This window comes from Urocitellus parryii, chromosome 9 (genome assembly GCF_045843805.1).
Source record: "Urocitellus parryii isolate mUroPar1 chromosome 9, mUroPar1.hap1, whole genome shotgun sequence".
Lineage (NCBI taxonomy): Eukaryota > Metazoa > Chordata > Mammalia > Rodentia > Sciuridae > Urocitellus > Urocitellus parryii.
The window spans coordinates 82379144-82519030 of NC_135539.1; the positions used below are offsets into that span (position 1 = coordinate 82379144).

A 139887-nucleotide genomic window follows, 5' to 3' on the forward strand; every position below is an offset into this window, starting at 1 on the left:
TATATATATATATATATAAGTTAGATGCATATAAATGCAAATTACTTATTGTAAGCATCACATTTGAATCTCACTTCAAAGGACTTGAGAATTTGGAGTCAAGGCCTAGAACACTCACTTATTACCTGTGTGACGCTCTACAGATTATTCTCCAAACTTCTTTTTCCCCAGTGGTAAAGTATGAATAACTTCTGCCTTGCACTCTTTCATCAGGGATATTATGAAATAAATTGTGAAATTAAATAATCTATCCAGAGTATCTTTGTGTTTGGTTCCATAGAAAAGCAACTTTTAAAAAGCAGGATAGTACTGACTCCACAGATAATAGAACAGAGTACCTTTGGGAAGTTGATAGCATGGTTTTTGTTTGTATGCAGAGGCAACTGCCTACATAATGCGGTTTGTGAGATAATGAGAGGGCTTCTTCTATCTCCTTCACTATCCAGCAGCTCAGGAGGCTGAGGAAGAAGGATCTCAAGTTCAAAGCCAGCCTTAGCAACTTAGCAAGTCCCTAAGCAATTCAGCAAGACCCTGTCTCTAAATAAAATATTTTTTTAAAAGGGCTGGGGGTGTGGGCCCATGGTTAAGCTCCCCTTGGTTCAATCCCCAGTACAAAAAAAAAAAAAAAGATTAGATGAAATATTTAAAAACATCTTCATAAAGGTATTGACCCAAATATATGCTAATTTTACTAATGATAAAGTTTAAAATGCCCAGAAGGCAAAAACTATGAAAGAAAAAGCTGAGAGAAATGAAAGAAGGAGCTAGGGGAAGTAATACAAACATTAAAAGCCAAATTTCAACTTTAGAGTGTGAATAACAGTAAACAGACTTAATAGAGAAATTCTAATACAAGACATTCCCTCAAAAAGCCAAACCCCAAAGGATCAAGCAAGAAGGGAATGGTGAACTTGAATGACTGGTGGAAGGCCAAAAAAAGTTCTGTCTTAAATCTTGTTGAATGAAAAGAAAAAAATTCTTCCCTAAGAAATTCTAAGTATAAAACTGACCCCCATGTTAGTTGGACTTGCAGTCCAAGTATTATACATTCAAACATCTCAAATGAAATATTTAGTTTAAAATAGTCATCAGAAAAAACAGTGAACTTGAAGGCTTAACAAGAGAGATTATAAATATAAGATAATAATATAAAAAATAAAAAAGGAGAGAAAAAATTAAAAAGTAAAAAGAACATGAGTAAGTGGTATAATATCAAACAGCTTAATGTACAAGTAATCAGAATCTCTGAAGAAGAGGAGTTAGAAAAAAAGCACAGAAAAAATACTTGAAAAAAATAGTGACTGAAATTTTCCCCAATTTGATGATGATCCATAGAGCCAGGATACTCTGTGAGCCCAAAGCACAAGAAATATGAAGAAAACTACACCAAAATGCTCAAAAGCAGTGAGAAAGAGAAAATCTTAAAAGCAACCGGGGTTGGAGGTGGGTAGAGATGTGCTATAGACAGAGAAAGAAAAGGTTATCAACAGATAAGGATCACAGCAGATTTTTTCCCTTGGAACAATACAAGCCCAAAGGTAGTGGAGTGATATCTTAAAGTAGTGAAAGACCATTGTAAACCTAGACTTCTATACCCAGTGAAAATATCTTTTACATTAAAGTTATTCACCTTTTCAGACATATAAAAGCTGAAAGAATTCATCACTAGCAAGAAACATTAAAGATAGTCCTTTAATCAGAAAGGAAATACCAGATAGATATGTGAATCTACACAAAGGAATAAAAGACACAAGAAACAACAAAGGCAAACAGGATTTTTTTCTTATTATTGAATCCGTTTTGTTTGTTTATTTTCAGTGATGAGTGATCTGCCATTGAACTCATTCTCCAACCCCTAAAATCTATTTTTAAAAGAATTAACAGTTTAGGGGCTGGGGTTGTGGCTCAGTGATAGAACGCTTGCCTAGTACATGCGAGGCCATAGGTTTGATCTTTAGCACCATGTGGTAAATTAATTAATTAATTAATTAATTAATTAATTAATTAAAGGTATTTTAAAAAAAGAACTAACAGTTTAGAAAAATAATCATAATGTAATATGGGGTTTATAGCATGTCATAAAATATATGACAGTAATAGTACCAAGTTCAGAAAGGGAGAAATGGAAGTATATGTTGTAAAGTTTGTATACTCCATGTGAAGTGATAATATCTGACCCAAAGATAGACTAGGGTGAGTTAAAGATACATACTAATTGTCCCAAATCAACATTTAAGATAACAAATCAAGAAGTTACAACTAAGACACCAATAATGGAGATAAATTGGAACTGTTTTTTAAAACTCCATCAAAAAGAAGGTAGAAAAAGTAGAAAAGTGAACAAAGAATGAGTGGAACAAAAAATAAATAAGGGGATGACAGATTTTAACCTAACCACATTAGGAATCACGGATGTAAATGGTCTGAAGTCTCCACTTACAAGGCAGAGAGTATCTGACCAAGTTAAGAAGCAAGCCCCGAATACATGTTATTTACAAGAAACACACTTTATATATAAAGTCACAAAAAGATGAAAAGTAAAGGTGATGTCAAGAACTGAAGAACCTAAGATTTTTACTCCATCTGCAAGTTAGTAATGGAAACGGCTGTAGCCTCATGGTGCCGGTAGAAGACAGGAGGCCCCTGGTCTGAGACAAAGGACTTTTCTTACCCACATCAATAGCAGAAGCCAGAAAATCAGCATTTTCACAATGGTTTCCTGAGTCTCAAATGTCAGATTCTATGAAAAATAGGAGGATAATCAAGGAATATTATGAAAAACTGATGTCAGAAAATGTGACAGCTTAGATAAAATGGACAAATTCCTCAAAAATATTACTAAATTTCACTATAGATAGATGCATATAAATTCAAATTACTTCAAGAAGAACTATATGTCCTGAATAGTCTTATTGAAGAAGGTATTATTTATGATTTTCCCACAAAGTAATTCCTTTGCTCAGATGGCTCAGCTGATGGATTCTACCAACAGACAGACTCTTCTACAAATTCTTCCAGAAAATTGTCGTGGAAGGGGATACTTCCCAGCACTTCTGTAAGAACAACATTAATCTGATACCAAATCAGACACAGTCATTACCAAAAAGAAAATAAAACTGCAAAAACAAACAAACAAACAAACAAAAACGCTCTCATGGACTTAGATACAGAAATTCTAAAGTAAATGTTAGCATATCAAATAAAAAAGATAATGAATCATGACCAGTTAGGGTTTATCCCAAGAATACAAAGCTGCTTTGATATTCAAGAACAATCGTGTAATATGCCATATTGAAAAACTAACAAAGAACAACTATATATTTATTTTGATAGTTGTAGAAAAAGAATCTGTCAAAATAAAAAATTCATTCCTGACCCAAAAAAATTAGTAAATTAGGAAGTGTTTGGCTTGTGGCTTTGGTCTCATCTGGAGGTCTTGGGAGCCACCAAGTAAGGAAAGGACATCTGCTGAGGTAAGAGGAAGAGGACTGGAGGCATGGGGAGACGGGGACAAGTTCCACCAGGGAAGGCAGCAAGTGCCACAAATGGAAGGAGGAGCCAAGCCGGCCCTCAAGTGTGCGCAGTTTCCTGGAAGCCTGCTTCTGGGTGGTAGAGACATCAGAACCGCAGCTCAGCCTTTGAAATGATGGGATGGAAACTGAAACCTCCCACTTCAGCTTTGCTTCACAAGCCATCCAACCTCCCTATTTTGCAAATATTATTGTCAAATTAAATCATAGAATTCTCGTCGCTTGGTATCTGAGAGCTCAGAGGCAATTGGAGATCATTTTTACAGATGGAAAAAAAAACCAGAAATATTCTTCCCCAGACCTCTGCTTTATCACTTTTATTTGAAGACTGCAGTAACACTGGATGATTAGCAATTAACATTTCTGCAGGATTTCATTCCTTTTTAAAAAATATTTTATTGTGATAAAATACACGATATATAAATGTACTATTTTTAACTATTTTAAGCGTATAGTGCAGTGACATTGAATAGCTTCACATTGCTGCATAAGCATTGTGCCATCCTCTGGAACTTTCTCATCTCCCCAGATGAAACTCCGTCCCCATTAAACAGGATTCATTCTTAACCCAACCCCTCAGCACCTCTCATACACATAATGAAGAGTCTTGGGACCCCTCAAAGTACCCCCACAGTTATTTTTGGAGACTCTAAAGAGGAGATTCTTATGTGCACATATAAATATGTTATATACATAAAAACTATACAAACATAATTTGATATATTTTTAATTTAGTATTTATTTTTTAAAGCAATTTTAGATTCACAGAAGAAAATCTAATCGAAAGTACAGAGAATTCCTATATGCCCCCACCTACATCCCTCCCAACTGTTCCTGCTCTGTTACCATCTTGCATGTATTTGTTACCAGTGATGAACTAATATTTATATTAAGGTGCACACTTTATATTGTATAGCTCTATGGGTTTTGAACACTGTGTAATGATGTGGATCCATCATTGTAGTCTTGTACTAAATAGTTTCAATGTCCTAAAATTCCCTGGTGTTCTTGTCATTCTCCCATGCCTCCTCCAAACCTAGAGAAACCATCAATCTTTCTACTTGGTCCATAGTTTTGACTTTCTGGAATATCATGTAATCAAAATCATTCAACATGTAGCCTTTTAAAATTGGCTTCTTCTGGTTTAGTGATATACATTTAAACTTTCTCTATGTCTTTTCCTGGCTTGATAGCTCATTTTTTTTTTTTAGCACTATACATAATACTCCATTGTCTGGCTAGACCACAGTTTATTTATCCATTCACCTACTGAAGGACATCTTGGTTGCTTCCAAGTTTGGCAACTATAAATAAAGTTGCTGTAAACATTCATGTGCAGGTTTTTGTGTAAACATATTTTCAATTCATTTGGATAAAATACCAAAGAACACTACTGATGAATCATATGGTGAGAATATGTGTAGTTCCATAGAAAGAAGCTACAGAATAGAAGACACAAGAGACAACCCACACAGTACAGTCATCCAATCCTTGACAAAGGTGCCAAAAACACATTGGAGAAAAGAGAGACTTTTAAACAAATGGTGCTGGGACAACTGGTTATCCATGTGCACAAAATAAAACTAGACCCTTATCTCTCACCCAGCATAAAATCAACTCAAATGGATTAAAGACCTTGAAATTAGACCAGAAACTGTGCAACTTCCAGAAGAAAATGTAGGGTCAACACTCCAGCTGTTAGGCCCAGGCAATGACTTTCTCAATAGACTCCCTAAAGCTCTGGAAATAATGTCAAGAGTTAATAAATGATGGCATCGCATTAAAAAGCTTCTGCACAACAGGGAAACAATTAGGAATGTGAAGAAAGAACTCACAGAATAGTAGAAAATCTTTGCTAGCTATTTTTCTGACAGAGGATTAATATCTAGAAAAAATAAAGAGCTCCAAAACTGTACACCAAAAAAATCAAATAACCCTAGGGCTGGGGTTGTGGCTCAGTGGTAGAGCACTTGCCTAGCGAGTGTGAGGCACTGGGTTGGATTCTCAGCACCATAAAAAATAAAAATATATGTCCATCAACAAATCAAAAATATTTTTTTTAAAAAATCAAACAACCCAGTTAATAAATGGGCAAACAAACAAATACTTTTCAAAAAAAAGAAATATAAATGGCCAACAAATAAATGAAAAAATATTTAACATTATTAGCAATTAAGGAAATGCAAATCAAAATTGCATTGAGATTTTTCTCATACCAGTCAGAATGGCAGTCATCAAGGATACAAATAATAATAAATGCTGGGGAGGATGTAAAGAAAAGAAAATACTTTTACACAGTTGGTGGGACTGTAAATCACTATAGAGTCTCCACAAAAGACTAGGCATGGAACCACCATATGACTCAGCTATTCTGCTTGGCATTTCCCCTGAAGAATTATAGAGTCATCTTACTACAGTGATGCATGCATGATTATAGCAGCACAATTTACAATAGCTAAACTATGGAGCCAGCCCAGGTGTCCATCATTGGATGAGTGGATTTTTTAAAAAGTGGTATATATACACAATGGAATTTTATTCAGCCATAAAGAAAAATGAAATTATGGCAGTTTCAGGAAAATGGATGGAACTAGAGACCATCATGTTAAGCAAAGTCAGTCAAAATCAGAAGGTTAAGGGTCAGATGTTTTCTCTCATAGGCAGAAGCTAGAGAGAAAAAAGGAAAAGAAAGGTGGGTGTGGATTTCCTAAAAATCATAGGAAAATCAGTAGAGGAAAGGGACCAAGAGGTGGGAAGAGGGGAGGAAGGGGGGAAATGCCAGGGAGTGATATTGGCCAAATTATGGAATTATATTGTGTGCACATATGAATATGTAACAACAAATCTCCACAATATGTACAATTATAATTCACCAGTAAAATATATGGAAAAAAAAAGAATATGCGTAGTTCGTAAGAAACCAAATGACCTTTCCAACGGGGTGAGCCATCTTGCACTCCCACAGGCAGTGATGGAGAGCTGCTGCTGCTCCATACCAGCATTTGATGGACTTTGGACTTAGTTACTGTTCAGAGGTGTGCAGTGACCTCTTGTTGCTTTAATTTTAAATCTCAAAGACACATGATGAGGGACATCTTTCCATATGCTTCTTGAGTTATCTGTTCAGAACTTTAGCTCACTTTTTAAAATTGAGTTGTTTTTCTATTGTTGAATTCTAAGAAATCTTCACTTATTTGGGTTCCAGTTCTTATAAGATGAACATTTTACAAATATTTCCTCCTAGTTTGTGACTCATACTTTCATTTCTTAACAGTGTGTCCTTCAGAGAACAAAGAGTGTTTACATTTTATGAAATCAAACATAATTTTTTTCTTGCATGGATTATATTTTTGGTATTGTTTCTAAAAACTAATAACCAAACCCAAGGTCACCTAGATTTTCTCCTATTTTATATTCTAGGAGTTTTACAGTTCTATTGTATACTTATGTGTATGATACATTCTATTTTCTTTTTTGACTAATATTCTCCACAATATTCTACTTTAAGGGACACATTCATGATATTTTCCATTTTGCTTTCTAAGTTGTGCTCTGGAAATTGGGGTTTCTTTTTACTTTTCTGTCCACTTTTACATTTATGTTTCCCTGTTTCTTTCCCATTGTTATCTCTTATATGTCAACCTTTTATAACCTCTGTATTACTTGCATACATGCAGTAACTTCTTTAATCATGAGCATATTATGCCATTAGTAAGTTACTACAGATTTCTCATTTACAGACGAGAATAACTCAGGCCCTAAGAGAAACTCAATATGTATCACTCAACCCCACTGAACCAGCACAGCTGAAAAGCTGTGAAGACTCATAAAAGGTCCTAAAATGGAGCATTCGAAGAAAGCACAGTGTTCTAAGTGAGTTTGCGCTGGTATTATGCTATTAGGGAGGCTGCGCTTGGCCTTTGCAGCCTAACACATATGGTGACAGGTGGAGAAACTACAAATAGCCCTGGCCTAAGAATGGAAAAAATGATAAGCTGGGCCAAGGCCTTCCAAGTGACTTAATGACAAGAATGCAAGGGGCAGACCTGAGGAGACAGAGCAGCGGGTCACAGGCCTCCTGAAGGACCTGCAGAAGGCTCTGGGCGGTGCACCACCTCATGCCGGCCCCACTGAGACTAGATAGTAAACCCTGAGGGATCCATATTTCCACCCAGTGTGTCTCTTAAATACCAATTTCCTACCATAGTCCCCACTGTTTTACGAACAGAATCTCTGTGTATCTTGTGTTTTTTGTTTTGTTTTGGGAGGTACTAGGTATTGAACCCAGGGGCTCACAAGTACTAGGTAGGTGTTCACCACCGCTCTACACCCCTTGCCATAGGAGCCTTTGGAAGGGCTCATTTCCTGGGACTATCAAGCCCTGCTGCTTAGCCTGGGGGTTGGTGCAGTTGTGACAGCCTGGCCCACCTGTCAGAGGTCTCACGTTACCTGAAGGCCAATGAGGGCCCTGCAGGGGGATTTAGGAGCTCTGGGTTTTAATCCCACTCCACTTGTGGACTCACTGAACACTTCTGGCATTTCGATTTCCTCATCTTTAAAATTGGGACATGAGCTGGCTTTACCAGGAAGATGACTGAATAACTGACAAAAGACAGACCATGTGCTGCTGTCTGCTCAGTAGAAGAGGAGGGCTGACCAGAATTCCAGGCCTCCCTCGGCCTTGCCCAGCCCTATTTCCTCGTGATAAGGACATCCTCATCAGCATAGGCCACAAGAGTCCTAAAACTGCTTCTAAGCTGAAATCCAGCCTACTAGTCCTTGCCTGAGGCAGCATTCCCAAAACAGGACTGAGACAGACTCAGAGGAGGTGGGAAGCTGGGCATTTCTATCAAGTTCCCAGATGTGGTTGATGTTCCTTTCCAGGAGACCCTGCCCAGAGAACCTGCAGCAGCTTATGGAGGAGAAAACTGGCTGAGGGAGATGGCCAGGCCCAGGCTGTCTCCTGGGGTCCAGCCTGAGCAGGTCCACAACTCCTCCAAGTTTCCAGGCTTGGTTTAATGCCTTGCTGTCACCAACAACTTGTGATTCTCAAGTTTTGAAGAGGACTCTCTGCAGCTTCATTTTGCTCTGGGCCCTGTGGATGATGTAGCTGGTCCAATTTGTAGTTTGGTTTCTCTTTTTCTTACCTTCTTTTTTTCTTTTTTTTTTTTTCAATTTATTATTTTTTTTTAGTACTGGGATTTAACCAGGGGCATTTGGCCACTGAGCCATATCCCCAGATCTTTTTTGTTTTTATTTTAAGAAAGGGCCTCACTAAGTTGCTTGGGGCCTTGCTCAGTTGCTGAGACTGCCTGTGAACTTTTGATCCTCCTGCCTCAGCCTACCAAGTCAGGAGGATTACAGGCATGTGCCACCACGCTTGCTTGTTTGGGTTTTTCAAATAAACTTTGGGTAAATGAGCAAATGTCATTTCCAAAAGGAATGTTAAAACTATGGAGAACTTCCAAGCTACTTCTACACACACACACACACACAAAAAAAAAAAAAAAAAAAAAAAAACCAACAACAACAACAGGCTCCTTGGGAATTTGCTCTTCAGGCTCCTAATGTCTTGCCTGTCTGCTGATCCCCTGGGGAAAAGGCTGATGTGTGTAAGTAGCCAAGCCAAGTTAGGCAGTGAGGCCCAGCCTCCTCCTCTTCCAGCGCCTCTCTTTCTACTTTTGCCCTCTGTACTCTGCCCCCTCTTTTGCAGTCTTCTGCACTCCTAGTGAGCCTAATTTACCGCACCACCCTTGGCAAAAATGCTGGAGCAGGTTCTCCTAGGATTTCTGGATGGAATGTCTGCATGTTAAAGGATGCCTCAGGGAGAAAGCAATGTTATTATGTATCCACACACCATTTTTGAGGATGGAGAACTTCACCATTTTTTAAGACTTTTGTTTGTTTGTTTTTAGTTGTAGATGGGCTCAACACCTTTATTTTATTTATTTTTATGGTGCTGAGGATGGAACCCAGTGCTTCATGCATGGGAGACAAGCATTTCAACACTAAGCCACAAGCCCAGCCTAGAATTTTCACCTTTTGAATCACAGACGCAGAGTCTTGTCTTACCTAGCTTCTCTCTGTTGCCCCACAATTCTGCCCCCAAGAGGGACCCTTAGGTGCTTCACCTGAAATTATATCAAGGACTCCAGGGCACACTAGCTGCTGCAAGCAGGGTCAAGGCAAGGGACTCTGACCAGCCAAAGTGAGACATCCACGTCTTTTTTTAGGCTGGGATTTCCTACCCTGGCACACCTCTTGGGCTCGTTTTCCTTTCTCTCAGAGCTGATAATAGCACGAGGGTTTAATATAGCCCAGTGGTAGTGAGTACGACAGTGCAGGGAAATATAGAACCAAAATCCATTTATATTGCTTCCCTGAGGTAACAGGCATTTAGCTTTTATAGAAACAGATGATTCAGGCAAGTTTTTCCAAGAGGGACTAAAGAACAGGAGATAGAGAGAGACACTGCTTACATTAACATTTCATCAGACACCAAAAAAGACTCTGGGTCTCAGAGTGGTTCTAAGGGTCACAAGGACATGCTCACGGCCTGGGGAACTCCCATTTTAGTAAAGATTGCCTGGAATGACGAGAGGCTAGCAGACTAGAGGTGACAGGTACTAACTAGCTTTATCTCCCATGAAGAAGCCATACTAAAAACAAGCAGTTTAGCCCTCTTCCCCCACAATCCCACTGTTTGTATCCAGGGAGACTGCAAAATCAGAAAAGGGACCCCCTTTCTTGGGATGCTTGGCAGCCATTAGCCAGAGCACTGACATCGTCACCAAAGTCCTGATGCCCCCTAAGTGAGTGGTGTTCCTTGGCTTGTGCTGACTTGACCAGCTGGTCTCTAAAGAACCCAAGGGATGGGGACAGGTGTGTCTTTTTCCTACTGTTCTCCTTGGAGGGAGCAGCTGCAGATCACTATCAAGAAAAAAAGAGGTATTGCTTGTTGACCTTGGTGTGGCTGGAGAATAAGAACTCAAATGGTAAAGAATAGGGGAAATGATGTAAGGTTGAAAAAATCATATCCACTAAATTATCATTTTCTGGATGTTAAGAAACACTGTTCTTTGAATTTGGTAGCAGAATACTGACATTTACCTGGTGAGGCAATAAGGTTTGTGCAGAAGCATCGTTTGAGATTCACTTCAGCAAGTGGATTCTACATCATATCTGAGGGGGATATGAGGGACTTTCCAGAAGAAGGTAATCAAAAATAAAAACCATAATCACAATTCAGTCCAACAAAATCATGAGAGAATTAAATGTATTTCTGTGTACCTGTATCTGGGGCAAACATTACCCTAGCCAATAATGTATCACTTAGGTTTTTCCTTGGAGTTTCCTAGGTGATAGGAGCATTCTTTGTCTTAGTGATATGACACTTGGTGGGTTCCTGGGTGGGGGATGTTCACCAGAAAACTAAAACTTGAATGAAGCTTGAAATTTTCACTCCCTACCCACCCCTACCATACTCAGGACAGGGACTGGTGCTGCAGATATAGGGAATAATTGATTATGCCTGTGAGATGAAGTCTCCATATAAATCCCTGCGCTGTTGGGTTTGGAGAGCTTTGGTGTCGGTGCACACATGAAGGTTCTGGGGGTGTCGTGTCTTGAGAGGGTGTGAAGGACCTCCAAACCTCACTCTTGGCATCCATGTGGCTGCCTCTGAGTTGGATCATTCATAATAAACTAGTAATCTAGTAAGTAAACCCTTTTCTTGAGTTTGTGAGCCACTCTGCCAAATGATAAAACCTAGGAGTGCATCATGGGAACCCTTAATTTATAGCCAGCAGGTCAGAAGTAAATGGCACAACCTGAGACTTACAACCAGCATCTGAAGTGGGGGACAGTCTTGTGGAACAGAGCCCTTAACTCCAGCTAGTGTCAGAACAGAGTGAAATTGCAGGGCACCCACCTGGTACCCATGGAGAACTGGATTAATGCTTGTAGGAAACAAAACCCTGGGCATTTGGTCTCAGAAGTGTTCTGTGGAAGAGTGTGGAGAAGTGTGGTTTCCCAGGAGCTCAAGCTGAAACAGGTGTCAAAGCCCAAATCAGGCTTCATCACAGCCAAAGTGAGAGTTCTACAAACTGTGCTTGTTACCAAAACATCCATGCTCAGTTTGGGTCAAGGCAACGTCTGCTATTTTCAGAAGAATAGAGACAAGACTCTCAATCCTAAAATCACATTGCTTTGGTTGGTCACATCTGCATTGGCTGTTTGGGGAACAAATAAAAGATTAATTTCTGAGTCCTGATGGCAATTGATAACTGAAAACATGTTTTCTCCAGCAACTTCCTATAGTGATGTTTTGTAATGTCAGGGAATCGTTGTCTTCCCGTGTCTCCTGCTGGTTTTACACTGCTCTTATGTTCAGACTGGAGGCTTAGCTCGGACCTCTGGAAGGATGTCACCTCCATTCTGGGTCCCATCTATGCCAGGCAGCTCTGTCCTTGTCTCTGTCAGCTAAGCCAAAAGGAGAAGAGAAATATTTTTCATTTAGCTTTTCAGGACATGATTACTCATCCTAACACATTGCTGTATTTGCAATGAAAATTACAATTCTATATTTCCATGTGAAAGAACCACTAGTGACTATTCAGCTGGGTTTTCAGAACCAACTTCAAATATCTGGCTATCAAATTGAGAAAGGAAAGGAGAGAGAATAATGAAGCCAAAGAAAATGTAGCATGAAGGATGCCTTTTTACTATATCCTAATCCCATTTATCAATAGGGTGACCACCAGAAAAATGCATCGTCCAATCAGGAACATGTCATCTGAAAGTGAAAATAGAGGCCTTTAATTGATTTGTTGGGGACAACCTCCCTACAGGTTGGAGAGACAAAGAGCCCCAAATGTCTTATCTTCCATGCGTGCTAAAAGCTGGTTGGGGAGAGAAGACATTTAGAAAAAGGAAACTGTGAATTGGCAAAGCGAAGGCCATCCCACAGGTGAAGCAGCAAAATCCAGGGAGGTGGATTGGCCAGCAGCCCAGTGCTGGGGAAAGGTGCATGGAGGACAGAGCCAAGTGCTGGGCATCTGGTCTCGTCCACTGCAACACTACACCTGGGAGAGGGCAACAGGGTCACGGAACCCAGGAAGGAGATGGAGTATTGGGAACAAGCCCACAGCGTGGCTAGAACACAACTGAGTGGAAGATGGGAAATGATAGAAAGCGCAGTTTAGGTGAAATGATGAAAACACTGAACCGGTGAAGCTAAATCTCTGAATGCAGGCTTCAGGATAATGTGAGCCAAAGGAGTGATGTATACAAAGTCAGGTCTCAGGAGGACTTACCGCGAGGCACTGGAGCAGAAGGAGAGGAGCACAGACAGGCTGCAGGACTTCGACATCAAGTGCTCCAGGAGTAGGAGTGAGATGGCAGATTTTGTAGTGCAAAGAACTTCATAAGAGTCATGGCGGGTGAGAAGGCACAGGTGTGAGCCTTTTTTTAAACAGAAGTGAAATACTATTAACAAAAACAGGGAAGCTAGCAGCTTGGGAGGCTGAGACAGGAGGATCACAATTTCAAAGCCAGCCTCAGCAAAAGACTCTGTCTCTAAATAATAAAGTACAGAATAGGGCTGGGGATGTGGCTCAGTGGTCAAGAGCCCCTGAGTTCAACTCCTGGTACACACACACACACACACACACACACACACACACACCCTGCCAAATAGGGAGGCTCAGAGGAGAACCCCTTAACATTACATTTGAGAGGTCTGTCTATACTGGGACACAGAGATACACAGCATTCTTTAAATTGCTACATAGCATTCCATAGCATAGTGTACCAAACTTATTTTTATTTAACTTAATTTGATCTTTACCCTTTCATCAACCATTATGTTTACAACTATAAATGAAAACCCTGTGCTTATGCATCATCACCTGCTAAATGTCAGAGAAAGATACATAATTCCATAACTAGGATGCTGTATATTTGGTGTGGAAATCAGGAGGCATCTACACAGTCTGACTCGGTAAATTGAAATTTCCCATTCCAAGAACATTTATTGAATAATTTATATGTGCAAATCACAGGTAATGGTGCTGTGGGCTTAACATCAAGGAATTTAGAGTTAAATAGAGGAGATACACATGTTGCAAAATAGCATTAAAAAAAGAAGGAAAAAAATAAAAAAGGAAAAACTACACCAGAGGCATGAGCAAAATGCTAGATAGTGCCAAAGGTGGAGGGACCAATTCTGGCACAGAGATAGATTGTAAATAGGCTTGCAGGTTACAGATCGGCTTTTCATCCTCTAAGCTCAAGTGCACATAGTAGTTGAGCCATTCAGGAAATGCATATTGACTGTGGGTTTTTCCACAAATAACAGCTGATGTTTGAGGCATGTGCTGTGCACTAGCACGGTGGAAAGTGCTCTGCTTACATCACCTCATTTAATCAGGTAATGGAAAGCAGGTTGAGAAGGAAGATATTCAGTGAGCTCACTCACTCATTCTTGTACATTCTAGTCCCACTAACAGGTACTTCTTATCACTGCATTTTTACTGATTCTATGAATACAGGAGAACTACTACTAATTTAATACATGTAATTATACACATATGGGAATTGCAGTATATTTTCTAATTAGACAGATACCAAATAACTTAGCAAATCGCTTTTGTGATCACGTACTAATTGTGAGTGCATTCCTATCACAGTGCCATGTACTGCTGATGATATTTAAGACAGGATTGGGCTGCACATCCGGCACTCCCTGCTGCTGCAGTCTCTTTCTCTTGCCCTCTTCTTGTTCTTATCCTCTTCCCCCCGCCCGTCTGCTCCTCCTCCCTTCTCTTCTCCTTTCCTTCTTCCTCTTCTGCATGTTCTTAAAAAAAAAAAAAGTAAGTGTTCAAGTCCCATGATTCCCATTGTGTATGGTAATCTTTGTAGAGAAAAGAGTATTCCCTTAGGTTTGGGGTTTAGTTTTTAGTCTGTCTCTTTTATTTGAGCCTGAAAGAAACCCTTTTATCTTTTTCCTTTGTCCAGTGATGTTTTCCTTCTATAATAGTCCTGTTCACAACATCAACTCACATGTAAAAGTCAGCTCTACCTAGAGTCCAGATGAACTCAGTTTAGGATTGAGGAGATCCCTGAGAGCCCTAAAGCTGTGGTGGCCCGAAGCTCAGTGGGTCCTGCCCTCCATGAGGCATCACCATGTGCTTCATGTGCTGGCCATGGAGGTGATCCGGCCAGATCCTCGGTTAGACCCCATGGAAGCCAGCCAGCTTCATGAGCTCCCTTGCCCTGACCCGGACCCACCTGCTCTGTGCATGCTGGGAAGGGAGAGTGAGCCCAAGTGCAGAGCAGGTCGGGCCTGGTGAGGGCAGATGCCTCACAGCGGGTGGCAAGGTTGAGGTCTGCTCTAGGCTGTGTGTGCCCTCTGACCCTCAGGCTGTGCTCTTGCCATAGAGATTCATTTGCCTTTTTCCGTAGAAGCAATGAGACAGAGAGACTGAGAGAGAGCATGTGTGCAGGCAATGGGGCCGGTAGTTCTGCTTCCCAGTGTGTGTATGACTTCCTGCCTCAATTCCCCAGCTCAGGAAAGGGAGTCTTGTGGGCATGAGGTGTGCCTACCCAGCCTGGCTGCTAACATGCAGCTCTGTCTGGGAACCAAAGCCAGGAATAAGTTTTTCAGAAAATAAAACAATGGGGCTGGGGATGTGGCTCAAGCGGTAGCACACTCACCTGGCATGCGTGCGGCCTGGGTTGGATCCTCAGCACCACATACAAAGATGCTGTGCCCGCCGAAAATTTTTAAAAAATAAATATTAAAAATAATTCTCTCTCTCTCTCTCTCTCTCTCTCTCTCTCTCTCTCACTCTCTTTAAAAAAAAGAAAATAAAACAATGAGTACATAATAAATAGATTTTATCTGAAAGAAAGAACGGTACTTAGAAATTGGAGGTTGGGGCCATAGTTCAGTAGTAGAGCACTTAGAAACCCTAGGTTCAATCCCCAGCATAAAAGAAAGAAAGAAAGAATTGTTTGAAAGAGGAAACAAAAGTGGGTGAGTGAGCCGGGTGAGGTGGCGCACAACTGCAATCCCAGAGTCTCTGGAGGCTGAGGCAGGAGGATCCCAAGCTTGAAGCCAGCTTCAGCAAATAAGCAAGGTCCTAAACAACTCAGTGAGATCCTGTCTGAAAATAAAACACAAAATAGGGCTGGGGATCTGGCTTAGTGTTTGCGTACCCCTGAGTTCAATCTCTGGTAACCCCCTCCCCACAAAAAAGTGGATGAGTGTAAATGAGAAAGAAGTCATCACTTGTACTCCCCTTGCTGTGCTTCCGACCTGGGTCACAGAGGTGGTCTCTGGCGAGAGTCCTCACCCCTGAGAAGCAGGGTCTGGAGAAAGTCATGCTGTGGTCTCCAGCTGCATGCCCCATCCCCAGTACACACCCACCTTCTCCATACCCCTCTCTGCTTATGTCATCCTGGGGAAGCAAAGTGAAAGCAGAAACCAAGGCAGTCACCAGGGAAAATAAAGCTCAGAGGAAGTGCTCACCTGAAGAATGTGCTGGACCGTGTAGGGGCGGGGCATCCTGCTCCACCCCAGGAGCCCAGAGAAGGCTGGAGGTGATAGCTTGGAGGTGATAGCTTGTGGCTGGATGCCTCTGGTTTTGGAGATGACTCTAACACATATCTTTTCTTCAGAATGATCCCCTCAGAAGTGGCCATCTCTTCCCTCCTTCTCCTCTTTATAGATGGGCCAGGGCTGGTTGGCCAGATGGAGATGGAAGGACCCTGGGGAGTTATAAGGCTCCCAGGACAAGACCGAGGCCAGGAGTTTCCATCTGAGTTGACAGGAGATGCAGCAGAAGGAGCAGGTGAAGCCCGATTCAGACCCAGGGAGCTGAGTCTGAATCAGAACCACAGGTCCAGGAAAGCAGCTGTGGCTCTGCTGGGACCAGAAAACCTCTGGTCATCTAGGCAACATCGTATGGGGATGTCGCGTGCCCAGGACCCTGCAGTGTGGCTGCTGGGGGAAGGACGGGGCCCACTAGGCTGGATCTGAATGTTCCTCAAAGGTCCACGTGTTAAAGCTTGGTCCCCAGCTGGGCTACTGGGAGGTGGTGGGACCTTTAAGAGGTGGAGCCTAAAGGGAGGTCTTTAGGTCACTGGGGTGTGCCCTCAAGGGAGACAGTGGGACCTAGTTCCTTTCTGCTCGGCCCTGCTCCCTAGGGAGATGGGAACACTCTGCTCCAGCATGAACTCCTCACTCTGCCCTCTGGACCCTGCCAGACACCTAAAGCTATGGATGCACCCGATAATGGGCTGGACTCTTTAGAACCACAGACAAGATAAAATTTTTCTCTCTGAAAGCTGATTATCTCCAGTATTTGTGGCAGTAACAAGCTGATCATCACAGGTCCTTTCTTTTCTTGGGTCCATTAGTCTGTATCTGATGCCCAAATACTGCTGCTCTTGCCAGAGCCAGGGACAGCCCCCTCAGCCTCTAGCTATCACCTGTCACCAATTCTCAAACAAAGCTCATGCTCACATTCCATAAGTACAGGTTTTTGGTGAGTGTGCTGTCTTTTGTCCTTGTTTATTTTCAGCACAGAGAAGTTTCTCTAAGTTAGGAGAACCTGTAGCCAGGTGCAGAGGCACACACCTGTAATCCCAGCTCCTCAAGAGGCCAAGGCAGGAGGATTGCAAATTTGAGACCCTGTCTCAAGATAAAATGAAAAGGCCTGGAAATGTGGCTCAGAGGTGGAGCACCTACCTGGCATGCAAAGCCCTGGTTCCATCCCAGTGCCACAGTGAATGGAAGGGAGGAAAAACTGCATAATAAAACACCTTTCTCCAACTGTCTGCCCAACAGTCCTCCAGCCACAGAGACGGCTCTTCACTGCACACACTGCTTGAAGCAAGCAATTCCCATCTTGGCACCAGAGCTTCTCAGTAACTGTATCCATTAGCAATGTTTCTTTGGATGCTGACAAAAGAAAGCTGAACTAACAGTAACTCAAACTAGGTTTATTTATTTATTTTTTTGATATAACAAAAAGAATTCAGAGGCTCCACAATAAAGGCTTGTTTCCCCACTCCATCATCCTAAAGGCCATATGCTTTGTCCCTCATGGTCCCAATGTCATTGCTGCAGCTCCAGGCATTTAGAGATGAGAGAAGAGGAAGGGACGATGGCAGCATGTTCTTTCTTGCCCTTAGCTTTTGTAAAGAAGTGAAAACGTTCTCAGCAATAACCCCATCCACATCTTTTTTATGTCTCAGAAGAACTGAGAAACATGGCCACTGCTGGCTGCAAGGGAGGCCAGGAAAGCAATGTGTACAGTTTGTTTTCCTCAGCTTCTGTGGTGGGAGGAAGATGAAGAAAAAGGGGGTTGAGAGAGGCTACTGAATTCCACTGTTCCCTATAAGGACACCAGGGCATCAGAAATGGTGACCCCTCTGGGTCATGGACAGAGCCTCTGACTGGTTGCTCTGACCTCCAGCTCATCCTCAGTCTTCCTCAGACATGTACTACATTAACTGTTCTCAACATTTTTGGTTTTAAGATACTCCCCACTTTTTTTATACTGGGGATTGAACCCAGAAGCACTTAACCACTGATCCACATCCCTCACTCTTTTTTTTATATTTTATTTGGAGACAGAATCTTACTGAGTTGCTTCAGGGATGGGCCAAGATGCTGAGGCTGGCTTTAAACGTGTGATCCTCCTGTCTCAGCCTCCTGAGCCACTGGGATTACAGATGTGCCTTACTGCACCTGGTTTAAGACCCCTTTTTGTAGAACTATAAAGAGCACTCATCTCTGTGAGTTGTATCTATCAACATTTACCATATTAGAAACTAAAACTGAGAGATTTTTGAGATGTTATAGTAATTCATTTTCAAATAAAAACAACAAATTCATTGCATGTTTCCATAAATTTAACATACTTTTTTATTAAATATAACTCTATTAAAAAAAAAAAAGATTAGTGATTCCCCTGACATTGCTCGGCAGTTTTACACGTCCCTTTATTCCCCACCTCAATGGAAGACAGCTGGATTCTGCTGTCGTCTCCTATAGTTGGTTTCATTTTCACATAACAAATAGCCTCGGAAAACTTGCAGTAGACTGGTGAAGAATGAAACTGGCAAAGACAAACAATGGCTCAGTGCTGTCATAAAGATGGTCCTGGCCTGCAGAAGGCCTGCATAGTGTCAGGAGCATTTGGAGAACCACTTGGAGAACAATAAGGCCCATTTTTGGGAAGCACCAAACTAGCCATCCTAGAGTGTCTGCCAGCCACGGTCCCCATTTCCAATTGAGTGTCACTTCGTAGTTGCATAACTAAATGGTCAGTTCTCAGAGCTAAGAAATACCTCCCCCACTGTCATGTGTCATTCTCCATAGCTAACTGCACAGAAAGCTACCAGGAATTTTAAAAGTAAAGGCTTGCTTGGGGGTTCCCTTATAAGGTCATGGCTCAAACAAACAATTCCTGTGTTTCATCTCTTCTGCGAGAAGGAACCTCCCTCTGGGGCTCACAGGTGGGGGTATGCATGGAGGGACCCTCTGAGTGGTGGGCAGGCCCCGGCTCCAGGCCCCACTGTCTTTGTGCTGTCATCCTGCACCATTAAGGACATCAAAACTCACACGCTAAGTTGTCAGCAATGCCTTGGGTCAGAGCTAAGGCTCGCTGTCACCCACTGTCAGCATTTAATTATGCCACCTCCTTCCCAGATGCATCCAGTCTCTCTATCAACTCCCTGATAAATGTGAGAAAGTTCACGGGGCAGCATGGGGATGGTGGCCAAGGCTTTGTGACAATTCCCTGTCTGATCTTCCCTGGGTGCTTTGTAGGTCCCCTTGGAAATGTCAGGAGCTCTCTGAGCAAGCGGCAGAAGCCAGTGAGATCTTCCTGTGGGATTCTGGGGTGGGATATAGAACCACAGGGACCCTCTTCAAGCTGTACCTGCTGGTTCCTTCCTCACCCCCTGGAGGCAGCCCTCCCCCACCCCCAGCCTGGTTGAAAATCAGATCTCAGTTGTTAGGAAAGAGCTTTATTCAGTTTAAATTTAGCATGTGAGGTTGTGGATAACCCTATCTCTGTTCCTGAGAAACAACTGTTTACTATTCCAACACTCCAGAGCCTGGCAACCGGCTCACAGAGGGCTGGCAACTGGGAGCTCTCAGGCTCCTCTGCAGCTGCTCCTGAGTCCCCTGCCCTCAGCCCCCTCCTCACCAGCCTGGTGTCGAAGTTCCAAAGGCTGCAGGACCTGGTACTTCACAAGACCAAAAAAGGCAGCCAGGACCTATTTTTGATGACCCTGAGGATTATTAAGAAGGGAAATTCCATGAAGTCCACAGAGCTCTTAAAAAGTATTCTGTTCCACTTCTTTCTTTCCTCGTCCCTCGGGTTCTATTTCTGTATTTTCCCCTTGATGTTTATGGGATTAGAACCGAATAGCCACACGATGATAAGGATAGTCCCAAAGAGGTGTTCCTGGGTAGAAAACGGGTACTACACTTCCCACCTCCACCAATCAGAGGGCAATCTGAATGGAATCATGGGGGAGAGTTGGAGCTCTTGATATTCAGAAGAGAGAAGTTTTATTCTATTACCACTCACTCTTGGGAAAATGTGATGTGGGTCCAAGCTACATGAGTCTTATGGCCAAATTTGTCACTGAACACTGAGAGATTGCCTTGCTCATATTTTCTGTTGGATCCTTTGGCCACAAGCAAAGCTCTCTGCTTAGATGCTCTTCTAAGTCACACACTCAGCACGTGATGCCTGGTGCTGGAGGGCGGGGAGGGGGGGTCACTGGACAGTAGGGACCAACAGTAACGTTATCTCCACAAGTGACGTTACGGACATGCCATGCCGCGTGATCCCCACAGCTAAAATGAGACTCCAGAGCTGGAGGGAACGGAAAGTGATGACATGGGCCACCCCCAAGGGTGTTGTGACCTCAGAGGACGGGGCAGCTGGGCTGCAGAAGCTGAGTGGACCGGATCTGAGTACCTATGACGACATCGTGGCTCAGAGTGTCACGAAGTCACATGGGGCTTGCTGCCTGAAGTGCCCCATGCAGCGAGCCTTCTCGTCATGGAGAAAATGACACGAAGCTTGTAGACTTCATCAGTAGTGGATGTTGGAAGTGCGCTCTGTGAGAGGAAAAGTGTATTTAAAGGATGATGTGTTTTAGCAAGACCTGTGCAATCCCACTGCCTCTGTGTTAACACGCTCATAGGAGAGGGCAAATACAGGGTCCTTCCACAGGCACACACATCATTATATATTGACACACCTGAAGACTCAGAGTGGAAGGACAATAGGTGACTGGAACCTATGCATATGCCCTGGTCTATATTTTTTCTTTTGTTAGTTGTTGATAGACCTTTATTTATTTATACGTGGTGCTAAAAATCGAACCCAGTGCTTCACACATGCCAGGCAAGTGCGCTACCACTGAGCCATAACTCCAGTCCCTGCCCTGGCCTATTTTAATGGAAGATACACATATTATTTTCCCCCCATAGTTCAGGAAGCTAGGGCAGGATTCTGGAATATTGTTTTTAATAGACATTAATTGTCTGTCTACCAAAACTCACAGTGAAACATTATGTTCAAAAATGAATAAGCTCAGGGCTGGGGCTGGGGCTCAGTGGCAGAGCGCTTGCCTAGCAGGTGTGAGGCACTGGGTTTGATCCTCAGCACCAGGCCTCTGTGAGTTAGCACCTGCTGTGTGAGTTCACTGGCTGCAGTCGCCCCTGACACAGTGTGATTCCCTAGGCCAGCCACTTACACTGCCTCCTGCTGGTGATTCCAGGGAGTAATTTCCCTTGCTCCTTTCATACACGTGCACACACACGCATGTGCTTTCCTCTTCTCTCCCTCCCATCATACTCCTTGGCCGTCACCAAGCCAGTGCTACATAATAATTTGTCACCAGTGTTGCCTCCATGGGACCTTGCCCCCTCCAGATCCAGTATCAGTCTCTCCTGGTGGGAAGAGGAGCTTCTCCCTTCATCCCAACTAGTCCACGATGTTGAGTGTGCAAGGGAGACGGGGAGTCTGAGAAGCCCCATCCTGTCACCTAATTCCTGCCACTTCTGCTCCCTGCCCTCCCCACCACCTCACTCCCTGCAGCAAGTGTCTGGTAAGAAGAGTAGGAGGCAGCCAGGAAAGGGTTGATCCAGGAGAATCAGGCCCAGAGCCTCTGGGGCCAGCCAGAGGGGCCTTCACGCACTCCTCACTCCAACCTCTGCCCCATTGGCCTGTCCCCTTTAGCATCCCAAGTCATTCCCCACCTCTTTCCAGTCTGCGAGGCTCCATATGTTCCCCCTGCCACCGACCCCTCTGCTGGCACAGACCTGGGCAGGTCATCATCCTGGTTGTAGAACCACAGGGCCAGTTCTTGACACCCAGAGTTAGGACTGTCCAAGAGGGCTTGCCCATGGCCACCATGCCCAGTTCATGGTGAAACATAGGCCTTTCACAGCTTGGTCCCACTCTGCCCTCCAGCTGTAGCTCTTCCTCCTTCCTATACACCCCTGCATTAGTTACTGACCACTCTGTGCTGTTATTTTTCAGTTTTTAACATTTGGGTAACATTTAACATTGTGGTAAAATATACACAACATAAAATTTGCCATCTTCAGTGTTGTTAGTGTGCAGCTTACTGTTGGTCAGTACGTTCATGATGTGTGACCACCGCCCACCCAGCTGCAGAACAGTTTGCCTTGTAAAACTCAAGCCTGGTACCTGTTAACAATAACTCCCCACTTTCCCTTCTTTCCAAGCCCCTGGCAGCCACCATTCTCCTCCCAATGATTGGGTTTGACCCCTGATGATTGGGTTAGATACCTCCTGTAAGTGGAGTCACACGGTAGGTGACCTTTTGTGATTGGCTTATTTCACTTGATAGAACCTGAGGTTCAGGGTGCTGCACGTGTCAGAATCTTCTTCTTCTTTGAGAATGAATGGCATTCCCTCCTATGGAGGGATGGCGCCTTGCTTATTGGTGGTCTATGGCTGGACATCCCGCCATGCTACTTCCTTGGGATGGATGCCTGATCTTCACCTCCTTACCCCCCTTGCCACTCATCCTTGGAGAGCAGGTGGCGTGTCCTCTCTGAAGCTTTCCATGAGTTGCTTCCTCTCCCGTCAGGTAGGATTGTCTACTGCTAACCCCAATCTCCACACTGCTCTAGCTGGCCTCCGTAAGCATGTTGCCACACACCGCGACAGCTGCTTGTTTTCCACCCTCTGCAATGCAATCGTTCAAACTGGGGGAGTGGGGAAGGTCAAGGGACATGTCCAATTCACCCTTTTCTTTTAAATTTTATTTGTTTGGTTTTTTATGTGGACCACACTCAGGATCTAACCCAGTGCCTCACATGAGCTGGCCAAGCACTCTGCCATTGAGCCACAACACTAGCCCTGTCGGGTCCATCTTTAACTCCTAATGAACCAGCACGTGATGAAATAAGCATGTGACAGATGGAGTCAAGTATGTGATTAGTTCTAGATAGATGTATTCTAGATTAAATTTTTAAAAATGCACACCTATGGCTTGTTGGAACTGTTCCAAACCCTGGCGATACCTTCATACCAGTGACAGATAAAGCACTTACAGTCATGAACATTTCATAGAGGGAGGCTGGGGACAAGCAGGCAAATAAATGAGAGCCACCTTAGCCTGAAACCCCATGAGTGAAGTACTACAGCGGATGGGATAGTGTCTAGGTAGCACACGTCACAGTGAGTGGCCTTGGAAGGCTGTTCTCAGGAAGTCTGGGTGGTGTTCTCTCTGAGACTGAATGGTGGAAATGAGACTCTGAAGGCTCAGGAGGCACAGCATTCTAACAAGTCGTAGCAGCTACACAGCCCAAGGTGTGAATGAGATTGTCATGCCTGAGAGACATCAGGGTCAGTGTCGGGAGGACAATGAGTGAGAGAAGCCTTGGACTGAACCGTGGCATCCAAATTCGTGTGCTGAAGGCTAACTGTTGATGGTATTCACAAGAGTCTTTGGAGGTCTTTAGGTACAGATGAGGTCAGAGAGGTAGCCTGAGAATGAGATTAGTGTCCTCCTAAGACGAGATGTGAAGGTCCTGTCGGAAGAGAGCCCTCGCCAGAAACTAGGCGCTACTGGAAACCTGATCTGATCTTGAGACTCTGGACTCCAGTATTGTATTAATTCTGTGTTAATTACTGTATTAATCATTACATCTCCTGTAGGATGGAGCTGCAAGGTATCAGGAGGGGGAGAGGAGGGACTCGGGTGAGCTGGACCTAGCAGAGTAGTTTGTGACTGCTGACAATTTCTCCTTCAGAACTTTGAACAGTGCTAGCCCAGGATATGGGAACGCATTTGAGTCCTTCCACCGTGTGTCCATCTAGACTTTGTCCCTGGACTGCATCAGTGGGTTTCTATATTGCCCCTGGGACTCAGACTTGACCTCTACTACAGGTGTGGTAGGAAAGTCTCCTTTCTGCCCCTGCAGAGGCAAAGTGACTATTATTAATAGCTCATGCTCATCGAGCTCATGCACTGTGCTCAGAAACCTTGAAATCTCTACATCACAACTGAGGAAGCCGAGATGCTGAGAGGCCAATCAGGTAGCCCAAGGCAGGAAATGGGAGAGCAGGAGCCTGGCTCAGGTGTCTGTGTGAGTCCCAGCCTCTCCCCAGATGTGGTCCCTCTCTCCCTGGACTGTGGTGGCCTGTCATTCTGGCCTTCTGCCTGGCATTTGGGTCCTACCACATACCAAGATGCTGCCTAATGCTGGCCATGAACCTTCTTTCTCTTTAACAAAAATTGTTTAAATGTGTATAACATTGTGTGTAGACAAGTTTACTTGAGGGATCCTTCACAAAATGGATGCACCTGGGTCCTTACCATCCAAATCAAGAAACAGAACATCACTAGGATCCCAGATATCCCCCACCCCCTTCTGATATCTGCCTACCCTTCCTTGCTGCCCAAATTAGTGTCTTTATTGTAGATTAATCTCGATTGTTTTTGAATGTCATATGGATAGACTCTTGTTGGATGTGTGCTTTTGTATCTAGTACCTGCTGCTTACCATTATGCTTATAAGAGCCAGTCCTCTTATAAGCATAATGGTAACTATTGTGTTCATTCTATTTGCTGAGTGGCGTTCCATGGCATGGCACTTCCCAACAATTGCATCCATTCTTCTGCTGATAAACATCTGGATGGTTCTAGGTCAAGTTGTTACAAATAATGCTGCCATGGACATTGTTGGACACACTTTTTGGTGCACAGGCATTTCTGTTAAGTGTGTTATATGAAATGACAATTTTACATAGTCTTCATATCAATCTGCATTTCTATCAGCAGTAGGGAGAATTTCAGTGGCTCCGCATTCTTTCCAGCTCTGGTTTTGCCAGTCTTCTTGGTATCAGCCATTCTGGTGGTGTATAGTGAAATTTCACTGTGGTGTTGGTTTGATGGACTACTAATGATGTGTAGAACATTCTTATCTGTTTATTATAAATTTGGATATTGCATTTTTGAAAGTGACTAAGTCTTTTGCCCATCTTTCTATTGGGTCGTCATCCTTATTTAAAAATTTGAAGCAGTTCCTCAAATATTCTGGATGCAAGTCACTTATCAAATATATAAACAGTAAATATCTTTTCTATTCTGTGGCTTACCTTTTGTTGTTGTTGTTGTTGTTGTTGTTGTTGTTAGCAGAGATTGAACCCAGGGATGCTTAATCACCAAGCCACATTGCCAGGCCCCCTGCTTTTTTTAGAGAGAGAGAGAGACAGTGTCACTGAGTTGCTTAGGGCCTCGCTAAGTTGCTAAGGCTGGCTTTGAACTCAAAATCCTCCTGCCTCAGCCTCCCAAGCCACTGGGATTATAAGTGTGCACAACTGGGCCCAGCTTATGTCTTTTTTATTGGTTCTTTTTAGTTACACATGATAGTAGAATCCATTTATATATAAACATGGAATATATATTATTCTAAGTAACACCCCATTCTTGGGCCAGGTATGGTGGCAGACGCTTGTAATCCCAGCATCTTAGGAGGTTGAGACAGGAGGATCTCTAGTTCAAAGCCAGCCTCAGCAACTTAGTGAGGCACTAAGTAACTTAGTGAGACCCTATCCCTAATAAATTATTTTAAAAAGGGCTGGGAATATGGCTCAGTGGTTAAACACCCCTAGGTTTAATCCCTGGTACAAAAAAAAAAAAAAAGACCCCGTTCTTGTGGATGTATATGATGGTGGGATTCACTGTGGTGCACTCATACATGCACATAGGAAAATTATCAGACTCATTCTACCGCCTTTCCTTTTCCTATCCTCCCTCCCTTCCCTTCATTCCCCTTTGTCTAGTCTCCTGAATTTCTATTCTTCTCCCTTACTGTCTGTGGGTTATCGTCCACATATCAGTGAAAACATTCAACCCTTGGCTTTGGGGACTGGCTTACTTCACTTAGCATGATAGTCTACAGATCCATCCATTTACTGGCAAATGACCTCTGTGTATCTTCATAGTGTTTTGGTAAGCTTTTCTCTGAAGTATCACTGCTCTGATTGTCAGTTACTAAACTCACTTCCCAATGGGGGGGTCACCTTGCTATCTCTGGGCCTTCTCTAATGCCAACCACTGCTGTACCCTGCCTTCAGGATAATGTCCCCAGCCGATTGCACTGGATGCCCTCAGGGTTCAGTGCACCTGTTCCTGTCCTTCAAGGACCAGCCCTTTCCCAAAGGGCAGATCTGATTCCATGTTCTGGCACCTTCGAGTCTTCAAAGACATCCCAATCGTTCACTAACTGTGCCTAATCATGGTCTGAAAATAAGTTCAGGATGTTCAAACAATTAACTTATAAGTGAACTTTTGAAATCCATGACTTTGTACATTGGGGGAGTCCTAGACGTTCTATTTCTTTCTATCTTAGTCACCTAGGATCAAGTATTTCTAGCCAGAGAGAACTGAAACATTCAAACCATGATCGTGAGTCACCTAAACACCCCTGCAATTTAGGGCCCGCCTGCCAATCCATGGGAGAAATTATACAATGGAAAAAAACACTTTTTTTTGCCAAATTGAGAAATTCAAGATGTAGTTATTGAGTGCCTAATATGTCATCCACTGTCCAAAATACTGTAGAAGGAATAAAAGAAAAAACCCAACACCAATCTATGCACATATGGCACTTAACCATTTAGATGGAGAGACAGACAGTAAAGAAGCTAAATAAATAAGACATTTGGTATGTTAGACAGTAAGTGCTAAGGAAGGGAAGTGGGAGTGTCTCTAAGTGGTAGTGACTTGTTAGTTTTAGATGGAATTTCTAGATCGGGGCTCACAATAAAGGTGAAATTTGAGTAAATACCTGAAAAAAGGAGATGGTTATGAAGATAACTGGGGAAGAGTATCTAAGGCTGAGGGAAGAGCAAGTACAAAGGTCCTGAGGTAGAAGTGTGTCTCATGTGCTAGAAAAGCAGTGAGTAGCCAGATGCAAGTATGGTTAGAGCTGAGGGAGAAACAGGAGAAGAGGTCAAAAAGATGTAAGGAGGGCAGGGCCTTCTAGGTCACTGACCTATAGTGTGATGTAGGACTATGCTAATTTGAGATAGTGATGCTCAGAAGCCAAGTTTGCCTTATGTGTACGTAAGAATGATGGTTGTATGGGCTGGGGTTGTGGCTCGGTGGTAGAGAGCTTGTCTTGCACGTGCAAGGCCCTGGGTTCGATTCTTAGCACCAGATTAAAAATAAAGTATCGTGTCCAACTGCAACTAAAAAATAAATATTAAAAAAAAGAATGATGGCTGTAACTTGAGGATTGTTAACCACATACTGTAGTATTTAAATATCAAGTTCTGTACCATAATGTATGTGCAATTTATATGTGAATGATATCTTAATAAAGCTGCTTAAAAATAACACTACTAGGGGAGATATGGGGGAATGATATTGGCTAAAATAAATTGTTCTATTGTGTGAATATATGAATATGTAACCAAGAATTCCACCATTAGCACAATTATAACACACCAATACAAAATAGAAAAAAAATAAAATTTTTATTTTTAAAAAAGAGCATATTTCACCCTGAGAAGAAAGAAAATCAGCCATGGGCGGACAGAGCTGGGCCGGGGGTTAGGAATGTGGCTGGCTGACAGGTGCACTGAGATCCTGGGTCCCCAGCAAGAACATTGCGAGCAAGGCCAGGACACAGGACGGACTAACAAAGCCCAGCCTCGAGGTTCAGCAGAGGCCAGATGGCTTCCTGTAGAGAACTAGTGGATGAGGAAGGGCTGAGGTCACAGGAAGAGCCTCCTGAGCCTCGGCTCTTATCAAGGGTCAGCTTCTCCCCAGTGGCTGCCCACTTAGGTCATTCCTTCCACCCTTGCTAGAAATGGGTATTCTTTATTATTATTTTTTTAATTTAAGATGTCTGTCTTCTTCAGTAACTTTATCATGCTAGATATATGTTCTGCTTGCTCTGATGTATATTGCTCTTTTTGGTTAGGAGTTCTTAAATAAGCTACATTTTTCTTTGCTGCCTCCTGGGGCTCTGGCTTGCCACGGGATTCTCCAAGTTGGGAGCCCCCCTCTCTCTGGTCTTCTGAGCTGCAGATGTGGAAGAAGGCAGGCTCCAAGTCCCCTGGGGATTATGGACAAAGTCTTTCTGTCCCAATCCTTCTTATTTACCTTGTCATAGAATCAGCATAGTCTTGAGGCCTTGTTAAGCTTTGTATTAGTTATTTTAAAAAAATATTTGTTTATTTTTATGTGGTGCTGAGGATCGAATCCAGTGCCTCACACATGCTAGGCAAGTGCTTTACCGTGGAGACACAACCCCAGCCCCTGTATTAGTCATCTTTTGCTGAGCAACAACATCATCACAAACTCAGTGTCTTAAACAATACTTTTATTAACTCGCCGTTCCGTGAATCAGGACTGCAGACACAGGGAGGCTGGGTCCCCTGCTTTAGGATCCCACAGAACTTCAGTTGGGGGCCAGCTGGGCTGCAGGCTCATTGGAGGATCCACAGGGCAGGATCTGCTTCCAAGCTCAGGCACATGATGGCAGAATGCAATTCTTGTGGACCGCAGAACCCAGGGTCTCAGTTTCTTGCTGGCCGTTGGCTGGAGACTCTCCTTAGTTCCTCACCCTCTGAGTTTTCCCAGCAAAACACATTTCCTCAATGCCAGCACATTAGAATCTCCTGGCAAGACCAATGTTCAATCTTACATAATGCAATCAAGGTCATGTGCTCAGACGTATCCTCTCACTGTGTGCTGTGCAACTAGAATCAGGTCACAGGTCCCACCTACACTCAAATAAGGGGGTTACAGAAAGACCCAAATACCAAATACCAGAGGCAAGGATTATGGGGCCATCTTTGAGGTAAGTCAGCCACAGTCTGCCCTCCAGCCCCCAGGCAGTTGTGTCTCTCCTCCAGGAAAAGACATTTCGCCCCTTCCGAGGTTCCCAAGAGTGTCTCATCTCATTACAGACTTTGCTCATCGCAGAATCTCATCATCTACATGATGATGAGACCCGTATGTAGATGATGCTCATCGAGTGACATTCCTCTCAATCTGTCGGTACATAAAACCAAAGAAGTAGGGGCCAGGGTGGGACTGAGACCCAAGGAATCTATTGCTTCATAAACATAGAATTCGCTTGATTTATTATCAAGCAAAGGAAAAAGAAAAGATATCAGGATGTACGCACTCAAGTAGCCCACAAGTTGGCTATGAAGCCACAGTGAAGGTTTAGCTCTTATAGAATTAAAGCCACAGTAGACGGAGCTTACTAGCTTTTGTGAAGAGAAATCAGGATAAAGGGGTTATCCTAGGCACCGAGTATACTTGACAGTACAAAGTGTTTATCACATTTTTCAATGTCCCTCAAAATTTGAGATTAAGCCCAGTTTCCCTCAAGAGGCAACTTCTCTGTTCTCCCCTCCCCCTAGCCAATATAAAATGGTGGCACAGGCTTATAACAACAGCTACGCACATGCCCATTCAAAAGGGGTGAAAACAAGGTATGAAGAAACCCTTTATCTATAGAAATTCTGAAATCCAGCCAGACAAGCGTTCGAAGTTCCTTGACTAGGTTTCAAGGCCTGAGACTAGTCTTTGCAGCTATGGGTGCTGCCTTCAAAGTTGCTCTTTTCTCCTCAAGGGTGATGTGTTTCCACTGAGTGGTCCCACTGGTCTGCCTCCTGCCAGTCGCATCCGGGGAGCCTGACACTCTTGTTCTGAGCCTTGTCCCTTCTGGTGTGTTTTTGCTTAAATAACATTCTCGAGCACTTTGTGGGTTTTCCTGTGAAATTTTCTGGCTTAGGTTCTATCAAAACCCCTAACCACAGAACTAGTTGAGATCCCTACCTTAGGCCTTGCTGAGCTGGCCAAGGGAGACAGTGCTCGAGCCTCCGAGGGGCTGTGTTTTGCTCAGGAGGGCCCACAGGCACACCCACGCTCTCTGGAAAGGCTCTTGTGTGACAGAAGCTGCTCTGGCCCTCTGATCTGGCTGAGGTCTTAACAGAAGGTTGTCTGTACCACCCTCAGCTTTTCTGTAGACAGCATATCCCCGAGTGTGATCAGAAACCATTTCTTCATTTTAACATCTTTGCCATCTGGAGTGGCTGAGGATTTTCAAAATCATAAATTCCTAGTTCCATTAGGTTTGATCATTTCTCCTCTTGGTCTGTCTCCTCCTCTCATGTTCTACTACACACAGTCAGAAGAAGCAGGCGGCACCTGCGACACTTTGCTTGGGAATCTCTTCAGCTACATAACCAAGTTCACCCCTCCTGTTCTGTTTTCCACAACTACTGGCAACCAATTTTTTTTGTAGCAAAGGTCCTCCTTACTACTGTTCCTGATAATATACTCCTTACTTCCTTCTGAGCATGCACAGGCAGAATCCTCCAAGTCCAGATTTCTACTTAGAGTCTGATCAAGATAATGTAGGCTTTCCTTAGCGTCTGCTTGGGAGGATTACCAGCCTCCACCTACCGCCTGTTACAGAGCCGTGCCCTCCCCATTTTTGGTGATGCCACAGAAGCATCCTACACTGTACTGAAATCTCTTCTGGTTATTTCTTTCTGTGGAATAGCACCATAAAGTTGGTGGCGTAAACAACACACATAATTTGTGTTCTCACATTTTTGTAGATCAGGAGACCAGGTAGAGCTTAGGTGGTTCCTTTGCTCCTGGATCACTGTGTCAGCTGGAGCTGAGCCTCATCTGAAGCTCCACGGTGGCAGGATCTACTTGCCCGCTCATGTGGCAGCATGCTGTTCCTTGTAGGCTTTTGGGATAAGGGTCTCATTATCTTGCTAACTGGAGGCCAGAAGCTGCTGGAGGATTTCCTTGGTTCCTTGTCATGGGGATATTGCCAACAGTACCTTGTTTTCTTGATGTCCTCAAACCTAGCAAGGTAAAGATACTCCTTGCAAGACGAATATTACATGCTTAATATAAACTTATACAACAAAATCACATACCCATACTCCTGCCCCTTTGACCCCTCACCCCCCCACACACACATACATTTGGTACTGGGGACTGAACCCAGGGGTGCTCTACTACTGAGCTACATCCTCAGCTCTTTTAACTTTCTATTTTGAGACAAGGTCTTGCTGGGTTGCTGAGGCTGGCCTTCAACTTACCTTCCCTGCCTCAGTCTCCCAAATTGCTGGGATTACAAGTGTGTACCACTGTGCCCAGCTCCCCTTTGCCATAGTCTGTTGGTTAGGAGCAAGTGACAGGCCTCACACTCAAGAGGAAAGGTTCAGACAAAGGCATGAGAACTAGCTATGGATGGGGACCATCTTAGAGTCCATCTGTCATGATTTCTTCTTAGGAGCTCAGGACCAGGGAGACTGGGCACACTCGTTCATTCAAGTCAGCTTACCATAGGGAGGTAGATGGGTTTCAGCAGCACATGATCTACCCAAGATCCTCAGCCTGATGGTCCTCAAGCAACAGTTCCCTGATGTCTTGACCACCGCGGTCTCCCTTAGCTGCAGCTCTCTGGCTTTGTGAGATGTAGAAAGTGAAGTTAGACGTGCGTCTCATCTGGATGCCACATTCCCAGAATCCCTGTATACATACATGTACATACAAACATATATGTGTATGTGTATACAAAATGTTGAACATTTCCCACAGCCTAAACATTTAGAAAGTATTTAAATAAGTTATAATACTCATAAATTAAAGTACCCTCTAATTATGCAAATATTCAAAGATTTTAGCATAGAAAAACATTCCTGGAGGGGAGGCAGTTTACAAAAACAGGTAGTTTCAAATGTGATTCCTCCTAAATATATACATGGGTATGTGTATAAAATGGTTAAAAGTGGTTATCTGTAGGTGGGTAGCATGAAAAGTGCTTTTATATGCCTTCCTTTAACCAGTATTATAAAAAATTTAATGAAATATATCACTTTTTATGTTATAGGGTCGAGATTTAAAATGTTTGCTTATTTTAACTTTAGAATGTGAGCTATTTGTGGTTGGACACGTGTTATTTATTTCTGTATTTCTAGCCCCTAGCATAATCCCTTGGGCATATTAAACTCTTAATAAATGTTTTTGAATAAACACATGAATTTCAGAATGTTTAAAATCTAAAATCAAGATATTCTGTGAATATAAAAATAGTAGTTTACATGCACTTTTGTAAGTAAAACAAAACAAAGTACCTGAAACCTGGATTCTATTTCTTCAAAGAAACTAACTCTACTCCAACCCCAAGTAAAGTCAAATATTATACCTCCAGCATCCAGGGAAAGGGTGGTAGATGGCATGGCTGTTAATGAAGGCTGGTTTGAACAAGTGAGCTTTGCAGATAATCTAATGTTTCCTGTCTTAGTCTACAATTTTAACCATCTTCCCCTATATGACTTTAAAAAATTATTTTTAGTTATACATGAATATAATATTTTATTTTGTTTATTGATTTTTATGTGGTGCTGAGGATCAAACCCAGTGCCTCATCTATATGAGGCAAGCCCTCTGCCGCGGAGCCACAACCCCGGCCACTCCCCCACCCCGCATATGACTTTTGAAACAGAGACTAATGAAAATTGATGAAGTTATTGTTAATGATTCCTTTTCTGTTCCATCACTATAGAAATTGGTAATAAACTTTTTACTGATTTTTAGATTTAAAACGGATGAGGAAGAAAAATAACGGGCCAAATAAGTGGTCCTTGTAATATTGAGACTTTACTATAAAGTACTTGCTTTTTTTTTTTTTTTTTTTGCTTCACTCAAAATAAACTGTTACTCACCAAGATGATCTTGGGTAAGAGATCTTTTCCCCAAGAATACTGAACAGTGACACGGCATGGTATGTTTATAAGTTATAATCTCATCATTGAGCTCTAATGCTCACATGATTTTTAAAGATAATGGGGCAAGAATACTTTAATCCTCTTTTATACACAGAGAGATCGAAGTGCAGAAAGAGTCTAAGGAAGGGTTACAGGTGATTTGGAAAGTTACCAGCCATCAAATAATAGTTTCTGGCCAATCTTTCTGTGTAAGTTTAGCCGAGACCCTTTTACCTCCTCCTACTCAGTAGGTTCTTGATTCTGAAGAAAATAGAAGAGGAAATCCTTCATAAATTACAAAACCTTCTGTGACTCTAATGTTTTGTGATGAGTAGCTCAGAGTCCCCTTTTTAATCTCCTCTTTGCCCCAAAAATGAGCCCTGTGAGCGCTCTTGACTGCAAACCCTCTGGTCATAGCCGAGTAACCAAGCTGTCCACTGCCATCCCAAGGCCAGCAAGATTTTCCCGGTGTATTTCAGCTGGTTGGGTTTCCTGGGTGTCTATGGCTTGGGCCTTGGTCTCTTCCAGGTTCAGTCAGCTGCCAATCATCCTGCATTTATCCCCCCCGCCAAAAAAATGCAGAGGCTGCTGCAAGATGGAAATGAGCCAAGTTCTGGCTGATGGCTAGGGCACATAGAGATGGCCAGTGTTGCCGTTGCTCTGCCCCACCTGAAAAAGGCACCCACTCCCCCCCACCCCGCAAACATCCCCTGGCCACCTCCTACCAAGTCCCTATGTGGAAGTTCCCAGCTGTGCACCTTCTAGGTCTCCAATCTGAGCCTCCCAGCTCATCTGTTCGCTCCCCATCCCTTCCTCTCTTTGCCTCTCTTTGGCTTCTTTTCTCTCTTTATCCTCAAAGTCAAGCTTTTCTTTCAAATCTTCAGCTCCCTTCTCCACCAGCAAGCCTACACACAACTAATGTGAGGTGGCCCTTCTCCTCCAGGAATACCTAAAAAGGACTGTTAGTCCCTAAAGAAGACATTCAGAAAGTATTGTTTTAGATTATATTGGCATCCAGACCATATCTTTTTTTATTAAACAACTTTTTCCTTATGTTAAAGTAAACAATCTTCTATGAAAATGAGAAAGTAGAGGCAGGTAGAAATAAGAAAACAGAAATCAGAGTCTCACCATCCACAGTTCTTGCTAAGATTCACATGCATTTCTTCTGAGACCAAGTTCTATTCATACAAGGTACATGTGCTTACCCAGGAGAGCTGAGATGCACAATTTGGTATCTCCTTTTATCTAGCATGGTGTTGGGACATTTTCCAACATAATGAAATATTCATTTAAATACATTATGCTTTAAAGTCAGCCTGTCTAGACATTTCTCCTTGTATGTTAACATTGGGTGGGGGAAACATCCCCATCTTTGGGGCCATTCCTAAGTTTGAAGATTCTATTTAAAAAATATGGAAAAAGCTACTTATTATAGATCTTATAGTGGACCAAAAATCTCTGTATGTAATTACTTAATTTAATGGAGAACAGTGGTGTTATCCATCAGGAATACCAAAAGGAAGCTAAAAATAGTGATCGTTGAGTAACACTGCAGGAGATATTCTAAGAACAGATGAGGAAACATGATAGCAAATTCCTCTGTGGTTTGTAAATAGACTTGTGCTCTGTTGGAAGAGGCCGAGTCTTCTGTTCGGCTGGGGAATAGGACCCAAGGTTTTACTTCCATCCTATATTTATGGCGTAGGGGATAGGGAAGTGGCCATCCTTGACCTTATAAGTCTAATGATTATAAAGGCGTATTTTTCTGATGCTTACAATAGTACATAGGAGAAAGACTTTCGTATGGATACATTGTTGATCAAGAGGCTCAGAAATTTATTTGTTTCTATAAAAGCAGTGAATCTTCCATTTTATTTGCTTTATGAAGAAATAGGAACTAGAAATCTGATTAAATTCTCAGAAAGCCAGAGGTTTGGGTAAAGGCCTCTCAAGTCCTTGGTTGGGTGGCAAAGGCATCTGTATGCTATAAACTGCATTCTGATGCTGTCTGGGGGATTTGATCAAATTACTTTACTTTTCTGAGGTTCCAATTTTTCTTCTGGGGAAAAAAATGCAAAAGAAATACACACTCATTATAAAGATGTTAAGCAATATTTCAGTACATAAAATAAAAATGTATTTTACGTCACTCTCTGCGTCTAACCCATGATTGTGACCTTTGTTAAAATTTGATATCATTGCTTCATGTATTTCTCTACAAGTATTTAAATATTTCCTTATAAAGTGAGCAAACTTTATATATTGTTCTATAATTTGCTTTTTGCACTTAACAGTAAGTATAGGCATTAATTATCTCCTATAGTAGACTTCTATTTCATGACACAGAGATACCTTAATTTATTTAACAATTTTCAGAACTGATGGATGTTTGGATTGACCTTGATCTTTTAGCATGTTCACCAAAAATGTACAACTTGATATTTTCCCAAAAATGCTCCCCTGGCTGGGCACAATGGCACACACCTATAATCCTAGCTACTTGGGAGGCCCATGTAGGATTATCACAAGTTTGAGTCCAGTCTAGACAACTTAGTAAGGCTGTCTCAAAATAAAATCAGAAAGGACTGGGGGGTGTATCTCAGTGGTAGAGCATTTGCCCAGCATGTGCAAGCCCCTGGTTCAACACCCAGCATTGCAAAAAAAATATTTTAAATGCTCCCCTTCTATACCTTCTCTACCATTGAATATTATAAATAATTTTTTATATTTATGCAATTTAGTCAGTGAAAATGGAATTTATTTATTTATTTATTTATTTTATTATTAGTTGTTCAAAACATTACAAAGCTCTTGACATATCATATTTCATACATTTGATTCAAGCGGATTATGAACGAAAATGGAATTTTTTTTAAAAGTTTTTTTTTTATTTGTAGATAAACACAATATCTTTAATTATTTATTTATATGTGGTGCTGAGGATCAAATCCAGTGCCTCACACATGTGAGGCAGGTACTCTACCACTGAGTTACAGCCCCAGCCTGAAAATGGAATTATATTGAACATTTCTCCGTGTATAAAATGAAGAGTTGGACTGCATGATCTCCAGGGACTTTTTGGAATCCCTGGAGATTGCTACAACTCTGAGGAACTGTGGAAAACAAATTGCTGTACCTAAAGACAGAAATGACTGGTGCCATAGTGGACCTTTCTGACCAACCCCTGACGCATCTACAAACTACAATTGGAAGGTCTGAGAGTTTCCACGGAAAGTTCCAGAGGAGGCGGGACATCCAAGTAGACAATAAGTAGACAATGGGACCTAACAAACTCATCTGAAGGGAAGGGAGACTTTTGCTATTTTCAGCATTTTTTTTAATGTTTATTTTTTGGTTGTAACTAGACACAATATCTTTATTTTATTTATTTATTTTTATGTGGTGCTGAGGATCCATCCCCTGCTGACCTCCATCCCCTGCTCCAGCTGCTTCCCCAGGGCCTCCCCCATGCCAAGCGAGCACTCTACCACTGAGCCACAATCCCAGCCCCGATTTTCAGCAATTTTAAAGAAATAAAACTTAAGATACACACACACACACACACACACACACACACACAAGAATCAAGAGTAAAAATGATAACAATCAACCCTTCAATACTGCATATCATAAAGGAAAGACAAAAGCTCAGTGTTTTATCCCCAAAGCTCTGGCTTTGCAAAATTAAGCATTTGGCAGGGACTATCACCAATTATAGTAAATGTCTTGGCGAAGCCATCTCAGTTGACACCTTCTTTCCAGCTAGACTGGAGGGTCTGTGGAGCGGGGGTCGGGGGGTATCGCTGTGTCTGATGGGCCTTTCTGGCTCCTTCAATCTTTTGCTCACACAGATTTCCGGTCTGTGTGGCAGTTTGGAAGCTGTCCCCTAGACCCAGGCATTGGTGAGCCTCCTCCGAGTCCCATAGAGGTTAACTTCCTAGTTACCATCAGTTTTCCTCTCACACCTTCTTTTCCAGTAACTCTTTTTAGTTCACAAAATCCTTTCACAGTTTTAAAACCTTTAACTTTCAAAAATCTCAGTCAAGGGTACTGTAAGAATGCAAGAAACCAGGTCCACATGGCACCAGTGGGGAAATACTGAAATGTTGTCAAAACCCCACACTGAACACCTACAGTCACCACCTACTGCTTCTCTACCCATGGCCTTTGCCCTCTGCCCCGATCTCTACTCCTCTGATCTGACCTCTACTCCTTGGCCAGAAGAAAAGCACCCACAACAAGGAATGTCTTCCATATCTGACCTCCATCCTCTGCTCCAGCTGCTTCCCCAGTGTTTCCTTGGGGTATACCCATTGTCCAGCCTAGTCAGACTCCGCAAACACTGCTTCCCCTCTCCATGTCTATCTACCTGCTGATCCAGTAGTGGGCTGAATTGTCACCCAGCACATCAGCCTTTTGTTTGTTTCTAGTTGATCTTTGAAGATGCAGCTCAATGTCACATTCTAGGGGAAGGTGAACTGTCTGGGAAGGTTAACCCCATCACAGCCTCAATATCTGTCTTGGAGATGGTTGAACAGATGGGCATGGGTTATTTTACACCACCATCTTTTGCATTAGATTCTGCTAAGGCTGATTTCTAGGTAACTACAGGTCCTATGTGTAGGTCATCTTGCTTTCACATATCAAAGTTTCAGGCATCTGTAAATTGAGTTGACGTGAATTCAATTAGCACAACACAGTGGTGAATCTGAAGTATTTGAAGACAGATTTGGTTAGTGATGTTGACATAAGTTCCTACAAAGTATTGTTTTGTCAAATCAGCTACACTTCACAAGTTATGAAAACTACTATCATGTATCTGGGAGAATGTCAATTGGCAGAATGATCTCAAACTCCATAGTATAGGAAGAATGAAATATGAGAAATTCTATTGTTATTTTGTTGGTTCTCCTTGGTAGGATTTTTGTACAATAGCTACAATTCTCCAAGGATTCTGCCACTGTTTGCAACATTTGAAAGCATATTTAATGAGAATACAAAACTAATAATGTGTAAAATATAACAGGACACACTTTGCTTGTGCTAGTTCAATTAATTTCTTAAAGGCATAGTACCATCCTTCCAACCTTCAAAATGCTCAAATGATTTTGACCTTTCCCATTTTGATGTGTTAAATGGGATAACAACCACTACCACCACCACCACTACCACCACCACCACCATTCTGACAGTATAAGACAATAATTGCCTTATATCTAAATAAGTTACCCTTTAATCTAAGTTCTCAGATTCTTTAATGTCTAAAATTATACTTGTAGCTTACACATGCAAAGGTCCTCTGAAATATGCAATGAGACATTTCCCAACATCCTTATATGTGTTAAAGGAGGAAGTTAATTCTATTTCTCCTTTGTTATGGAAAACTGACTCCCAGGACTAAGTGTCTTCAGAGGATGCTCTCTTTGTTCCCAGACTGAAGGAATGTCTTGAGGATAGCATAACCCAAAATGGGCATTGCTATTTAAATAATTGTTGCTATATTGTCTTTAGAAGTTATTTACATGGAGTTATTTATGGAAAGAATGTTAACTATGTTTATTAAGTCTGAGAGGTTGATTTAAGATGAAAAATGACATGATGAAAGAATTGTTGTATTTATGAACACTACTTAAGGTAACATTATTTATCCCTGACAGAGACATATTTTAATTCATATTTTCATGTATTACCAGTGATACTATAAAGTGGCATCATCCTTTCAGAAGCTATTTGGAAATATGCATCAGGAACTCAAAATATGCTCATACCCATTAACTTCCTAATCCTACTTCTGGAAGCCTAACCATCCAGCATTCCAAAGCCATGAATGGTCCATTATCACTTTATTGTGTGGGATGGTGGACTTAAAAATATATAGTTATATAAAGTATAAATACAGTCAATGTAAGTACACATCTCTAAATATAAACTTAAACTATAGTTCTATAGTTTTAAACAAAAGTAATCAGGGGTTTTTTTCTAATTTATCTATGCATACCAGCAATTCCATTTCTAGTTGCTCCGATGGAGAGCACAAATTCAGATGCTGTTACTCCATCCTCTTCAAAACCCTCATTTCCTTGGGTTCTCTAGAATTCACTCTTGTGGATGGACAGAAATGAACATCTATTTTTTAATTTCCTTATTCCACCCAAATTACATAACCCAATATTAACTGGTGGATATTTTCTTCCTTGGTTGCATTTGAAACTTCCCTGGTACACTATTAAATGCTAACCCATATTGGAAACTCTCTCTGGATTAGCTGCTTGGTACTGGGGATCTACTTGTCTGGTTTTAGCCCAGAGCTATAAACTTACAACTGCTTTGTCCTATATTCCTAATACCTGATAACAATCTCTTATCATATCATCTTTTGCCATTAAGTGTCCCTTTGAAAATTTTTAAAAAATGTTCATTCTAGAGTATATACTTTGGAATGATTTGGTCAAATTATGAAAAATATTGCATATTTCTCAAGACTGAATTAAATATGTAAAATTTAATAACTTGCAATGGCAAACAGATTTTTACACATTTGCCAATATATCCAGGAACATAATTTTTCTCTCTATTCATTCAAATCTTTGTTTTAGGATTGGGGATATGGCTCAGTCGTTAAGTGTCCTGGATTCAATAACTTGTACCAAAAAAAAAAAAAGGCCTCAAATATTTGTTTTAGTTTTCCCTAAAGTTCTACAGTTTTATTCACCACTACCCTATCACTAAACAAATCACTATTTCCCCAGTGGCAAATATTCAATAGAAACTAGCATAGAATGAGCAAGGGATGAGAGAAGAAAGGGATTCAGGCTACCCACATCTATAATTTAGTGTGTATATTAAGCAGATGACTGTGAATAAATATTGTTTGAATGCATAGATAAATTAGAATAATTTGATTTTGAGTCCTAAATTTATTACTTTTGTTTAAAACTATCAAACTATAGTTTTTTTAAAAAAACGTTTATATTCAGGATATATACTTACATTGACTGTATTCATACTTTATATAGAGATATATTTTTTAAAATTCACCATCCCACACAATACAGTGAGAGTAGTCCATTCATGGCTGTGGAATGTCGAATTGTTAAACTTCCAAAAATAGAATTAGAAAGTTAGTGGGTATGAACATATTTTGAGTTCCTGATGCATATTTCCAAATAGCTTCTGAAATTATCTACTGTAGTATCACTAGTAACACATGAAAATGTCCTTTCCAGGAATAAATAATATTACCTTAAGTAATATTAGTAAATGTAACACTATGGTTTCTAAATAAAAATAAATATTATCTTATAAAATTTTGTTCTCATTGGGTAAGTGTCTAAACATTTTTAAAGTAGCTCTCTTGGTGACATTTGGAAGCATTGTTTTTGTTGCATTTTACAACACATGGAGGGTTAATGAGTCAATTTTTAGATAATTGTACATACTTTTCAAATTTAAAAAATTTGATAATTGCTGCTTCCCACAGGCACCAGGATACCACCTACCGTCATTTGGGTAGGGAGACACTTTGGTGCCACCTGCTGCTTGCTAATGATATGCCGGGTACTTGCTCCTGTCCCAAATCACTTCAACTCCTAGCTCCACCAGCATATTAAAAAAAAAAAAAAAAAAAAGCACTCAGATTCATAATAATTCAAATAACTTTGTTTGGGACCCAATATGAACAAAGACTTCTCAATGATTTAACTAATCACATAGTTGTTGACTCTTGACCAAATTACAGATTTCACATGTTGAGTTTATTTGTTAATGATATGCATCTTATTTCTTTTCTCATGAACTTATACAACTTAAAGTTAATTGCATCCTGTCAATTGTAATATGTGATGTAAATAATCCAATGATAAAATTTCTGAATAAATTATTTTTATTATAATTAGAATAATTCTAACTATAGTGTTACTACTTTAATCATGTTACTCTCATTCACTTGCATTTTGACACATCTATCTTCCTTCCTTCCTTCCCTCTCTCTATTTCAGTACTGGTGATTGAAACCAGAGATGCTTCACCACTGAGCTACCCCCCAACCCTTTTAGCTTTTATTTTGGGGTAGGGTGTCACTAAATTGCTGAGGCTGGACTTGAGCTTGTTGTCCTCCTGCCTCAGCCTCTTGAGTCACTGGGATCGCCCGTGTGCACCCCCTCCCCTGACTCTGACACACATTTCTTAAACAGGAAGGAGATACAGATGTGGCTTAAGCCCATTTTCATTCATTCAGTTAGTAAACTAACATGTTAGCCATGTCCTAGTACTTGAGTTGGTAGTAGAGATTCAGTGGTGAACAATAAAATGCCCTTGTCTTCAATAGCATCGCAGACCAGGTGACGACTGGATTTCTGCAGATACACAAAAATTTATTTGTTTAAAAATGTAGGAGCCTGTCCCTAACAACCTGCCAGCCGGCACTGATGGAGCACAGCCCACAGACCAAGTCCCTGGCCCTTGCCCTTGCCCTGTGCACCTGGGCTTCAGGGAAGCGGATTTTTTCTCCCAGAATAAGACCCTGAGTGCTCTGCGGGGGAGGTTCTGTGGCTCCTGGTCACTGCTTCAGAGCCCAGGGAGGGTCTGACTGAAGTACTTAGGTGAGAGAAGAGACAAATTGACTTGTTCCTGCTCCTTTCAAACTGCAGCAACATAATAGATTTTGACATATGGAGTATTATTTCTAAGTGGTTCCAAACACGTAATTTTTTATTTCCTTTTGTTTTCTGATTTATGGTTCTGGATGTGCTTAGAAATTTGTGTAGCATTCCCAATGATTAAATACAACAGCTGAGAAATATTTAACAATATCAAACAATTCGTAGGACTCAAATTTGAAAAGAGATGACTACAGCTGAACCATGAATGAAAGTGACACCTATTGTTTACAATGGCAACTAGATGGACACTGAATAATCAACTTGTCATTTAATTTTGTGAAAATATCTCATAAGGTAATATTTAGAGACAGGGTCTCACTAAGTTGCTTAAGGCCTCGCTAAATTGCTGAGGGTAGCTTTGAACGGACCATCCTCCTGCCTCATCCTCCTGTCTCAGCTGGGATTATAGGCATGTACCACTGAGCCTGGCTCAGAGTTTAGACTGATTTAAACAGTTTTATTTAAATTTTTGTCATTGATTACAAACTATATTTGGCTTGCTAGAATGAAAATAACTCACGAAAAATACACTTAATGTATTGATTTTTATTTAATTTACATTTTAATAAAATCATCTAAATTTTACACACCTTGAATATAATTAAATTTATTTTAAACTCAATCATCATTGTTGATAGAACATAATTACATTGAGATTTTTCTTCTTCTAGGAGGGCTGCTGGGGATCAAATATGAGGGGAAAAAGAAGCAGGTAAACAAATCAGATCATTTCAGGTGTGTTAAATGCTGATAACAGGATTTTCATGTAAAGGGGATCCACTTCGTGCTTTAGATATAAACTTCGCTGCTCAACCCTGGGACTTATTTTAAAACCAACTTATGCTTTTCCTTCCTCTTCTCCCTTTTTCCCTCCCTAACCTCAAGAAAAGCAAGATTAACATTCTTCCTGCCTAAAGTGAGTCTTATGTATTTCTGCTCACTGCTTACATGAATAAAGAAACTCTGAGCCAGGTGCAGTGGCGCATGCCTGTAATCCCATCGGCTCAGGAGGCTGAGACAGGAGGATCTCGAGTTCAAAGCCAACCTCTGCAATTTAGCGAGGTACTAAGCAACTCAGTGAGACCCTGTCTCTAAATAAAATACAAAATTGGGCTGGGGATGTGGCTCAGTGGTGGAGTCAAAAGAAAGAAAGGAAGGAAGGAATGAAAGAAAGAAAGAAACAAACAAACTCTGGACTGGGAAACAGGAACAACAGTTCTTTCAAGGGTATAAGATGAACATTCATTAGATCTACTGATAATGTTACTTGGAAAACACCCTTTGTATCCCCCTTTTTAAAGCTCTTTGCTCCTCCTGGCCATTAGAATGTCAGTCTCTGTGACATGAGTCTTCTGTGACTGAGTCCACTGCCTACTCATTTGCTAGTAAATCAATAAAACTTCTTTTTCTTTTTTCTCAAACCCTTGTCCTCATTATTGGATCTTAAAAGACATTTGCAGGGTCCACACAAAGTCCAAGGACCACGCCACACACGGGAACGTCACAAGAGATTTATTGTCAGTAACAGAAGGCATACCAATAAGGCTGTCCCTCTGAGGACAGCAGCAACCTGTAGGCACTCACAGAGCAACTTTGTAACCCACAGGAGGAATCAATCTCATAAACTGCTTAGGAGTCTAAGCTGCGGTGGGGTTGATGGTTTTTTAGCAGGCACATGTTCTTATGAGAAGTTAAGCAGGATTGCCTCAGAATCAAAACTTTGGAACCTCTAGGTAAAATGGCTTCTAACCTAAAATGGAGAATCTGATGCCAATATTGATCTGATGCCAATAGAATCAACACTGGAGACAAGGATTGAGCTGTTTGTTGTGTCATGCTCTGGAGAAAATACTAGCTCAGTATATTTGATGGACAGGAAGGAGCCCTGTTGTGGTTGAAGTAGAGCCAAGGTCAAGAACAATCCTATCTGGGATCATCATTTTCCCAAAACTTCTCATTCTGGTCCTAGTATAACTGCCACCATCCATAGACCCTCTGATAATCCCATCAGGAGATCATCAGGGGCTCATCACATTACCTGACGGTTTGGGGATTTACCCATTTGTGTTCTTGTCTCTTCCTGCTGGAATGAAACTTCTACAGGAACAAGCACCTCATTCTCTCCTTCACAGGCACAGCTACATCTCCAGCCTGGCATAGGGCACACCTGGGATGAATTAAGGAAGCTGTACTCTGGGTTGAACCGAGTGGGATGGGAGGGGGAGAACAGCCTTAAAACTGCTCTTACAAATTTTCTTTTTTGGAGCAGAGTCCTTTTCATGAACAGTGATTGAAACAAGGAGTAGAGTTCATTCCTCTTCCTCCCCAGACCAGAATGAAAGAATGTATGATTAAAACACTGTCTCTGTACTGGGGATAAATCTCAGTTGGTAGAGTACTTGCCTCACATGCACAAGGCCCTGAGTTCAATCCCCTAGCACCACCAAACAAAACAAAACAAACAAACAACAAAAAAAACCCCTCCATCTCTATCTTTGCATTTAGGAATATTCATTAATTGTAACTGAATCTATGGTCTTAATGAATGTAAAATAGTAAAAAAAAATAGTAATAGTCATAAAAAGAATTATTAGGAGACTTAGAGAGCTATGTATGATCTATAACTGGTATTTTAAATTCAATAACTGAGAAAATAAGTTTGCTCAGATCGTCATTGAGATAGGTATATAACCACAAAATCAAAAAACCACAAAACCAAAATCAAAAAACACTTAGGAACAAATTCAAAGAATTGTTTTAAAAAGGAGAAAACACAAATCATGATCATCATGTATTTTCCAAACCAAAGCTTTTTATAAAAAAAAATCATTTATGAACTTTTAATTTATTTCCCTTTTTAATTTCCTAGCCTACTTCCAAAGTAAAATTTAGCATGGCACTCTGTACCATTAGAGCCGACAGAGAAGACTGAACTAAATATCTGTAGTACATTTTTCAAATTCACTTTGATAAAGCCTTTAAAAATGTATAAAGGATTTTTTTTTCAGATAAAATAAAGAATAAAATAGGCCTGATTTTCATTCTTTACTTATTACTCAAAACTAATTGCTTTTATAAAGGTAAAATTCCTGAGAAAGAAGAACAAATTCCTACGAGAGATTTGAGTCAGGATGAAATAGTCTCCTGCACTTTCCTGTCATCTTTACAAGGCTATCAACACCCGGGAAAAGGTAGATTAATAACTACCTGCAGAAATAACCGAAGACAACCTGTGGCTGTCGTGCGTGCCCTTAAAACAACCCAACAAAAGATAACAAATGGGACAAAATCTGCAGAAAGCACAGGAAAGGGGAGCCCCTGTATTTGTCCGTGTCTCCGACATTCTCTTGGGAAGAGGGGTGCGCAAAGACTGGCGCGCTCCGCGACTGAAATGGATGCTACCACCTACTGGCAGGCACCCGAGGCACCCAGCGCCCTCAGTCCGCGCAGGCTGCGAGAGGCCACCCTGCCTGGCATTACCACGCTGCCCTGAAAGCAAGCTTAGTAGGGGCGTGGGACCTTTCCGCCAGGCCAGCGCCGGACGCCCGCACCATGCACGCCCGGGGCCCGGCTGCGGGGGCGCCCTCGCCGAGAGGGAGCCAACCGCGGGCGCTGGACACTGTGTGTGGACTGGAGGGAGAGTTGCTCCTACACGTTCATTTGCTGAAAGTCACCAGGCGTTCAAATGATCGGGTGCGTTCACAGTTTGTAAATGACCCCTCCCCGCGCGCCCTCCGGGAAGGCGCACCAAACAGCCGCAGCCGGGGCCCGGGGCTTGGAGCAGCTCGTCTCAGGAAATTCTCGGCCCGACCCCACTTCACAGAGAAAGTAACAAACTCAGAGACGACAAGCTGAGGTGGAGCGGCACAAACGGAAGGCGCGGCGCTGAGATCTGAACCCGCGATGCGACATTACGCTACACTGCGCACGGCTGCTGGATAGGTGCGTACTGAGTGAATGCGGCTACAGATCCTTAGAGTTTGCAAAAAGCCTCGCCGGAGGTTGACACCCTGACGCTAGCCGTTGAATACAAGGCCGCCGCTCCAGAGCGAGGGAGCAGAAAGCCACAGCAGGAGGCCCGCAGCCAGCTGGGAGGCGGGGTGCTTCAACCGAGCTTCGCGGCGGGGAGGCGGGGCTGGCTCCTCTGTCTCATACTATTGTACCTTTTCTCTTGCCGTAGATCCCAGTACCGGAAGCTCCTCTGAAATTTGGGGCAGATTTCCGGTCGAGGGCTAGGCTCGCTGATGCCATGTGGTAGCCTCTGTGAGGTGTTTTTGGCTTCCAAGTCCTGTTGAAATTCAGCGCTTCAGGTGAAGAGCTGCTTGGTGTGGCTGCGGGCCGGGGCGCTGTGCCGCGGGAAGGTAAGGCGTCCCTGGGGTTGGGCTGTCCGCGGGGTTCGGGGTCGAGGAAAGCCTTGGCGCGGCCGGGACTGGAGCCCGCGGTTGACGCTCTTGTCGGGATGTTTGCAAGTCGGGGTTCGGCGACTGCGGGTCAGCGGATTCATGGGTGCTGCAGGGCGCTGCGTGCCGAGGAAAGCTGCGTGCACCGGCGGCATTGGCAGCTTTCAGAGGAGCCTCCTGTAGTTTTGCACGCACTTCTCCCAGCGATTGTGTTTCTTAGTGTTTTTAGAAGTCGCTGGCGTGAAAGATGACGTCCTTAGCCCAGCAGCTGCAACGACTCGCCCTCCCTCAGAGTGATCCCAGTCTCTTATCTAGAGATGAAGTTTCCTCTTTGTTGTTTGACCCCAAGGAAGCGGCCACCATCGACAGGGACACCGCCTTTGCCATCGGTGAGCCACCCTTAACTTTGGAAAGGGCTTTGAAGCGTTTGTTTTCGGAGCGTTGCTGTATTTTCTTGTTTTCTCTTTTGCCCTGCTTTCTTCCCTAGCATTTGTAATGTGATATCTTTACCTTGTGCTAGGTACTTGAAACATATTTAGGTAGTGGTATCTGAGTCTCAGGAACAAGAAACAAGATTAGGAAGGTAAACTAAAACATGAAAAGGAAGAATAGTTAAAAAGGGACTGGGGTTGTGCTGGTGGGATGGAGAAGTCTTCCAGGAGGAGTGGCCTAGTTTTTGTAGAGGATAGTTAAACAGGATTTAAGAAAGCCAGAAGAAAAGTTGCTTCTGCCCTGAAGTACTTTCTTTTCTCCTGCTTAATGACATAGGATTAAGTCTGTGTGTTGAAAACTAGAACTCTGTTTGGAACTACATTGTGTGTTACACATGCTAAAAGAATTCATAGACTTTCAGACTAAGTAAAACTGTAAAAAGGATGGGATGAGTTTACTCCAAGAGACTTGTTAAATAAACCTACCTTTTCCTAGGATGCACTGGCCTGGAAGAGCTGCTTGGAATTGATCCTGCCTTTGAGCAGTTTGAAGCACCATTGTTCAGCCAGCTAGCAAAGACCTTGGAACGCAGTGTTCAGACCAAAGCCGTGAACAAACAGCTGGATGAAAATATTTCATTATTTCTTATTCATTTGTCCCCTTACTTCCTGCTTAAGCCAGCGCATAAGTGTCTGGAGTGGTTGATTCACAGGTAACTGAGTTACAGAAATAACTGTGGGCTGGCCTCTTTTAAAAAATTAAGTAGTTGAAGACCCCTTTCTATTTATAGCCGAAAGATTAGATATGTTGAGAGCTTAATATGTCTAGAACTTGAAATAAGCATGTTCTTCTGATAAAACACTCTGCTGTAAGATCCATTTGTTTTAAACTCATTAAGTAGTCTAAGGAGCTCTAACAACAGAACTGGAGTATACATGAAGTTTGTTTCTAAGATCTGATCTTTCATCTGCTTTGGAAAATTTTAGTAAGTTTTCTGTTCATTTCCTCATTGATTGGCATCATATTAGAGCTTACATATTTTTGTTTTTGTTCCCGTATATGTATTTTAGAAGTAGAAAAGTTTTCATTTCACTAATGGAGATGAGCAAGTATAGTAGTTTTCTTTTAAAAGAAAACCTAATTTTAACTTGGAGCTTCTGATTACTAGAACATTAGAGGTAAAAGGGAGTTCAGAAGTGAATAAAATTTCTCTTTGTTGTCTAGCACTTAGTTTCTCCCAAATACATCCTTAATATAAGAACTTTTGCGTTTGATTTTTTATTTATTTCTTTGTGGAACTAATTTATTCAACAAATACTTTGATACACAGATAAGTAGCTTACTCTTGGATACTATTTTGAAATAAATGTCTTAGTAAAGATTTATGTAAAATTTGGGGCAGGGTAGCTTGGAGTCATTGAGGAAAGAAACTATGGAAAAAATAGCATGTTGGCTAATTCTAAAGTATATGTAAAACTAATAAAAGGCAAAGCAGTGTGGTAATGTAAGAAAAAGTACATATAAAGGCGTAGGACAGTTAGATGTACGAGGGAACACTTGCCTGGAGACTTAGGAAAAGCACCTTGAGAAAGAAGCAAGGTGTGAGGTAGGTTCTGAAGACTGAGAAGAATTTAATGTATCTTACAGAATTATCTCCTACATTCTAGGTATTTTTAGCTCATTGGTATGTAATTTGGACATGTCGGGAAATGTAAATTTTGTGTCAATTGGAATTGTTTGCTTTTTCCTCAGATTTCACATCCATCTTTATAATCAAGATAGCCTCATTGGTTGTGTTCTGCCATACCATGAGACAAGAATATTTGTGCGGGTTATACAACTTCTAAAAATTCATAATCCAAAGCACAAGTGGTTCTGGTTGTTCCCAGTTAAGGTATGATTATTAAATGATGTATGTCTTTATGTAATCATTACAAACCTTGATTAAGGAGTGTAGTTTGGAAAAAAATAAGTTCTTTATGCTCCTGGAGATAGTTCAGATATTATCTATATTTTATTTTCTGACTTCCAGTTAAAATTAACTAATAGCATCTGGCATTTATTTAGGACCTGGACATCAGTCTAGGCATTTTACGTTATATTTTCTTAAATTCTTATAGAACTGTTTTTTTACTGATGAAGACAGGCTCAGAAAATTATGTTACTTGCTAGAGTTTATATGACTATAAAGTTCAGAGTTGGGATTTGAATCCCAATCTGATGTTAACAGCCTGTGTCTTTTTCCACTGCTCTATGATGTTTGGCATTTTATGTTTTGGAACTGAAGAAGTTGGAGATGATGAAAGACCAAAATTAAAAGGATAAGGATAAGTTGAAAAGCTCCCAGAAATTACAAAAATTATGAATAAGATGTTAGAAGTTGATTTACAAATAAATAAAGGATAGTTGCCTAGCAGAAAGGGTCTGTGTAAGATCAGAAAACACAGAATTAAAGTAAAACCACTGACTTGCCATTAGCACTTTGCAACACGTAAGTATATGTTGTTAGCAGGTAATTATATACGCTATATTGAGCCTGGTAATCCAGCTGAGAAGAGGGCACATGAGCATAAAAGTAGCCATGAAACTGAAACTGCAGAAAATTCGACAGATGATCATGGTGAGGTCACCAATCAGAATGAGTTAAAGGAAAGGAATGAGGAATTTTGAATTCAAAGGAGAATTTAAGAATCTGGCTATAAAGCACTTGAACTACAGTGTCAAAAAGGCCAACCTAGGACGGGGTTGTGGCTCAGTGGTAGAGTACTTGCCTAGAGTGTGTGAGGCACTGATCTGCACACACAAACTCTACTACTTCCTAGAAACTTGTATTTGAGGTATCCAAACCTCATTCTTCATAAAGGTTACTCCAGATTCTCCTTTCATTGATTTATTCAGTGTTTGAGCACTCCATACAGACTGTGTACAATGCTGGGTGGTATGAGTAATGATGTAATCTGGGTAGGTTCCTGGTCTATTTTCTTTACTAGCATTTTTGCAAAGCAGTGGTAAACCATATCACATTAACTCAGAAATCAAATACAACCAGTAGAATTATTAAGAAGCTAGAGAATACAGCTTTATATAAATACATACCAAAATGTGACATATGCTAAGTATTTTCCACTGAGTTCTTTGCCTTCGTTGTTGGCCTGCTTTTTTGGATTTCTGGAGTCTGCGTAGTTTTATTTATTTATTTATTTATAATTAATGGTATGAGATTAAATTTTGTACTCATGAACTTCAGCAGTATAAAGACATAATTAGGGTAGGTACTTGAAAATAATCAATTGATGAATATCCTTAATATCTTGGTTTTTTTTGTCAATAACAGCAGTCAGGAGTGCCCTTAGCTAAGGGCACCTTGATTACCCATTGCTACAAAGATCTGGGATTCATGGATTTCATTTGTAGCCTGGTGACCAAGTCTGCGAAGGTGAGTAGTGTATTGTTTCGTGCATGTTTGAGTCTATGAAATGGTTGCCTGCTCTGAAAGAAGACATACTAAATAAAGTCTTACCTAAGAATAATGGAATTTGAAGAAATTCCTTTTGTTAAATGTTATGCTGTGTTGGAGCATGAACAGTTTAAGTCTTTTCTCACCAAAGGTGTTTTTCTACAAAGATAAATAAGTCTGTTCCTTGTCATATTCTAGGTAATGATTATCATTTAAACAAAGAAACATCTAAAAATATCAGGAAGATTGTTAGGCATTTCATTCTTGTCCTATTGTGTACTTGTTGTTACAAATGTAAAAATTAAAATGTCAGAGTAGGTCAGGAGAGCTATTAAATATTTTTGTGTGTTCATCTACACCCCTGCATTTTTGGTTTGTGTTCCTTGTTTCAGGTATTTGCTGAGTGTCCACGAAGCTCTGCTCAGTTGCGTGTGCTCTTGGCTTTTTATGCTTCTACCATCGTGTCTGCTCTAGTGGCTGCTGAGGACATATCAGACAGTGTTGTTGCCAAACTATTTCCATATATCCAAAAGGTTGGTCCTATCGATATGTCAAGTATTTTGTACTTAATGGAATTTAATGGAATTTTCTTGATTTTGAAAATTTCATTTAAGTAAAAATGTTTTTAAGTGTACATTTTATTTTAGATGATTGTTAAAATTTAATCTTTATGTAAAAATATATGATTTTTTTTCAGACCTTAATTAGGTTTTTAAGAATAACTATTGGGCTGAGCACATTCCTCTAATCCCAGTGACTTAGGAGGCTGAGGCAGGAGGATTGCAAGTTGAAAGCAAACCGTAGCAACTTAGCAAGACCCTATCTCAAAATAAAAAGTTTTTAAAAGGGACTGGGTATGTGGCTCAGTGGTAAAGTGCCCGTGGTTTAATCTCTGATAACCAAAAAAGAGAGAGAATAAGTGTTGGCTCTATACCCCAGCTGCAGTCTTACAGATCTATAACTTTAGCAGTCTCTTTACTGGAAAGAGAAGAGCAGACAGTCTTCAGGGTGCAGACATGCATCTGTTCTCTTTGCACTGGCTTCTGCTTCTCGGGCTTTCTTTCTCTCAGGTGGCCTTTTTGCCGGCTGACTTCATAGAATCCTGTGAGGCTCACTTCCCATAATTGTCCCAATGTTCTTCATCAGGTGTTTTTTTAACTTCTGTTAGTGATCTGATTGAAGTCTCCCTTCCACAGATAGGGGTTTCCAGATAAAATCAGAGCATGTTGCTTCCTGTCAGGATGCATAGTGTATGTATGAGTTAGAAGATTTCAGAGATCTCTTCTCTCATCTAAGAGATGCATTTCATCCCTGGGTCCACTCAGGAATGGGCTCAATTAGTGGATTTTCTACTTCTAAGAATGATTAGTTAATTGTCCTTGTGCGTAGGTAGGTGTTATTAATATCTACTTTGATATATTTTTAAAATTTTATTTTTAATGGGCACATTCAACATAAAAATTATATATTTATGGGGTATCATGTGATGTTTTGATACACATATATGTGATGTAATAATTTGTTATGGTAAAAGTAACATTTTAAGTGGAAGAAAATAACCCTTATGCTTGGTCATTTTCCTTATATTTCAAAAATATGTAGGGATTAAAATCATCTTTACCAGATTACAGAGCTGCAACATACATGATAATATGTCAGATCTCTGTAAAAGTGACAATGGAAGATACAGTCATTAATTCACTGGCATCACAGATCATCAGAACGTTGACTAAGGTACCCTCCTTGGTCAAGGATGGATTAGGTTGCTTGATTGTTCTTCTGCAGAGACAGAAGCCAGAGAGCCTTGGGAAAAAGTAAGTCATTGAACTGAGAAATGATGCTACTTGAGTGAACTTAGTTATTTTACATAATTTTTGTGAGGTGACTTTTTATATTGCTGCTTGTCTCACTTGTCAACCTCATATGTACTTGCTTCTTCAAAGGCCTTTTCCTCATTTGTGTAATATTCCTGATCTTACTGCAATACTTTACGGTATTTCTGAAACACATGATGTCAGTCCTCTTCTACGTTATATGCTTCCTCATCTGGTGGTTGCCCTCACTCATCACATTGCAGGTACATAGTTGTATGTCTATGTTCAGAGCTTACTTTCTAAAATGTGACTCTTGATACGGACCACACTCTGGTTAATACCTTCAGATCATTTAAAATTCCCACTGTCTAATTGTTTCCATGCAACTTACCTGTTGTTCTTATGTGAGAAATATTTGGGATGGGAGAGATCCTGGAATTACTAAGTGATTTCTGAGAATTCTATCAAATAGTCTCTACACGAAAAAAGACCATGGGATTATGTTAAAGTATATTACTCAGTAGAATTTTTCCTTCTCCTTTAGGTACTTAATGATCTTTAGTGATTCATTTACATTAAATATCCAGCTGCCAAAAATTTTTTTTCTTCTGAGAGTCATTAAAATATAAGTCCAGCCAGGCATGGAGGCACTTGCTTGTTAATCCCAGTGGCTCAGGAGACTGAGGCAGGAGGATTATAAGTTCAAAGTGAGCCTCAGCAACGTAGGGAGCCCCTGAGCAACTTAGTAAGACCCTGACTCTAGAAAAAAATATAAAAACAGACTGGGGATGTGGCTTCGTGGTTAAATGCTCCTGGGTTAAATCCTTGGTACCAAAAAGAAAAAAAAAGTTCAAGAAAATCTCATGCATAAAAAATACTAATTATTAAAAAAAAGATTAATTAGAAAGTAGTTAAGTAGTTATTTGCATATTTGTTTTTATCCTTTAATAAATACAGAAAGAACGAGGAAATACATGGTCCTCTTGCTACTTAGAGAATACTAAGAAAGACTTCTTTAAAATTATGTCAGTCTGTTGGACAATAAGATCTGCACAACTGAATCTTGGTGTAAATCTTACATTTCAGAGAAATGGCTAGCATAAATGAAAATGTGTTCTTTGTCTCTAATGATGATAAGTAATGTAATCCCAGGCTTTGAAATAGCATCTAATATTAGATCCACATTTATAGTAAATCTAAACTAGAAAGTGATAACCTTGGCTCGTAAGGAGCTATCACAGTGGAAGTATAGCCTGTTTTCAGATACAGTTTATAAGAGCTGGGCTCATGCCCCAGCTTCACCACTAACTTCTAATGGGACCTGGTAGTATTTGTTGTCAACAAGTATTCTCATACTATGTTCATAATAAAACAGAAGTGCAAAAATTTTAGTCTTTGTATTCTCCTGCTACCAATATAGAGAGTTTCAGATAAAGAGAAAATGATTTGAGAAATATAAATAGATCATACATCTTTAAAAATAGGTAGAAGGCTAAATGTCAATTTATATCTTTTAAAATTACTTTTAGAAAAATTTTCTGCTATAAGTAAATTTTATCATGTGAGCATGCAAAAGAATTTCTCCTGACTCAATTTGATTTGTTACATATTAAGGAGAAAAAACTGAAGAAGGAGATGGTCAAATCTATAAGACACTCTTGGAATCTATACTTACAAAAATATCACTGAAGAACAATGTAGACCACTTGTTAGCCAGGTAAGCTATTGTTTTTAACATGCTTCTGATTTTCATGCCTGTGTCTCAATCAGTATTTGTTTCAGCATTAGTTAGCAACAGCAAAAACAGCAAAAGTAAGTTTTCTATTTGCCTTTATAGCTTATAGAAAGAAAAGGTAATGGGTAAGCTAAATTGAATGCAATTTGTTAGTGTTTAAAATTACTACTAAATTGGGTGCAGTGGCACACACCTGTAATCCCAGCAGCTTGATCTCAAGTTCAAAGCCAGCCTCAGCAAAAGTGAGACACTAAGCAACTCAGTGAGACCCTATCCCTAAATAAATACAAAATGGGGCTGGGGATGTGGCTTAGTGGTTCAGTACCCTTAAGTTCAATCTCCAGTATTCCCCCCAAAAAAGTTTCAACACTATTGGAACTCATTTGGAAACTTAATATGGGGATAAGCATGCAGTAAAGATTATTTCTAGCTTGGCATGGTGGTACATTCCTGAAATTCCAGCTGTTTGGGAAGCTCAGTTGGAGGATCACTTGAGTTCATGAGTTAAGGCCAACCTGGGCAACACTGTAAAGACCTATCTCAAAAAAACAACAAAATTGTATGTTCCTTTTTTTCTTTTCCTAATTAAAGAGCAACTTGGTAACAGTTGCAGTAGATTAGAATCCTGCTTCCACCCTTCCACTAGAGCAGTAAGTTCTGGAGGTCAGACCCTGGATCTATTTTTGCCATTGTGTGAGGTTGACAGGGACCTGTCTGCTGATATGCATCATTTGTCCCCTTGCTCAGTGGTTGGGCTGAGAGTTAAATGACAGTGTACATGTGAAGGCTTAGTTTAGACTTGAGAATGAGAATGGGGTTTAAAATTAAAAATCCCAATCTTCCTTTTCTGGTATTTAAGGGCTGAGGGTTGGCTTTTATGCTATTTATTTGGACCTCAGAAAAATTGGAAGATGTCTTATGCTTTAGTTTTTTTGTTTTTTTTTTTTTTAATCAGCAAAAGAGGTTTTATAATTTCTAACTCATACAAGTATGACAATCAGAGATGATATTTGTAAAGTACCTAGGTCATAGGAAGGACTGAATGAATAATAATTCTCCTATCTGTTGATATTTCTACTTCCTTTTTCAGCCTTCTTTTTGAAGAGTATATTTCATATTGTTCACAGGAAGAAATTGATCCTCATAAAGTGTCTTTGCTTAATGAACAATTTCTTCCACTCATCAGACTGTTGGAAAGCAAGTAAGTTCTCTTGTGTTTGTGCTCTTTGTTCATGTATACTTCCTCCTATTCTGTGAAGATAAAAGTTCACAGATCATATCTTAATATATTTTAAGTTGTAAAGAGACTTCATATTTTTTCCTTTCCATGAAGATACAAGAATAGGAATTAAATATATTTGAAATACAAAAGGAAATAGGGCATGTACAACCAGAAAAACGAGAAGTTATACTTCATTTATGTATGGTATGTTAAAATGCATTCTACTGTCAAATATAACTAGTTACAGAAAAAAATGCAAGGAAAAAAAGGAAATAGGTGTTGAATGGGGACTGTGGAGAGTGTAACTTTTTTTTTATAGATATAGACTATTTCGTTCTTGAAGCTATAAGGGTACCAAACTTGATCATTTGATTTTATATATACCATTTGTTAAATTAATTTTTTAAAAGTTTTTTTTTAGTTGTTGATGGACCTTTATTTTTATTTATTTATTTTTTGTGTGATGCTGAGTGCCTCACATATGCTGGGCAAGCACTCTATCAGTGTACTACAACCCCAGCCTTCATTTGTTAAATTCAACTTTCAGTTATTTTTAAAATTTTATTTCTTTTCTTTATACGTGTATGGTGTACGTGGTTAGTAACTTTCTTAAGAAGTGAATGAACTCTTCAATCTCTTCCTAGGTACCCCAGCACATTAGATGTTGTGTTAGAGGATCACCTAAAAGAAATTACAGCTCTTAAAAAACAGGAACTTTTTCACCAATTTATTTCTCTTTCCACAAGTGGAGGAAAGTATCAGGTATGTTGTTCTTCTATAGAGGAATTGTGATTTTTAGTAAATAGACATTATGTGGTTGCTTGAAGAGCTGCAGATGGAAATGTCCTATTCTCCTTCCTTCTGGAAAAAAAATCAGAAACGAGACTGAACAGTTTGCCTGCTTGTTTGATGTAAGGCTCAGAAGCAAGTATTGAAGAAAGTACAGTAATTTTAAATAACTGAACATGATGCGTTATTTCATGAAAACAGTTGTTGGGGATTTACATATGGCGTTCATTAACAGTCACCAGAAGATGATGCTTCTTGTCTTTCTCTGGGTCTGTGCTTTAATTGTAGTATTCACTGGCCCCATGTGGCTATTTTCAATTATGATTAGGATAGATGATGATCATGGTAGGACTTCCAAAATCTGGTGCTTCCGCCCTAGGTTTTTATGCTAGAAGTTAGACATGTAAGCAGAAGTTCTTACAATTAGCCTTGAAAATGGGTATTATGAAGGGAATATGATAGGTTTAGTTTTTCTCTTACATAATTAGACTTTTATCTTTAACAGTATTGCATTTCCAAATCTTGAGTTGATAGGTAGATTTCCTTTAGTCTGATTACATTTATTAATTAAATTGTCATTAATTTGATTCTCAGATTTATGTTCCACTAATTTTGAGACTTTTTGTTTTGGGGTTCTGTTCACTCTGAAATAGGTATCTGTAAAAAGGGTAGAGTTACTTCATAGAATTTCTTCACTAAATTGAACCTACTCATACACACAAGTACACACAAAATACAACCATTAACCATACAAATGTTTTCATCTGTTGTGATTCACCATGTTCTGGAGACAATTTTGCTTTACTTTTTGTTTTTGTAGTTTTAGATGGGTTTAACTGAATATGTTGTGCAGTTTGGGGTATTTTTATTACGGTTCATATGCTGCTCAGATTAGATGAAATTATTGGATATTTTTGTTACCTAAAGATTTTAGCAGATTCTGATACTTCCTTGATGCTTAGTCTGAATCATCCACTTGCTCCTGTGCGACTTCTGGCTGTTAATCATCTGAAAAATGTCATGAGAACATCAAAGGTTTGTGTCAGATAATTTTCAGTTGTGATATCTTTGACATTCTGATGAGCAGAATAATTTTAGAATAAGAAATTGAAGTTATCAAGAATTGATAATGTATAATTGTAGAAATTAATTTTATAGTTTTTTGATATTTGCAATGTTGGGTTTTAAAAAATGTTTTGTATTTTTGTTTTGTATCTTGTGTATTTTAAAAAGTTAACTCTTAATTTTAAAGTTGTTATAAGTAATAATTTAAAGCAACTTTAGGATCTGTGAAAATGTTCTTCAAAGGTGGTTGATTTAATACTGAAGTTCTGAGAAATGCTTTATTTTGATGCATTTTAAAAAATATATATATTTATTTTTTAGTTGTAGTTGGACACAGTGTTTTTTATTTATTTATTTATTTTTATGTGGTGCTGAGGATTAAACCCAGGGCCTCGCACATGCTAGGCAAGCGCTCTACTGATGAGCCATAACCCCAGCCCTAGTGTGTGTTTTTAAGCCTCTAGCAACCTTTTGAGTTAGATGTTCTTATGAGCAGTCCTATTTCACAGGCAACAGTGCAGCCCAGAATTAGGGAACTTGCCGAAGGTTTCATACCTAGTGGACACTAGAGTTTGGATTTAAACCTGGACATTCTTGCTCTTTAGTCTGTATATTTCAATATCTGGGCTCTTGTTTTAACAAGATCAGCTCCTTACTTTAAAAATGGATAATAAATATAATCCAGTTCCTTCAGTGGAAACTGGAAGAAGTTTTTTTTACTAAACTAATCTTATAAGGCCCATGATAGATTGCCCCATTCCTGTGTGTTTGACTTTTTTCCTCCAGTACTTGGGCCTGTGATTGGGATTCTGGAGTGCTTTTCATAAAACTGCTCTTCCTTTCTGGCTAGTCTTGTGAGGTTTATAGCAGCAACTGGATTAATTTGTTTTTCTCTTGCTCAGGAAGGCATTGATGAGTCTTTCATAAAAGAAGCTATTTTAACCCGATTAGGTGATGATAACATAGATGTTGTTTTGTCGGCTCTGGGTGCTTTTGAGGTAAGTAAATTTGTTGTTTGTGGGTGTATACATTTTGTAAATATTTTACTGCTCTTCTGACATTATTCTCTGCTGTAGACTGGAATATATTTTGAAATTATTACTCCATTGGAAATTTGTTCACATGAGAGCACAGACTTAAGTCTGCTTTAGAGGAAGCTCAGAGAAGTAATTAGACTTTACAGTTATCAATTGCAATACCTTGGGACCATAGAAAATTGGGTAATGAGTGCCACTTTTGAGAAATTGCTCTCATAAACTTTATACTGGGATTGTTAGGAAAAATTCACCATAAATCATTATTTTTTAAAGTTCATTTTAGAAACACCATATATGTTTGAGGCAAGTAAATATTTGCTCTTGGGTTTTTTTTCCCCCTCTAGATTTTCCAGCAACACTTTAGTGCAGAAGTGACTGTTTCAAATCTTCTGAATCTCTTTCAAAGAGCAGAACTTTCAAAGAATAGGAAGTGGTATGTGTTCATTTCTCTTCATGCTCTTTTGAATGGAGTTCTTGTACCAAGTACAAATTGATTTTCTTTTTTTTTTTTTAAATTTTTAACTAATAATTTAGTTATGTGGCCTTTTGGTTGTGGTAGTAGGAAAGATCCTAATGTAATGTCTTCTTGCATTTTATACCTAATTTAGGTTTATGTGTAGTCTTCATAATTTCTGTGTATGAAATTTTTAAATAAAATACAAAAGTGTGTCATATACTAATAATATATATTAATATGTGGTGTGTTAAGATATAATAAATTTTGTGGGATGAAGAGTTTTCTGATTTTTTTTTACTCTATACTACTTTTACATAATTATTACTTTGTAATTGAATACAGATATAAATAAGTTCAGAGGCACGTGATATCTTCTGGTAGTATTTGATGAGCTCTGGTTATTTCATTTTGGGCATATAAGCATTTTCCAGCTCCTTAGAGCATGAGACCATGTCTTATGTGGCTTTGTCTGTCATATAGATATTTCTCACATTAATATGTATATATGATGATATAGGATGTGCTTAGTTAATTTTTTGAATGTATGAGTGAATCTTTGGTAAGTAGAGAAGTTGAGATATGCAATTTGATATGTATTATAGTTGACGTTGATTTTTAATTTTTTTTAATTGACATATATAAAAAGGTAACTCCTTCATTAGCATGGATTTTAAGAGATGTTTCTGAATAATACTTTTTTGGTAAGGAGATATTGTCAGTTGAACTACAAACAACATGATGATTAATTTTTACTGAAGTCTCGAACATGTCTCAACAAAACATGCTCATGTATCTCTTAGGTACAGGGCCCTTGAGATAGCAGCAGATGTACTAATTAGAGAAGAGATACTAAGTGGAAATGATCAGTTGTCAAATCAGGTGGTTGTGCATTTGCTGCCTTTCATGGTCATCACTGATGATGATGTAGGATCTGCTGAAGTGAAAATCGCTTCGTATTTATCAAAATCGGGAATTTGCTCTCTGCATCCTCTGTTAAAAGGCTGGAAAGAAGGTAAGAAATTTAGGTGGGTTTTAGAAAAAGCAAACAGGTAACACTTTAAAGATATTTAAATTTAAAACTGTCTGTATTCACTATTTGAATAAATTGTGTTTATTTTACCTCAGCACGATTTTTAAAAAAATATTGCCAAGATGAAAAATATACAACAAAAAGGAAATTGGGTGGGCACAGTGGTGCACCCCTGTAATTCTAGCAGCTAGGGAAGCTGAGGAGGAGGATAGTGAGTTCAAAGCCAGCTTCAGCAACTTAGTGAGGCCCTGTCTCTAAATAAAATATAAAAAAGGACTGGAGATGTGGCTTAATCCTTCATACCACAAAAAAAAAAAAAGAAGAAAAGGAAGTTGACTCAGATATTCAGAACTGGATAAGAAAGAAAAAGCAAACCTTTGAAGAGCAATACTAAAATTTTTACACAAATTCCTTATTTTACACAGTTCTATATATGAGTGTTGGTGGCATGAGGACACTATTCATAATTTTTTACAGCTCTTGAAAGTGTGATTAAAAGCACAAAATCAGGAAAACTGAGTGGTGTAGCAAATCAGAAGATGATTCAAGTGTTGGCTGGCAATATAAATTCAGGAGACCCTTCTTCAATGTTGGTAATGGTAGGTGTCTATTGACGTCCACCCCAGCTTTCCTTCTCACGCTCTTGTTAAACTCTCTGCTTCTGTTTTTTTAGATTTTTCTTATTTCCATTCTTGAATATACTGATTATCTTACTTAAAACAAGTAAAATGTTGTTCAGATATTTTCCAGAATGTTTGAGAGCCTTGGTATATCATTCTTTTCACTGTGGTTCTGAATTGGACTAGTGAGAATAATGTGTTCTTTTTCACCTTCATTTTCCCCTCTCATTCTCATTTAAAACTTAAAAGTCTTTTTTTGTTAAAGTAGCAAAGTAGAAAAGTATTTGCCTTAATTAGTAAAGCTTTGTAAAGTTCATAACTGTGTGATTTGAACACATTAACTAGTTTGCAAGTGTGATTATGTTCATCGTAGTTTATGAGAATATTTTTTTAAGTACTTAGAAATCAGTGCTTATTACATTTTTAAAAGCTTTATATTTGTCCTCTCACTTTGTATGTAAAACATACAGTACCTCAATAGGCCTGAGATAGAAAAAGCTGTTTTACGAAAATTAAGAGTTACAAGTAATAGAATGTGTTTATTTTTCAAGGTGGAAGATTTAATAAACGCAGGTGAAAAGGAGACCTTTAGCCTGAAGCAGAAAGTGACATTTCACGTGATTGTGTCTATACTTGTCTCCTGCTGTTCATCTTTAAAAGAAACTCGCTTTCCATTTGCAATGAGAGTCTTCGGTTTGTTGCAGAAAAAAATAAAGAAGCTGGAAAGTGTCATTACTGCGATGGTAAGGAGTGCAGTCTACAGAAAGCTGCATATTGACATCAGTCAGTTGAAAATCTGGCCTGTTACAGCAAAACCAAAACTTAGGAGGCAGAGATGTGGTGTCTGGTTGCTAGGTGGGAGAAATGTGAAGCAGCCTTGCGTTGCAGTGGGGTCCTGAATTAGGTGCTCCTGTGCTTTTGCAGAAAATTTAATTGAATCGTAGAGTTTCGAGGTTGCAAATTTTTATGTCTAATGTTTGACTCTTCCCTTCATTATCTTTATTGGGTAGTTTTCCAAGTTACATTTAACTACCTTGAGTGATGAAGAATTTGCTTAGTGTATTAGTACTTGAACAAAACATTATTTAATTCTATTGTTTACTAAAACAAGATCTTGTTTATATTTTTAAAAAAATTTTTTTAGATGTTGGTGGACCTTTATTTTATTCATTTATTTATATTCAGTGTTGAGAATTGAACCCAGTGCCTCACACATGTTAGGCAAGTATACTACCACTGAGTCACAACTCCAACCCCGAGATCTTGTATATTTTAAAAATCGAATATTCTATTAAATATGGATCTTTCCAGCCTTCTATTGTCTTTGACAGTATTACAAGGGACGTGTTTCACCTATTTTATTTCTACCTAGTACTACATCTTGAGGTAATGAGATTATTTCTTTTCATATCTGCCCTACATAATTGTATTTTGTTTTTATTTTTCCTCCAAATTTCAAAGGAATACATATTATAGGATTTGCTAAATGAATTACATTTTATCACATTTATTTACACTTTCAGGATTTATGAATTCTGATCATAGCCATTGTTGGCTAAAGTTACATAAACTTTAAGAATGGATCTTTATATTTTTAAAAGTGTTTCATGTGAGCTCTTAATGTCTAGCTTCTTTTCCTTTTGTGAAGTGTGGTAACTGGAATTATACTTCTTAGTGTTAAAAGTGTGTACCAATTTTTTATATAAAAGTAGGACCATATTGCTTTATATTTAAATACCCTTTCTGAGCATGTTGCAGTTGCAGCAGCACATTGAGCCAATCAGAGCCCTCAAAAAAGACATTGTCTGATAAAATTGAACTTAGATTCTTTTTCTTTGGTGATTTTGTTGTGTACCCTCTTTAGATTAGCAGGAAATGTGCAATTAGAGAAGTCCCTTTGAAGAGTTCTTAGAAATGCAATTCTTAGACTGGGGTTGTGGCTCATTGTTAGAGTTTTTGCCAAGCACATGCACCATATAAAAATAATTCAATAAAAATAAAGATATCATGTTCATCTACAACTACCGAAACTTTTAAACAATAATAATAATGAATAAATATAGTGTCTATCCCCAGCTAAAAAAAAAAAATTAAAAAAGATGCAATTCCTTATCTTTCTGTTTGGAAATATGCCTGTTTATTCCTACCATTTATTTGATAGGATTAATATGAGTGGAATTTGTTTTTAGAGAGTTTTTTAAGGTAAAACAGATAAAATGAAGCCATGTTTTCTTGTGAATAGTAATGGCTAGACCTCTCAAAATCTGTGTGAAAGTTATCCATCCTCTCCCCACCAGTACATGTTACTGTCCCCCCACATAGTCCATGCTCAGAACCTCTTCAAGTGTGTGCTTGCTTTGTTTCCTTTCACATTTCAGGAAATCCCCTCAGAATGGCATCCAGAACTGATGTTAGACAGAGATTTACCAGGGGAGCTGTGGGCACATTACATAGAAGAGCTTCACAGTGCCCAGAGGGTTGCAGTGGAAGACTCAGTTTTACTTATATTTTCCCTGAAGAATTTTATTTATGCACTGAAGGCTCCAAAGTCTTTTCCTAAAGGTAAAACGCAAGTTGTAAATCTTTTAAAACTGGATTCTTGACTCTGTGATTCTCTGTCTTGAACATGCTATGGGGAACTTTTCATTCAAGTAGGTTATGCATTGCTCCTCTTTTTCCATATTCCGTAGATGATACGTGGTGGAATCCTGAACGCCTGGACGAGGACGGTAGACAATACCTGCACTTGCTTATCGGGCTCTTTGAGGTGGTCCTCTGGGGTGCTGATGCAGTTCACTTCAGGGTTCTGATGAAACTTCTCATGAAGGTACATGATGTACTGCTTTCAGACATTCTTCCCTTTAAGATAATATTGTAGATTATTTTAGTTATGACAGATTATAACAAAAATGAAAGTTCTCTTCAGCTAGTGAAGCATATGTGATAATAAACATGGGCCTTGTAAAGCATTGTAATCCTGACACTAAGCGGTAGGTTGAGCAGAGACTAACGTGCTGCACCTCTACTAATGTGCTAATGTGCTAAGCCCATAATCATGTTTAAGAATCATAGTAGCCCAGTTGGTTTGACTTTTAAATGCTGTTTGCAAATGAGAAAACTTAAGTTGGGAGAGGTTATTCAGTGTCCCCAAAGTCACTCAGGAAATTCATGGTGGGTACCACTTACCTCCATGTTCCCAGCAAGTGATTCTTGTTCTTCTCCACAGCATTTGACATATTTAGCATTTTTTAACTTCATCTTTGAAGTCTCTTGATGAAGCTTCCCAGATACTACTCTTACTTGGTTTCTATTTAGTGCTGTCTTTTTTGTTAAGTATTCAAGTGCAAGGTTAGAATGAGTCCGAGTATCACTCTTTATTGGTTAAAATACCAAGAGTAGAATAAATGATTAGACAAGGCACAACTTTAAATTATTTGTGTTTTATAATTGTACGTGAGTGATAACAGGATTTGGAACCAACTTGTTTGAGCAAGGATTAAACCTCACTTTTTTTCTTTAAATTAGGTACATTTAGAAGATGTTTTTCAGTTATTCAAGTTCCTTTCTGTTTTGTGGACTTATGGTTCTAGCCTTTCAAATCCACTTAACTACAGTGTGAAGTCAGTGCTGCAGATTCAGGCTCTTTATGTAGGCTGTGCACTGCTTTCCTCTCAGAAGATCCAGTGTAAACAGCAGCTGGCGTCCATGTCATCCCCAGGTATTAAAAGTAGCGTTGATGTGTTCTGTCATGTCTGACTGTAAATGCTTTCTTTGAATGTCGTTTATGTAGTGTGGAAAATTATAACTTATTAAAAAAAATTGTATATAATTTTTCCAATTCTAAATATTGCAGTTAATGTATGAATGACATTTACAGAATCTCACTTAACACAAAAAGTTGCATAATAGAAATGGTGGCAGAAATATATGTGAATTCTTAATATACAACTATTAATTTCTTGAGCAGCAGCAGCTTTAGTTACAAATGAAAGCCAAATCATCATATTCGGTTCAATAATCAACTGACTGTTTATTCAAAAGTCCTTCCTGGATTTATCTCTTTCCTAGGTGTAAGTCATTTTCAGATTCATTGCTCTCTAATGAAACATCTGAAAATAGAATTTATATGTAATTTTGTGTAAAGTAGAATTGCAAGTCCAGCATGGTTGTGTACACTTGTAATCCCAGTAAGGTAGGAGGATTGCAATTTCAAAGCCAGCCTGCCTGAGCAACTTAGTAAGACCCTGTCTCAAAAAAGTAAAAGAGCTAGGTATAGGCTCAATGGTCAAGCATCCCTAGGTTCAATCCTCAGTACCAAAAAAGAAAAAATAGAGTTTCACATTTTAAAAAGGTGGAGAATTTTACGAAGTTGATGAATGTGATACTGAAAAGTAGATTGACTTAACAGAGCTATTGTCAAATAAGTGTATCTGGCAGAATTAAACCATAAAAATATGGTTGAAGATGAACAAAATGATTTGGATAATGGTTTCAGTTACAAATGTTGTATATTTCATTTTTAAAATTTGGTATCAACATGTTTTCTTTTGTTAGTGGTGACATCTCTACTCATTAATTTGGGAAGCCCTGTTAAAGAAGTCCGTAGGGCTGCCATTCATTGTCTCCAAACTCTCAGTGGAGTGGCGTCACAGTTTCATTTGGTGATAGATCATTTGGTTCCTAAAGCAGAGGAGATCACCTCAGATGCCACCTATGTTATTCAGGTAAACTCCTTGGCAAATTAATTGTGTGCATGCCTGTGTGTTTTGCAAGTTCTCCAATCTTGACATTTTTCTTGGAGGGATTTTGATGAACTGAGTCACTGAATTTGTAAACTGATAGGGCAGTAACTACATATCTTTCCACCATTTCTAAAAGATTATAGTTTTATGTATCAATTCTGCTATTCTTTCCTTTGGCTAAAAGACCAATGTTTAGCTTTTCATAGTAAACTAGCTTTGGGGTATTGATACTCTTTCCAGTTAGTGCTTTAAAGGGAAATAAAGTATAAGCAGTGTCGCATTTGGGAAAGATTTTTCATATTTAATACCTTTAGCCTTTGTAGTTCCTGAACATTTTTAAATCCAATTTTCCTTCTGTAATACTAGGATTTGGCTACTCTATTTGAGGAACTTCAGAGAGAGAAGAAACAAAAATCTCATCAAAAGTTGTCTGAAACTTTGAAAAACCTACTTTATTGTGTGTATGGTTGCCCATCTTACGTTGCAAAAGATTTGATGAGAGTATTTCAGAAAGTCAACAGTGAGGTATGTGTGATTTAAGTCGATTGTACACCTATGATCATGTATGAGGAAGACATTTACAAGACACATGCACTTTCAGAAATGATAATTTTCTTAATTTGGGATGAAGAGTTGAGGTGGGTGGAGTAAAGGATGCAGGATACAAGAAACATATTTTGGTGTTTCTTTGTATTTTAGAATTAAGTGCATCATCCTTGTCTGATCATTCGTTTGGTTTTTAAGTAGACTTAAAATGCACATGGGAGTGCACTACTGGAAGAACTGTTGGTATGTGTCTATTTTGCAAGTGAAAATTCTCCATAAGGGGATATGTTTGGACATGAGTCAATGGAAATTCCTAACTTGTTTCCTTATTTATTAAATATTATGTGTTTATACATTTTGGGGGGAGGGAGGGGAGTCCATAGCTTTTGTTATGTTCTCAAGGAAGCTTGTGATACAAAAGAAAGAGGTAATGAAACACTTGTGTGTATGGTGGTGTGTATTATGGTCAGCAGAGGAAAAGACCTTCATTCTGGTTCCAAAACTGCCTGACGGATTGTAGACTTTGAGAGTTAAAATGGGTTAAATGGAGTGAAGACCATTTGATTATATTTTCTACACATATCAGCTCTGAGTTATCCATGGTGTAGCTTAGGAGTGGGCAGATATCTTGGCTGAGGACCAGGTAGCAAATACAGTTGGCTATCTTCATCTGTGGGTTTTGCCAACCTCAAATTGAAAATATTTGGGAAAAAAAAATTGTGCCTGTGTTGAACATGTACAAACTTTTTTCTTGTTATTTCCTAACCAGAGTATAATAGCTATTTATTTAGCACTTATGTTGTATTAAATATTATGAGTAACCTAGAGGTGATTTAAAATAAATAGGAGGCTGTACATTGGTTATATGGAAACACTAGACTATTTTATATGAAGGGTATCCTGGGTTTTGGTTTCTCGGGAGGTTGTGGAACCCATCCCCCATGGATACTGAGGAACAACTCTGTTTTGGGCTCCGTAGACATAAGCTCTGATGCAGCTACTCATTTTTGCCACTGTGTCAGCAAAGTAGCTATAGTGGGTATGTAAGTAGATGAGCATGGCTGTCAGTAAACAAAACTTATAAAGGGCATCTGTTGAGTTTGCCATGGTTTGCCGACCTAGTTATTAAAGCCTTCACATTCATAATTTGAATAAACACTTATACCAAATTCAGTGTTTGAGGGAAGTGCACAATGTTTTAGCAAATCATAAAATATTGTTTTAGTCAGATTTTAGGAATATACATATTTGTTCTCAGCTCCTCTCTGAAGAATGAAGGGCTTCGAACGTTACAGGTGGACCACCAGAGAAGACCTGATCTTAATTCAGATTAATAGTCTCCTCTGAGAATTATGATTGTTTTTTTGGGGGGGGGGGACGGGGAGTACCAGGGATTGAACTCGGCCACTCAACCACTGAGCCACATCCCCAGCCCTATTTTGTATTTTATTTAGAGACAGGGTCTCACTAAATTGCTTAGTGCCTCACTGTTTTGCTAAGGTTGTCTTTGAACTCTGTGATACTCCTGTTTCAGCCTCCTGAGCTGGTGTAATTTCAGGCAAGTGCCACTGTGCCTGGCTATGATTGGGTTTTTATCCTAAGCTCCTAGCCTTCCTACAGGGTGTCTTTGGACATCTTTGTAGTGTGAGGGAAACATCAGAACATCACTGTTTACTAATACGTTTTCCAATCTTTAGATGGTGCTTTCTCAGCTCTTGCCAATGGTAGAACAGCTACTGGAAAAGATTGAGAAGGAGCCCACCGCTATCCTGAAAGACGAGGCTGTTGTTTTGCATCTTGCTCTGGGAAAGTACAATGAATACTCAGCTTCCCTTTTACATAAAGACCCAAAGAGTCTAGATATGTTTTTAAAGGCTGTGCACACAACAAAGGAACTTGACCCAGGAATGCCAACCATTCAAATCACTGCCCTTGAAAAGGTCAGTGACTTTTTTTGAAATCTAAAGCTTGTTGTGTAATGTAAGTGATTAATAGACTAGATGCATTTTAAAGGCTCCTCATACAGTTTAACTACTCTACAAAACTGAATGTTGCACATGTGTTGTTAAAAAAGAATTGCATTATACACGAGAAAATAAAATGTGAAACAGTTTATATTCTGAGAGAATAAAGATGCAGATGCCATCTTTGGAGTTTAAGCTTGTTCACTGAACTCAGTTGTAGTGTTTGTGTTTTGTTTTTTCCTATCCCTGCTAGATCACAAAGCCGTTTTTTGCAGCCATTTCAGATGAAAAAGTTCAGCAGAAGCTTCTGTGCATGCTGTTTGATCTGTTGGTGAACTGTAAGAACTCACATTGTGCTCAGACTGTTGGCAGTGTTTTTAAAGGGGTAAGTTGTAAACTTTCTATAATTTGTCTGTTGTTTAGTCTTTTACATGTGACCTCATTTTTAACTGTCCTGAATTTTACAGTATTCCTGAGAGGTCAGATGTCAGTCACCATTAGCAAGAATGATGAAAAAGTAGGTCATAGGGAGGTACAAAATCAGAATTTTAAGTCCTTGCTATTATTTTTATTATTGACATACTTATAGTTTTAACAAGGTAGGATGTGTCCATTTGTTGGTTGGATCTTAGTTGCATTAACAGGTGCGTTTTGTTTTATTCAAGAAATGAGAAAGAGTAGCTCCCATGTTGATCTGGGTGGTGTTATTCCATTTAAATAGTTTTATGCGGGGGCTGAGGATGTGGCTCAAGCAGTAGCGTGCTCGCCTGGCATGCGTGCAGCCCAGGTTCGATCCTCAGCACCACATACCAATAAAGATGTTGTGTCCGCCGAGAACTAAAAAATAAATATTAAAAAAATTCTCTCTCTCTCTCTATTTTTTTTTTTATTTTTTTTATTGGTTGTTCACAACATTACAAAGCTCTTGACATATCATATTTCATACATTAGATTGAAGTGGGTTATGAACTCCCAATTTTACCCCAAATGCAGATTGCAGAATCAAGTCGGTTACACATCCACAATTTTACATAATGCCCTATTAGTAATTGTTGTATTCTGCTACCTTTCCTATCCCCTACTATCCCCCCTCCCCTTCCCTCACATCTTCTCTCTCTACCCCATCTACTGTAATTCATTTCTCTCATTGTTTATTTTCCCATTCCCCTCACAACCTCTTATATGTAATTTTGTATAGCAATGAGGGTCTCCCTTCATTTCCATGCAATTTCCCTTTTCTCTCCCTTTCCCTCCCATCTCATATCTCTGTTTAAAGTTAATCTTTTCTTCCTGCTCTTCCTCCCTACTCTGTTCATAGTTGCTCTCATTATATCAAAGAAGACATTTGGTATTTGTTTTTTAGGGATTGGCTAGCTTCACTAAACATAATCTGCTCTAGTGCCATCCATTTACCTGCAAATTCCATGATTTTGTCATTTTTTAGTGCTGCGTAATATTCCATGGTGTATAAATGCCACATTTTTTTTAATCCATTCATCTATTGAAGGGCATCTGGGTTGGTTCCACAGTTTAGCTATTGTGAATTGTGCTGCTATGAACATCGATGTGGCAGTATCCCTGTAGCATGCTCTTTTAAGGTCTTCAGGGAATAGTCCGAGAAGGGCAATAGCAGGGTCAAATGGTGGTTCCATTCCCAGCTTTCCCAGGAATCTCCATACTGCTTTCCAAATTGGCCGCACCAGTTTGCAGTCCCACCAGCAATGTACAAGTGTACCCTTTTCTCCACATCCTCGCCAGCACTTGTTGTTTGACTTCCTAGTGGCTGCCAATCTTACTGGAGTGAGATGGTATCTTAGGGTGGTTTTGATTTGCATTTCTCTGACTGCTAGAGATGGTGAGCATTTTTTCATGTACTTGTTGATTGATTGTATATCCTCCTCTGAGAAGTGTCTGTTCAGGTCCTTGGCCCATTTGTTGATTGAGTTATTTGTTATCTTATTGTCTAATTTTTTGAGGTCTTTGTATACTCTGGATATTAAGGCTCTATCTGAAGTGTGAGGAGTAAAAATTTAAAAAATTTAAATTTAAAAAAAAATGGGGCTGGGGATATGGCTCAAGGGGTAGCGCGCTCGCCTGGCATGCGTGCAGCCCGGGTTCGATCCTCAGCACCACATACCAACAAAGATGTTGTGTCCGCCGAGAACTAAAAAAAAATAAATATTAAAAAAAAATTCTCTCTCTCTCTCTCTCTCTCTCTCTCTCTCTCTCTCTCTCTCTCTCTCTCTCCTCTCTCACTCTCTTTAAAAATAAATAAATAAATAGTTTTATGCCATGTATGATGGAATTGAAAATTCACTTATTGGTTTCATATTTATATGGAAGCCTAGCTAACAGCAGAATACTACGTGGTTAATTCTGTGTTTCAAATGCATGGAACTAGATAATTAGTATGGTGAAGCCCTAGTATCCAGATTTAACAGTTCTCAAAATTTTAACATATTCACTTAATTTTTTCTTTCTTTGCTGAAGCATTTCACAGTGGACCTTAGAACAACATTTTCTATGCATTTTTTTAAAAAATGAACAATTTTTTATGACTGTAATGCCATTGACACCTGGAAAAATTAATATTAGTTCTTTAATGTCATCTAAATACTCAGTTTATAATCATATTTTTATGGTAGTAACAAAAATACTTTTTGTCAATTGTCTTCTTTTTAATCCAGATCCAAACATGTCATTTAGATATCACAACAATGTTTTCTAAAGAGAGAGATTTCTGGATCTCTCCCATATCTGCAAAATCTTGGTATGAGTGTGTGTGTCTTAGTTATTCCTTTCCAGTTGATTAGGATATATCAGGCTTTGTACATGGAAACAGTGGGTATGGATGATTCTCTGTCTGGTGGCTAGCTTTTCGTTCTAAGGGTTGAATATGGAATTGAGTGCCACTGGACTAGAGAAGTGGTACCATGTTATAATCAGAGCAAGTGCAGGACTGTAACTTGAGACCCAGGATAAACCCTACAGAAGCAAGTGCCCTGTAGCAAGAGAACTCAGGTAAAATGAGCATCGAACTGGAACTCATGTTGACTAGTGCTGGATTGGTTGCTTTGAATTTATACCTGCTCCCTCCTTTGCTTCTAATTTTCCTTTGGGTATACAACACAGGAGCATCAGATGGCAGAAGAGTGGGGCAGACACAGATTGAGAAAGTCATCCTTCCTCATCAGTTGATGAAACTGTTCTCATGGGAGAATGTCTGATTTTAGTCTTAATGTAAACAAATGTAAAGAGAAATTAGAATCACAAATAACATGTGTTCAACAGGCTTTGAATACACTATAGTGCTAATTAATTATAGTGCTGGTTGAATTAAGATTTATTGCAAAAAAGGAGACTCTTACAACATTTTGAAGGATTATTGAAAGGAAAATGTTAACCCAAATCCCTCTAGCTTTCATTTCAATAGACTGTGGACTAGAGGGTAGATGAAATATTGGAAACATGCTATGTCAACCAAAGATAAGCTTGGCCTGAAGCATAAGACAGCTGTACTTCTCATTATAAACATTGTTTTGATTACAAAGTACACTAGATGAAACACTTCTTTTACATTTGTGACAATAAAACATATGCCATATAGTGAAATAAGTATATACTGATACGAGTAGATTTTTAAGATACCAGAACAGTGTATTCCTTTAAACAACTACTGGTATGTGGAAAATTTTCAAAAGAAAATGTTAATGGTGTTTGCATTTGAGGTTTGAGCTATGCTGTAGACTGGTATAAAGACATAAAAGTGGACATAAATACTTTGACCATATCTCTTTTAATCATTGCTTATTCCTCTGATTTCATCATGGTGAATTAATGTTATCAACCATTCTTCCTTCAATATTTCAGATTTCCATTAATGCTGACCAAGTCAGAATAGAACTGGAACCACCAGATAAAGCTAAATCCTTGGGCACAATTCAGCAAACAAGAAGGCAAAAAATGCAGCAAAAGTAAGAGCTATGAGTGTATTAAGAACATACTCTTGTTCCCAGGCTTTGCATGTTGACACCATTATGATACTCATCAGTTTGCCATACTGGGTACAGTAGTTTTTGTTTAACAGTGATGGTGTTTGTATTTCCATCTTTTTGTCTTCTATTTTCCCAGAAAATCACAAGATATAGAATCCATTCAGGAAGTTGGAGGTTCTTACTGGCAAAGAGTAACCCTCATCCTAGAATTATTGCAGCACAAGAAGAAGCTGAAAAGCCCTCAGATATTGATACCAACTCTTTTTAACTTGTTGTCTAGGTAATGACATTTAACTTTGATCCGTGAGCAATTAATTCTTAGTTGTCTGCTCATCCCATTTTACTTAACATTCTCTTTTCAACACATTGTTTTCTTTAGATAGTCTGTCCAGTAAAGTAGGTTCAGATTCATAGTTGGAGGATTATAGGAATGGTTTAAGTACTCATCGCCAGCCCCTAAATGGACTTCATCCTGTGTCAAGTTAAGAAAAAAGCAACATTACTGCTGCTTTTTTCTTAACTTTCAGTACTGTACCCAAGCTGTTGTGACTTGTATTTAAAGATACAGTGAGACACTGCTTAATTTTTTAAGTGTAGGTAGGTGTAGAGTTATGTCGCTGAACTGTAGAGTGTACTGTTAGGCAAAGAGTAAAGTAATTCTTGCCTCTAAGATTCCAAATAGGATAGTGGGAAGTACAATGGAGGAAAGAGAATTAGACATAAGTACCTGTTTATATAAAAAAAAAAAAAAATAGGGGCTGGGGTTGTGGCTCAGCAGTAGGACGCTCGCCTAGCACGTGAGGTCCTGGGTTGATCCTTAGCACCACATAAAAACAAATAAATAAAATAAAGGTATTAAATTAAAGTTACAAATTTACATCCTATTTATAGACTTTAATATAGTATTTTAGCTATTATTTTCTAAACATGAGTTCTGGACAGTAGTCATTAATGTGGCAATGAATTAAGCAACTTCTACATTTCCTGTTATTTTTCTTGTGGGTGTCCTAAAGGTGTTTAGAGGCTTTGCCACCAGAGCAGGGGAACATGGAATACACCAAGCAATTAATTCTTAGTTGTCTGCTCAACATCTGCCAGAAACTCTCCCCAGATGATGGAAGGATACCTAAAGGTATGTGCTGGTTGGGTAGAAAGTTCACCTACTTTGAGTGCAGATGTATCTGCCACTTATATTTTTTAACTTTCTCACTGCTATAGATGTTGTAGATGAGGAGAAGTTCAATGTGGAATTGATAGTTCAGTGCATCCGCCTTTCAGAGATGCCTCAAACTCATCACCAGGCCCTTTTACTTTTGGGTACCGTTGCTGGAATATTTCCGGTGAGTGTTGATGACTTCAGACTTTAGCTACTTCACATATTTTTCTCCCATGGAAATGTGTTGACACTTATTGATTTAAATTCATTGGGCTGAAGCTGGGGTTATAAATCAGTAGTAAAGTACTTGCTAAGCATGCTTGAGGTCCTGGATTTGATCCCTAGTACTGTAACAAACAAACAAAAACAAAAAATAGCTGGGTGTGGTGGTACTTGCCTATAGTCTCAGGAACTCAGGAGGCTTAGGCAGGAAAATCATAAGTTGGAGGCCAGCCTGGGCAACTTAGCCAGATCCTGTCTCAAAATAAAAATTTAAAAAAGGGCTGGGGATGTGGCTCAGTGGTAGAGCACTAGCTTAGCATGTGTGAGTCCCTGGGTTTAATCCCTAGAACTGCAAAATAAGTAAATAAAGCCATTAGACTTTGGGGTCCTCCAGCACTACTGGGACTCCTACCCTGTCTCTTTAAGGCTGGGACATGTGAACTGATTGATCTTGCTAACTAATCTTTGGTTCTCTTCTTTGGAAAGTGAAATTGGAATAGTAACCTCTTTTCTAGCATTGCTGTGAGGACCCCGGTATGTAACTTGGGGTTAGCTCTCAGCCAGTGCCTGTACAAGTGTTGTTTGAAAACTAATAGCCCATTAACCATTAATTTTCTAAGCAGGCTTCACCCAGCAACAATAAAGTTAATTTGATTATAACTTACCTCATTTGAAGAAATCACATCCCTTTATAAAGCAAATCATTTAAAGAGTTTGACACTCTTTTCATATAGAGCTTTATTCAGAGGGTCTTAATTGGAGGTTCTCCATGAGCTTTAATCTGTTGACATCATGTGAAGATCTGTTATGTGGGACTTTATATTTCTTTGGACAAAAGTCTTTAGCTCTCAGGGGGGTTGCTATGAATGTTTGTATATAAGGTTTTGTGTGGACATGTTTTCGTATCTATTGGGCACACACCTAGAAGTAGAATTTCTGGGTCATATGGTAAGTTAACTTTTCAAGGAACTACTGGGCTGTTTTCCAAAGTGGCTGCACCATTTTACCCACCAATAGTATATGAGAATTCCAGTTTTTCCACATCCTTGCCAGAATTTGTTATTGTCTTTTTTTTATCATAGCCATCCTAATAGATGTGGAAGCGTATCTTGGATTTTGATTTTGTAATTACCTAGTGACTAATATTGGACATCTTTTCATAAGCAAATATGCTTTGCCAATTTGCATATTTTGAAGAAACGTGTTTCATATATTTTGCCTATTTATTTATTTATTTTATTTTTGGTGGTGCAAGGAATTAAACCTAGATCCTAAGCATATTCTCTGAGTTATGGCCCCAACCCCTTGCCCATTTTTAAACCAGATTATTTCTATTTTTATTGGTGAGTTGTAATGAATTATTGGCCTTTGATATGCTTGAAATATAAAATGTTGATTTGTGTTTTCTTTCAGGATAAAGTTCTACACAATATCATGTCTATTTTTACATTTATGGGCGCCAATGTCATGCGCCTAGATGACACATACAGTTTTCAAGTTATTAGCAAGACAGTGAAGATGGTTATTCCAGCACTGATTCAGGTAAGCTGTCTGAACACCACCATCATCATTATTGCTTCTAGTTTTTTGAATGTTGTATGATGGGTATTAAAAACCTTTCTGAAGTGCTCAAGTAATTGTTGCTTGCCGCAGGCTGCTCGCCGGCCGTGGGTCGAGCGGGCTGAGCACTGCCTGCCGCACCCCTGCTGAGCACTTCCCTGCTGGGCTGTCAGTGCACGCGGGCTTGCAATCTTGCAACCCGGTTGGGCACAAAAACACAAGCCAGTTAAACTGAGACAAAGTTTTATTTTGTGAGAGGCCGTGTGCGTCCCCTAACAAGTGGGTCCACCACGTGTGTTCTACCTGAGGGGGGGGGGGGCTCCACTTCCCCCGGAACACCCTCCTACCATCCTTTCCCAACCAATGGGAACTCTCCCATTACAAGAGTGACATGAGTAACCTGAGTCCTGAAACGGGCCCAGGTAAACAGCATGAGTCCAATTACCATATGAATGTGAATTGCTGGCTGGCAGTCACTAAACCCAAAGGTGCCTGTATCAATATTTTTGCTGTGGCTCCTAACAGTTGCTCATAAGCTATAGAATGGCAGTGCTCAGAATCAGTCTTGGAAATAATTTCCATTCCAAGATGTAATCAGACAAGCTGCAGCTGGTGCTGCTGTGCTGCATGGGCATCTTAGGGTTGTACTAGTAGAGTTTGGTTCAGAAGATCATGTCAGTTTAACAACTCTCTAGTGTAGATCAGCAGAGATGTGTAGGAAAAAAGAAAAGGAGCTGTTAGACCTATGGTGGCGATTTGTTAACATGCAATCCAGCCTTTGCTGAACAAACTCTGTGAGCCAGGTCCTCAGGAAGAGGCGCACGCATAGCGTCTGCTGGGGAGAATGAATTGCAAAGTAGCCTCTGAGGTGAGAGGGTGTGGTTGCATGCTGGAGTTTTCTGCTTCCCCACTTGTAACTATCTTTTCTCATGCTCTTTACCATCTCAGGGATGAACAGTCATACCATCTCCTTTTAGTTTTGGCATTAGATTGGTGTTTTCTGTGTCTAATAATTTGTCAAATGTAGAACATATGCCTAAAAAGAAAAATATGTGCATTAATACATGTGCCAAAGAAGTAATCATAAAGAGTTCAGAATAGGTGAAAATCAAGGTGGGCCAGGATGAACAGAAAGTTTCATAAAACATAGAATTCAAATGGGTAGAAACGCATAGAATTTGCATAGGGAAATGGCAGAGCTGTCGGAAGCAAAGAAAAGGCTTTGTATGGACATGTGCCCAGGATGTTTAAAGATTGTGATGTAGATTAATTTGATGGAGAAGAGAAATTGAAGACAGAAGTAGAGGGCCTTGGGCTGTTCATTTCAAGTGTTTCTTTTTTTTTTTTTTTTTATAATATTTATTTGTTTTTAGTTTTTGGCGGACACAACATCTTTGTATATGGTGCTAAGGATCGAACCTGGGCCGCACGCATGCCAGGCGAGCACGCTACCGCTTGAGCCACATCCCCAGCCCCATGTTTCTTTATTCTTCATTCTCTCATTCAGCAACTCTATTATAGTAAAATGGTTTGAACTTTATTCTGAAAGCAACAGGGGCCTTTGGGCCCTTTCTTCTCGGCACCACATAAGTGCGTTGTGTTTGCAGTTTTCGCAGTTGACCCACACAGACTGGCTGGCTGTGCCACACATTTGGCACTTGTCATTTGCTACCTCCTGCTGTCTTTCACATGTGCATTTTGTTTAATACAGATTACACATCTCCCTTGGGGCAGAGGTCACATCCTAAACTCTGTATCCCCCTCAGGGCCAAAAAGTACTTGAGATATGACTGATACTCATTGACTATTTATTGATAAATCTTTGATTATTAAAATTCTTTTGATAGCTTTTCCAGGGCACATCCAAAGGTCTGGTCTTCTGTATTGCAAGTTTGTTTTGAGGAGGATTATTTGCTTCTACTCATATTCCTGCTTTCTGTTTTGCAGTCTGATAGTGGAGACTCCACAGAAGTCACAAGAAACGTAGAAGAAATTGTGGTAAAAATCATCAGTGTGTTTGTGGATGCACTGCCGCATGTTCCAGAGCACAGGCGCCTGCCCATCCTTGTTCAGCTTGTTGATACTCTGGGTGCACAGAAGTTCCTCTGGGTTCTCCTCGTCTTGCTCTTTGAACAGTATGTCACTAAAACAGTTCTGGTGGCTGCCTGTGGAGAAAAGGTCAGAATGTCGGTGGTGTGGTAAGAAGGAAAATGGTGATGTTTCATGCAGATTTTGTTTAAACTTGGGGCTGGCAATGCTTAATGTGCATTGCCCAGAACCTTTTCTTCTTTCCTCCCTCCCTTGCTCTCCCAGGGGTACCCTACCACTGAACTATATCCTCAGCCCTTTTATTCTTTATTTTTGAGAAAGGGTTTTGCTAAATTGCTGAGACTGTGATCTTCTTGCCTCAGCCTCTCGAGTAGCTGGGATTATAGACATACATCACAATACCCAACACCTTTTTAAAAAATGTTTTTGGCATTCTTTAAAATTGCTTTCAGATCTGTGGGCACCTGTAACGTTTCAGTAGCAACAAGGCATCTTTTGAGGGCAGTTTCCTTTATCTGACAAACAGGTTTAGCGCCATGCTGGGTGGTTCCGTTTTAAGCCCAGCAGAGTGAGGCTGTGGAGTAGTGAGACTCCTCTGGAATGTGACTTTGAAGGCATTTTATCAGGAAGGGGAAGAGCATCCATAACTAAAGACACAGACCTGAGTGATGGTTTGGATGAACAGGGTCAGAACTCAGAGATCCTGGGCTATTTGTAAATGGCATCTCAGACATGGATCTGGGAGTAGAATTAGACCTTATGGAAGCAATGTGGGAAGTTCCTCTGGAAATCAGAGTACAGACTATCCTGGAACCCTGCCCTCTTCAGTTCTCATGAATGGCCTTTTACAGAAGGAGCTCGCCAGTTTAACTCATCTAGTGATGACCATCAGGAAAGATAGGATGACTTTGCATGCTAAGGGATGTTTTTTGAGCATGTTCCCTTATTTATAGTTATTAATACTCATTTGTTAGTTACGATTCTGTTACTTCTGTCCTTTCTTTCCATACAGGATGCTATTTTAGAGGCAGATACTGAATTTTGGATCTCAGTCTGCTGTGAGTTTAGTGTCCAGCATCAGGTACAAAGCTTGATGAGCATCCTCCAGTACTTGGTGAAGCTGCCAGAGGAAAAGGAGGGTAAGTACAAGTCCAGTATCGCTGCCATCTCCTGATTGGGAGTAGCAGAGTAGCAGAGCACGTCAGCCTTACAACCGCAGCATGTCCTTAGCAGGCCTATGATTTTTTTTATTGATTGATTGATTGGTTGGTTGATTGATTATCTTTAATTTTAGTATGTAATCATGTACTTTCCTGAATCCTGTGTGAAAAGGTCAGCAGTTCTGCTTGCCTCACATGTTGTTTTTGTTCTCTGTGTCTTGCCATGCATGTGTTGTCTATGGAATGTCCCCTGTGTCCCAAATGAATTATGTTCAAATGACAGTAAGTTAGCTGGACCTAACTAGATTCCCATTAAATTTGCAAGAAAATAATAAAAATAGGTAGCACAGCAGTGGTACCTGAAGGTTAAAGTTGTCCATGGAGCAGTTTTGAGGATGGGGCACATGGTCACAGTACCAGTAAGGCTGGCTGAAGGCAGCACTGATGTGGTGATGTGCTCAGTCCTCTGCCTGTGCAGCAGAACAGCAGGGTGGACTAGAAGGCAGGAGTGAAGGACTCCTAGGACTGCTCTCTGTGTGGCCAATGTGGACCTTGTCACCAGAGAGGTTGGCTCAGGTTTGTCAGGAGCAGACCAGGAAACAGCCTGGAGAGCTGCGCTTGGTGGCATGGCTGGGGAGGAGTCTTCACTGTGAACCATTCTCTAGCACAAAGGGTGGTTTGGTTTGGTTTGGTTTTTTAAGTGCTGAACATTGAACTCAGAGCCTTGCACATGCCAGGCAAGTGCTCTTCGCTGAACTTTATCCCTTGACCACTGTACTGTCAGCGTGGTACTGTGGTCAAGAAAATAGAACAAACATTTTCAGACTTAAAACTGAGCCTTAAGGTTAGTTCACAGGCTCCTTCAGCCTGTGTGGACTGCCATGAAAGAGCTCCTGAAATGTCAGGAGCTCTGTCCAGAGCCAGCATCTGAAGGGTTCTTCTGGAGTGTCTGTGCCTTCTGTTTGATTGTCTCAGTTATCTTGTTGTTTTGGTTTTTGCCTTACACATCTCTTTGTATTAAGAAGCTTTGGGGTACTTTCTTGGAAGGCACACTCCCACTTTTCACTGACAAGAGCTATGTGTTGTAACTCTAGTTTTTCCTTTCTGAAATTGCATCCTCTTCGCCCTGCTGTACTTGAATTCAGTATGCCAAGCAGTCAGATTGAAGAAGAGTGAGGTCACTTGTTTTGTTGTTGTTTTTCAGAAACCATCCCCAAGGCAGTATCTAACAAAGCCCAAGAAGAAATGCTCCAGATTTTTAATGTCGACACCCATACTAGCAAGCAGTTGCGGCATTTTAAATTTCTGTCAGTGTCCTTCATGGCCCAGCTCCTGGCTTCCAGTAGTTTTCTCAAAAAGGTGATGTGTTTGAATGGGTTTATGATAAAATGCTCCTGCTCTTTCTAAGGAAGCGAGTTTTTTAAATTAAGATTTATTTTTTAGTTGTAGTTGGACACAATACGTTTATTTATTTATTTTTATATGGTGATGGGGATCGAACCCAGGGGTATGCCTTGGAAGATAATAGAAAAAAGTATTATACTTCACCATGAAAAACTGTTATACACTCTACCAAGGGTGAGTGTATAAGCCCTGTGAACATGTGATTTCATTCTCAAAAGCTGTATTCCCAGCACAGGGTATGAACATGTGGACCAGCAGCCGTTTGCAAGAGGGCTGGGGCTGGGATTCAGTGGTGGAGCACTTGCCTAGCATGTATGAGGCACTGGGTTCAATTCTCAGCACCACATATAAATAAATAAAAATAATAAAGGTATATTGATAACTAAAATTTTTTTTTTTAAAAAAGAATGTTTACAGTAGCATTGTTCTCGGCAGCTGAACTGGTAGCAACGTAGGTGTCTGCCTGTGGAGTGGGTAAATGGCTGTGGTCACACGGGAACATAGATGGACAACATAGCCATCTGGGAATCTCAAGCATTATGACTAGAAAGAGGACAGGCACAAAAGAATGTGTACTCTGGTTTCATTATATAAAATTATAAACAGACAAAATAAGTTTGTGGTTTTAGACGATAAGACAGTGGCATCTTGGGGAGGAGGATGGGGCACATGGGAGGCGAGTGTGCAGCGGGACTCTGGGCTGCCAGCAGTGAGCTGGAGCTCTGCGGGGCACGGTGAGCTCTGCATGGATGATTGGTGCACTCTGCTGCCCCTGTGTTAAACCTCAGTGTGGGCAATGAGAGGAAAAAGGAAAGAAAGAAATACAACCTGAGATAGAAAATGGTTGAACATTGGAACATTTATTAAAGTACTATGACACTTTAAGAGATAAAATCATCAGAATTCTTGATCTACTGGATTTTTTTTCTGTGTAAAAATTCATTCATTCATGATTTAAGAAAAAAAAAAAACCTCTTACATGGAAATACTTTGGCGTGAAAAAGGTATTTATGAGAAGCCTATGGATTGTATCATAATTAATAATGAAACATTAATGGCATCATTGCTAAAGTCAGGAACAAAGGTGCCTTTTGTTATCCCTTTTACTCAGAAAAAGAAATGACATGTAAGGATCAGGAAAAAAAGAATCAACAAACTTTAATTAGTCTTGTATATCATGTAATCCTATGGTTTACCTTATGTTAAAACAGAATAAAATATTTCATATACAATAAAAATAAACTTGTAAGACTAACCAAATGTATGCAAGAATATTAAAGGACACAAAAGAAGACTCAAAGAAATGAAAAGAGACAGTGTTCCTGTGCAGAAGACTCACTATTTAAAGATTTCAGTTCTTCACAGATTAATCTAGAAATTCAGTGCACTTCCTCAATGACATGTGTTAAATGACCTTGACAAACAAGTACATTACAAAATACACAGGATTAAGGACAGTGGAGCAAGAGGAAAAAGATGGATCGGTGTGAACCAACAGTAAGCTCAGAAACACTTTGAGATAGGTAGAAAAGGTGTCATGTGGGGAATAAGTACTAGCACAAGTGCAGTTTGTTTCTGTTTGTGATGGGAAAAGTCTCTGATCTCACACCATATACAACCAAAAATTTTAGGCAGAGTAAAAATTTGAGTGGAAAGCAATACTTAGAATTTGTAGAAGAAAACTGAGAACAGTATTGTGGCCTGAGGTTAAAGAAAATTTTTTCTTTAAATGTTTCGGGCTAGGGCTGTAGCTCAGTGGTAAAGTGCCTGCCTCACATGTGTGAGTCACTGGGTTCTATCCACAGCACCACATAAAAATAAATAAAGATACTATGTGTTCATCTACAACGAAATAAATATTTTTTTAAAAAATGGTTCAACAAAAAACTACCATAAATTGAAAAGAAAGCCACAGACCAAGAGAAAATTGTTGCTGTGCATAAATAAAAAAGCATCTGTTTCCATTAGAACAACTCGCAAAAAATGTGAACTCGGTGAAGAGAAATCACAAATGGCCACTTGCTACACAACACATCTCACCCTTCTTAGTGAATGGGAAGTGCAGATTAAATAAGATGTCACTGTGGTGCCCATCAAATTGGTAAAATTGTCAAAGCTGTTAATACAAAGGAGTGGCAAGGACATGAGATACACAGAGTTGGGTAGAGTGCTCCAAACTGTAGAAAGACTTTGGCAGGATCCTGTGGAGCCAGGGGTTTATTATTTATATCTGTAGATATTTACTATACAAAAAGGTAGCAGAATACAACAATTACTAATAGGGCATTATGTAAAATTGTGGATGTGTAACCGACATGATTCTGCAATCTGCATTTGGGGTAAAATTGGGAGTTCATAACCCACTTCAATCTAATGTATGAAATATGATATGTCAAGAGCTTTGTAATGTTGTGAACAACCAATAAAAAAAAAACTGGTGAAGATGCTCAAGAGATTTATAAAAGTGTTTTTCTTTAGAATTTTTTATAGGTTAGGCATTCTTATATCTAAAATGCTCCAAAACCCAAAACTTTCCTAGCACTGATATGACAAACACAAGTAGAAAATTCTACATCTGACCCATACTGTGATTATGACTTGTCATAAATCACAGTACAAATACACTAAAAATGTTGTTCAGAATTACCTTCAGGCTATGTGTATAAAGTGAACATAAGTGAGTTTTGTGTTTAGACTTGGGTCCCATCCTCACAATCTCATTATGTCTATGCAAATCTTTTTTATCCTTCCCCACAACAATCTGAAACATTTCTGGTCTTGAGCATTTCAGATAAGGGATATTCAATCTGTAAAAGGAAAAAAAAAATAGACTTAAACTAAATGTCAAGCAACAGAGGCAAATGGATAAGTAAGTTATGGTTTCCATAGAGGAGAGCTGTGTGCAGTTGAATGTACCAGAGCAATGTTGAGTCCCCACACACAATTCTAAAAAAATCCAGTGTTACCAGAAAGTCATGTTGTTGAATATGTACTATTTGGAAACACTTGATAGCAGGGTGTTTTTTTCCTCTGGAGGCGTGGGGTAGGGGAGAGTGTATCAGGGAGCAGTAGGTAGGGGACCACAGCTGTCCATATGTTTAACTTCTCCACTGATTCCGTATGAATTAGCCAGGTCGGCATTTCATTCCATGGACAAGTGAGTATTGCTCATCTACTGTATTTTCCTGATTCTTTTTTTCAAATTTTCCAGATACAACAGAATATAAGAGAATCAGAGTTAAATACAGTCTACAGTGAGGGTGCTCTGAACCTGATTAAATTGTAATATCAGAAAATTTAAGCGTGGTGTCTGTGTGTGTACTCCTGAGTTATATTGAACCTAATTCAAATGACATTATTGTCATCCATGCTGTTTTCTAATGGAGCTTTCTTTAAAATGTAGGTGGTTGAAGGTGGTGGTCCTCAAATTTTAAAAGGACTTGAACAGAGGTATGTTTGTCTTTTTTCACTTTTTATACGGAAATAATTTCAAACTTACAGAAAAACTGGAAGACTAGAACAGGAACTCATGCACTCTTTATAGCAGGTTGACCATGGACATTTTATGCCACATTTATCATTCTCTCTGCATACATTTTGTTCTTTGAACTCTTTGAAACTAAGTCCTATATATTATGCTTCTTTCCCTTAGTATGTATTTCCTAAGAATCTGAGATATTGTTATAAAACCATGACACAGTTACCAAGGCTCAGAGCCAAAGTAAGAGTATCCTTCTAGATAGAGGCCTCTGTTTATTTCTTAGTGGGATTTCTGTATGACAGTAATCCCTACTTTCTTTTTCTTCCACATCATTTTTAAAATAATTCAGTACAAAATTATTAATTGTCTTTTTTCATTGAAACATCTGCATGGGATAGAGACATGTGAGTTCTGTAAATGCCTTCAGCTGCTGTTTGTTGGTTGTGTTTCCTGTGCCTTATAGGTTGCTAGAAACTATTCTTGGCTATATCAACGCTGTAGCACAGTCCATGGAAAAAAACGCAGACAAACTAACTGTGAAGTTTTGGCGAGCACTGCTTAGCAAAGCTTATGACATGTTAGATAAGGTAGGTTATCATTTTTCCCCCGTAAGTACTGAATTTTGTCACTGGTTTTTAAGTCATTGAAAAATTATTTGACTTGAAGTTTTACTTTAAGAATGAATTTAGCAATACCTTTTATTAATATAGTGAATCTCAGATTGTTCCTGAAAAGACTCTTGATGATTAGAAATAAACTCTTCTGGGAAAAAAAATGCCACCTTACCCAATTATATGAACGTGTGCCTCCATAGAATATTTTAAATAGTCGCGTGATAAATAATGTCCCATTTTATTCAGGTAGAAAAAAATTAAAATATGTCATATATATTAGGTAAAGCATTGGTTTTGAAATTAGGGTCATTGTTCAAATTTAGCTAAATTATTTGGCTACATGGTCTAGAGCAGTTCACTTGTTCTTAGCATTAGGATTTTTGTTTTGTTTTAGTTAATGAATTGAGTAATACTAGTCCTAGTAGAAAGGTTACTGTAAGAAATACACAAGTGTGTGTGAAAATTGCTTCATGCCCAGAGATATGCAGTAAATAGAAGTTTCATTTGGTTGATCATTATCAGGTTTTTTGATTGTTAAATGTAATCTTCCCTATAGGTTAATGCCTTACTGTCCACAGAAACCTTCATTACTGTGATTAGGGGGCTGGTGGGCAATCCACTGCCATCTGTTCGCCGCAAGGCATTGGATCTTTTAAACAACAAGCTACAGCAGAATACATCCTGGAAGAGGAAAACGGTGAGTGAAGCCATATTGCAGACACATATAGCTTTCCTTGCTTTATTAAAGAGCAGCATTTAACTCCCTGAAGTTTCCCCAGGGTGCTATTTAACATTGTATTGTATATGTATTTAAAAATGTGATGGTCTAGTAGTGACACAGGTATGTTGCAGAGCTCTTAGAATGGAATTCGGCCTAATGGAATTATTGCTTGATAGGGACCACACACTGCCTTAGCTTTAGCATAATTTTAACCCTTTCCCTCTGGGGTGTTTTATATGAATCAGGTTGGTGAGAGCACGTGTATTTACTTAGCAGTAAAGAAAGCAGATGGGGAAACCATTGCTTTGAGTATAGTCAAGAGGTGGGGCCCTCAGTCAGATTTTCATTGAGAGAGTCTCAGGCTGTGAAGATGGAAAATGAACTAGAAAATTTTAAGCTTTAACTATTTGAGAACTGTGACTTTTTCTTCAGGTTTACCGCTTTCTAAAACTGGTTCCAGTCCTTTTGGCCATTGTGCAGCGTAAGAAAAAGGAAGGGGAAGAACAAGCCATAAACAGACAAACGGCTCTGTATACCCTGAAGCTTTTATGCAAGAATTTTGGTGCAGAAAATCCAGAATATTTTGTGCCAGTGTTGAACACTGCAGTAAAACTGATTGCTCCAGAAAGAAAGGAAGACAAGAATGTCGTGGGAAGTTCTCTTCTGTGCATAGCAGAAGTGGCCTCCACCCTGGAAGCACTGGCCATTCCTCAGCTTCCAAGGTATGCCACTGGAGACTTGGCACAGGAACCAGTACAGTGCTGTACAGACTATAAAAGAATGCCTTGGTGACTTTTTTTTTTTTTTTTTTTTTGGCTTGAGTAGAAATTACATAAAGTAGATTTGTTAAAGAATTGATCTTTTCTTCAAACTGAAAAATACAACATTGCTATTTAGCTTCAGATGCTTTGTGATGTTACTTGTCCCCCCATTCTTCCTTCCTTTTGAGCAACTGTGGCTAGAAAGCAGGGTGAAGCTCATAGAAAAGCGAGTCAGATCACCCTGCATGGGGTTGGACATGCCTGATTGTGGCTCTGACTGGAACTGGCTGCTACAACTCTGGTGTCTGTAAAACAGAGGCATGCCTACCCACCCAATAGGGCCTCCGCAGGACAGGGCTTGCCAGAGTTTTTGTACAGTCCTGACACAGTAATGGAAAGATAGTACTGTGTTAACAGTTACTCTTGTACTGTTGGCAATAGGAGATTTCTTGTACTTCAGTCACATAAAGTATGTAGACACTGTTTTGTGATCTGTGGGATATGTGGTGACATAATGGGTACAGTTTGGGTTTTTCCTTATTGTCCCCTACTTCATCTTCCAGTCTGTTTTCTGTTTGGAATTCTCTAAGGAACTTGCTCTCTCCTTTTAGCCTGATGCCATCGTTGCTAGCAGCAATGCAGAGCACCAGCGAGCTGGTCTGCAGCGAGGTCTGCCTGCTCAGTGCCCTGGCTGCCCTGCACAAGGTTGTCGAGACTCTGCCACACTTCATCAGCCCCTACCTGAAAGGCATTCTGTCTCAGGTGAGCTGTAGTGACTGAAATGCTCTGTAGGGTGGTAGGAGAGCAGAAGATTGCCACTTAAATCATTGTTATTGGTTCCTTTTCAGTGTCACCTCTGTTTCTCTTCCATCGTCCTTTCTGCTTCATAATGAAGCTGACCAGAATCACTATTTAGTGGGGGCTCTTCTTCTTTTTTTGACTGTGTAGGATGTATTTTATTGATCTTTTTCACTCTGTGAGGCCTTGGGAGTTGGGAGATAGAGCTGCCTATTGTACTTCTTGTGGAAACTGGTGTGTCCTGTTTGTTTTTGCTGGGAAACTTTCTTAATCCTAAGTCATTTTGCATAGTGGCATTCCTATAGCAACCTTACAGGTTGTTAGGTACCTGTGAACATATTGGGCAAATGAACAAAAAACATAGCTGCAGCAAAGAAGGGGCCTAGGTTGTGAGGAGTATCTAGATTTTTTTAGCAAGAAAGAACCTGGCTCTTCCCAAGGTCCCAGATTTCTGTCTAAGAAGATTATCAGTCTGGGTTCTCAGAGTTTTGCGTTTGCCGTTTACCTTCATCCCTGGCCCCCACTAGGCACAAGACATCTGCCCAGTATTACCTACAGATGCTCAAAGTTGGCATTCAAAGGAATTCTGTGCATGGTTGAAGTAACAGTATTTCCCAAACCCTGGCATTAGAATTTACCTGGTGTCATCATTGAGCCTTCTGCATGAGTGTGGTTGTCAACACAGAGCCATCATGGCCTCAGTTGCTATATTTTATATTCCCATAGGTGATTCATTTGGAGAAAATCACTAGAGAAATGGGGTCTGCCTCACAGGCTAATGTCCGTCTCACATCTCTTAAAAAGACACTGGCCACCAGGCTGTCACCTCGAGTCTTATTGCCCGCCATCAGCAAAACCTACAAGCAGATTGCAAGGAACTGGGAGGTAAGATCATTTGGGTACTGGATTCTGGAGAAGGAAGAGGTGGTACTGAAATGTTTCAAGTTTTCACTTGAGGAATTCCTGAGTTCTAGGAATAAAAGTGGTACCTCTCTTTGCTGTTTGTGGTAGAATAACATGGGCCCATTTATGAGCATCTTGCAAGAGCACATTGGGGTGATGAAGAAGGAAGAGCTCACCTCCTATCAGTCTCAGCTGACTGCCTTCTTCTTAGAGGCCCTGGATTTCCGGGCACAACACTCAGAGGTGAGCTGGTCTCTGCTTTCTCACAGTCCTAGGGTTGTCATCTCTCTGTTGCAAGGAAAATCTCACTATGCAAATAGTCATACTTGCCAAATAATTTGAAAGTCAGTACCCTGGCTAATCATCAGCTCTTCCATTTTCAGGATGATCTAGAGGAAATTGGGAAAACAGAAAGTTGCATCATTGACTGTCTGGTGGCCATGATTGTGAAACTCTCCGAGGTTACATTCAGACCCCTGTTTTTCAAGGTGAGGCTTCCTTCCTCTGTTTCCCTTTCCTGCTCAGATACATGTGAAGGCATGAGTAGAAGCAGCTAATCTTCTGTTGTGGTTTTAGCTGTTTGATTGGGCCAAAACAGAAGACGCCCCAAAGGACAGGCTGTTGACATTTTACAACCTGGCAGACTGCATTGCTGGGAAGCTGAAGGGGCTTTTTACTCTGTTTGCCGGCCACTTGGTAAAACCTTTTGCTGACACCTTGAACCAGGTGAACATCTCTAAAACAGGTTGGTGGCTCCTTCACTTCAGTCCACATCCTTGTTCTGCATACCATACACTGGGTACAGTTAGTGTAAGACATGACTTTGAAGGTTCTAGAGTTCTTGGCTAAGGAAGATGCGTTTTTACTTCATTGTTGTGAGCCATTGAAGTGATTGTTTTACCATTATGGAATAGTGTTATTTGGCCCAGAAGAAAGAATAAAATAAAGGCATTATTACAAGTCATTGGAAGTAACTGTAAATATCATTAAAATTGGGGAGAGTTTAGAAGTAGAGCACTTGCCTAGCATGCATCAGGCCCTATGTTAAACTCCCAACAACTCCTTCCAAAAAAGAGGGAGAAAATTAAAATTAAGATTGTTCTATTCTTTGATGCCAATAAGCGATCAAAGGTGACAGTTGAGGTAATTTAACTTGTCAAACTAAGCATGAGTCAGTCTTCACTCCAAGATGGTTTCTCCACTTTTGAAAAACCATCCATTTGATCTAATCCACATTCATGCTAATTATGATTCTAGATGGTTTTTTAAATACTCTCCTGATTGTAATTATGTTGATGGTGATTCACATTTAAACCTGGGGGATTAAACTGTGAAATTCTCTTGGTTTTCGTTTGTCTTTTTCATTTTTACTCTTTCCTTGTCTACAGATGAAGCATTTTTTGACTCGGAACACGACCCTGAGAAGTGCTGCTTGCTGTTGCAGTTTATCCTGAGTTGTCTGTATAAAATCTTCCTTTTCGACACCCAGCATTTCATTAGTAAAGAGAGAGCAGAAGCCCTGATGATGCCTCTGGTGGATCAGGTAACTGCAGAACTGGCCTGTTAGCTGAGGAGGCTGCCACCTGTCAAGTTTCTGCAGGTTTATATTCACCAAATAGACGCTTGTAGGGCTTTTTTTAAAAGGTTGGTGGGTTTTTTTGTTTTGTTTGTTTTTTGTTTTTTTTGGTAGGGGAGTCTTTTTTATGACATTTCAAAGTCTTCATTGTTCAGTGTTTCTTTTGAATTGTTCAGAAAAAACACCTTCCCATGGTTACTTAACGTTAAAAATTGTGTTGACTGACAGGCATGATGGTGTGTACCTGTAATCCCCAGTGACTTCGGAGACTGAGGCAGGAGGATCAAATGTTTGAGGCCAACCTGGGCAACTTACTGACATCCTGTCTCAAAATAAGTTCAGAAGGCTGTGGGGAATGTAGCTCAGTGGTAGAATACCCCTAGGTTCAATCTCCAGTACCCACCCCCCCCCCCCAAAAAAAAAAGAAGTGTTAGCCATTTAATGGCTTTTTCAGAAGTGTGAGGGTGTGGCTGCCCCTGGAGGAAAACTGTCCAAGGTTTTCTTGGGGGAGGAGAAGGCTGGTGCTGAGGGTTGTGAGACTGAGTTCCAGAAGATAGGATACTTGTTATAGAAAGTTAGATTATAAGATACCAGATACCATTCTACAGCAGGCATTTTCTAGTAGAAGGAAAATGAGACGTGTTGCTCACAGTCCTTGCCCCACTCTTCACAGCTGGAAAACAGGCTTGGAGGAGAGGAGAGGTTCCAGGAGCGAGTGACAAAGCACCTGATTCCTTGCATTGCACAGTTCTCAGTGGCCATGGCAGATGACTCTCTATGGAAACCTCTGAACTACCAGATTCTGCTGAAGACAAGAGACTCCTCACCCAAGGTTAGGGGCTGTGGGCAACAAGCTCTGCAGCTGCATACTCCCCATGATTCTAGTAGCACTGATGTAGGGTCATGGCCGTAGGACCTGGGCCTGGAGTGGGGGGACAGTGCAGTTTGTCTTCTGGTACTCAGGGTCTGGTGTGCTGTGCTGGGCAGAAATTGAAGCCTAGAAACTTTAATTTACTGATAGGCATCCTCCCCAGGTGTGGTAGGCATGAGCACCAAAATATCTTTTAGATATTTTTAATTCTTGAACAGCAAGACTTAAATATCAGTATTTTTAAAATGTCATTGTACTCCTGAGATACATGCTTTCAGTTTGTCCATAGAATACTCCTTTGAGTTAAAGCAGTAGAGGTATTATATAGTATCTCTTCTGTGTAGATTAGGCTTACAATTCTCTTGGGCAAGTTTTGGCAACAGATACAGGATGACATGGACAGGTGGGGTGGCGTTAAAATGCCCTATGGAAACTTTCAATCATTTTAGAAATGAATAGCCATTTCTCAAATTGATTACCATACAGACCTTCACTGGATAAATCAGACCGAAGCAGACTTCTATTAATAGGATTTGTTCAGATTTTTAACATTTGTTTATTAGAAAGTAACATAAGGAACTTGTTGTGATGGACCCTTAAATCTTAAGTCACAGATTACATACACTGCAGCATTAGATTTATTTTTTTAAATTTTGATTGCACAAAACAAAAAATGCTGACTGAATATAGTTTGAATTATTTCAAACTGGAACGGTATTATAGTAGTATCTGGTGACTGCGTCCATTCCTTTTCATAGATAAGGTATATGAGAAGCACCCAAACTATTTCTTTTCCTTTTTTTAAATTTCAGAAGTAGGACATTGTGACACTGTGTTTTATTAATAGATGAGAGTGTAATCCATGTGGGTGCTCTGGCCCCTCTCACAATGCAGTGGTGATTATAGCTAGTAATTGTGGGTGAGTTCAACTGCCAGAGAAGGCAAGACTCTTCATTGCCAGGTTGGCATCATCTCAGGCAGCCCAGCAAGCCGGAGAACTCCAGAGCAATTAAATTTGGTGACATGATGGGTATGGTGGTGCATGCCTGTAATCCCAGCGACTTGGGAGGCTGAGGCAGGAGGATCATGAATTCAAAGCCGGCCTCAGCAACTGCAAGGCACTAACCAACTCAGCAGATCCTGTCTCTAAATCAAATACAAAACAGGTCTGGGGATGTGGTGCAGTGGTTTAGTGCCCGGTACCCCTCCCCTGCAGATGGTGACACACTTGAGCCTGCAAGTAGCATTTTATTATTTCTTATAGAAAAATGTCATAAAAAGACATTTACAATAGTGTTAAAATGATAGTGTTAAAACAGAGTTCTAAAAACTGATTTGTACAATTACCCATATTTCAAACAGACCCCAAGTATTAAACTGATAATCTTAAGATGAAAGTTGAATAATATTAATGCATAATAATGAAGTAAAAAATGCAAGTAAAATAAGATTTAGTTTGAAAAGAGCTTGTCTCAAGTCAGAACATATCTTAATGTGGTAAAATAGTAGTGAACAATAAAACAAACCACTTTTTTGTTCTTTTTTTATTCCTGTCAGGTCCGGTTTGCTGCCTTGATTACTGTGATAGCCCTGGCTGAAAAGCTGAAGGAAAATTATATCATTTTGCTACCAGAATCCATTCCTTTCTTAGCAGAATTGATGGAAGGTAGGTCCCAAACTGTTATTAAATATTACAGTAAGTTTCTGTGGAAATGTGCCCAATGCTGATAAGAGATTTGGATGTATGGTTAGCAGGGGTCCAGTCCTCTGCCTCGCTCCCAGGTGGGAGTATGGGCTAATGGAAGCCACCACCTCTCACTCACGCTGTTTACAGGACTTGTCACTGTCTTTACCCTTCTTTGTATTCAGACAGACTACAGTTTTGTTTTTCATTAATCTCATACATTTATATGGCTGAATATTTGGTCTCGAGATGTGGAGTTAATGTATCAAAACCTCTAGTGCCATTAGGATGTGTTGGAGGGACTGGGGTTATGGCTCATGGTACAGCACTTGCCTCGCACGTGCGAGGCCCTGGGCTTGATCCTCAGCACCACATATAAATAAACTACTAAAATAAAGGTATTGTGTCCACATACAACTAAAAGAATGTTTTTTAAAAAAGGATGTATTGGAATGTCCATTTGAGTGGTGAATGGCACTTGGTGCTCAGTGTTAAGATGCTCTACACAGATGATCTTCAGTTCTCATGTAGGGTAAAGAACATTGTTCCTATTTTACAAAGGAAGAAACTAGAGGCTTTAAGACCCAAATAGTTTGATGGCGGAAACAAAGCCAGTGTGACAGGTGATTTATGCAGCCAGGTTTGTCCCAGCTAGAGCTCATACCCTTGTGCGTCGTACCCCTCCCTCAAAAGCCCTTTCTGTTAAGCAGGAATGCTGGGGAAGGGGACCACTACTTGCACACTGATTTGCTGCTTCTCATAAGCAGAAGAGCATCTTGCTTTGTGACTTGCCCCTGGAGAGGGGCTGTGTGAGCTTCTAAGAGCAGCATTTCCTTGAGTTTTGGGTCTGGATGTGCCTGCTCTACTCCCGGGCTCTGTTCTATTGAGCAGCCATGCACTCTCATTTAGGAGGGAGGGAAGGCAGAGGGGAGTGCACCATGTGCCCTGGGCCACCCATGCACTTCTTCCACTCTGAGGGAACAAATGCTAGATAACACAGGACGTTGAAAATTAGGCTGATAACTGAAGCGGGATGACAAATGGACCCAGATTTTAATTTTGATATTTCATTTTTTTAGATGAATGTGAGGAAGTAGAACACCAGTGCCAAAAGACCATTCAGCAACTGGAAGTCACGCTGGGGGAGCCACTCCAGAGCTACTTCTGAAACTTTCCTTGGTGTTTAAAATTGTGTTCAGAGTTCATATTTTTATTTGGGGTGTTTGGTGCCATGTTACTTTTGGTGCTTTCACACCTACTGGGACTACTTAAAGACCTTACTGACTGCTTTGCCAAGTCCGTGCCTGGCCTGTGCTGCCAAACGAGCTCCCCTCCCCAACCCACACCCCCCTCCAACCCCGCTGTATCGTTATTAAGAGTAAATGATTCATATGTAAGCACTTGTAGTCTTTGAATGGAGTTACTATGACTCATGTGTTTAACTTCAGCACCCAAAGCTGACAGCTCCCTTAGACCTGGAAACCCTTACTATTCAGCATAGCCCTTACTATTCTCCCTGCTGGAGATTCACTCATACCATTCTGTGTTCAACAGGAATATTTGGATGAAAGCCAGTTTGGGGAGACTCATAATGCAGCCTTCATTTCTGAATGTGTACATGTAGGGAAGCACTTCTAAATGCATTTTACACTCAATGACTATGATTGCCTCCTATATCCTTTAACCCTTTTGGGGTAGGGGTGGGGAGGCAGCAACACCATGTTTATAAAATACCCCACATCTGGCTGGTCACACAGGAAGGACCCGGACATACTAGATGGCATGAGGGAGGGAGCCCTTTCCACAATTAAAACACACCAGCTTTCCCTTCGTGGTTAACTCAGAGAACAGCAGCACATTTTTTCCAGGCTTTGAAGTTTGCTGTCTCTAGTGCTGTGTCATGGTGAAGCTGGAAGGTAAGCCCTGAGCTAAAAATCAAACAAATCTGCCTTTTGTTTGTAAAGCATTGAGTTCCATAGAATATTCACATTGAGTGAAAGAAAGTCTTTGATTTAAATTTCTTTTTTTTTTTTTTTTTTTAATTTGGTACCAGGGATTGAACCCAGAGGAACTTAACCACTGGACCACACCCCCAACCCATTTGTTTTTGTTTTAGATTTTGAGACAGTCTTGCAAAGCTCTCTGAACTTGTGATCCCCCTGCCTCAGCCTCTTGAGTGGCTGGGTTACAGTTTGTGCTACCGTGCCCAGCTCGGTCTAATCAAGAAATTTCAGTGCAGAGCTGACAAGCACAAGGCTGACTTTGAGCTCAGTGAGGAGCTTTTTAAGACTCACTGGGGACAATAGGAATGGGCTTTTTTTTTTCCTCCTAAGTGCCTTTCAGTCTAACATCTCACTCTGATGTCTTCATGGAAAGAAAGAACCCTGTAACTCTGGGGGGATTCTAGAGCCTTCTAGCCTCCTGCAATTTTTCCTGCCACCACACCCCCCAAGTCTTGAGTTTGGCAAGACTTAGCACTACTTTTGTTTAAAAAAAAAAAATGATATTCTTTTAAAATATGTGGCTATAAATGATATCTAACCAAGTATGTTATGAAAATATTTCTGAACCCTGGCAGAATTCTGCCTAGCAGTTTAACATGATAAAATGATGACTGATTTTAGCTTTTTTTCTTCTCTACACCCAAAACTTTGATATCTCCTCTAACAAGATCTGACCTGTACAGATTCTACATAAAAGTTATGCCAATTCCCTTCAAATGATGGAAAAACTACAGAAAGGCAACAGTTGAACTTGCTGACACAGGTTTGATTTTAATCACTGAAGCAGAACAAGGTTTTGATCTTAGTTGCTAATGATGAACTAATCTTTAGAAGAGCAAAGGTGAGTGTTGGTTTGCACGCCAACACAACATTTTTATGTTCCCTTTACCTAATTCATTGGTCTCTCACAGGTAGATTCTGCCTTCTGGGAGTGCCTGTTTTATATGCACTGGGTCTCATCTCGACTTCACTGCCACCCACAGGTACTTTACAGACCTCACGTACCTGACTTGCCACAGGCACACTCTGGCTTTTGATGAGAGACGGGTGGACTACCTGAAGTCTGGTGTCAAGCTAAAGTCGGCATCATTTGTTTTTTGTTTGGCTTTGACTTTTGCCTTAGTTTTTTTTTTTTTATTCAGATGTCATAACGTTAATTATTTGGAAAAGCTTTCTTTAGCAAGGACAGCTAGGTATTCATTAAGCTCAAAGTCAATTGCCAGATGAAAGCATCTGTCCACAATCATGGACTAAGACAGGACTGACTGGAAGCCACTGCTGGGGAGGGGTGGTGGCTTCTGTAAACTAGTGTTTTACAGGAGCACAGCCCTTAGCCCTGAAGGACCTCTGATTAGTGTACATAGTGTCCTCAGAAGACTGCACCTGGCGGAAGGTAGGTCCTGCGCCCACCATGCACATGTCCCAGCTCCTAATACACTGATGATAGAAAAGATATGCTCAGTACCTATCAGCAGATGTAGTATAGTAGGCACTTAATAAATACTTGAGTGTGGTTTTAAGAGGAGTCCAGGGGCAGAGAACAGAGCCACCCTACTGTTACAAGTTGCTGTTGCCCCAGTTTCCTCCTCTGGTGCTAGGGAGACACGATGCATGGCAAAGACTGAGAACATCCAGGAGGACTTAATGCTATGCAAGCTCAACTTAACAACAGAAACTGCAGGGACAGCCAGATGTGTTTGACATGGCCAGAATCACAATAGCCATTTGTATTTTGGGTTTTGTAGCAGTGGCGGCAGCTACCAGCTCCTTACTTCCAGTAAGCGAATGTCACCATCAATGGCCAGCATGTCGATGCGGCCAAGCTCTTTAAATCTGTGCTTGTACTCCAGGCTGTGCACGCCATTTACTGCAACCTTGAATTCTCTAACATCACAATAAATTATCATCTGAAAGGAAAGGAAAGACGATTAGTGGCCTCCCTGAGTTTGTTACACACTAATAGAGGGTCAAAGGAAAACCATCTGGTTTACTTTCCTTCTAGAGTGGTTCTCCCAGCCTGCTGCTACTCACTTCCCTGCTGTCATTTCTAACACCCAAATCAACCAGGGTATGGGAATGGCACTTCCCGTCTCATGCTCAGATTCTCCATGTGGATCCTTGGGCACAGAGTCCCCAGGGCCTACTGACCTTCCTTTCCTCTGCTCACTCCTCCTAAAGCTCCCATCCTGCCCCTTGCTCCCGCAAAAACAGAAAGCTGCCCCTCATCTCAGTGTTTAGGAACTGATGAAGGAGGGAGGCTGCTTGTATCTTTACCCTTACTCATTGAGAGGCTTTCCAATTTACAGGCTGGGGACTAAGAGCCTTGGGTTCTTTCCTGCCTCAAACTATAGGGTCTTGGGCAAGTCAGACCTTTATAGGTGATTTCAGAAGCTTGAGACATTATTAACTCAGGACCTTGGTGGTCCTGAGGCCATTTCAGCTCTGCACAACTCAACTTCAATGTGTCTCCTCAAAGCTGAGTTATGGGATACTCTGGAGTAATAGCATTCTGGCAGTTTCATCATCACTAGGAGTAGCACTTTGGAGTGCTTTACTTAAACAATGAGATGCACACCCAAAAGCCCAGTATCCTTTCACATCACCTGTATGCCTGATGCCAGTGTGGCCACTGATTCTACCCCACTGAAAAGGCTATTTTGGTGGCCTTGCACTGTGCTCCTTGCTATCCTGGAGACTTCAAAGAAAACAGAGCAGCACAGGATGTTGCTAATCCACCCATCCCTGGAGGCCAAAGATCTGCAGAGAAGCAAGTTAAGGGTCTTTATTCTTTTTTTGGTACTAGGGATTTAACCCAGGGCCGAGTCATATTCCCAGTCTTTTCTAAGACAGGGTCTCCTGAAGTTGCTTAAGGCCTTGCTAAATTGCTGAGGCTGGCCCTGAACTTGCAATCCTCCTGCCTTAGCCTCCCAAGCCACTGGGATTACACACAGGCACTATTGTGTCTGGTTAATGTCTGTTCTTTTGACAGTAGTATTACAAATGGCTGCCAAGGAAATTGGCAAGAACAAATGCCTGGGTAACAGCTGATCAAAATGAAAGTCCTAGGGCTATTTTTTTTTTTAATGGAGTTGGCTGGGAGTGTTGCTCATTGGTACAGCACTTCCCCCCATCATGCATGAGGCCCTGGGTTTCAACCAAGCACTGCAAAACTATAAATAGAAGAATAAGTGAATCTGAGAAAAGCCTATTTAAAATGAAAGTAATGACATAGTGGACAAATCTGAGATAATCTCAGAAGCATAATAAAAACCAGACATTTCAGGCAATCTGCCACAGTCTGGCTGGGCACAAATCACGAGCCACTGAATCAGGAACAAACTTTATTTCTGAACTCCACCAGCACACTCCACACTCCTCCAGGAACCAGCAACCGGAAATATCCCTCCTCCGGAATTCCCTCCTACCACACTTCCCCAACCAATGGGAACTCTCTGGGAGTCCCACAGAGCTCCAAAGTAGAGGGGGACAGCAGGGGTCTAATCTCCAATTGAATGCACATCTTAACATAATCATTATCATCTCAATGGCTTGCTGGTGTCACCTTTCAACCAAAAATGCCATGCTTCATTCCTACTTGGCTATGGCTCTCAGCATCAATCAAAACTTGAGTCACTGTGGAAGAGTACCAACAGTGGTAAAGAGATAATTAACACTCCCACAGCAGAAAACAAACGAGGGAGACTGGCATGATTTGAGAATGGATACAAGACACGGCATTAGTCCATCTCCCCTTAGCCAGGCTTTAGTTTTTCATCTTATTATCTTTATTTCTCTTGATACCACAGAACCAAACTTGGGCCCTGATAGGTCTAATTGTATCACTGGTTTTCTGTCACAAGCCACAGGGACCAACTTCCTTCTAGGATCCTTCATCTCCCTCCCGTGAACCTCAAGACACCCTCTGTGCCCTGATTTCACCCTCTGTGCCCTGATTCCTGCCAATTTAGCAAGCCTGTGCCACTCTTCCCACCTGGAGTGAGTTGTTCAAATCATGCCCTAAATCTGGCCTTCCACATTCTTCCTAGCCTTCTGACTTCAATAACCACAACTTCACAGAACCTTCTATATGCCCACATCTCTCTCTGATCCATAAAGGCATTCATCACACTGGAACTAGGGAGTGAGCCTTCTGTGAAACTGTTCTCCCGTTTCCAGCCTTGATGTTCCTGCTTCCAAGAACTAGTTCTGATGAGTCCTTGAAAGCCCAGTGCTTCAGAGCATATGATGGTCTAAAACGTGGAAGTGGGAGCCAAATCAATGGCCCTAGATGTGATAGTGTGTAGCAGTGAGATCTATGCTAGTGAGCAAGCCCAAACAGCCACCCAGCAGCCACCATTCAAGGACTTCATTCTCTGCTCAGCATCTCAGGAACTTATTTTGGGAAAGCATGTGTTACCACAGTACTGAAATATTTGGGGACTCAGGACTACTTGCCTTTTAGCTGCAAGGGTCTGATGTATTTTTTTCTTACACACATAGAGAAAGGAAGACAGGGCTGCCACGTGAAACTGTGCCAAAATGGCAGGTGACATATGTGCAAACCACCAATTTGGGGATTCCTACATTGTGTCCACCTGAGATTACACACATCACTCAAATCCTGAGACAAGTTTGCAGGATTTGCTTTCCTGTCCCATTTTCAAAAAATATACTCTTACCTCAAAGTACATCCCAGGACTAAATGGGAAACAGGTAATATTTCTCTCTTCTTCTCCCCAGGCCTCCTGAAGGAAAGAATTTCTTACAAATGCTTTAATATTCAGGCGTGGGTTCAAGTGTAGAGCGATATCCTTTGATTTTCCTGATACTAGATCAACATTAAAGCTTTTGAGAGGAAAAAAACACTTAGTTAACCAAGTAGGACAGAGTAGTGGCAGATTCTGCAATCTTAACATCAACTTAACTGTGACCATGACTGCATCCAACTGATATGCACAGGGACAGGGGACACAGGCAAAGGTAAATTTCCAATCTGAGGAGATAGCATTCCACTAGTATGTTGCTTGTAAAATGAAAATAACAAAAACTTTAACATCAGTGTTGAGGCTGAGATCCAGCTAGGCAGAAGCGCAAGGCTCAGTGCTGGAAAAGCAAATGACTGCTTCAGGCTGTAGAAGGCAGGCCTGGTCATGTGGGTGTTGTAGTCATCTGCATGAGCTCTTCTTGAATACATTCTACTGTCTAGGAAATAGTTCTATTTCAAGCTTTCAGAAATCTGGCCATCTCTGGAAAAGGTTCTTAAAGCAGAAATGTTCTAAGTCACAAGATAGGAGGGGCCCTAAAAAAGCTGCCTAATATCCTGGGGCTGCTCTGCTACCCTCTTGTCTGGCTAGAAAAGACTCTGGTCAGCACACTGGATTTCAGTCCTGGCTCAGTCTAACTTCCTCTTGCTTTAACGTTCTGTCTTTCAAATGCGGTTTGTCATTAGCCCCACTTATAGCCCCGAGGATCATCATGAGGAAAAGGAGGCCTCAGGTGCCTGGCAGGGACTCCAACTCACTGTAACAGCCATACTGACCCTTTGGCATCTGCATGCACTTCTCCTTTCACAACAACAGTTCGTCCAGGGCCCATGGGGGAGTTCAACCTCGCTTCAAATGGCAGAGTCTAAAAAGAAGCCACATTGAAAACCAGGAAGCGACTTCATGAGGAAACTGGCCACATACCATGGGGGCATGGTTCAGAGAGCCTGGAAATCCCATGAGGGGACACACCAAGTCTGCTTTGGTCCCTAATGGGACCTAACATGCCTAGCTCACAGCATGTTACCGATGACAACATTTACACCACCAAGTGAGTGGGCATGGGTGGCCCTGATGCCCTGCACACAGGGCATCACTCTGGCAAAGCCACCTGTGCATTCTGCCTGAAGGGGAGGCAGCCATGCTGGAAGGAGTTGAGGATAGAGGTGAAGGGCTCAGAAACATGCCTGGGTGCCGCCTGTGTCTGTCCAGTGACAACACACAAGCGTGACTAGCTGCTCTGGGCTGCTACTGGGGAGCAGAAATGATGAACATAATTATAACTTAATCTTTATGTAAAGGTAAGAAAATTTTTGACTCTTCAAACCTTTGACAAAGAGTTGGTAGGTAGTATTTTGGTGGAAGTCAAAGTGTGATTGGCAGTCGGATCTCTGCTCTTGGTGTAGACAGTTTTGGGTACGATTTTAGAAATGTCTCCTTCTCTATTACTAGGCTGCAGGGAAACAGTTCTACAGTAAGGTATGGAAAGAAGGAAGCTGCCTTTCAAGGTTAAACTATTCATTTTTGAGGCAATTTTATAAAATGTTCTTCATTGAATGACCAGAAAAAAATACTTACAAGCTGTGAAATGCCAGACTTTTGTACCTATTGGAAGAAAAAGAAAAATAAGAATGTTTAAAAGAAAGACTGACATTCCATAATAGAAGCAGTCTGATGTGGTTAGTCGGCCTGAGCTCAGCTCTGGGCCACCAGTGCCCACTCTACTCTGGGTGTGGCACCCAGGCGGGCAGCCAGTGCTTTATCCTGGGTGCCATGGCTGGAACAGACCAACAGCTCTGTTCATCCGAACCTTCATCCTCCTCCATAAACTGGTAATATTTTATATAACTACATGTGAACTTCAAACACATCCTTTCCTAGTACCACCCAAATGCTGAAATTATGTGCTGTGAAATATGAATGTGTGAAAGGGGACAGACTGACTTTTATCCATTAAGACTAGAAAAGATGCAGGCTGGGGTTGTAGCTCAGCGGTAGAGCGCTCGCTCGCAACTGTGAGACTCTAGGTTCAGTCCTCAGCACCACATAATAATATATGAATAAAATAAAGGTATTGTGTCCAACTACAACTAAAAAATAAATATTAAAAAAAAAGACTGGCAAAGATGCAATTTTTAAATTGCACTTGTTCCCAAGGGGGAGGACATACACATGGATCTGTGCCACAGATTGATGTTCAATAATTTAAAATGCCTTGTGTCAAACTGAAACTATGGAGCTTTCATCTCACTCTAGTCAGAATGGCAATTATCAATAATACAAGTAACAATAAATGTAGGATGTGGGGGAAAAGGTGCACTCATACATTGCTGGTGAGACTTGCAAATTGTTGCACCCACTATGGAAAGCAGTATGGAGATTCCTCAGAAAATTTGGAATGGAACCACTATTGGACCCAGTTATCCCACTCCTCAGTAAATATACCCAAAGGACTTAAAATCAGCATACTATAGTGATGTGGCCACATCAATGTTTACAGCAGCTCAATTCACAATAGCTAAACTATGGAACCAGCCTAGATGTCCTTCAACAGATGAATGGATAAAGAATATGTGGTACATATATTACTCATCCATAAAGAGAAATGAAATTATGACATTTGCTGGTAAATGGATAGAACTGGAGACTATCATGTTAAGTGAAATAAGCTAATCTCAAAAAACCAAAGGTCAAATATTCTCTCTGATATACGGATGCTAGCTCACAATAAGGGCAGTAGGGGCAGGTAGGGAAGAATAGAAGTACTTTGGATTAGACAAAGGAGAATGAAGGGAAGGGAGGAAGAATGGAAATAGGAAAGACAGTAGAATGAATGGGACATAAATTTCCTATGTTCATATATGAATACAAGTACATCATGTACAACCAGAAGAATGGGAAGTTATACTCCATGTATGTATAATATTTGAAAATACATTATACTTTCATGTATAACTAAAAAGAACAAATAAAATAAAAAGTTGATGCTGCAGTCTTGCAAATTACAAATAAAGTAATAAAAATAAATCAGGAAAAAAATGCCTCATGCCAGGACCAGTCAAGAGCAAGAACAAGAGGTATGTTTCATATGAGACACACATACACTAACAGGTTAAGCATCAGTTCCTGGTACTCTGAGAAATATGTGCCACACTGTTTAAATGATTGCTTCCAGGCTGGCCTGCTGAGGGCCATTGCCAAGTAGGAATGACACATCGAAATTTCCTTGCCAGCGTACCCCATGTTAAATGGACTTGCCTTGGAAATTTGCTGTGACATTGCATGTGTGTTTGAGAAAGGTGACCCTGCTCAAGGACGAGGGTGGATCCAGCTTTAGGGTGTATCCTGCAGGTTTTAGGAAGTATCCTGGTTTAGGATAATTTGGGTTTAAGGCCTTCCCGGTTTAAGACAATCTGGGTTTAGGGAAGTTCCAGGTTTAAGGTTACTGCTGCTGGGAATAAGGCGTTCCTGCTGCCTGAGTTCCCGTTGAGTTCTCGTGGAATTCAGAAAGTATTTGGGACGTGAATTGTGTGGCAGAACTTGGATTGCCCCAGAACGTGTTTGTACAGGGCCGGTATGAGTTCGGGAATAAAGAATTGCTGTTTGAATCTACAAAGCTGTGAGTGGCTCGTGATTTTGTGCCCAGCCAAGACTGCGGCACTGGCCTCATAGTAAAAGTGTATTTTTTAAAAACCCAGCCTTCCTTCCATCTGATAGCAACTAAAAAATAACATTTCATTAAAAGATTTCATGGGGCTGGGGTTGAAGCTCAGTGGTACAGTACTTGCCTAGCATGTGTAAGGCCCTGGGTTTGATCCCCAGCACCACATAAAAGTAAATAGATAAAATAAAGGTATGTGTCCAAATAAAAAAAAAAAAAAAAAATTAAAAAATATAAGAAAAGATTTCATATTTACATTTTCTCTACTTATCTGTGTCAGTCCCAGAGTAGATACCTGAGTATTCTGTAAATCCTAAAGAAAAGATAGTAAAGGTTAATATCCATCAGAATGTAACCTATTCAACACATCAAAAAATTAAATGGTACTAAACATGAAAATATCCTTGAAAATTATGATCCCAAAACACTTGACACTGGGGCTTCCCACAGTGGCAAGCATTAAAGAGAATCAGCTCAGATTTCAACAAGAATGTGAGCAGATGGTACTGCCGCTCAGAGTGCCAACTGTTTTCATCTTTCAGGGCAAGTTGGCAATATACAGCAAAACTTAAACTGCAAATACTCTGACTCAGATACTCCACTTCTAGGAAAGTGGAAATACTCCACTGTGCTCCCATGAAAGGAAAATACATCTTCTCCAGCTAAAAAGGTTGGTTGCTTTGCTAGAATAAAGCCCTGGTAAAGAAATTGAGGAAAAGATTTATTTTATTTATTTTTATCTCATCATTTTATTTTTATCTCATCTGAAGATGTTAAAAGATATTTTCTGCCATTCCTTATGAAAACATCATCAAAAAAAGGCCCACACTATGCATGAAAGGTACTCACCAGGCTGAAGCTAAAGCCCACTGAGTGGACATTCACTTGGCCATAAATGCCCAGGGTGTCTATTTTCTCTGGGCTGATCCTGTGGGCATAGAGCAGAATGTGTTTTCCATTCACAGCCACCTGGAGGGACAGAGAAGACAGCACCCCCAAAACAGTTAATAAATTAACATTATCCAAATCCAAATGTTTCCTTGGCTTTCATTTTGTGCCTTTTCCCACAGGTCTCTACTTAGAGCTGACCAAATTACAGCAGAAAACAGCCTCTGCACAGCAGAGTTCCTGAAGGTTCTGGGTTCCTGATCTGATTAAGCGCCCTGAACCACCTCCCCAGACAGACATGCACAGTCAGGGACATATACACAAGCACATGCACATCTGTGAACCTGGGCAGGTGCAGCAGAAATGCAGGGACTCAGAGCCATCCGGCCCCCACCCTCCAGTCCTGGGGCCTGGGAACCGAGGTTAACGATTTGCCCCATATTTCTCCCTCACACAGTCTTTGGGGACCACTTTAACAGAGACCACCCATGTGTCAGAAGTTTCATAAATATGTATTGTGTGAAGTGGATGAACATGGGCAAGTTCCCATCTCATCTGGGATTGCTTTCTACCCATGAGGAGGAGCCAGCATGGCCTCAGCCTCAGTGGGCACAGATGTGAGTAGAGAGCAGCGCAGCTCCTGCAAGTCCTCAGCATAGTGCCAGTCACAAACAGGGCCAACCCCTAGCTCCTTCCCCTTGCCTTCCACCACATGCAGGGACCACATTAGAACACAAGCAGCACACAGGATGGTCTCTGACTCAAGGAGCATAAAATCCCACCAGGGAGCAAAGTAAAAATGTTAAAGCAGGAACAATAGTACAGGGACTGCTGTCCTAACAGGAGGCTAGAAAGGGCAAAGAAGGGTGAGAAGAGGGAAGTCTAGGAGGTTAGAGGATTTTCCCCTGGGAGCAGTACCCATGGGCCAGGGTGTTGCACAGACCTGCACAGATATGAGGGCCCTAGTGGAGTTGTGGGATCTCTAGTCTGCAAGAGATCCGTGGGCCTGAGTGCCAGCAGGGGCTCCAGAAAGAAATTCCACCTCCTACCATACACTTAGGATATGAAAAAAAACAGGAAGCCAGGGAGAATTTACCAGGTCCTCATGATTCTACATAACTGTCCTATGGCAAGACCTCACACTCAGGGTGCTGTCTATAATTTACTTTCTCACACTTAATATGATGCTATGACAATTCAGAACTGAGCCCTGCTGGAGGAAATGTGACTGAGATGCAGCGACAGTGGGCCTGTGTCCCGAATGTTCACAACATGCTGGAGAGTAGCTGTGCCCCACTCACAGCTAGGTGCCTGCTGGTCCTACTTCGGAGGACAAGTACACAGCCTTGCACGTTCTCGGGTGAAAGATGCAGATATTGAGTTTGAAAATGTGAAGTGCTTCCAGGACACTAGTTAGGACTCTGCTTGTCCTTCTCCAGAGCCTACCTGGAATTTGTCCTTCAGTACCATAATCACAATTTCAAATGATTTTTCCTTTTTGAAGGGCATGTCATAGGTGATCTCTTCCCATCCCCATTTTTCACTTATCAGAGTGTTGCAAACAATGCAGTTGGTCCTTTTGAAACGAGGGTTGAAGTGAAAAGCTACGTCAGCTCGAGGTTTTATGCTGCTGCCACACTGTAAGTCCACCTGGAATCTGTGAGAAAGAACAGGTACCATATGAGGCCCAGAGGCCAGCAAAAGGGAAAATCCCAGAAAGCACCCAGGCCAAGTGATACATGACCCTTGTTCTTTACTGGCAGGGCCACAACAGCTAGATGCCTCATATTCCTTTCCTTCCTCCTCAATAATAAGAGCCCTTCAGTCTGAGCTGGGTCTCCCTTGGCCTGCATGGTCAAAGCTCTGCCAATAAGCTATTGGAAGCTGTCTTGAAGGCAAGCTGACATTTGCCCTTTGTCCTCCATGATCTGCCTATCCTCACACATGCCCAACTGCCCAAAACAATAATGGGAGCTAGAATTCCAGCTGAGGGAATCCAGACAGAGGACCTCCCCCTAGGGACAGCAGGGCAGAACCAGACCCTACCTTCTCTTCCGACTTGAGGAGTTGACTGCCAACATCTGGGTGCCTGCATGAGATCTGACCTTATTAAACCATGTTTAGGTGTCAGCCACACAGCTGAGCCCAGCTCTGACACATCCCAGTCCAGGCTGTGCACCCAAAGCACTCAGTTTCCCCCATTTGAAGCTATCCCAAATGGTCTTAAGAGATGCTGTGGGAATGTTAGACTATGCCTGAACCACCTCTGAAGCATGAGAAAACAATTCCCTTTTTTGTTGATATATCTTATTCTCATATTAAAATCAAACTTTTAGGGCTGGGGTTGTGGTAGAGCACTTGCTTCACATGTGTGGGCATTGGGTTTAATTCTCAGCACTGCATATAAATAAATAAATTAATTAAGGTCCATCAACAACTAAAAAGCAAAATTTTTTTTAAGTCAGACTTTTAGCAAGAAATAAAAAATTCCAATAATCTTTCCTCATTTATTCATTTCCATCTCCTCAGCACCTTGATGGAGCCGTTGATGAAAGCAGATCAGGCCTCAGAATATCCAAATGGTCTCTCCCACATTATTTTTTTGTTGTTACAATTACATACATATAGTTTATGGATTTTTCCTTCTAACACAATGTTCTTACCTGTCTGCATCACTAGGAACATGCCCACGGATTACAATCAATGATCCAGGATCCAGTTGCTCAGAAATGGTGCCCACATAGGGGATCATCTAAGGGAAAAAAAATTGAACAAATATACATTTACATAAACAAAATTACTTACAAAGTAGTTATGACCAAACCCAGTGACTGACAAAATATACTACAGTTTTATTTTATTTTTTTATAGGATTTGCAATTTTATTTTCTTTTTCTCAATTATTATTATTTCCAGATGTATCTGGGAGCATCATTATACCCATTTTGCAGAACTGACACTTAACTAGATAAAGTACTTTTGCTCAATGTCAAATATTGCAAAGTGCTTTGAGAATGACTACATTTTTTAAAGGCTGAATATAAATTGCTTGGAATCCAGCATCTTTCAAGCCATCTTCACTAATCAAACATTTACAAGGGATCAACCAACAGAGCTAGGATCCCACAGTATCTGCAAATTACTCTTAGTTCCTTAGAACAAAGACATACTGCTTTTATTTTAGTTTTAGTTTTTTAGTTGTTGATAGACCTTTATTTTATTTATTTATGTGTGGTGCTGAGAATCGAATTCAGTGCCTCACACATGCCAGGCAAGTGCATTATCACTGAGCCCAGCCCCAGCCCCAACACACTGCTTTTAATTTGGGCAAGGGCTTTGTGAATTAAAACTTCTACTTAATATAGTAATCGTAAGAAGAAAAAGAATGACTTGGAACCTCAAGCTTCCCACCCCTCTCCCCACTGCTTCATAGATGATTCCAGCAGAAGGCTTAAGACCACCCAAAGCCTATGGCCCAGGCTGATGGAGACAGCAACAAGCCACTGCCTCTGCCAGGGTTCCAAAGTAAGCCACACCCTCGAGCCTGGGGTTCTAGGCCCTGACTTCCACTGAACTTTCACATCACAGCCCAGAGAACCAGAGAGCTGTGCATCTTAAGGATGAGCTCTTATTTTAATGTTTATATTTATTGATTTAATTGTTATGGTACAGTTTTGTAGCTCTGGGAGTCTAGGAGTCTCTCAAGACATGCACCTACCTATTTATTCTGGCCCAGGCCATATGTGGATCCCATGCTGTCCCCTCATTACCCAGATCCCAGCCTTTTTGTCTGGGACCTGTCAGATCTTCTTTCCCCTTTCCTAGACATGACTCCCTGTCCCTGAATGGGGACCTGCGTCACATGGCTACATCTTCTGCATCAACAACCATCTCCTTCCTCTCCTTTGGAGCCTCTGACAAGGATGTGCAGGCCAGATGACAGCATGTTTTAGGCTACACTGGTCTGAGTGATGACATGCATGCCTAAGCCTACCCAAGGTGGCTCTGATCAAATCAAGAGGAAGGACACAAAACAAGAGAAGCTATAGTGCTGAGTGGTAGCTCATATGTGGCAAGATCTTAGCTGGAGCATGGCCTTCCCGTGGAACCTTTCCCCAGTTCCCAGGCTGATGAGCTGCCCCTGTTCATCACAACACTTTAGAGTCAGTTTGTTGGCACACAGCTTTGCCCTGACGCTGAGCCTTGTGGATAGGCCTGGGTCACCACCTTTCCCTCACCAGGACCAAGGTCAAGAGATGATCAATAACTCTTACAGCCTGGTCACTGGGTTCTGGCAGACTGCATGCAGAGAAGTGATCAAGCAGATGCTGAACTTTGAGCCAAGGCAGCGAGTTCCTACTGCTTCAGCAATAAGACAAGAAATTATTGAAGCCAGTCATTCCACTGGGGTCATGGCCAATCACTGCGGCAGGCAGGGTGAGGAGAGGACAGAGGTCCAGTAGACCAGAGGAAAAATCCATCAACCACACAGATGATGGCTACAGCTGCATTACTGGGTAGGTGGCTGGTTTTGCATACAGGGAATATAAAAGGAATTACACTTCCATTCTGTTCTGAGCCACAACTGACTCTGAATATACACAGTAGCATCTTCTATAATGGAAGCCTCTTAAGATGGGCAGATTTGTAACTTCATACTTTACAGATGTTAAGATTAATATCTGCAATTTGTTTTTTCCTTTTAAGATGGGTGGCTTACTATGTTTGTTGCCCAGGTGGCCTCCCATGGCTGATCCTGCTGCCTCAACTCCCAAGCGGCTTGGACTATAGGCATGCATGAATGCAGCTGGCTAAGTGTGCTGAATAACATACTGGGTTTGATTTTCATCAGAAAGTCACCTACAAGATTATATATACCATGATCTCAACTAAACTAATAAGTATAAGCATTAAAATAAAAACACTAAAGAATAAGCCAAAAATGTTGCAAGAGTTTCTGTGGAGAATGGGATTTTAATTTTCTTTATATATTTGTATAGTTTCCAGATTTCTGTAATGAGCACTTATATTCTTATAACCACAAAAATATCTTTAATTATACACTTAATTTTACAGTTGGGAAGAGCTTTTTGAGACCAAACAATCTATTTCCATCATTGTTAATCCCTTGTTTGCAAATGTAAATAAGTTGTTCTAGTCTGATAAGAATAAATAATCATGTTGAGAATTTTGGCCATTTGCTGCTGTGGTTTTCTGTGTTAATGCTTCCTATTTTGGAAAAGACCACAAGATATTCCACTGTTTTGGACCAAGTTCATGAGACAAAATGCCCTGCAGCCTACTCATGAGCCCATGGCACCTGCTCTTGTGACAAGGGAGAAGGGTACTGTTTTCCAGGCAACTCCAGGCTAGATGCTTTGCTGCTTCACAGGTCATTATTAACTTCTACAAAAAATTAGAAATCAGATGTAATCACATCAAACATAATGCCACCGGTTAAGCAGTGGTTACATGTGGTATTACTTGCCAAAACATCTAGGTGATTCATCTTGCTTTGCCTTTCTGATGACTACTTACTTATTCAATGCCTACTGCATGCAATTATTAGGCAGACTACAGTTTATAAACTGTAGACAGACTACAGTTTGTAGTTTATAAACACAACCCTTCCTGTGTCTAGAAAGTGTCCTCTCTCATGAACTTGACCTCAGCATAACTTCTCTCTTATGAACTTGATGCCACTGTCTGGCAGAACTCCCAGCTCAGACATTAAGTCAGAAGTAGTGACAAGAAGTCATAGGGATGCAGACTGCACTTCAGCAAGGGGACAGCAGTCACATCCATAGTCAGAGGCAGTGCCAGTGCCATAGCACCACCTGTGTTCAGGGGTGACAAGACTCATTGACAGCATTTCTGATATAAAATGAAGATACTGTCTCCCAATTTGAAAGGAAAGAAAATTTAGAATATCATCAATGGAATAAGTCAAAGGGAAATGCTAAGAAAACAATTACAGGCTAGTTACAATATTACCTTTTCCTTTCCAAGAAGAGTTATTATAGACAAAGTTTGTACCAAATGGACCAAAAATTTTAAAACTAATGAAATAAAAATTAAAAGATGCAGTTCTGTCTTCATAATGCCTAATAAAGAACTCAGAAGAGACTCTATAATAAATACTTCCTCATTGTATGAACTGATCACTAACAAAATTAAATAACCACCATGCGAAAAACAGATTTTTAAAGTCTAGCTTACAATATATCCTAACTAATTAATTTAAAATCTCTTTGCTAGTGCGCCACATTTTTTTGTCTTTTGACCACTGGTAGAGCAAAAACTGCAAATGGGAGAGTAACTTCAGTGCAAGGTGGCACTTCATGCTATGAATACTTAACAATGGGGAAATTTAAAGACAGAGCAAAGTGTTATTCTTGCCATTCAGCTCAGTTTTTCTACCTAACCTTTTGTACCACTTTGTGAGAACTGATTGTGAAACAGAAAAACAAAAACAAAGCTATCTGCCAGAACATTCTCCTTGGAATCAGGTCATGATATGTGTCTCCAGGCCCAAAGGCATTTTCTGGTCTCAAGCAGCACTGTTCTGCTTTCCTCTTCCTCAAGTCAGAAGTTGACTTATTTTTGTTCCAACTCTACAGGGTATGGGGCTAACTCCAAAAATTACAAGAATCACCAGTGTGATTCAGAATCAAGACATGCTGGGATTTTAACCTATAAAATAGTTTGCTAACTAACATTTAAAGTGTCTATGCATGAAGGATACAGGTGAGCAGAAGCCCTGGCCATCTTCTCTGTTCTCCAGCTTGAGTTAAGGGGATGCCCTTCAGTCACCTTGGCAGGCAGCTGTTATTATAATTATTATTAGTCTTAATCTTTGCAGAATGTCAGTCTACAACCTTGAGATGTTTTTAGCCCTAACGTGCACAAAATCATTTTAAATGTCTCATGGGTTCCAAATTCTTCAAGTTTTCCTTTTTAAACCCATTACTACCAAATGCTAATTCTTCTAAAACTGAGTTTGTGTAATATAGTGGTTCTACCTCACACTACTCAATGATATTGAAACTCAGGGGAAAAGAAGTACAGCAACAAAATAATTAACAAAAACTTAAGCCTATGGACCTGGGGTTGTGGCTCAGTGGTGAAGTGCTCACCTAGCATGTGTGAGACACTGAGTTAGATCCTCAGCACCCATAAAAGTAAATAAAAACAAAAATAAAGGTCTACAACTACAACAAACCAAAAAAAAAAAAAAAAAGTGAGCCTAGGACCTTACTTCAAGGGCTCTCATCACCTTTGTTGCCCAACAGTCTCCAATGGATTTACCAAAAACAATCCTGCCCTATCTCAGATCTAAATACAACTTCAGAGAAGTGGAAACTAAAGAGTTCTAAAAACTGAAGTGAGTCCTTTACTGCCCAGAGTGATCACTGCTCTTTTTGACAATCACAGTCATTTGGGGGTTCTTGAACCAGGCTGGTCTGGACAAGCCCCTGCTAACCTTGCTCTGTCTCACCACTGGCTTTTTTTTTTTTTTTTTTTTTTTTTAAGAGAGAGAGGAGAGAGAGAGAATTTTATTTTTTAGTTTTCGGCGGACACAACATGTTTATTTGTATGTGGTGCTGAGGATCAAACCCAGGCCGCACGCATGCCAGGCAAGCGCACTACCACTTGAGCCCCATCCCCAGCCCGTTAACACTGGCTTTTGACATTCTCCCTTCTCAATTACCAAAATGTATTTGAAAAGTGGAAGGGAAAGCTGAGACATTAACTTCTTATAGACAGTTCTAACTAAAAAATAAATTGAAAAACTTGGAAAGAATCCATTTCCCTTTTAAAGTGGCCTGAGCCTCCCCACCCACCACCACCTCAAGGTGACATTTCTCCATGTGCTCGCACACATTTTTTGTTTGACACTATTCTCATGACTTTGTATTGTCACTATAACCTCTCTCCCCCTAGGGGCAGGAACACCCACCACACTCCTACCACACAGTAGGTACATATTTGCTGAATTTTATTCTGGTCTCATTCCAATGGGTAATTACTATTCAATTGCATCTGCTCTCATTCCTGCCATGGGAAAAATGATTTGACAGAAATCCGTTACCGGGTTATATATGATGTTCTGCAGGTTGTTTAAGGACAACATCATTCTTCTCAAACTTATTGTTGATTAGTCTCTCCTGTGTGTAAGATTTTAACCACGTTTCACTTAAAGGTTCCCCAGAGTGAAATTGAGGTACTCGCCCTGTGTAAAATCAAAATAGAGGGAAAAACAAGAATACGTCACCTTTTCTCATAACTACTTTCATGTTTAAAATGTTATTTTAGTAATATTTACCAATAGGTCATCGTTAATAAGATGTAACCCCATTCTTAAAATCGTACCAACAAACATAATTTGGGATCCTGAGTGCAGGAACTATCTCTAAAATATTTCGGTGCAAGTTTTCTAATGTGGAATTCATTATTAAAATAACTAAACTCGGGGCTGGGATCTAGCTTCGTGGAGCACCCTTAGCATGTGCAAGGCCGCGGCCGTGCCCGCACACGGCCACAGGAGCTGACCACTGCGGCGCCGCTCTCACCCTCCGGTTGGCGACCGGGACCGGCGCTCCTCCCCAGGCGGCGAGCTCTGCACCGTGGGGGGGGACGGCAGCGCAGCCCCGGGAACCTGCCAGCGGCGGGCACAGCCCAGTTCCACGGGGGCCAGTCACCAGCCCGGCCCACCGCTGCTCCCCGGAGCCGACCCCCGCGGCCGGCGGCCCGGGACTTGCGTCCCGTGACTCAGCCGCCCGCGGGGGCACCCTGCACTCTCAAGGACGCCGGCCTCACTGCGCCCGGCCGGCCGCGGGGCACCACGACCCCGACGACCCTCGGCCCCCGCGGGCCTGCGGCGGGGTGCCGGACCCCGGCCCGCCCATGAAGCTGAGCGTGGGACAGCGACGCCCCAGGCCCACCTCGGCTGGCACAACTTCCAGGCCAGCGGGATCCCGGCAGTGCCGCAGCCAAGGCGGGTGCAGCGACTCACCCCAGGGCTGCCGAAGCGGGGGCTCCACCCGGTGTTTGTCCGCCGCGGGTCGCCGTCTGGGCTTCCGAGCCGGAGTCCGAGGTAACTACGGAAGCCGGGGGAGTCAGTCCGCGTCCATTTCCGGGCGCCGCCGGTGTCCAAATGCGGGCGTCCTCGCGGCTCTGGGGACTTCCGGCGGGCCCAGCTGCTGACCGCTGCCCGAGTAGGCTTCGTACACAGCCTCTGGGGTCTGGGACCGCGACCGGCTTGCTGTGGGACGAGCAAAGAGGGTCAGCACAAGGGCACGTTTGCGGAATTTCGGCGCGGATCCAGCTGCCAGGCGGACAGCGGTGGGTCACAGTATAGAGAGCGCCGGACGGGGCTACCGGCGGTGGGTTGCAGCGCAGGGTACTGACCAAGAGCCGCCCGGACCCGCGGGACCCTCTGCTTGCGGGTAGTCGTGCTTTGCCGTCTCAGCCTGGCTGCTTCCTAAGACACAGTTAAAACGGTATGGAGCGCCATTCTGAGCTTACTGGATGCGCTGTGAAGACCCGGCTTCTCAGTCAAGGGCCCACGGGGACTGACAGTTTGACATCAGAAATACAGTCGCACGCAGGCTATTTGAAGGGCTGGCTGGACCGCTTAAAGACCTCAAGGTTATTTTCTGATATTTTTATGCACATTTGTCTCACCACTGTGGGCTTTCTTCTCCCTGGTTTTTGCTATTATTATTATTTATTAATACCTTTATTTTATTTATTTATTTTATGCGGTCCTGAGGATTGAACCCAGTGCCTCACACATGCTAGGTGAGCTTCAACTCCAGCCCGGCTTTTATTATTTTTAATTTAAGCTGAAGAATTCATTACTCATGGAAGAAAATTCACATGCTGATTCACTGTTACTTCTTTCTCCTCTTCCTCCTATCCATTGCCTAAGTTTGATTCACTCTTCAAGATCCAGTTGAAGAGCTGAATTTTACCCTTGACATGCACTACCTTGGATCTGCAGTGTCTTTCTGTGTATTGTGCGTGATGTCTGTCCAATTTGATTGTAAGTTGAGAAAAGAAACTTGTTTTACACATAGTGTAATGCATTGTATGAAATAGATACCTGAAAACTAGGTTGATATATTGAATGTCTTCACAGTTTTGCCTGGTTCTACTTGGTACTTCCTTTACAGAGTCAAAAACAATATAAAAAAATACATCTCAAGCATTTCACACTAAGGGGACAAGCTAATGCCAAGTTCATAAGGCTCTTGAGAATGACTGTTCAAGAGACAAGACCACCAGCATGGCCAAAGCATGGTAGATGAGGGAAATGATAGAAAGTTATGGGAATGAATGAGGTCACCAGAGAAGATACATGGAGAAAATGACCTAGGTCAGAGCCCCCGGGGAGTTAAAAGCCAATAAAAGAAAATGCCAGTAAGTAGCTAAGAGGGGCCAGTGGTGGAGCCTGGTGAGTGGCATCATAGAAGACAAAAAAGAGGAACAGCCAGTTATGCCAATGCCCTGAGGTCATGATAGATAAAGTGACCAGTGGGCTTAGCGACATGGAGGTCAGTCCCTGTGACTGAAGAAGATTAATGCAAGGCGGAGAAGTGGAAGAAAGGTTGAGCAAAAATATTTCAAGAAATTTTGCTATTTCGAGAACAAAGAAACAACATCACTGAGGAATCACTGAAATAAAGGGAAGATTTTACTTTTCTTGTGTTTAAAAAGAAAAGATACACAATGGTAGCTTTTTGACTTTGTTCATGAGCCACAGTAAGAACTACATAATAATTATATTTATAATTAAAATTATAGAGTAAAAAATTCCACAAAACAATGCTTTTGTTATGTGTGAAACAATCTTTTTCACTTAAGAAAAATGCTATTCATAATCCACTAAGATATTTGCAAGACCTGCTAACTGGTGTGACCTGAAGTCTGAGGAATACTTTCATTGGTGCGTTGGACTCCATTCATTACTGGCTTGTGAGAGCCAATTTTGTACATCTTTTCCATTTTGATACCTTGAAATTGGCCAGGATGGGAGTATTTACCATGGAAATAGGCAACTGCTACAAATTAGGATTTTCCCACCTTGAGGCCAGATGTTAAACATTTATCAGCACTCAATTGACTGTACTCATGTGTTGATTGAGAAGCAAGGACACATTCATGCAGGAGAGAAGATGGGTACAAGAGTGATTCTTGAGATGATTTTGCCCCAAAAAACAGGCTTAAAAGTTGTACTCACAAAACAGTGTAGATGTTACAAATGATTTGCCACAATTACCTTGAGAGTTCCAAAGATAAAAGGATCACTTCTGGTTGAATCAACTCATTTTTCTTTTCTTTTAAATATTTTTTAGTTGTTGGATCTTTATTTGTACTCGGTTCTGAGAATCAAACCCAGTGCCTCACTCATATTAGGCAAGTGCTTGCTCTTCTACTGAGTTACAACCCCAGCCCCCTCATTTTTCTTTCTTTTTTTCTTTTCTTGGTACTGGGGATTGAACGAGGGGTGCTTTATCACTGAGCCACCTATCTGGTTCTTTAAAGTTTATTTTGATACAAGGTCTCACTATGTTGCTGAGGCTGACCTGGAGCTTGGGATCTTCCTGCCTTATCCTCCCAAGTAGCTGGGATTACAGGCCTGTATCACTTAACACCTGGGTTTTCATCTGTCTTATCCTCATATCCAATGAGCCTTGGTTATATAGCTCAAAGTAAACTTTATATCACATATTTAGAATAATGTGATATATTTTCGTACAAGAAAATACAAAGTAATTATATATTGCCCACATTTTTCTAAAAACTTATAGAAATCACAATTTTAGACTTCTGAATTATAAACTCTATGCTCTTGCTACTTGGCAGCATTAAAACACCTGCCACATTTCATCAATGATGTCAGCCATAGTGTTTCAAGCTGAGAAACATCTGGAAGTGATTTTGCTTATTATAGTGTTGCCATGATATTTTTGTTGTTCCTATAACTTAAAAACTTTTTTGACCTTTTATTAAATAGTGGTGCCAATGCTGGAAAAATATTCTCCAAATCAATAATTTTGAAATGCAAATTAGATACAATAAAACCTGAAGAACTTTAAACAACTGCCTTGATATATCCTGGCCTAAATGTAGAAGCCTAGAACCTGAGACAATTTTTTTTTAAAGAAAGCAGTATTAAAGCAAAACTTTACCATGATAGCTATAGATTTCAGAGCACTAAGAACACATACCTACTTTCCAATTATTCCCATGAGAAAAATACTCTTGAACTAGGTAGGTTTTAAATTATGCCAAGTCTTTGGAAATTCATTCTTTACTAAACCACAAGGCTCACATTCCTCATACTGATTGCTACTTCCCTGGGAAGTTTTATGGTTGATGCCATTTGCTTCATCTGATCATCCTCCCAGTCTCAGTGGACACTTGAACTCCTCTTGCTGGACCTAGTATCTCCCACACCCCAGGAGCACTGAACTCCTTTCTCCCCTCCCAAACTCCCTGTGTTTGAATTCACCAAGCTTACCTCTTAAGTTCTATAGGATCATGTCCCAAATCTAATCTTCTCAGGTGCAAGAAACAACCTTCTAGAACTAATGGTTTTGTCATAAAATAAAAGAATCTTAGTGATGGGAGAAATCTTATGGGGAGTGTAAATTGACTTGTGTCAATGATTCAAGGTTGAGGTGCTCTCCTGTTTTTTCAGTACTCTTAAATGGCTTGTAGATTATTGTATGCTAATACTATCCCAGCTATTTAACAGGAGAAAGTGTATCTGAAATGACTTAGATTTCAAAGGCAAAACAATGCTAAACGTGCAGTATATGTGTTTATAGGTAGAATACAAAATATGTAAAATATATACAATAGTGTACATACATATATGTTCTATACAGATTCAATAAATGTAAGCCCTGGAGATACAGTAAGTTAAAAACAATTAGATCCCCTGAAGCTTAAAATATAGTTAGGGGCAGTACATTGGTTACACATAGGTGTATTTAATGAAGTGCAAAAGAAAGGTTGAGGACTGTGAGCACTCATTGTTATCTCTGTTCCCTTCCTGTGAAGTTGCTGAGGTTCACTGCAAGTGTTCCCTTGGCAGCCCAATCTCAGTTTTAACCAACCCTGCTTCACATAACTAGTCCACTTCTGGCTGTGTTTACACAGCTCTTTGTCAAAGTGATAACTGGAACCTTAATAGTAAGTTTTCTGTGAGAAGTTGAATCAAGGAAGAAATTGAGGTAGTTTTCAAATAGGGAAAAAAAACTGTTATTGAGTCTGAGTACTTGTTTAGTCACTTTAAAGCCTACCTAGAAGTACGTATGTGTAGGTGATCCCCGTGCTCTCACCGTCCAGCTCCGGCAACTCTCAACATGGCCAGTCTTGTCTCACACATACCTCACCCACTTCCTGTCCACCACTGGTTCATTTTGAAGCACATCTCATGCTTCATTTTGTCCATAAAAACTTCAGTACCATTTGTTAAAACTTGAAGGCTTTCAAGATACCAGTTTCAGTGTTTGGGCCAGAAGACTGCTTGAGCAATTTATACTTCTTTGTAATGTGTTTGACCAGTAGGTGCAAAAATGTTTGATTGTTTTTCTCTCTCTCTCTCTCTCTCTCTCTCTCTCTCTCTCTCTCTCTCTCTCAGATCAGAACTGATCAGTGGTTTTGTGGTTTTGGATGTCATTAGACTGATCCAACAACTATTATAATGTTCCCATTGGTTTTTGCTCAGGTGTTTTTAGTACCTAGCTATTGATGGTCATTACCTAGATCCATTACTGAGAACTGAAAGATAATGGTATCTCAATTCTAGCATTCCTCCTAAACTCATTCTTCTATAATTCTTCTGTAAGGAAATACTGCTACTTTCATCAACTCTTTGGTGACCCCAATATGAAGTTTATTCCAGAACAGCAGGGTAAGTGCTTGATTCTTTTCCTTTACTTGGGGGCTTTCAGAAGGATTTGGTTCTCCCAGCCTCCACCAAAGGAGTTAATTGTGTTAGTCAGCTTTCTGTTACTGAGATAGATCAACTTAAAGTTTATTTTAGCTCACAGTTTTGGAGGTTTCAGTCCTGGACTGGCCCTTTTGCTTTCAAGGCTGTGGCAAGGAACACGTCATAGCAGGAGCACATAGTGGAGAAGAACTGCTCACCTCATGGCCCAGAATGGAAGAAGAGAGGACAGGAGGACTGGGTATGAGTCCAAGCACTTTTTGAGAGTTCATTTAAATCCCCTTCTTGCTCTAGCTTAGGAGGAAGCCCAGGGTAAGGACGGCCTTAGGCCTTACCCTAAGCAACTCCATTTTAAAAAACCTGCAGTCTCCGCAGGCACAAGCCTACAGAGCCATCCAATATGCCATCAGCCATAACCTTGTAAACAAGTCAGAAATGAAGCCACTTGGTGAAAACAAGTAACTTTCCACAATGCTGACAAGAGTCAGAGTGAAGCCACTTAGTATAAACATGTCACTTGCCTTAACCCTGATAAGAGTCAAGAGTATAAAATCAGGACAGAAGCCACCAAACCATATGGCTTGGCTCTAAAATGTAAAACGTCATTAAGAAACCTGATAACAGCTGATAGGGACCCAAAGGGCAAGCAGAAGCTCCAAAAATTAGTATAAATAATAGAGCAAAAGGACAGACATTCAGCCAGCTGACACTGATGCACACTTTCTGGAGAGCCTGATGAGGACCTGGACTAACATCCCAACTCTTCTCATCATCTTCCTGATCCTCTGCATCGTCCTCACCACTCTCAAGCTCTACAGCAGCCTCTTGACCCTGTTGAGAACAGCAACCTCTCTTTATATCTCCTTGACAGCCGTCAACCCCACCCCAGAAGAAGCCTCCACCAGTTGCTGTGGTCTGAGTGAGTGTGCATCTGCTGGACTTAAGGCCTAAGGCTTAAGGCTTTAGATCTGGCACTTGAGCTTAGCACACAGAGGGAATGTCTGTCATGATTAAGTGTGTCTGCAGTGCCTGGAGTTAACTTAGAATTGTTTGCTTTGAATTGATTATGTCTGTTGCAGTGCCCAGCATTAAGGATTGTCACTTCTTGATTAAGAACCTATTGAGTGAATTGTATTGAGTGATTTGAGTGAATAAAGCATGTAGGACAGAAGCGTGTCTTTATTTCTCCCCTTGACTGCATTAGTCTCACCTTTGCCCATTGCGACCCCCAAGATACTATGGTGGTGGTGAGGGCCAAGAGACTGGTGGGAAAACTCAGAGGAGATGATAGGGACTAGAATCAAAGGCATGCATGGGATCAGGAACCACACAGAAAGCCAAAGGCAAGGAGGATCCAGGAAAGAAAGCTGAGGAGATTTGGATAGGGGCCAGGAGAAGATATGGAAGCTTCCATCCAGGAGTGGAAATGGGATAGCTGGGCCCCACAGTGATCTGTCTGTAATTCTAGCTACTTGGGAGGCTGAGGCAGGAGGATCTCAAGTTTGAGGCCAGCCTCAGCAACTTAGGCCCTAAGCAACTTAATGAGACTCTGTCTCAAAAACTAAGAAGGGCTGAGAATATAGGTCAGTGGCAAAATATCCCTGGGTTCACTCCCCAGTACCAAGAGAGAGAACGAGAGACAGGAATGAATGTGGCAATAATGCTAAGAGCAGGTTTGGGGCAGGTTGGGAAGGGTTTGAGGTAATTACCCAGATCAGCAGCTGCTCTTCCACATTTTTTCCTGGCTGGCTGACCCTAGGGCAAAGCCCCAAGGTCGTTGCTTGTGTATAATGCACCGGGGCAGCCAGCTAAAGGAGAGTTTGGGAGCTAACCCAAATCTGTGCTTTATGTGGCATTGGGGCTAGTACTACTTCCCTTCCAGACCAAAACCACATTTTTCTAATTTGCAGAAAAGTACATTTGGTCTGTGACTGCAGAATGGGCAAGAATTTCCCCAAACCTCCTCTCGTATTAGTGGTAATATCATTTTTTCCTCTATAATTTGGCTATAATTTTAGCCATTGTCACTTGGTTGAAACATGTTTATTTCTCTTACACTCAACAATCTGTTTGTAGATGTTTTTCCCTGTGGGTGACAAACCTATTCCCCAGTGATATACAGAGTCTTTATAAGAGAAGAATTGGCACTTTGGTCCCCATTTCATGGTGCTTAGCTGACTGGACAGATCATGAGGAATGTGCATGTGATAGTCAAAGGGCAAAGAAGCAGTTTTCAGGGTTGTGTAAGTGCTTCCTGGTATCAGAAATGAACTTCTGAGTCCTCATGACAAGGCAAGAACAACCATAAATACTCAGGAGCCCTGTATCTCACATGTGATCTGTATATCAGCACCTTCTTCATGTATGGAACAAATTTATCAGAAAACCTTTAATATAGTGTGGAAAACTGTAGGTGACCCAGGTCAGAGTATGATCCAGCTGTTGGAGGAGGCTCTGTGGGACCCTGGAGGGTGGAGCTTTTAGGAGAATAGATTGTAGAAAACAAAAACAAAACCACCCAGATGATCTAGCACCAGGGCTTGGAATTTGAGACCAGCAGCCCTCTTCCTGTTCTTCTTATCTATCATTGAACACTTATTAGGCACACATTTTGTGGGCATGCAGGACAGAGGTGTACTAAGATATCACATGTAGAACTGGACCATTCAACATGTCAGTGTTGTCAAAACTCTGCCCACTAAGGCTTCGTCTTGAGAGCTGCCTTCCTGGTGGAGATTTCCAAGTAGATGCTAACACTGGACCTCCTAGGAGAAGAGGCCATGGCCAGGGTGATCAGGAAGCCAGGCAGTGTTTTGTGTAGGGTGGTTTATAAATCCAATTTGACCTTTGGTACTTGAGGCAGTTAGTATTGGTTTAGCTCCTCTTAATGGCCAGATAATTCAACCTTTGAGGGAGCCAGCCCCTTGAGGTTCTTCAAGAATGAACCCCAATGATTTGGGAAACAGAACTGTGCAAGGATGCAAGTTCAGGAATTTATGGATTCATTTAGAAACTAAATATTTTGAAGAAGTGAAGGCAATGAACCTTAAAACTCCAACAATTCCCAGTTCTCACTTGCTTTCTTCCTGTTTGTTTCTGCCAGTAAGTTACAGAGAGGAAAGACATAAAGGGTTTCCACATAGTCTCTGAGGGTAGAGCAGACTTCTCCAGCAGGAGAGGAAGGTGAAGCTGAGAGACTGGGCATGTCAAAGCACCCAGTTGCTGCTTTCAAAGAGGGCACTTACCCCAGTGTTAGAGGCCTGGGCCAGGCAGTAGGGTTTTTCTGTTTTAGGGCAAGCGAGTGCTGAATTTTTTTTTCAAGTTGTAGATGGACACAATCTCTTTATTTTATTTATTTATTTCTATGTGGTGCTGAGGATCAAACCCAGAGCCTCACACATGGGGCAATCGCTCTGCCACTGAGCTACAGCCCCAACCCTGAGTGTTAGATTTTACTGGATATTTCCCTTGTATCACAGTGAGGGAGTGGAGGGAAGAATCCGAGCTCCCCCAACCACTCCATAGGCTCCATTCCATAAGCACATATTCATCTTGCTGGGATGACCCCACTCCACTGCCCAGTGGGGAAGAAATTATGTTGCTTTAAAAGATGGACTCATGGGGCTGGGGATGTGGCTCAAGTGGTAGCGTGCTCGCCTAGCATGCATGAGGCACTGGGTTCGATTCTCAACACCACATAAAAATGAAGTGAAGATGTTGTGTCCACCTAGAATTAAAAAAATAAATATTAAAAAAGTGATACTTAAAAAAATAATAAAATAAAAGATGGGCTCAGATGCCAGTAATACTTCAAATACATGTGCTATCTCAATTCCACCTGAAAATATGAGCTATAAAGTTGAGACCAATGTGCTTGAGATCTTAGGCCTTTGGGGATAATTTGTATTTTGGAGTTTTTAGGTGAAAATTTTTAATTAGGGATTTTTTTTATAAGAATAATGTCCAGGGCCTGGGGCTGGAGCTCAGCAGTAGAGCGCTCGTCTCGCATGTTGAGACCCTGGGTTTGATCCTCAGCACCACATAAATAAAAAAATAAAAAGGTATTGGTGTCCACCTACAACTAAAAAAATATTTAAAGAAAAAAAATAATATCCATTTATGCTAGAACATTCTTAGAGTCTCAATTGACCCTGCCTAGTATGTGAAGGATCTGATTAACCATCTGATTAATCTTCTTTGTGGATACGTGAAGGTGTAGCTTTACCCATGCTGTACATGCTACCTGTCCATTAGTCTCCTAGTAGCCCTCAACTCTCATGGTACTGTGGTGCTTGTGTTCACCTAGCAGTTGCATGCTATGTCACAATGCCCTGTTTCATTTGCCTTGCTGTATATTGTCATAGGCATTTTATCATCTCATCTCATCACAGAAGAAGGGTGAGTGCAGTACATGAAGATATTTTGAGAAACAACATTCACATAACATTTATTACTGCCTATTATTATACTGAAAGGTTAATAAAATAGGTACTTGTCACTCTGTTTTTCTATATGCTTAACAGAACACTGTTGAAATCTTGTTCCCAGGATGTGTTGTCCCCAACTGTGAACTGTTTGCTAATCTTGTTCCCAGGAAGTGCTGTCCCCAACTGCCAAACTGCAGGATGCACTCCCTCACTCGGTTGCAGGCAAACTGCTCACTCGCCCTGACCCATCAATGAACTTCCCTCCCTGCCCTCTCCAAGAAAAGTATATAAGCTCTGCTCAAGCAGTTCTCAGGGCTCTATCTCTCTTTGCTATAGAGAGCTCGGGCCCCAGCATGCTGGTCTCCAAATAAACCCACCCTTCTGCTTTTGCATAAGACAGTCTCTTGTGGTCTCTTACTCCGACCTTCCGCCGGACCCTTACATTTGGTGCATGGGCCGGGAATTGCGCATCGCCGGACAGGGAGACCTCAACAAGACTCCTTTAGGGGGGTAAGTAAGGTGCCTTATCTTCTTCTTCTTCTCCTCCTCCTCCTTCTTCTCCTTCTTGTTTTTCCTTTGCGATCGCTTGAGTCTGGTTTTGGGCTGGAGAGCGTGAACTCTCAGGGCCTTCTGGTTTTGGGCTGGAGAGCGTGAGCTCTCAGGGCCTTCTGGTTTTGGGCTAAAGAGCGTGAGCTCTCAGGGCCTTCTGGTTTTGGGCTGGAGAGCGTGAGCTCTCAGGGCCTTCTGGTTTTGGGCTGGAGAACGTGAGCTCTCAGAGCCTTCTGGTTTTTCTGGTTTTCTGATTTTGGGTTGGCAGAGTGTGGTTGTCAGCGGAGAGCGTGAGCTCCCCTGGCGGTGGTGGATAGACGTGTCCCTGAAGCCACAGACCACGTCTCCTCAAGGGACGCTTTGGGAGACTCTGGGGGGGACGGAAGTGCCCCCATCTGGGAGGGACAAGGTGCCCTCATCTGTATTCTGCTGCCAACCCGTCTGGTCTTGCCGGCAACTATTCTTTCTCACAGGTTGAATTCACTGTCTATTTTTAATCTTTGCCTCTGAACTTGTGTTACACGTTTATTGTTTAGTGTGTGTCCGTGTTAGTGTCACGTTTGTATTGTCCCTGTCTTTGTTCAAGTAACTTTCATTATGGGACAGAGTCATTCACTGGACTGAAGTCCGCATAAGGACTCAGAATCTTTCTTTTTCAGTAAAACACCGGACCTGGCAGACTCTCTGTGCCACAGAATGGCCCGCTTTTGGAGTTGGATGGCCTCCAGAAGGATCTTTCTACTCCCCACTAATTTGAAAAGTCAGAAATATTGTCTTTGTCTTTCAGCCGGGGCCACATAGCCATCCAGATCAACAGCCGTATATCTTAACTTGGCAGGACCTTTGTGAATCTCCTCCTCCACCCTTTGTTCTCCCTGAGTCTCAAGATTTGACTCTGCTGGACTCTCCTCCCTTTCCTTAACCCCTGCCTTCGTTCCCCAACCCCCAACACCCTCTAAGTGATTCCCCTGATGCTGACTCAGGTTCTCCACCATTGAAGGAGGTTAAACAAGCCCAGCACCCTCCAGATGACTTCCCTGAAGCACACATAGCCCCTCCTCCCCTGGAGGAAGCTGGCCCGGCTAAAGGAACTTGCCGGCAGCAAATGATTAAAAACCCTGAAGCCCCCGTGATACTTCTTCCCCTCCGTCCTCATGGGCCAATGATAGAGGATGACCATGATGGAGAAATGCAAGTCTACCAGTATTGGCCTTTCTCCTCTTCAGATCTATATAACTGGAAAAATAACAATCCCCCTTTTTCCGAGGACCCCACCCTGCTCACAGGTCTGATCGAGTCATTGATGTTTTCACACCAGCCTACTTGGGATGACTGCCAACAACTCTTAGGCACTCTCTTCATGACAGAGGAGTGAGAGAGAGTCCTCCTGGAAGCAAGAAAAAATATCCTCGGACCAGATGGGCGACCAACACAACTTCCCAACATAATCGAAGCTGACTTCCCCTTGAACTGACCCAACTGGGACCCCAACACCTTTGAAGGTAGGGAGCATCTGTCCACTTATTGCCGGGCTCTAATAGTGGGTCTCCAAGCAGCCGCTAAACGGCCAACTAATTTGACCAAGGTAAGAGAGATTATTCAAGGGCCTAATGAATCACCCTCTATGTTTCTAGAGAGAATTATGGAGGCATATAGGAGATATACTCCTTTTGATCCTCAGGCAGAGGATCAAAAGGCATCTGTCACGATGGCCTTTAATGGGCAAGCTGCCCTGGATATTAAAAAAAGGTTATAACGCTTAGATGGATTACAAGATATGACTTTAAGAGATTTAGTCAGAGAAGCTGAGAAGGTATACTATAAGAGAGAAACTGAGGAAGAGAAGTGAGCAAAGGGAGGATGAAAGAAACAAAAGACAGACTGAGGCATTGAATAAGGTCCTGGTTACAACAACAAATAGGCCAGAAGTTAGGAGACAGGGAGACAGAAAGGGATACCTGGGCCCATGCCAAAAGCCACATCTGGCCTCAGATCAATGTGCCTACTGTAGAGAAAAAGGACACTAGGTCAAAGAGTGACCTAGAGAGAAACAGCCACGCCAACCAGCCATTCTAACTTTGGAGGATGACTAGGAAAGTCAAGGCTCGGATCCCCTCCCCGAGCTCAGGGTAACTTTTGAAGTGGAGGGGACCCCAATAAACTTTGAAGTGGATACAGGGGCAATATACTCAGCCCTTAAGGCCCCATTGGGCCCTCTATCAACTAAAAGGTCTCTAATTCAAGGGGCTAACGGCAGTAAATATCAGGCTTGGACAACTAAGAGGACCATGGACCTGGGAAAAGGAAAAATCCATCACTCTTTCCTAGTGATCCCAGAATGCCCAGCCCCATTGATGGGCAAAGATCTGCTCACCAAATTCCGGGCCAGAATAACTTTTAACCCTGAAGGCCCCCAAATGAAATTTCTAAATCCTTCAGTAAAAACTCCTATAGTCATGGCTTTAACTATGTCAATAAAAAATGAACATCAACTCTTCACACCCCCCCAAGACTGATCAAACAGGCAAGCTATCCCAGAAATGGATAACAGATTACCCAGATGCCGGGGCAGAAACTGCTGGGTTAGGCCTCGCCGTAAAACAACCTCCAATAATGGTGGAGTTAAAAACCTCAGCCTCCCCAATTAATATTAAACAATATCCTCTGAGCAAAGAAGCTAAAGATGGGATAAGGTCCCATATTCAGAAATATCTGGCCTTAGGGGTCCTAAGGCCCTATCAATCGGCCTGGAACACTCCCCTGTTACCAGTAAAAAGCCAGGAACTGGGGACTATCGCCCTGTTCAAGACCTAAGAGAGATCAACAACAGAGTGCAGGACATTCACCCCACAGTACCTAATCCGTACAATCTGCTTAGCACCCTGAACCCTGAACGAAAATGGTATACTGTCCTGGGCTTAAAAGATGCTTTCTTTTGCTTGCCTCTGCATAAAGATAGTCAATTGCTGTTTGCTTTCAAATGGGTAAACCCAGAAACTGGAACGACTGATCAACTAACTTGGACCAGACTCCCACAGGGGTTCAAAAACTCCCCCACTCTCTTTGATGAAGCCCTCCACAGAGATCTCAACAACTTCAGAACTACGCACCCCGAAGTCACCCTGCTTCAATATATGGATGACCTACTACTGGCAGCCGATACCAAGGAAAACTGTGAGTCTGGGACCCAAGCACTATTATCCGAGCTTGCTCAACTCAGGTATAGAGCTTCTGCCAAAAAGGCCCAAATTTGCCAGCAAGAAGTAATCTTTCTGGACTATTCCCTTAGGGGCAATAAATGATGGCTCACTAAGCCCAGAAAACAAACCGTTGTGCAGATACCACCCCCATCTAACAAGAGGGCAAATGAAAAAGCTAAATTGGCAGCCCTAAACAGAGTAACCATGTTAACACTTTCCATACGGAGGAAATATGAGTCAGAAGATTTAACTACATCAGAGCACCCCGAAAACTTAACATCTGAGGACACTGACACTGAACTCCTTGACAACACTGAACCCAACTTGCAATTTCAGAAAGCCCTACACTACGTTAAAAATGTACATCAACTCACTCACCTTGGTTCAAAGAAACTGCAGGCATTCCTAAAAGATCAAGAACAGAGTTTTCCACTAACCGGCTCACAGCAAAAGGAAAAAACTGAACGGGTAATAAAAGTCTGTCGGGTCTATCAATTGGTTAATGCTTACCCCTCCAAGCTTCCTATAGGAAGACGTCTTCGAGGAACCAGACCAGGACAATTCTGGGAAGTGGACTTTACTGAAATTAAGCCAGCAAGGTATGGACTTAAATATCTCCTAATCTTTGTAGATACATTTTCAGGATGGAATGAAGCCTTCCCCGCAAAAAAGAAACGGCACAAATGGTGGTCAAGAAGATCCTAGAAGATATTTTTCCAAGATACAACCTGCCTAAGGTAATAGGGTCTAATAATGGACCGGTGTTCGTGGCCCAGGTAAGTCAGGGGTTAACCAGGACCCTGGGGATTAATTGGAGGTTACATTGCACTTATAGACCCCAGAGCTCAGGACAGGTAGAAAGAATGAATAGAACCATTAAAGAGACCTTGACAAAATTAAGCTTGGAGACCGGCATAAAAGATTGGACTATGCTCCTGCCTTATGCACTGTTTCATGCAAGAAAAATGCCCTCTGTTTCTTTGTGTAACCTCACCCCCTATGAAATTCTCTATGGTGCCCCTCCTCCAATAAGGGACCTGACCCCAACTCTAAGACCTAACGATTCTTTTCACACCCCCTTGCTTGACAGACTTAAAACTTTTGAAAAAACTCAGTGATGCCTATGGAAACAGCTGGCCACTGCCTACCAACTTGGGAATGAAGGAACTCCACACCGATATCAAGTGGGAAACTTCATCTATGTAAGACAATATCAGGTGTCATCCCTAGAACCCCGCTGGAAAAGACCATACCAGGTGCTACTTATAACACCTAAAGAGGTAAAAGTAAATGGAATCACTTCCTGGATCCATGCCTCTCATCTCAAGCCTGCGCCCTGTCCAGATTCTGGTTGGAAATTGAAAAAGACTGGTAACCCTCTCAAATTGCGTATTCGCCGTGTGGATAAGGCTATAGACTCTCCCCTTGACCACCAGTGGTCCTAACCCTCATCAGCCCGTACAACAGTGATGGCTAATCTCAAATCATGTCAGCTGGCTATAGGTCTTTCCTATTGAGATAACCCTGATGAAAAAGATCCCACTAAAATTCCATTAAATCCCTTCCATACCAGATAATAGAAACAAACATTATGGATGTAGAGACACTCGAGCCAGATGTAGGTTGGTTAACCTAGATTACTATGTTTGCTCGGCGGACTATCAAAGCCACAAACAGTCACAGCTATGTTGGGGAAAAACCGACTTCTTCTGTAAGTCATAAGGATGTAAACATACAGGGGCTACCTGATGGAACCCAAACCTCCGCCGGTTCTCAGACCATTGCCCCTTGCTGAAGTAACAGGTACTGAGGTATCTCTCCACCCATTCACTCCTCTCTTCTCCTGTCAATGTCCACACCGGGTCCCACCAGGTCCTCCTACCAGCTAACCCAAAGCTCCAACCAGCTGAGGAGAGCCCTCAGACCCCTATCCGAGATGTAATGAAAATGGCCTTTAAAGTTGCTTTGTCATCACTGAAAACAGGTTACTAAAAATTTAAAGTCCCTCACAGGCTTTTTGGGATACTCACTCCAGTCTTCCCCTCTGCTCTACCTGTTCTAGTACTCGAGTTTTTGTTGCTAGGAAAATCCCAAACCCCTTTCCCATTATTCTTTTACATCTCTCCTTCCTCATTCTCAGATCCATGGAGCTGCTCTCAGCACCGCCTTCCCCGTCCTCCCCCTCTGTACCAGGCCCACAAAACTGACCTTCTTCAGAAGTCTTCACTATGGCTGACTTTAGGACTTTCAGCAAAAGAGTCCCTATAAAAGAGTTCAGTATAGATAAACTTCCTCTTTTCATATTGCCCTGTTCTACTTGGCCACTGACTGAAAAAATCAGCACTCCTAAGCTAGACACCCCCTTACTAGTTTTTCACAAAATATGTGAACAAGGCCTCTGGCCTTGAGCTGGGGCTTCACAGAGATGGCTACATTTCTAAGATAAAAAAGTTATCAATTGGGCTCCATGGTAACAGCTGGCAAGGAAAAAAAAGAAAAAGTTCTCCCCCTCCCAGGTGTCCTTGAAAAGTTAACTTGCCCAGAACAGAGAAAGAAAAAAAAAAAAAAAAAAAAAACAGAAACAAAAACTGCTTTTTGTAAACTTCTGCAGACTGGAAACTTCTGAGTCCCTTCCCTTACATGTTGAGTACAAAATTCTAAAACTACCTAAACTTGGGTTACAAGAGATTAATTGATTACAACAGAAGCAATGCCCTCTGAATCCGGTTGCAACCAAATAAGACTGTTTCCCTGTCTTCAGTGCTATCTTAGGTGCCTTGCCTTGCCCGTCCCTGCAACAGTATAATTCTATATACTTAAACATTATTTATGTTTTCATAAAATGGTCAACAGATATGATTAATTATGTAATGGTGCAGATGTTTCCCAGAATGCTCTATCATGACGCAGGTTCATTTAAAGATCAAATAAGGGGACATACAACCTGGTTCCGCTGGGAACCTGTAGCCCTCACTCTAGCCATCTTATTAGGAATGGGAATTGCTGTAGGGGTGAACACAAGGACTACTGCCCTGGTGCGTGGGACGCAACAAATGACCCAATTAGAAACAGCAATGGACCAAAACTTAAAGATATTAGAAACCTCCATCACAGCTTTACAGGAATCTTTAACCTCTCTCTCTGAAGCTGTTTTACAGAACAGGCGAGGGTTGAACCTCCTCTTCATGAGAGAAGAGGGCCTTTATGTTGCATTAAAGAAAAATTGTTGTTTTTATGTCGACCATACTGGAATTGTAAAAGAATCTATGAGTAAACTAAGAAGACGCCTTGAAGAACGTCAGAGAGAGAAAAAAAACCCCAAAAAGGATGATATGAGTCTTGGTTCACACAGTCCCCCTAGTTAACTACGCTTTTATCAGCCTTGGCCGGTCCTCTAATAATTCTTATATTGTTGCTAACATTAGGACCCTGTTTGCTCAACCGTGTAGTTTCCTTTCTCCAATCCCAAAATTGGACAAGTCAAACTTATGGTAATCAGACAACAATATACCCCACTAGCAGACACAGAATGTGACACCCCCCAATGATCACTTTTATGATTAAAAGTAGCCAGAAAAAGAAGTGGGGAATGAAAGGTTAATAAAATAGGTACTTGTCACTCTGTTTTTCTATATGCTTAACAGAACACTGTTGAAATCTTGTTCCCAGGATGTGTTGTCCCCAACTGTGAACTGTTTGCTAATCTTGTTCCCAGGAAGTGCTGTCCCCAACTGCCAAACTGCAGGATGCACTCCCTCACTCGGTTGCAGGCAAACTGCTCACTCGCCCTGACCCATCAATGAACTTCCCTCCCTGCCCTCTCCAAGAAAAGTATATAAGCTCTGCTCAAGCAGTTCTCAGGGCTCTATCTCTCTTTGCTATAGAGAGCTCGGGCCCCAGCATGCTGGTCTCCAAATAAACCCACCCTTCTGCTTTTGCATAAGACAGTCTCTTGTGGTCTCTTACTCCGACGTTCCGCCGGACCCTTACAATACTTGTTCTCTTTTATTATTATTGTTAATCTCTTATTGTGCCTAATTTATTAATTAAACCTTGTCATAGGTACATATAGCAAAAAGCATACATAGGGTTTAGTACTTTCCATAGTTTCAGGTATCCCTGAGGATCTTGGAATGTGTCCCCTGGAGATAAGGGGAACTACCGTACTCTGCCACATAAGACTCATACTCTAGTCCATCTGTTCAGGAGGATGTCAAGTCCAATGTTTCAGGTCATTTATGGCCACTTAGCTTAAAATTCCTGACTGGCCAGCTGAGCACTCTGCCAGGAACTCCATCAAGACCATCAGAACAATTGGCTCTGCCCTACACACTCCTGCAGGCAGATAGCTCCATTGCTAAAGGACACTAGATTCCTCTTCCATCCCCATTCTTCTCTGCCAGCCTCATAATATAGCAATGCGTTTCATCAAAGGAAAATTCAGTTCCTGGCTTGAGCATCTGCTCGGCTTGCATCTTGATTCTTATCTGGCTCATGGCTGCCCTCCCTTAGCTGAGCAATGTGAGCCTGTGGCCTTTTTAATGCACCACTTGTTTAGGGAATTTGGTAGTATGACCCTGATGCAAAGATGCTTAATTGCAATTGCATATTTAATTGGCCTCTTGTTCTACCCATGAGGCCCAAGCGAGCTTTTAGACATTTCTAATCTTGAAAAAGTTTCCTATTTTATTTGAGAAGAAACAGTAGGCCTGTTTTTTTGTTGCAAAGGAAATTTTGTAGCTATTCCTTTTTTTTTAAGAGAGAGAGAGAATTTTTAACATTTATTTATTTTTTTTAATTTTCGGCAGACACAACATCTTTGTTTGTATGTGGTGCTGAGGATTGAACCCAGGCCGCATGCATGCCAGGCGAGTGCGCTACCACTTGAGACACATCCCTAGCCCTATTCCTTTGTTTTTAATGAAATCATTATCAGTATGTATTTTTAGTGTATTGGTTCATCCTCATTATAGAAATAATGAATAAGCCAGAAGAGTGTCATCCCAGTTGCATGGGATGGCCACAAAGAATAATCCTTCATACATCAAGAAAGACACTCTGCTTTTCCTCCAAAATCTTTTTTTGTTGTTGTTGAACTGAGGATTGGAACCAGTGCTCACACATGCTAGGCAATCACTTTACCATTGAGCTACATCCCCAGACCTTCTTATTTTTTTGAGCCAGGGTCTTGCTAAGTTGCCCAGGTTGGCCTTGAACTTGTGATCCTTCTGCCTCAGGCCCTCCAAGTAGTTGGGTATATGTCATTGTTCCCAGCTTGCAACATCAGTTTTCATGGTAGAGTCCTATGAATAGGCAGAGTTTTTTTTTAATTCTTCAATAACCTAGGTCTTATAAATATCTAATCTGAACTTTTTAATACATATAATATACAACTAAAAAAATCAGTCATGACAAGATTTAAGGGTCCCTAAAAGTGTTTCCAGATAATCGTCACAATATGTGTGTGTGTGTCTTCCTCAAACCCAAAGACTCAGGCTCAGGTTGTGGCTCAGTAGTGAGGTGCTTTCCTAGCATGTGTTAGGCACTGGGTTCAATCCTCAGTACCACATAAAAATAAATAAGTAAAATAAAAGTATTGTGTGTGTCCATCTACAACTAAAAAAAATTTTGTAAATAAAATTTTAAAAAATTCTAAAGACTGAACCTGTTCACATTTCTGACCTTAATCTGCTGCCACCTGTGTTGCTGCCTACAATTCTCAGCAGAACACACCCAGCCCATCCTTCCTGCCTACTCCTACCCACCGCCAGGACACACACTCAAGTCCTAGTTTCCTCTCTCCCTTCCTCCTGCCCTTCCTTCTTCCTTCCTTCCTATGTAGGTTTTACTAATTCACTTGAGGAAACAGAGCTTTTGAAAAATGCTAAGCAGAAGTGAAATTATAGGCATCCCTGGAATCTCACCATGTCCTCCTGGTGTTATTTCTGGGCAAAGCACACACATTCACCAGACTGCTGGTTTGGAATCCTTGGGAGTCTTTCCCAGGAACACGATGCGTGTTTGTCCTGAAAACATATCATAGCTTTACTCAAGCCATAGTGATGAGGTCTCACTGTCAGCATAGTCTAACACCTACTAGAAATTCGACCTTAGGCAAGTGACTTAAACTTTCTGTGCCTCAGTTGTCTCATCTGTGAAGTGGGGATAAGCAGAATGTTTGCCTTGTAGAGTGTGAGGACCAAGTCAGCTAACATACAGAATCTAGGTAAACATGGTAAACACCAGGGAAGAACATAAGCTATTATTACTTTTAAAAATCCAGAAATGTTTTGAAGGAAATTCCTTTGGTTTGCAGATACCTTTAACTCCTGGAGAATCAGGTGGAACAACAGGAATCGTGTAAGGCCATAGTGCTTCCATCTTAAAGGTACTGCTGAATACCTCCCAAAGGCATAGAACATCAAATTAAGCTTCACCCCTGGCTTGACATTTTTCATATTTAATGTAGGTGGTCTTTGCAAAATAAAATAAGAAAGCACTACAGTGGGGCTGTAAGCAGTGGAAACATGGCTTCTGACCCAAACCATAAAGCAAAGAAGGTTGCCTTCCCAGTCAGAGAGGCCAGGGCAGCTCTAGGGATGAACACTGATTCTCCAAGTCAGAGGAGGTCTTGTGCTTCACTACTCTCGGCATTTACCATTTCTAGAAGTTCTGAGGAAGTGTTTCTTCATCCTTCTGCCAGTTGCTCTCATTTGTAATATGAAGAATGAAAAAAATATAACTCTACCAGTGAGTCTCATTTTATTACCTAACAATGTTATCAGCAGTATACTCTAAACAGCATAACCAACAGCTAGATAGAGCTACCATTTGGGTTTCCCAAATTGAGTGAAGCTAAGAATAGTATTCTTTCTTTTATTCAACCCAATGAAATCTTTTTTTTTATTAAAATATCTTGATTATAGATACCTGAAGTACATCTTTGAAGATTTCCTTTGAGGATTTTCTGACTGGAGGCCTTCATAACTTTAAAAATATATCATAAAGCTGGTACTTCCTCAAAGACTTCTGGGTGCAATCAAGCATGTTGACAGGCATTTTGAAGAGGCCCTCTTTGCTCACTGTGATGGGGAAGCCTGACCAAGTAGGTTGGAAGTTGCTTGGTATAACACTTATGGGGAGAGTCAGCTTTGAGGGCATGTGGCATGGACATGGGCCTCCCTACATGGGGTCCATGCTGTGCTCCAAAGTGGGCCCTGGGCAGAAGACAGCTCACTCGGGACTGGTTCCTTGGAGGCTGGCACACTGCTTGCTCTGCAGCCTCAACTGTTACATGAATTAACCTTTTGGAGACTTCCTGGTGAATCTGCCCCTCTTTTTTATTGTTTTTTTAGTTGTAAATGGATCTTTTATTTTATCTATCTATCTATTTATATGAATTATGAGGATTGAAGCCAGGGCCTCACACATGCCAGGCAAGAGCTCTATACCACTGAGCCACAGCTCCTGTCCCTGAATCTGCCCCCTCTTATCTGAAATCTTTCTAATTAAGTATTCAAGTGTCATCTTGGAGCAAAACATCATCTCCATGGATACTCAATTTGTACCCAAATAAGTGGTCGCTGCCAAGAACAGGTAAAACAATGACCATTATGTATTTTCTGTCGAGTAGTGTGTAAAAGGACTTTTTGTTTTCATGAATGTAAGTAAAATAAATCTGTCAGGGCCCTGCACGGAATTTTACTGCTAGTTACCAAGAGTGTGTTTGACTTGGACTGGATTTTTAAACTGTTTTTATATAGAATTTTACTTGAGTTTTTAACTGTAGTTAGACTACGCTGACAGTGAGACCTCATCACTATGGCTTGAGTAAAGCTGTGATATGTTTTCAGGACAAACACGCATCGTGTCCCTAGGAAAGACTCCCTCACCAACAAGGACAGTTATTTTATTTGGCTGTAGGGAATTAAGCAGGTACGTTTGACTTGGTTTTGATTTCAGATCATTCTAGCATGTGCATGAAAGATGAGCTGCGGTGTAGGAAAAGGGAAGCTGGAGTAGGGACCAGTTTCCGCCACGGCAGTGGCCCAGGCAAGCAGAGATGGGGCTGTGGGCTGCTTGGGGTAGAGGGAGCTGAGGATGGGTTCACAAGATTGATCAACGGGGTGTGGTCCTGGAGAGGAGTGCAATGCCAAGACAGTTTCTTACTGGCATGGACACTTCGCACAGAGGAAGGTAACCTAGGGTAAAAGCAGATGTTCAGAAGAAACAACGCCCATCATTTTAGACATTTGAAGCACCTGGGACTTCTATTTGATGGAGAGTCAGCATGTGGGTGGAAATGGAGCTAGAGAGACTAGGTAGCAGTGGAAGGACAGGGAAGAAACAAGGCCACATTGAAGGCCACTGTCACTTAGTGATACAGGTGAAGCAGAGGGATGTAGGAAAGAAAGGAGAAAGAAAAGAACCAGGAGATAATGGAGCCCCACAGGCCAGTGCAGGTGTGATTTAATGTTAAATTACTCCCGCCTACAGACACAAGGCCCTAGTGCCTGCTCATTCCCCTCCAAGAAGTGGTTTCCTGGGAGTCTTTGCAGCATTGCCCTGGCATCTCACCCACAGGATTCTCAGGCTTCTCTGGGTGAGGTACTTTCCGCTGGGCATGGTGGACCATTCTCCAGCCATGTGGCCATGGCTCCTCCCCACTCTGCCATTCCTAATCCTGCTTTGCTGGTGGCCACCTGAGCAATCAGTGCCCTAGAATTTCACAGTGGCCTGTGACAGTGAGGGTGTGGTTCCCTCCCTTAAGTCACAGTGTCTTAGAGAGAGGTGTGTTATTTTTTGGAGGGATTCTCAAAGCTTGGAGTATTTATTGGGGGAAGATTCTAGAAGCATCCACTACACTATTTAAAATCCTACTTCTTTCCAGTGAATCTGTCTTGCTTCCTGAATAGTTTGTCTTGGTTCCTTTTCTCAGAATATGCTCTTCTGCATGGTCTGTGTGAGTGACTTCTAGGGGAAGACACTCCTATTGCCTTGATATGCGGAGAGCCACTAAGCAGTGGCCCTGGCTTGCATTCCATCTCATGGGCTCCTTGGACCCATGCTGTCCTCTGTCATGCTGTTCTGTTACTCATGGACACTAGGGGCCACACGGAGCAAGCTGAGCTCTCCTCCACACAGGACAGGGGCTGGGGGTGGGAGAAGGGACTTGTCCTTCTCTGTCAGACACTACCCGAGTCATAGAACACCATGGGAAGGGAAGATTTGGAGACGGGAAAAGCAGACAGCTCTTTCCAGGGGCAAAGGTCGTGAAGGAAAAGAAAAAAGACAGTTGGTTGCTGTCGCACATCATGAAATTTAGGAACTTTGGTTCCCATGTTTTAAAGATGGGAGAAATTTTAATCAAAGTCAACTTATAATTTAACTGTGTCTTTGATTTACTCTCCCCTCTGTGTAGTCCAGTTGTTTTTCTTCTGTTGTTTGGTATGAGATCACATCAAATATATAGTGACATTCTATGATTTGCACAAGTCCAAGTGCTCCAGCCTCAGCCACTTGGAACTCTTCAGCCTGTTTTCCTGTCCTGGGAAGGAGGAGTTGTCAGCCACAGATGGAGGTGGTTGGATAGAGGGTGGGACCCTCTAGCAGGAACAGGGTCTTTAGCCCCATAAAAGCCAACATGAGAGCAGTTGCATTAGGGCCCCATGGGTTTGTGTTATCTGACACTAGGAGTGGACCTGCCAGCTGCCCAGTGGGCTCACAGGAGAGAGCCTCTCTGGCTGACACCACCAGCCTCTTCTCCCCCCACCTTCCCTGCTCCTCTCCGCTGCCCACTCAGACCCCTGCAGTCTCTGCCTCACTTGCCACTTTGCGAACAGCTTCAATCTTGTTCAGTCCTGTTTTTTTCAATTGGGATATAGTTCATGTAACATGAAATTCACCACTTTTACTATTTTAAGTTGTTCCATTCAGTGGCTTTAATATTTTCACAATGCTGTGTCCCCACCATTACCTAATTCCAGTACACTTTAGCTTTAATCTCTTGAGCCCGGAAGATAAATGAAAGGGGGTGGACCTCATCAAAAGAAATAAAAGTTCCCCACACAGAGGATCCACAGTTTGGTGAGTAAATCCCCTCATTTTTTATTTTCTATTTGTAACATTTTTTCCCCTTCTCAGAGGCTATAAAATTGTAATGAACTGTTTTGCTTTGCTGGCATTATTTATTTATTTATTCCACTCATTCTGTGTATTTAGCATCTCTTCTAGGCCAGGCACTCAGTGCTAGCAAGAGGTAAGTAAGATGAGGTAAATAAGCGAACGAGGCCCCTGTGCTCTGGGGTTTGTAGTCTTAACAGGGACCACAGATAGTAATCAAGCAATGGTTATCACAGGGATAACAGAAAGACTCCCCAGTCTAGGGGTCAAGTGCAGTTTCCCTGAGAAAGCAGTAATGAGGTGAGAGCTGGGGGTGGAGCAGGCTTAGCCAGAGAAGGACAGTGTGAGTGTAGCTGGGGCAGGAGGAGGACACCTGAGTGTGGACTGGGCAAAAGAAGTAGCCTTTGGTGATGCCTTCAGCAGGAAAGAGAATGCTGGCCGTGGGGACCCAGAGGTATAGGGTGGCTGAAGCATTGAGAACTACAGGGGAGTGGAGCAAGATGGCACCAGGTGATGGAGGCAGGGGGTACCCTGAACCCATGTTGATGATTTAGGATCTTATCTTCAAAATGGGAATCTACTGGTTGGTTAGTGCTGAGGATGACAGGATCCACCAACTGTGTGGAGACCAGCTGGGAGGTCACTATATGGTGGGAAACTATGGTTGCTTGGGTTATGATGGCAGCCTTAAGGTTGGAGAAGAGGGAATGGATTTAAGAAGTGATTAGGAGATAAAATATATGGAAGGAGAGTGAAATCTTTATTTATTTACTTATTTTAGTTGTAGGTGAACACAATAACTTTATTTTTTTTAAGTAGTGCTGAGGATGGAACCCAGTTCCTCACATGTGCTAGGCAAGTGCTCTACCACTGAGCCACAACCCCAGCCCCAGAGAGGGAAGTTTTAAGGATGACTCGAGCAGGTTGGTGCAGAGAAGACAAGGAACTCTGGTGAGAAACAAGTTTAGAAGGAAGGATCTTGTGTTCAGCTTGGGAAAAAAGGAGACAGGAAATTGCTATTAGACAGGGATATCTGGCAGCTCGGAAGAGAGGCAGAGGGTAACTGAAATCACCCTTCATACCAGTGACAGTACACGAGATACTTACTGGGTGGTCATTACCTGTCTCTCCTCCTGACTCAGTACTTCTGGGCCTTGTTGTGCCCACTCCTAGACCATGTTTGCCCTGATCTTTCCAATCCTGTCTCTCCATGTCTACAGTGGCTCTCTTTAGTCTCTAGCTTCTTGAGAGTAGGTCTGTGTTGCTTATTTTTACATCCTTAGTGCTTAGGAGCATTTTAGAAACCCACCAGGTATTCAGATGATGAATGACTGACTAGCAGGACTCCCAAGTCAACAAGTGGGTTGGAATCTACATACAGCACGTGTTAGAAATAGTGGTGAACATCAGTCTTTAATTTTATAGCACCTATTATTTTAGTTAAAACAATCCTTATTTAGAAGAAAGACAAAGTCATACAGGAGATCAGAATGTAGGCAGTTTTAGAAGTACAGCACAAAGGAATATATAAACAAAGCGCCCAGGACCCGGTAGTTCAGAAGCGCCACCTTCATTGTCGCAAATGTCTTCCTTGAAGCTTTGGAGGACATGCTTCAGAGGACTGTGGTCACTAGGATGTCACCTAAGAACACAGCTTAGCTCAGGAAGTATCTAAGAAACCATCCTCTTATATTTCCAAACAGGCTGACATTTCACGTTGAATGGTTGATGGCTTAGATCTCTTCAGTTCAACTGTGGAGCTGGATTCTAGGAGGCACCCTGTCTAGACACGGCCCTAGATCCATGACCCTCCATGCCACGGGGAGGAGGAGAACAGACATGCTCTGCTTCACAATGGTCCTTTCTGACCAACCTTCCTGACCAGTAGTCCCAGCTCACAGCCCCGCATCTTGGCCACAATGCTCTCTAAACCCAGGGGAGACTAGACCCACCCTAGCCATGTGCAACCTAGTGCATGGGGTTCAGGAGAGTGCTGCTGAGTTCCCAAGGAGGAGATGGAAGAACAAATGGGGTGCTTCTCTGTCACTGCTTCCATCCCACCTTTGTGGGTGTGTGCATTTCAGTTACAAGGGCTGAAAAGAACTTCAACATGAGCAGGCCCAAAGCAGCATCTAAAAAGGAAAGGAAAAGGAGAGGAAATCTGCGTATGTTCTTGTTGAATGTGTCATGGAGGAAAGGTGCGATTCCTGCTCCAGAGAGGCAGACCATTTGCCACTTGGCATCACAGCCACCCCCCAGGTGCTAACATGAAAGGGAGAGAGACCCAACATCCACAAGCAACTGACCTTCTGTCTGCTCAGAGGGAAGGCCCATCTGAACGCCCACAGTCATTCCCAGGGCACAGGATCGCACTGAACTGAACACAGCTCTGAATGGCAGGGCGTGCAGTGCTGGGCAAGTCCAGGGGACAGGAACCCATCTCAGTTATGCTGCCCTCGTTCTGCCTGTCTGCCAAGCAGTAAAGCAACTGCAGTCTTCCTCTTCAGCAGGGCTGCCTGTAAGGTGCTGAACACGGCCCATACCCAGGCCCAAGGCTGGTGGGAGCTGGCATCTGGAAGAGTGGGTGTAGATTTTGTACTCCAGCAGAGGGCAGTGCCACATAGGTTTACTATGAAGGACCAGTGGGGGAGCAGCATCTTTTGTCTATTGCCACATGTTCTCTGTATTATTGAATAATGATTATTTAGTGTCACAAAAATGGGTGACCCCTTCTTACATTTACCTTTTGGATATAGGTGGGAGGTCCTAGGGAAGATTAAACCCTAACAATTTAAAACCTTACTATTTTAAATACCACGTGCCTCATTTTGTCTTTTTCCTCCAATATAGGCCTCCTGGTATAGATCTGTCCTGGCATGTAACGTCCACTGTGACTTCCCCTTCTCTGTTGTGTGGTACTTTGCTATTGCAACCAAACAAAACCCATATTTCCTAGAGCCTTGTCATGGAATATTACAGATGGGAGTTTTAAGGCGAGCCTGTTACTCTAACAACAAAAGGACTTCATCCCAAGCAGCTTAATTTATAGTGTGGACAATTTAACATGGATCCCTAGAACAGGATGAAGAGCAAAGCTGTGACGTGTTAATGGGCGGGCCTTTAACGACTGTTCTATTGGTCATAAAGCAATCTTCCCTTTCCACTCCCTGTGCGGTGTCAGGGCGTTATGCGATGACAGTATGTGCTTTCATAAACCGACTCTAAGTGTAGTTGTCTGGGATTCCTGCACAGTCGGCTTGTACCTGCACCTCAGTTAAGAATTCCTGTCTGGCACTTCCCCACATGACACAGATCAGAGTCTGAAAGAACTTTAGAAAATCTTAGGTTATATTTCTCTCTGCTGACACTATGATGCTAATAATTAAAAATCCTCACAAAGTCAAGGTTAACAATTCAGATGTCCATATGTGTAAATAATGATATAGGTGAAGCAAATTTGTGGGAAGCCATTTCTGACACGTAATTGGGTGGCTCCCGTTAAGGGCCTGAGGTGCTCTGGCTGTGTCAGAGCTTTCCCGGCACTTTCCTGTTGAGAGAGCCCATCCGAGTAGGGGTGTGCCTGACCACTGACCCCGGGGGCCCAATCACTGACCCTGACCTTGGAGTGCGGTCCCCCCTCAACCTTCATTGGATGGAATTTTCCCCTGAATTTCTTGTTCCCCAATAAAAGGCTACTCCCAGGCGTGTTCTCTCTCTCTCTCTCCTGCTAGCCCTGAGTAATCCTTGCTGCCCTGCTGGGCAGTTAGAGGAGGGAACCAGAGAGGTGAGCCGTCTCGGACCTGGCAATAGAAATAAGGTAACTGAGTCTGTGTGTTTTATTTTGATCTCATCTAGCTAAGTTTATGCCTAGAACCTCATTAATGAAACCATTGCGCAGGCCACATGGTGGACAAATTTATATTAATTCCCCTATTTTAAAAATTCCTTCTATCTGGGCACTTCCTCATGGAATTATAATAGGAATTTTTAAAAAAGAAGATGGCATTAAAAGCTTTCTACCTCCCTGGTAGTGAAGTGGTGATAGATCCAGGGGTGGAAGTTGTTAGCTACCAAGACTCTGTACATAATGGCGCCAGGTGGGGATGGGAGGCTGCTGTACTTCTGATATAGGAGGTTTTCTGCTCTGGAATTGAGCATCATCAAGTCTGGTTGGTCTGAGTGCTGTGTCTTGCTTGAACAAGAAGGGCAAGTTCAGCCACAGACAGTAGTTGTGTTTGAGATGTAAAATGGCAAATTCAGTTTAAGATCAGATTGGGAACTGGATTTAAGGCTGAATGTTGGAAATAAGTCCTGTAGAAGCAGTGATCCTCAGGACCCGTTTCCCCCGGCCAGCCGTGGAGAACTTGCCCTTCAGGACTTTGTGACTAGAGAACTTGAGTTTGGTAGAACCTAATCACCATGCAGCACAGGGGTCTCTAAGGAAGCTTTCATCTAAATTTCCAGATTTTACATCTGAGATATTAGGAACACCTTGGTTTTTAAAAATAGATTCTCTGGTAAATTGGTGGTTGGCAACAAAAATAGTTAAAAACCAAGGTGTTCCTAATATCTCAGAAAACCTCCTATGTCAGAAGTACAGCAGCCTCCCATCCCCACCTCGTCTCATCTGCTCCTCCTGTTCTGTCTGCATGGGGGAGGCCCTGAAGTGAAGGAGAAAAGGGAACAGGGCAGGCTTCTCCCTCCGGCCTCCTCTCCTGCCCCTCACCACTGCCTCTGTGGTAGCCAGACTGTGTTGGCCGTGGTGGGGCTGAGGGAACCAGTCAGCTGGGAGATGGGGTGAGGAAGAGCTTCCTGGAGGCATTGTCAGGCAGTGCAGGCAGGGCATTTTCCTGGTCTGGGAGCTACACCTTACATCTAATGTGGCAGGACACAAGGAGAGATGACCGTCCACTGGAATGTGGGGAGTTGGTGCCTCACAATGCGAAATAATCCCAACCTCTTTAGTTCCATTTTCCCCAATGCCAAAAATGAATAACATGTTTTCCCACAGTCAATTCTGAGCTACGAAGTTAGAGCTTGTCATAGGTAGCTCAGCAAGAACGTACTCATACATCAAATCAGATTCCCGGAAGACCAGAACTCCCCCTAACTAGTTCTGTACAGAGCCAGGATCCTGGCCAACAATACCCATTTAACAAGCACCTCATCAACCACCAATTTACCAGAGAATCTATTTTTAAAAAACTGTTTTATTACTGGCTGTTACATTAACTACATCTAGTGATAAGTGACATTTATCTGTAAATCTTACCAGGGAAATGAACATGGTGTAATCAGCACTGAATCAGAAGGGATGAGTCAGTCTCTAGTAGATTTTGCTACTTAGAGTTTACATTTAGGGGGCAGCTGACTCTGCATATTAGCAACCTAACAAAAACCACCATAATTATTAGTGAAAATAAACAGTGGTTCAGAACTTTCTGCTGAGTTAATCCCAATCTTTCTGTGGTACTTTATCAGTCTTTTTTTTTTAGAATGTTTTTTTTTTAAATATTTATTTATTTTTTAGTTATTGGCGGACACAACATCTTTGTTTGTATGTGGTGCTGGAGGATCGAACCCGGGCCGCACGCATGCCAGGCGAGCGCGCTACCACTTGAGCCACATCCCCAGCCCCACTTTATCAGTCTTATTTACCATTTTCATTTATTTTATCAGGGACTAAACTGAACAGAGTACTTAACTTCCTAAAAACCAAACAGCACTGCCTTGGGCCTGCCAACCAAACCAAGTCTTTGCCTTGTTCTCTCTTTCCTCCCAAATCTAGAAAATCTGACCTCTCCCATTACAACCCTTTTTGTCCCCACATTTGCCCTTTCCCCAGATGATCAAATAAGGTCACTGAATATCCTTTGAGCCAAATTTTCTTCTGGTTTAAGGTTGGATTTCCAGCCTGCCCTCCCTCCTGGTAGGCCTCAGGGTACCCCTTTTGGTCATCCTGTGAGGTGTCAGCGGGGCTCAGCGGGGAGCATCGCCAGTGAGCCCAATGATTTTTATTTATTAATTAATTAAGTTTCATCTCAGGGAAGAAGTATTCAGACTTATGTAAAAGAAGAAGAAGTCAATATTAATTTTTTAAAGGTCATAGGTAACAAAAGGGCATTTTGAGTACAATTCATTTTCAAACACCATTCCTGTGGTACTTACAAACCCATGAATTTCTCACTCTGCCCTCCCAGTAATCATCAGTTTGTGTGCTTCTTTTAAAAATACCCAAAGCAAATGACATTATCAATAGTCCACATATCATAAAAATGCTTGGATAAAAATGACAGTAGCATAGGACCACATGCTACTGCATCTGTTCATTACCTAAGCACTTTATAACCCAAACAGTAACGAATGGACAGATGCAGTACCGTCCCGTTGCTTCTTCCTCTGAGCTTCGAGTGCCTCAGCTCCAAGTGAGCAGGCGTGATGACCTGTGGGTCATTACGCATCTAGACTGCTGGGTCTGGGACTGAAATCTTCAGCAGTATTCACAGAGAGGAACATT

General features: G+C 41.3%; 2 protein-coding genes across 6 annotated transcripts; one reads left to right on the plus strand and one right to left on the minus strand.

Annotated features, from left to right (window-relative positions):
* The first annotated feature begins 45706 nt into the window (after nucleotides 1–45706).
* Nucleotides 45707–92451, plus strand: Heatr1 (HEAT repeat containing 1). The gene is made up of 45 exons (XM_026412483.2): nucleotides 45707–45887; nucleotides 46147–46315; nucleotides 46854–47070; nucleotides 48111–48252; nucleotides 49693–49794; nucleotides 50208–50348; nucleotides 51418–51629; nucleotides 51759–51892; nucleotides 53244–53346; nucleotides 54455–54565; nucleotides 55231–55348; nucleotides 56303–56410; nucleotides 57343–57438; nucleotides 57822–57910; nucleotides 58735–58946; nucleotides 59442–59563; nucleotides 60136–60327; nucleotides 61963–62146; nucleotides 62275–62411; nucleotides 63110–63302; nucleotides 64139–64308; nucleotides 64693–64851; nucleotides 66570–66812; nucleotides 67090–67221; nucleotides 70707–70810; nucleotides 70968–71111; nucleotides 71845–71963; nucleotides 72050–72171; nucleotides 73623–73751; nucleotides 75717–75947; nucleotides 76831–76957; nucleotides 78183–78337; nucleotides 81786–81832; nucleotides 82327–82450; nucleotides 83034–83174; nucleotides 83631–83920; nucleotides 84571–84721; nucleotides 85484–85642; nucleotides 85769–85903; nucleotides 86044–86148; nucleotides 86237–86405; nucleotides 87049–87203; nucleotides 87910–88068; nucleotides 89665–89773; nucleotides 90871–92451. The coding sequence occupies exons 2-45, from the start codon at nucleotides 46174–46176 to the stop codon at nucleotides 90957–90959; spliced, it is 6423 nt and encodes a 2140-aa protein (XP_026268268.2). The 5' UTR covers nucleotides 45707–45887; nucleotides 46147–46173; the 3' UTR covers nucleotides 90960–92451.
* An 88-nt stretch (nucleotides 92452–92539) lies between these two features.
* Nucleotides 92540–110225, minus strand: Lgals8 (galectin 8). 5 transcript variants are annotated; one of them, XM_026412353.2, is made up of 11 exons: nucleotides 110123–110225; nucleotides 109199–109339; nucleotides 103770–103858; nucleotides 102553–102763; nucleotides 101068–101187; nucleotides 100514–100531; nucleotides 98136–98162; nucleotides 97885–98010; nucleotides 97334–97422; nucleotides 96474–96639; nucleotides 92540–93701 (listed from the first exon to the last, which is right to left on the minus strand). In XM_026412353.2, exons 2-11 carry the CDS (start codon nucleotides 109241–109243, stop codon nucleotides 93552–93554), a joined length of 1041 nt encoding a protein of 346 aa, XP_026268138.2. In that variant the 5' UTR covers nucleotides 109244–109339; nucleotides 110123–110225; the 3' UTR covers nucleotides 92540–93551. The 5 variants fall into 5 exon arrangements, with proteins under 5 accessions (XP_026268138.2, XP_026268125.2, XP_026268132.2 ...); XM_026412340.2 differs by having other exon boundaries at nucleotides 100475–100531; XM_026412347.2 differs by having other exon boundaries at nucleotides 100475–100531; nucleotides 110052–110142.
* Nucleotides 110226–139887: the final 29662 nt, after the last annotated feature.

What these genes read in the sequence shown, in the direction of transcription:
- Heatr1 (XM_026412483.2), top strand. Translation starts at nt 46,174, where the DNA reads ATGACGTCCTTAGCCCAGCAGCTGCAACGACTCGCCCTCCCTCAGAGT. An exon ending in TCCAAAGTCTTTTCCTAAAG is followed by an intron (nt 62,147 to 62,274) that starts GTAAAACGCAAG and finishes CATATTCCGTAG; the next exon opens with ATGATACGTGGTGGAATCCT. An exon ending in TGATGAAACTTCTCATGAAG is followed by an intron (nt 62,412 to 63,109) that starts GTACATGATGTA and finishes TCTTTAAATTAG; the next exon opens with GTACATTTAGAAGATGTTTT.
- Lgals8 (XM_026412340.2), bottom strand. Translation starts at nt 109,243, where the DNA reads ATGATGTTGTCCTTAAACAACCTGCAGAACATCATATATAACCCG. An exon ending in AGAACATCATATATAACCCG is followed by an intron (nt 103,859 to 109,198) that starts GTAACGGATTTC and finishes TTTTTCCCTTAG; the next exon opens with ATGATCCCCTATGTGGGCAC. An exon ending in TGGGCTTTAGCTTCAGCCTG is followed by an intron (nt 100,532 to 101,067) that starts GTGAGTACCTTT and finishes TCTTTTCTTTAG; the next exon opens with GATTTACAGAATACTCAGGT.